The sequence below is a fragment of the Ictidomys tridecemlineatus genome, chromosome 1, assembly GCF_052094955.1.
Source record: "Ictidomys tridecemlineatus isolate mIctTri1 chromosome 1, mIctTri1.hap1, whole genome shotgun sequence".
Lineage (NCBI taxonomy): Eukaryota > Metazoa > Chordata > Mammalia > Rodentia > Sciuridae > Ictidomys > Ictidomys tridecemlineatus.
In genome coordinates, this window is record NC_135477.1 from 182,514,119 (window position 1) to 182,645,390 (window position 131,272).

The window sequence follows — 131,272 nt, forward strand, 5'->3', positions numbered from 1 at the left end:
GGAGAGGGGGCAGGGCCTGTGGTGCCTGTGGGCCAGGCGGGCCCGTGAAAGCGCCCTTTCTTCTCTGTCACAAGACCCGTCCTGGCCACGGGGGCTCCGGGCTTAATCCGATTGGGTTTCCTTGGTCAACAGGTTGGCTTTGTTCTCCTGTCCAGATTTCCATCGGCTTGGCTCTCCTGGTTGCTGGCTTGACCGCTGTCTGACCTGGATTCACTGAGGACACACCGGGCTTTGCCAGGGTCCACGGAGGTGTCTAGAGTCCCCGGCTGGGTGGGGATTAGGGGTCTGGAAGAGAGAGTGAGGCCAGGGGGGCCAGGCCAGGCCAGGGCAGCAGGGCTCTCTGATAGCAGATCATCCCACATCCCACTTTGCGTTCCCTTCCCGTCCTCTGAACCTTGAAGGGTGAGGACCTGGCTCCCTGGTTCCTGGGGAGGGGGCCGAGTCATGGTGGCATGGTCGGCAGGCCTGGAGGCCCCTCCTGTGCCTCTCTGAGCCCAGCATCCACCATCCTTATGCTGGTGTCAGAATCATCAGGGCTCAGCGGCACAGAAAGAGCGGTTGTGGGTTAGAGCTACCAGGTGGAACCTGCTTTTCCCTGAATGCTGGGAAGAGTGGTATTCAGATGGGAATTTCCCGCAGTCCAGTGGGAGCCCCGGAAAAGCCCAAGGCCCGGCTGCAGAAGGAAGCGCCACCCTGTGCCATCATGGATTTGGAGACGGCCTCTGTGGCTATTTCCATTCTGGGCACAGAGGGACCTAACTGTCTTTGAAACTTGGATGGGCTGCCTGCTCACGGTCACTCCCGCCCTCCCCTCTGACCCTGGGCATCTGTGCCTCCCTTTCCTAGGAACTAATACAGCCTCTGTGGCTCCGGGCTGGGCCTTAGGACCCTGCCTGCACCAGGCCCAGGACCCAGCCTCCCCAGCCACCCCCAGGCAATCCTAGCTCTGGTCAGCTTAGCTGCCGTGGAAACTCCAGAGACCGGGTGGCCTAGAGCGCAGGGACTTAGTCTCCCAGTTCGGAGGCCAGAGGCCCAGGATCAGGGCCACTACACACTGGTCCTGCAGAGGGCTGTGCCACCCTGCAGAGGCCTCCTCCCTGATATGACTGCTTGGAGCACAGACTCTGCTGTCCCTTTTCTTCTTAGAAGAGCACTGATGTCATCACAGGGGCCTCAGCCTTGTCACGTCATTTAAACCTAATCAGGTCTCAAAGGCCCACCCCTTAACGTCACAGTGGGTTTTAGGGGTAACACAACAGTCAGGCCATCAGAAATAGGAAGCCAGGATGAGCTGGTCGGATCTGGCCCTGGGCCTGGAAGGCTCCGGGGTTTGGGGTTTGCTTCTTAAACAGGAACCGGCAGATAGACCTGCTTCTTGGTGTGGTGAGAGCTGCAGGCCCCGCGGAGGAAGCCCTCAGGAGCTGCACGTAAGGAGGCATCGAGGGGGAAGGAAGGGTAGCATTTGCCCCCTGCCCCTGGTGGGCCCCGGTCAGTCCCTGCCCATGGGCTCTGCATTTAATTTTGCCTGCCTGTGAGTCCCCATGTCGTTTCCATTCAGTCGGGTTCTGCTTCTTTTTCTTGCTCGTGGGACAATGCTGACCCATTTAGGCTTGGCAAGGGTTCGGCTCTTCCTCTTGGAGGGGTGGGATCATGGTGGGTGGGGAGATGGGGCCAGGCCTCCTAGATCTGATGCTGGCACGTGTGACTCGGGTGGGACCCTGCACCTTCCAAGCCTCCATCTGCACACACAGTGTGGCTCCAGAGGAGAGAATGAGGTAAGTGCAAGGCTGTGAGCAGGGCCTCAACTGGCCCAGGCACTGACGGAAACACACCCCAGCCAGAGAGACGTGATCCTGTGACCCAAGTAGCATCACCTGGAACATTGCTGATCTGGCTCTCAGTGAGGGGTGTCGGGGTTTCTGCTGAGTCTGGGGGATGCAGAGAGGGCTGTACCCTTCCCTGAGCACCCAGTAGGGCAACACCAAGGCCCATTTCGGGGCAATTGGACCTTTCTTAGCCAGAGAAGTGGAAAGAACACCAGTCCCTGTCCACCAGCGATTCCATCCCCAAGTTTCCTAGCGGAAGTCCTGCACATGGGCCCCAGGAGGCCACCTGCAGAGGCTCAGAGTAGCCCCAGTGGAAATGGCCAGCAGCTGGATGCAACCCGAGGGCCAGCCACAGGAGAACAGAGACCAGGCGAAGAGTATTCACACCGTGCCCAGGAGAGGGTGAGCCACCATGGCCACCTGCACCAACCCCGGCGAGAACAACCCAGTGCTGAATTCAGAATCGCAGGTGGCAGGAGAATCAAAGATGCATTCCTCATAAACCTAGAAAACCAGCAAACCAGGCATTGTCTCATTTAGGGACACATTCCCGCTTGCCAAACCCGGAGCAAAACAAGGAGCAAGACAGAAACGAGATTCTGGGAGAGGCTGGAGCTTGCTGGCGGGAGTGGGGAGGGCTGAGGCAGATCCCCCTAAGTGCTCCTGCTTTGGCAAGTTCCTAAGCTGTTAGGCTTGTTATTATTCTTTGTAAATTAATATATAACTCGAATTTTCCTGAGTAGATGATGTTTCATAAGAAAAGTTTTAAGCATAGAATATTGGGCTTCTCTCCTTTTTTTTTAAATCAGATTTTATAAACCTTTTGATTTCTTTTCTTTTTTTTTAATGAGCAAGGATAATTTTTCTTCTGAAATTTATTAAAAAGATTTAACAGCCCATAGTGTCTCTGGCTCAGGGTTTGGGCCAGGGGAGGCTCTGCGCACAGCCTGGAGACCCAAGAGAATAAGCTGAGATGCGCACAGCTGGCCCCGCCCCCCCACCTCGTGCAGGGCCCCGCCCAGGCCCCGCCCAGGCCCCGCCCATCACTGCACTGTGAGGTGGCCCCGCCCAGACCCCGCCCAGCACTGTCATCCCTGGAGACAGCCCGCAGGAGCCTTCGCTCCTGTCCTCCTACCCCCTCCATTTCGGCCTCTACTTGGCCTCTAGGGATCTTAGTAATCAACCTGGCATTAGGTCACTTTACTAGCCAAGGCTTCCTGCCTCCTTATTTCATGGTAGTCTTAGGTGGGACATGAAGACTCACCCGCCAAACTCCACGCACAACTGCAGGAATGGAGTCCTCAATAAGGTAAGTTGAAGTCCATGTGGGTGTAGTATGTCCAGACTCACTTACTGTCTAAAAAGAACGATTACAAATAAAATAAAAATAAACTGACTTCCTGCCTTCTGAGGCCTGGGGCCATGGGGGACCTGTGTCTGCGCCTCGCTCTCTCTGAGTCCGAGGCACCTCCTCTTCATCTCCCTTGCTCAGGCTGTGCCTGGGGACAGGACACCTCCTGGCAGCCAGGTTTGGGCTCCACCCCCTGCTGTGACTTCTCTCTGGATGACTTTCCTGTCCCTGATGGACCCTTCAGGGCTCACTTCAGGTGACACACCCCCCAGGAAGCCCCCCCCCCCATGCCCATCCTGTGTACCCACAGCCCCTCTGCCGACCCCTGGCAAAGCACCCTGAACTCTATAGTGCTCTATAAAAATGTATATAGAAATGTCCTGTGTGTCTCCTGTGCTCAGCTACAAGGTCCAAGGCAGGAATTGGGCCTTGTATTTCTTCTTGTTGGGTAATGACTGCAGAGGCCCTAGCACGGTGACACCAAGTGGCAGCCGCACGGGAGCAGGATGTTGTCTGTTTTGATTACTATGTGTTCCAAAGGCCTACAACAGTGCCTGCCACGAAGTGGACCTGCCATCTATGGTTATGGGTAAATGAGCGAGCAGATGTTAAACCGAATAAAGGAGAATTCTGCTATTAGAAGCTGTGTGACCTTGGGGAAGACTGTGCCTCTCTGAGCCTCCCTTTCTTCTGCTCAATGGAGATTTTTAATAATGCTGTTCTTGAAGGGCAACTATGAAGACTGTGAAAAGGTACACAGAATAGTGACTAGCCAATGTCACACACAGTCCAAGCTGGTCACACACTAATGGAAAATTGACCTTTCCAAAGCCCCAGACAAATTCCCAGGGTTCTCTGAGATTGTCCTTCTGAGCTCAGAGGCCCTTCTCACCCTTCCTGGGTGGTCCATGGGGAAGGGGGTCACAGGCCTGTTCTCCTCCTCAGGCAGGGACCCTGACCCCTGGAGGTCACCAGATCTATTGTTCAGGAGCTGTTGATGACTGGGCAGCTCCATCAGGTCCCCAGAGCCCAGCTGCTCAGTACAGCCAAGGTCATGGTCTCTGTTCCCTGAATAGCTTCCTTTCAATAGAGGGGAACTCTTGGGCAGCCCCAGACAGCTCCTAACTCAGCCAGCTGTTGAGGACCTCAGGTCATCTGAGCCCTGGGTGCTGGAAAGGGTCGTAGACGTGGGCTCAGCGATGGTCCCTCTCCTTGTGATTGTGTGACGCTGGGCAAGGGATACCACATCTCTGAGCCTCAGTCTCTACGTGTGACACGGGCAGTAGGACCTGCCTGGGGAGGAGGTTCCAGGCTGTGGAGAGGTCGTGTAGCAGCACCCGATCCAGAGCCACGTGTTCCCCAGTGAGTCACAACATCATGACGGAACGTGGAGGTCATGCAACTGTGGAGTCCCCTGGTGCTTCAGGGGACCTGAACTAACCACGGAGTTCCTTACCGTGTGCTGCGTGTGTGAGTCTGGGTGTTATATACAGCAAGACATAGATGGCAAAAAAAATGCACATTCAGCATTACCTAAGAGAAGATGACGTTACAGGAGAAGGCATACGTATCCTGCGCGTCTCTGTGTGAGTGGGTGAACCAGGAACATTTGGGACGCCAGGCGGGGGCACGGTGCTGCCTGAACACAGGCCCCTGCCTGACCTGGCTGTGCGTGAGGAGCAGGCCCCAGGCAAGGCCTTGCCACACTCCCCAGTGCCCAAGGCCACGGCCGCGCTGGGCGCATCCTGCCCTCACAACAGCCCATCTCCCTCTTACGAGCTCTCACGAGTCACTGATTCCTCCCTCAACGCCCGGTCACCGCGGACACTTTCCATTTCTTTGCAGTTGTCAGCTTACGCATGTCCTCTGCCGGCTGGGCATTGAGTGGCACTGAGGCCAGGGTCTTGGGCAGTTTTCTCTTCATTCTCCCCAGTACCCACAGGGGTGAGGTACAGTGTGGACACTTGATCTTGAAAACTGTTTAAACAGAGGACAGGTGGGTGGAGGGATGGATGTGTGGGTGGGTGGAAAGATGGGTAGACAGATGGACAGCTAGACAGATGGACAGGTGGGTGGGTGGACAGATAGGTGGATAAGTGGATGAGTGGACAGGTGGGTTGGTGGATGTTACCCTTAAACAGCTTACTGTCCATCTGGAGTCACAAGGTCTATCTAGACACGGAAGTCATCCATGGTGGCTCAGGTCGCTTTGTGGACCAGGGCCCCAGATGCAGGATGGAGGGACCTGTTCCTATGAGAGGAATGGAAAGGAGGAAGGGCTGTGTGGCTGGGGAGGTGGAAGAGGCCTGCCGTCCTCTCCTTGAGCAGCGGTTCTCATTTCCATGAAGCGGGAGATACTTCGTCACAAGCCCAGGACCGCCTCTTGCAGCAGGGACCACCTCTGCATGTCCTGGCTACAAGGCAGCACTGCGTCATTCCAACTCCTCCATCTTTCACCAGGCCACTCTCAGGCCAGGCCTGGACCCAGATGTGGACCAGGAAATGAGCCTGAGAGTCGATGGTGGAGAACCCCAGAGCTGGGGGAGACGGATCTTCAGTGTGACCAGGCAGGCCACACAGGGGACCAGCAGAGGGGAAACAGGACGACTTATGCACCTCAATGTGGGTTGGAGATGGCGCATCAGGGAGGAGGTGTTTGTCACCTACGGAGGAGCGTGGGAACGGTCCCCTGCACCCTGACCTGGCAAGGGACATTTCCCTGGCAGAGAGACCAATGGAAACCAAGTGGAAACCCAGGCGAGGGGCTCGTGGCTTCCTGACCTCAGCCCACTGCCCAGGAGAAGCGAGAGGGCGAGTGGGAAGGTGGGTGGCCTGCCAGCTTCGCCCAAGGCTTAGGCTGCACTCTGAAGGCGACGGGAGCCGTCCCTGGGGCATGTGTGCTGGGGAGTGGGCTGGTGGAGCTTGAGGAGGTGGGACGGGGCCGGAGGGAGGTTTGGCCGCAGGAAGGCTGGTTGGAAGGCCATGGCAGTCTGTGAGCAGTCAGGTCTGAACGGAGGCAGGAGGAGAGGAGACCAGGGAGGAGTGTCCTCCATGCCCGGGTCCTCCCTGTTGAACTCTGAAAATGGAAAGGAGGCCAGTGGAGAGCGGCTGTCCCACTAACTAGCCAGTCATGGGCCGAGGAGCTGAGGGTTGTTTTCTCTGCCTCAAGAAGCTCATGAACTCTGACCCACCCCCTCCTCGGAGGGCACACTGGGCAGTGCTGTGCGTCCTCGACCACTTTGCCCACAAGATGCAGAAAGGAAGCACAGATGTGCAGAGCTGCAGGAAGGGGAGCACAGAGCCAGCCTTCCTCAGGGAGCTGCTGGCCGGGCCTGGAGCTGGGCACGCGAGGACTAGAGTGTAGGAGAGTGAGGTCCTTCGCCCTTGGCAAGATCCAGGAAGGGGGTAGGGGTGGAGAGAAAGGGCACCACTGCAATCGTGGGCAGGGTTTCTACTTCTAACTGCATGTGGGGAGGACGATTCAGAGGGAACAGGTTTGCCAAGAGAATTTTGAGAGCCATGACTCAGGGTTACACAACTACAGGTAATGTGCAGAGATGGGTTGCAACACGCATATATCTTGCTCTCCTAAAACATCTTTATTTTGAAAGGGAAACACTCTCAGGCCAGAATCACAAACACATCCAGCAGGACAGGGCAGATCACATAAATGAGGGAGGAGGACCACATGCTCCCTGCACAGTAGCTCCTGCATGATGGAGAACTGCTGCCTAGTAGGAAAGGAAACCTGATTTGTAAATTCTAGCAACTAACTCCGATTCCCCGCCCCCCCTATACCATTATGTAGTCCGTTCTGTGCAAGCAAACAAAACTGCACCCTCCACTCCCCACCAACCCTGCAATCAACTGCAAACTCAATGTGCAGGCAGGTCCGGCTGCCTTGGAGTTTCCCCAGCTCTCAGAGGCGCTCTGGAGAGGGAACTGGCGGGAGTCCTGGAGCTCTACTGCGGGGCCTTGGATGAGTCTGTCTGTTGCTCCAGGCCTCAGTTTACCCAACCTACAGCATAGCAGGAAGATGTCTAAGGACACTTTATGCAAAATTCTCTTCTCCTTTTCCGATGTCTGCAAATCACTACCACTGTCTGCTCTTGCAGGCCTACTACACACCAGGCACGTCTTGTGCTACTTGCTGTACGTCTGTCAGCAGGATCACACAGCTATGATGTGGCAGAGGTCATCAGCCTCCAGAGGCCACTGGTGTGGGCACTGTACTGTCCTCTGTGGTCTCCAATGACAGCGAGTCAGGGAACAATTCAGGTCATGCTCTGGGCAAGGAGACAGGCAGCCGGTCTTCATGCTGCTGCCCGAGGCCCGGGAGGTCTGAGCAGTTATTTTGGTCGCTTATGGGCCACTTTAGACTTTCAGGGGTTCTCTTTGACCTTGCAAAAGGCAAAGGACCAAAGGACTTCACGGAGACAGAGGAATTGACACTGGGTGTCACTTGGGCTGCAGACAAGCCCAGGCAGCCCCCGGCTGAAGCACAGGACGCTCCTGGGAAGGAGCTCCCCCAAGGGAAGAATGGGGTCGGCCAAGAGTGAGGTCTCTGCTGGAGGGCAGGTGGCTCCCACACCTTAGTGCCGGGTGTGGGGCCGAGCAGACTCCAGAAGAACTCACTTCCCGGCTCGGCTCTGCTAGTGTGAAAGCACTCAGGGCCCTTCCCCTCAGGGGCGTCTCCTCAGTCACTTCAGATGTCATCACTGTCTGATCAGCTGTTGAAGTCACTTACCTGCCATCATCCCTGACCTCTTCTTTGACCTCAGGTCTCAATTTCAATCCATTGCCAAGCCCTGTGACTGCGCCCCCGATGTCCAGGGACTGTGAGCACCCTGTGTCCCCATCCACCCCAGCCTCCCCTGGTCCCCGGGCCACCGTCACTCCTTCCTGGTCTGCTCTGGGCCCTGTCATTCTTCTGCTCTGAAACCCGTTGGCTGGTCCCCAGGGCCCCATTATTAAATTCCACGCTTTGCTCCACGACCTGCAAATCCCTCATTTTCTGGCCCTCACACCCTCTACTCCAGCCACCCCAGACTACTTTCAGTCCTTTAGATATGTCAAGCTCTTTCTGGCTCCTGGAATCCTGCAGACCTGATCTGGATCCCCGGAGCTCTTTTGAGTCCCACTCTGTTTACCTCTGAAATGGGCGTGAGTGTGCGGCTTATTCCAAGTGTAAACCGCATAACACGTGGCGCGCTCTTGCTTTAACCTGGAGTCCTATTAGAAAGGAGTAGCCGGGGGTTAGCCTCCTCGACTGCCCTCCACCCCAGCGTCCAGGACTTGCAAGAACGGCAGGACGGGTCCTCGGCTGGGCTTCTTTTGGAGTCGTTCTCCGAGTCTCTGCTCTTCTCACTTAACAACTGCAGAGTCTAGACCGCCTAACTTTGGATCAGGTGTCCGTCACGCCCATCTCTCTTTGAGCCTTAGGACCTATTTTTGGATTTCTAGACAAAGTCCAGGAAGGACAGGGACTCTGCCTCAGTGGAATCCAGCACGGGCGCTCCATGAGTCACTGGTTTTGCTCACAGTGGGATTAAGGGATTCCAGAGCCAGCGCCTGCAGACACCCCTTATCCATGTTCTGCATTGGGTTGTGTCCCCCTGGAAGACTGTGACCTGGTCTTCTCGTGTAGACCCCTGGGCCACTCCTGCTTTGGCTCTGGTGAGTGGGGCTGTTGTGTGCACCCCAGCACATGTTGCTCTGGCACCAAGAGTTTCCAAAGGACACACACCCAGGTGAGCAGTGGATCCAGGACCTGCACATCTGCTCCGTGAGGCCACGCCAGCTGTTTCCAAATGGATCTTCCGCAAGGATCGTCCCACCAGCTGTGGAGGCAAAGTCCTATTTCCACGTCCATCCGTATCTCCTTGTGAAGGGATTAGAGCCACGTGCAACCCCTTGGGTTCCCACGGGGCCCGGCCGAGCACCGGGGCTGACAAGTTCAAGGAACTCCAGTTTTTGAGGGCAAAACCCTTAAAGTTCAAAGCCCTCCTGTGCTGATGTAATGCTTTCTCGGTGCGGACCTCCTTGTGGCTACGCGGCTGCTTCTTGTGTGTTCCTGCCTTGAGCATCGGCCCCCAGCCCTCTGCAGGGACCCTCTCCCCAGAACCTTTTCCAACTCCTCCATTCCTTGGTTCATTAAGGCCTATGCCAGGACTTTCTCTGGCCATCCTGTCTGGAAGACGGGCCACAGCCTGTCACTCGGTCCCTGCCCTCACACCTCACAGCGCTTTATCCGTGAGAGTGTCCATCTGTCTGTCTCCTGCTCCTCCACAGGGTGAGCTCCTCAGGAGGAATGTGTCCTGCTTCCTGTGGGGCTGTGTGTGCCCATAGCTGGGCCTACACTCAGCAGAGGCTCAGGATGTGGTCACTGGACAAACCCATGAATGACTGAGACACGGCCACAGTGTACGACCCCAGTGGGAGAGAGGGTTCAGGACAGAGTTCTTTACTTTTCTCTTAAAGACGTCCCCTATTGAATTCTCATTTACAAAGTAGTGCGTGCTCACAGTGGTTTTTAAATCTGTGCACATGCACGTGCACACACACACACTCCTTGGCTCACCCTGGGGAGACAACCGAATCAGCCCATCACCAGTGGAGGACGTCACAAGTCTGACATGCATTTGGCCCACCAGGCCCCCTGGACATCACAGAGGAGAGCATGGCATGCCGTGGACCACCCACCTCCCCCTGGGGGCACCCACCTCCCCTGGGGTCCCATGGGTGAGGGGAATTGTGTTTTGTACCACAGATCTCCAACCCGGGAAAAAAATTAAAATTCAAAATATGATTTCTACTCAATGTGTATCATTTTCACAACATTGTAAAGTCGAAAAAACTGAAGTTGGACCTTTGGGAACCACCTGCATGGGCAGAGCCTCTCCCTGTCCATTTCTTTCCACTTTCTTTCCCAGTATCTAATATCAGGAGTCTTCATACATACACAAAAATAGGGCTTTTGAGTTGCTTTTACCCCAAACTGAGATCTTCTACTGACATTGTTCCATCTCTCGTTTTCCCCATTTCACGTAATATCCCAGAGACTAATTCAGATGGCTGGCTCTAGGATGAACTTCCCTTTAACAGCTGCATACAGTTAAAGCGGGTGGGGGAGTAGGCGGGTCCTTCAACAGCTCTTCCGCGTTTCCCAGCTGATGAGCAGGCTGAGGTCGTCCTCCTGAGCCTTGTCACAGTGGAGAGTGCTGCAGAAAACGTCTCGCATTGACAAGTCTTGCGACTTAGTGTTCGTCAGGTGGCTTCTTGACACAGAGTCCTATGTACGAGTGGCTTTCTCAAAGCTATGTGTGCTTGTATTTTAGTAGCCATGTCCAGGCTAATCCAGCGAGCCTTGTCCTGCCCCTCACTGACCCTTGAGGCTCCCCTGCCTGATTGTCCCAGCCCCTTTGGCCACCCAGCCTTCCCCGAGGGAGGTTCACCTGGGCCTCCCTGGAGGCTGTTTCCAGGGCTTTCCCCTGGCTGTCCTGCTCTTCCCTGGGAAGCCAGGGCAGCCCGCTCCCAGGTCCCACCTGCAGGTGCTGAGAGCATCTTTTCTCTAGCGGCTCGGCAAGGAGGGGCTTCAGCAGCCAAGGCAGGGGAGGGAGAGGCAAGGAAGAGGGAGGCAGGAAGGGACCTCGGGTTGGGGTGCATCTCATCCCATTCCGTTCCCAGCATCTCATGGCCAAGAGCAGCAGAGACCAAGCGGTCTCTGGGGCTCAGCTGGCCCTGTCTGATGGCCAGGCCTGGGTATCCAACACAAATCATGGGCCAAAGATTTGTGTGGGGAGGGCCTGGCCTGGATGTGATCTTGGTGGACAGCAAGGAGGCTCTCCCTGGCTCCTCCAGACTTTGAGCTTCTTGGGGACTGGGGCAGCGAGAGCTGACCAAGGGGCGGGGGTCTTCTTCCCTGTGCCCAGATGCCTGGCTGAGGTCAGCTCCCAGGCATGCTCTGTGAGTGGGAAGCTGGCATCACAGGAATGCTGGGTGAGGGGACCTGTTATGTCTGTGGTGACGCTCTCGAGCCAAGCCTGTGCTGTTCCTCTCTGCGGCCAGAGTGTGTTTTCGCACCTTCTGCAGGTGTATGTTTGTGTGTATGCCTGTAAGTTCACACGTGTGTGCTGGCCTGTCGTAGTGGACGTGTGTGTGTGTGAATGTGTGCTGTCTTTGTGTCTAGCTTTGGCCTTGTGCAAGTGACATCTTTCCCTCCCTACTTGCCTCTGTGTTTGACTGCACAAGCCAACATGTCTGCCTGTGTATTTACATCAGAACTAATGTTGCGTGTCCCCATGTGCATGTCTACAGAGGTGACTGGGAGCCGTGGCTGTGGCGTCCATGTGCTACACAGTGAGTCTGTGTCATGTATGTGTGCAGCTGTGGAGGTGTGTGGTGTGGTTTTGGGGGTGCGTTCTTCCCCCGCCTCTGTTGGGGAGAAGCTCCAGGATCTATCGAAACCACCAATGCGCCATCCCTTGTAGAAAATGGCACGGTGTTTGTGTATAACCCCCATACATCTTCCCACATCGAGGTGACTTTCGCAGAACACAATGCAGGTGCCTATGTCATTGCTACACTGTATCACTGGATTGCTCAGGGAGGAATGTCAAGAGGCCATGTCTCTGCGTGGCCATTGAGGGTGCAGGGTTCTCCCAAATGATTTTGCTCCTCTGCTGGTTGAATCCACGATGTGGAACCTGAAGCTGAAGAGCTCCAACTGACCTATTTTGGGGGTTGTGTGTCATGCCCTTGGATGACCTGTGTTGAACCAGTCAGCAGGTCTGCAGGTCAATGTACGCCTGTGGCTGCACAGGCTGCGTGACCATCTGTGTGGCGGTGGCTGGCTGCAGCGATTGCTGTGTGAGAGCGGGAGGGAGGGAGGGAGGGCGTCAGCGTCCCCACTGCCACAGAAGCAGCTGTGGACACTCTTCTCGCCTGTGCCTTGCTACTTGTAGGGCCTCAGCCTTCCCTCAGGTGGAGAGGCAGCATCAGGGTGAGGTACTTGTCCCGGGCCCTTCCTCCCTACTCCTTCTCCTGCCTACTGCACCCACACCCACACCACCAGCTGTCACAGACACAGGGTCCAGGCCACAGCCTGTGCCAGCTCGTCACTGGGGCTAGACATTTGCACAGGCCTGGAGCTCTGTGTGCTAGACTCTAACAGCCATGGTGTCCCAGCAGCCTCCTCTGTGCAGGCGGAGGGCAGGGGCTGGCTTAGCATGTCACCTGACCTGGAGACACCCTCCCAAGAGGGCTGGTTTGCCCAGATGCCTCACATTAGGGAAGGGTCCCCTGCAACTCTTTTGGGGTCTTATTGTTGGAAAGTAATGCGTCCTGAGCGCCAGTGCTCTGCCCCAGCTGACCTTTGGGACCACCTCCTGCAGCCGCCAGTCACCTAACATTCTGCTTTAGATCGAGCCACTTATTATAAATGTAAAGGCCTACTAGGGCTCTGTCAAAACAATGACATTTTAGATAATCATATTTCTTTTGGTGTGATTCTGTTCACTTTTTCTTTTTTTTAATCTTTATTTATTTTTATGTGATGCTGAGGATCAAACCCAACGCCTCATATGTGTTAGGCGAGGGCTCTACTGCTGAGCCCCAGCCCCAGCCCCCTGTTCACTTTTTAAACAGTTTAATTTACACATGAAAACATTACCTACCTGTGGGGGGGGGGTGGTCAGGAACCAGGAGATGAAATCTCCAACCACTTCCTTTCTCCAGGTTAACTTTCAAAACTTTTTGATTGGCATGTAATAATTATGGGATGCAGTATGATGTTTTTAAACAAGTATAAAATGTAACGACCCACTTTAGGTCATTAGAATATCTGTCATTATTTCTTTGTGCTAAGAACATTCAAAATCCCCCTTCTAGCTATTTTGAAATGCACAATAATATATTCCTGCTAGTTGTGTTCCAGAACTCATTCCAACCCTTGTCCAGCCTCCTCCAAAATGTATGCATATTAGAATACAATTTGCAAATAACACAAGATATATAAGATATAAGCTATTTTTATATCCTTAACACACATTAAAACACAAGGCACGGACCCCACACCCTGGACATCGTGTGGCTGGCCCTATGTTGGGATGGCATTGCTTCAGAGGCCCGCCTGGCCTTCTGTTTGCTCTTGAAGCTCTGGTCTGGCGCAGGACGACACCTCTCAAACAGACAGGCAGGTCTGGCGCACCTGCCCTAAGTCACAGAGGGTGAGGTTTCTGCGCCCCAGAGGGGAACTGAGCACTGCCTGTCGGGGGCAGGAGGCAGTGCTGGAGACTGCAGAGGACTTCTTCCAGGCAGCATCCTCCCCTGGGGACCCGGCAGCTCAGTGGTGTCACCGCCTTGCTAATCCTGTGCAAGGCTCAGGCACAGAGCTCCTCCCACTGCAGTGGAGAGGACGGGAGGGGAGGGGAGGGGAGGGGAGGGAAGGCAGATGCCCAGACAGATGGGCCTGGCCCCGGGGCTCTGCTGGCCTAATGAATTTCCTTCCCTGGCCCTCAGGCAGGTCGGTAAATTGGACCAGCCATAGCATCTGGGATGACGAGGGGACGAGCCTAATAAATCAGGCCTAGAATGAATCCTGCTTCCCTGGAGATGGAAGCGGCCACCAGGCAGCCGGGAAACTTCAGGGTCTGGAGGAACCAGCAGCAGCCGTCTTCCAATAGCACAGGGAAGAGCTCCCTCCCGACAAGTCAGAGGCTGCAGGGGCACCGTTTGTGCAGGGTTGTGTCCCAAGACCCCTCTTTACGTGGGATGAGATGTCCTGGTGGCCTGGCTTGCTGACCTCTGGGCCTTAGCATGTGGACGCCCTGCTACTGCCACAAAATTTACTTCTACTAATCTGCTGGTCTTAGTGCAGGCGGCAGTTCCTCCTTGGAGAAGCCTTCCTGAGTGTCTAGGGCCCTGCTGTGTGTCCTCAGGTCCCTGGACTTCTGCCCAGTCCAGGATCACATGCAAGCTGTGAATGCAAGCTCAATATGTTCCCTCAAACATTCGAATTTGTGCCTAAACATGGGAGGGTGCCTGCAGGCGTGAGCCCAGGATGGCTGTGCATCCTGGTGCCTGCCCAGCTCCTGGACAGTAGTGGACAGGCCTGGCAGAGGGCCTGCTCTGGGGATTTCCAGGGATAAGGGGAAGGCTCCCGGCTCACCAGGACTTCTGGGTTTTGTCCTTCCAGGCCCAGTTGCGTGGAACTTGGGCAAGAGAAGGCCACACCTTCCATGGGGCTCACAGGGCCAAGGTGAGGCTGGCCTCTGTGTGGGCAGCAGTTTAGTAGGGAAATGGCCAGAGAAGGAGGCTGCAGCACAGAATATGGCATCCACAGAGGAAGCCCAGCTTACTGTGGCATGGGCCCTCAGGGAGACTTGTGTTCTTGAATACTCTGAAGCAAGGAACACGTGTTTGTAATTACTAATAGCAGCCCTTTCCAGGTACCTTCCGTGTGTTACCCTCTTAATCTTTACAACTCTCAATAAGTGAGATACTAGGAGACTTGCCCTTTCCAGGTGAGAAAATGAGGCACAGCAGGGCTGTGGTTTGTCCAGGGTTGCCAACAGCAGGTGACAGGTCTGGGTTCAAAGCCTGTACCTTGGCCAGCACTTGGGGCTATTTCTGGGCACATGGGGTGTGCCACGTGGAAGCCACAGAGATGGCTTGATTTTTATCAGCCAATGAAATTGGAAAGTTCTGCCTCTTTGCGATGATGTCATAGTCACCAAGCAGATCAAATCTCTCTGAGAATGACCTCCCTCTGGATTCTTTATTGAACATCTTGTATAACTTACTACAGGGAGGGACTAATCTCCTTCAGTTTTCATTAAAAAGTCCCCAGGCAAGTGTCTTCATGCATTTTTTGTTCCTATAACTGGATTCCACAGGCTGGGTAATTTATGAAGAATAGAAGTTTATTTGACTCACAGCCCTGGAGGCTGAAGTCCAAGAGCATGGAGCCTGCATCTGCTCAGCACCAGGCCAAGCCTTGCCACGTCACAACAGGGCAGAGGGCATTGCGCAGGAGCTGGAGCCAGCATGCTAGCACCAGGTCTCTTCTCTTCTTCTTACAGAGCTCCAATGCCACCACAGAGGCCCGCCTCATGATCTCATCCAATCCTAATTACCTCCGGAAGGCCCCACCTCCAAATGCCATTAACAAATGACTGAGGAATACGTTTCCAGCATAAGAACTTTTGGGGGGACCACACCCAGAGGACAGAAGGAAGGCACAATCCATCTCTGCTCAGAAATCGAGGACACAGGCTTCCAATTCTCTGGACACTAACTGGTTCTCAGAGTTCAACTCAATCCTGCCACTTTCCACCTGGAGTCAGGGTGGGTCTCACAAGAGACTGAGAGGTGGGGCCGAATGCTCCAACCTCCCACCATGCCTTGGCCTTCCTGGTGACCAGTTTCATCTTGAAGGTGCTCAGAGACACCAGTGCAGTCATCTTACTACTCTCCAGGAAGCACTCATCACTCTGGAGATTCCAATGATCTTAGGAGAGCCTGTCAGAAACCAGAGACTAACAGCAAAGGAAAGATGTTTCTGTCATCACCTTGACGTGTTTCTTATGATGTCACAATAACACAGAGAGGTCTCTGATTGGTCTAGCTTGGACCAACTGCATGTTTCTTGTGATGGTACAATATCACAAAGAGGTCTCTGATTGGTCTACTTTGGACCAATGAAAGCTGAGCTTGAGGTAGAAGGCGCCATGATTGTCTCAGTTTGGACCAATCAAAAGTGAGTGGGGAGGAGTCATAGACTTTGGGCTCTTCAGCCTGGGATTGGAATGGAGCAGGGCGGCCCCCAGGAGAGGGGAGTGGGCTGGGAAGACTGGATGGCAGTATCAACTAGGCTTTCACTTGGGGCCCAGTTGCTGAAATTCTCCTCAGGGGTTTATCTGATAGAATTCCCAAGGCATTTCAGCCTCCAGAGACTCTTATTAATACTCAAAGAACGCTGAGAAGGTTCACACCCAAGCGGAAATTCATTGCCAAGAACCTGAGAGCAAGCTCCCGTGGGAAAGGCAAGGCGTAAAACCAGATGCCAAAGGGATGTCTTCGCAGTTTGGCTCCAGGACCTGCCAATGAATGCACAAAACGTCAAGAGACAGCTTGGGGAAAACATAGGTTTTGGAGTGAAGGGGAGCTGGAATCAAATCTCTACCCAGAAACTCTCCGTGTGGCCTTGGGCAAGTCACCTAACCTCTCTGGAAAACTACAAGAACTGAAAGCAGCAGAGCTGTCACCAGGCTTCCAGATGAGATCAGTCCCTCTTCCCCAGCTTAGAGGTGCTCCTTCAACAGGCACAATTGGGTGTTTTCTTTAAGTCAGCCCAGTTCTTATCCTCTGGTGACCAGATCATGAGTCTTGTGAGCAGTCACCAGCCAGAAAACGAGGCCACGCATTTCTCCGGGGAGGCCGGCATTCAGCTCTCCCAGCTCCCCTGCATCTCAGAGCAGCACGGAGAAGTGGGACAGAGACAAGCTTTGAAGTCACACAGGTCTGGGCTCCAATCCCACTTCTGCTACCAACTAGACGTGATCATGGGCACACCACTCCTCCTGTCTGATCTATAAAAGACAGGTCTTTCTTCCGGCAGAAACTGCTCATCAGGATACAAGGCACTAACACACAGAGCTGCCTCCCAGGCACACCTGCCCAGTCAGTGACCTGAGAAACACGCATTGTACACCATGCTGCCCACACATGGTTTGGCTGGTGTTTCAGGAGCACGTAGGTTCCAGGAGGAGGTCCACTAGATGCTCAAGCCAGGTCCAGACAGACTGGCCATCCCTCCTGCAGCTCACCCCCAGCATGTGGACCAATGCACATGATAAGCCAGCAGATAAGACCTTGATGTCAAGTTCTTTGAGGAAAATCAAGGGGGATGGGGATAGTAAGCTATGGTGTGGGTGTGGGGAGCGGAAGGGGCTGTGTGAGTTCTAATGCCACATGCCAGGTGCAGGAATTGCCAGGCATACAGGGGTGGAGAGACCCAGCCCTTCCTTCCAGGAGCCGTGTCCCAGTGGAGAGGCGCAAATTGGACACTTTGATCAGAACCAGAGGGGAGTGTGTCATCCCAATTGACGTGCCGTAGGGCTCACCACAGACCTGTGGTCTTGGTGTGTCCCAGCAGTGTCCCTAGCCCTCCTCTCTTGGGAAGGAGCTGGTACTTATCATAATCCAAGTAGGATTCAGGAATCTGCTGGTCAGCCTGCATCTCGAATGCCCTCCAAAGGCCCAGGTGATAAAGCCTTGGTCTCCGGCTTGAGCTGCTCTTGGCAGGCGGAGGAACTTTTAGGAGGCAGAGCCCAGTGGGATGGAGTCAGGTCATTTGGGGTGGCCCTTGGGGCTAATGGGACCCTGCCCTTCCTCTCTCTGCATTTGCTTCACAGCTGCCATGACATGATCATCTTTGCCATTCAGTGCTGCCTGGGAAGGTGACCTTGGGCAGGACCCTCACCTGGCCAAGCCTCAGCCTCCTCATACGTGAAGGGAAGAGAACGTCATGGAGGGATGGAGCACTTCTAAAACTCGTCTCCTGGGGACGATGAGTCTCCCCCTGCCTCCTCCTCCTCTTCCTCTGCTCTTGAACTTGGCCAGCAGGTCTGTGTTTCCTTCAGCATTTTCCCCTTTAGAACTGAGGACCGGTAGACGGTAGGAGAGGGAGGGTCAGAAGTCAGAGTCCCGACTTGGTTTTGTCATTCAGCCATGGGTGTGCCTTCTTCTCTCTGACCCTAACCTCCCCACCTGTCATTCATGTGCATGAATGTCTCCGATGCCCCGTAACAGTCAGCTGCTGCCCCATGGCTAGTCCTCCGTGCTTGTCTTAGGAGAAGTCACCAATATTCAGCACTCACTGTGCTGCCCACCCCCCCGGCCCTCGCCCCCCCCCCACTCTGTTTACTCTGAACCACAACCGGTGGTTGGTATTTTCATTATCTTTCCTGTATATGAGACATCTAAGCTCAGAGAGGTGAAGTCATTTGCTCAAAGTCCCCTAGGCCGGTCAGCTATGGGTTCAACAGTGAGGGCCCAGCCTCGCCTCCCAGCCTGAGACCTGCCCACGGGAGTACTCTCCGCTTACCTTGGCCACTGCGACTCTGTGCACAGAGGCTGGCCCCAGAGTCCCTGCTGTGAAGAGAAGCTGCACTGAGGTCCCAAGGAGCCCTGTCACAGAACCTTCTTGTCTTCCCAGTCACCCTCTCTGGGCCATCCAGGTCCCATTCCCAGGGCCCAGCCCAACTGTTTAGCTGACAGACTCACTGATGTCCCTTGTCCCCTACAATCTGCAACCAATCCCACTGCCTATATATATATATATAGTTGATCTAGAAGCCAGACCTTCTCCCCCAGGCTCAGTCACCAGATGGGGCCTGCCCTGGCCCACCCATGCCTCAACTTGGGTCATGTTTAAAGTCCCCTCTGGTCAATATTCTAGCATTTTCAATATCTGATTGAGGAAGATCCTCATCTAGTGCCATTTTAACTTTGCTGCTTTCTTTAAACCCTGAATTTCCCCCCTGACCCTTACAGAAAACATAAAACCAGAAGTTGCTAATAAAAATCTTCAGTATTAATCAGGTTCTCTAGAAAAACAGACCCATTGAGGGTGTATGTGTGTGTGTGTGTGTCCTAAGGAGCTGGCCTGCGCTGTTGTGGGGGCTCTAAAGCTCAAAGTCTGCAGTGTGGGTTGTGGAGGCTGGATTAGAAGAGCAGAGGAAGTCCACCGCAGCATCCTGGATAATGTCCTGTCACTCAGGGCTGCTCGGGCAGAATGTCCTCTCGCTCAGGGCTGCTTGGTCTGTCTTCTTCAGGTCTCCGGCCAATCAGATGAGGCCCACCCATGGTATGAAGGGCGATCTTAAATGCTGATCTCATCCCCAGATCACCCTCCAACTTGACACATAAAACCAGCCAGCACCCTCCTGACCGCCCAGTGCTCTGCCCCAGGGAGAATGCCACAAAATGTATAATAAACTAAAATTTCTCCACGTCCGGAAGCTTGATGTCGGGGGAGGAGCCCATTCCCACCCTGCCACCCCTCTTGTCCCGTCCAGCTCTTTGCCTCCTTCCTCTTGCTTCTGTGCCTGTTTTCTGGGGAGAATCAGCCTCGTGCTGTTTCCCAAGCATCCTGTGCACACTGCTGCCTTGAAGGGGATGACAGCGGTTTGGCCTTCCCAGTGCCTCGCCCCTGCTCCCCTTGTTCCTGCTGTGTGACCTGGGAATCCTGCCTGCCTTCCACCCACGAGTGACCCTGGCTGGGCCAATCGGAGCCCTGCCCTGGGAGTTTGGGGGCGAATGCTAATGACGATGAATACAAATGAGCCTTTGCTGTGGAGCGGCTGAGTCGCACAGGATGCTGTTGTCAGCAGCCCAGGTCCAGCCTCGTAAAGCAAAACGAGGTTGATGGGGCTGGAGAAGCAACAGTAAGCAAAGGAGGGATGGCATGCTAGTGGCTGATTCCACCTGCCCAACCTCAGCCCTGCCTTCCCACCCTTTGTTCCCAAAAGCCGATTCCATGCCTCCCTACCCCCTGCACCCCTCTCTCCTCCACTTACCCTAGCACAGTGGTACTCAAGTGGGGGTGAGTTGCCCTCCAGGGGACATCTTAGCAAAGGCTGGGGTCATGTTTGCTTTCACAATCCAGGGCATCTAGCGGTAGAGACCAAGGAGGGTGTGAGCATGCCATAGGACTGCTGCCCCTGACCAAGAGTGATTGGCTCAAAATGCCACTAGAGGTTGAGAGGCTTGCCGCATCCCACCTCCCTGGGGTGCTCCCTGTGCCATAGCCCTGGGCTGGATTCCCAGACTGGCATGGAGCAGTCATAGCTCAGACTGCCCACCTCCACCATCCAGAGCCCTGGTGTCCACGAGCCACTAGCCACACGTGGCTGCTGAGGACTTGCAAAGTTCCAGGCCACACCAAGACGTACTGGAGAGAAGACGGACGTATCACACTATAGGACTTAGGAAGAAAAAGAAATATAAAATGTTGCATTTATCATTTGTACCTCAATTCCATGTTGTAATGGCACTGTTTTGCAAATATTATATTAAATATGATATTACCAAAATTTATCACACCCATTCTTGCTTTTATAATGTGGCTACTGGAAATATTAAATTAATTATGTGGCTGATGGTAAACTGGCAAGGAAAGGCCAGGACTCTCATGAGCTGGGTGTGAGGATGGATCCAGAGCCATGGTCCTGTTGTCAGCGGCACAGTGAGTGCCACAGCACGCTACTGTGCCCCAATAGCTCTGCCCACGGTCAAGAACCTCAGGCCCAAGTATCAGCTCTGAAACAGCCTTTGGGAATCTGGATTTTTTTGGTGGTGCATTAAAACTGTACTTCAGTGGGATTCATGATGCTGTGTTTGTCTGTGCACATAATGTAACTTGATCACATTTTAAAAACCTACTAAAGACCTCCTTTCCATAAAGTCCTCTCCAGTCCTCTTCCAGGTACAGTTTCCCTCAGCATCTAGAGGGGTTCACTCCAGGGTCTTCCCAAATCCCTAACATTATCTGGTGTGGCATATGATGTAACCTATGTACCTTAAGTCTTCTCTAGAAAACGCATCAGCCCTCATACAATGTAAATGCTGGGGAAGTAGCTGTTACCCCATGTCATTTAGGGACTCATGATGAGAAAAAATGTCCATAGGTGTTCAGTACAGGTGCCGAGTTTTTATGAGTACTTTTGACCCATGGTTGGTTGACTGTGGAGACAGAGGCCCAGCTGCACTCGGAGGCACTGGCACCCAGGCCATCTGTGTCATCTCCTGAGTTTCCCATCTGGATCTAACTGGAGCCTGGCTGGAGGTGCTCCCTGCATGAGCATGCCGTGGGAGCTCAACCCAGGTGTGCCTTGTTGACCCCTGACTCTCTGGGGCCTGGGCTGGGTTTGGTCCTTGGCCCGTCATGCTGCATTCTGCTAACCAAGGAGGTGGGGGACATGTGGGGCCCTCCTTTTCCGCGCTCCGCAGCTTCCTGGCATAACCTCCTGCTCATGGCTCCCGTCTCCCAGCACATTGTCAGGGGCTCTGAATGCAGAGGTGATCTGGAAGCGGGTGCTTAGTTACCATGGCAATGTGGCTGCTTCTGCCTTCCCGGTGAGGCCAGAGCCAGCCATAGTGGGTGGAGAGTGTGTGCGATGCCCTCCCCTGACCCTCAGCACCACCACCTGATCTACTGCTGGTTCAGTGCAGGGGGTTCCTCTCTGAGCACGTGGAGCTTGCAGTTGTCCTTGTCAGCCAGCCCTGAGTGGTGAAGCCCTCCTGTGTATGTGGACCTTGGTGTGGCAGCTCCTCTGCCAGCCTTCCAGAGATCCCTGCCCATGGGCCTGTGTTTCCTTTGCTACTGTCACCAGAAATTGCCATTTTGGAGACTTTTTTCAAGCTAATGTGACAATGTCTGCTTAGGCTCTTTTCTGTTGCTCTGTGACCTCTCAGAGACCAGGTAATCACAGCACACAGAGGCTGATTGCCTTGCAGCTCTGGAGGCTGGACGTCCAGGAGTGGCGCTGGCGTCTGGCGGGCCTTCCTGCTGCACCCCAACAGGCGAGCAACGGCAGCCTGAGAGGGATAGCGCAAGTGGGTGGTTCAGGCTGCTTGCTGTCCTCACGAAGCCCCTATTGCCATCATGAGGGCCCAGCTAATGGCCTCGTCCAGTCCCACCATGTCAAAAAGGCTCCACCTGCAAACACCACCCATACAGAACTTCTGGGATTAAGTTTCCAACACATGAAATCTGGGGACACATTGAAATCTCCCAACATCTTCACATTCAGGGACAAGTGTCATGTGGATTGTCTCCTTAATAAAGAGCCCCAGGCTGACAACAAGAACGTCTTCAAGGCCTTTGCGTCTCCAGTGAAGAGCTGTGAAAGGCTGACTAAGTGCCTTAGGTGGCAACAGATCATCCCATTTGACCCTCACCACAAGCTTGTGACTGAGATAGTGCCACCATCTCCATTTTGTAGATGAAAAAACTGAGATTTAGTGAGGCCAAACAAGGCCACCAGGGTCACACTCCTGGAAGGTGTCAGAGCCGGGGTTGGAATAAGGAGGTTGTGTTAGTCAGTTTCCGTCACTGTAACAAGATGCCCGAGATAATCAATGTAAAAAAGCTGGCAGTTTGGGAGGCCTTGGTCCATGGCTGGTTGGTCTGTCCCATTGGCCTGTGGTGAGACAGCCATCTGGTGGGAGCTTGTTCCAGAAGCCAAGGGGGGGATGAGGAGGGGCCAAGATCCAATAGCTCCTCAAGGACACCCCCCCCCCCAGCCACCTAGCTCCTTCAGGCAGGCCACACCTCTCCTTGGCTCCCGGCAGTGCCATGGGCTGGGACAGAACCTTGAACATGTGGCCTTTGGGGGACATTTCTGGGCACACAGAAGTCTTGCTCTGAAGCCTGGGGCTTGCAGAGCTTTGTACGCTGTCTGAACAAGGGTGAGGCTGCCGGCTACTCCTCAGGTCACAGAAGGCCAGGGCTTCAAACTTGGTCTGTCATGATCCACACCTCACTCCCTATTTCGGACAGTTGGGCTCTGTCTGTGGCGAGTGGGCCGATTGTGCTTCTAGGCATGACCACAGCATGACGAGAGGGGTCCTCGGGCTAGGAGACCACACTCGAGTCTTGCTGTTGCACAAGATAGGCCCACCCCAGGCCTTGTTGGCAGGTCCCAAGGTGCAGCTGAGTGGGGAGACTGCCCAGAGGGGCTGAGTTCGCTTGCGTAGTAGCAGCTGCTCCAGGAGGTGGTCACCGCTCCTGCGCCCACACGGCTGCACCCGAGCCGCTGCCGGTGGACATTGCTGCTAAACAGGACCCAGAGCCCAGGTGGGAAGCATGACTATTCTCCAGGGACACCATGCTCCAAGGGAACGGTACATGACCTGAGTCACAGGCAGGGACAGGCCAGGGGAGGCTCGCTTTCCCAGGGCCTGCAGCAGAGGGAAGCAAGAGAAGACAAGGGCAGACAGACGGGGTCGAGAGCCCACATGGGTTCCCTGGTGTCCCCGGGTCACTGGCCTTCTCATGTCAGCCTGTGCTGAACATCCATATGATGCTCGGGCTCCTGCCCCACAGATATGGGGTCCCCCATGGGCCTGCAGCCCAGCCTGCACCTCTCACTCCTCACAGTGTGAGACCTGCTTCCTCCTCCACTTCCCCTGGGGGGCTGGAGGGACATAGGGAGACACAGATGGCAGGCTCAGCCAGGACAGGGACAGGTCCCCTCCACTCTCCTGGGGGTGTGGATCTCTTTTGGAACCCTCTCTTTTCTATGCCAAACCCAGCAAATCATGCCTGCCTCTCTGGGCCAGTGGGGATCCCAGGAGGAAGTGGGGGAGCAGTCCCAGCTTAGCCCTGGGCTGGTGACCAGAGCGCTGAGGATCCTCTGCCTCCTCTCCCATCCTGCTCTCCAGCCCTGTGTGTGGTCTGGAGGCAGCTAGACGCTGAGCTGGTGCCGCCCAAGCCTCCCGCAAGCCCCACCCATGCTGGCTGCCCCTCTACCCAGCGCCATGCCCTGAGGCCCAGCCCCTGTGCGCCTCTCCTCTGGGCACTGTGGCCTGTAATTAGGCTCCGCCTGGTTTGGAGAATGTGTCAGCAGCCCTCCCCTGCCAACGTGGGGCCCTTTCGCTGGTTGAGGAGACCTGTCTCTACACACAGGATCATCCTTGGAGACAAGGCCATGTCTGCTCTTCCCGCAGCCTCTCCAACCTGGTGACAGGAGACCAGGCCTGGGGGACTCCAGCGGGCAGCAAGAGGGATCACAGGGGAGGCTGCTGTCACGCCCAGGCCCGATATGTCCACCTTGGCAGGGAGGGTAAGAGAAGATTCCAGAAGAGAACTGCCAGCCACTGGTTCCTTGGCATGGCTGTCCTCAAACTGCCGCCTGACCCAAGCAGGGGGCAGAGGGCACAGTGTCAGGCAGAGCTGGTCTGAGCCCGACTCCGCCTCACCAGCTAGGTGATCTTTGGCCAATGGCTTCCTGGTTCTGAGCCTCAAATTCCCATCTGTAAAATGGGAAATGACCCCTGGCTTCAGGAGCTTTCTGTGGAAATTAAACGGGTGCACACTGCCAGCCACGCCAGCCACCCAGCCACCCAGCCACCCAGCCACGCCAGCTGCTCCCAAACCACTGTGGTTTTCTGCAGGTTGGCTCCGCCCCTTCCTTCCTCCACAGGTGGTGCCTTTGCACACGCAGGTCCCTCCAGGCAGAATACCGACTGCTACCCATCTTCACAGCCAGCTCCTCTTGACTCTGCAGGGCCCGGCTCAGGCATCCCCTCCTCTGTGAAGCCTCCCCTGATGCCCCAGGCGACTCACTCTGCCCTCTGTCCTGCAGCAGTGAGCTGCTCCTGTTTGCACCACCCCCCCCACGAGGCCCCTAAATGCCCCTCTCCAGGCCTGCGGACCCCCCCACTGCCCTGGCCCTGGTCTCCTCCACAGGTGCTCCGGCCTCTCCTGGAGAGTCGAGGGCCTCTCAGGGAGCTCAGGGCCCTTCCTGGTAATCCCCAGCCTGGACACTCTGTCTGTAGGTGAATGGACGAAGGGCTGCCAGGAACAACACAGGAATGGGGGTGACTTCAGGGGAGACTAAACATCTAAGACAGAGACCTCAGGGGCCCCGGGCCTTGCTGTCCCCACCACACGGGGCTCTCCTCAAATCTGGGCACCGTTCAAAGCCGAAGAACAGAGAGTGCAGGTTCAGCCCTGGGAGACGGCCCAGGAAGCTGGAGTCCAACCTGCCCTGGGACCTGAGGGACCCCAGACCCACCTGCCCCGGGACCTGAGGGACCCCAGACCCACCTGCCCCGGGACCTGAGGGGACCCCAGACCCACCTGCCCCGGGACCTGAGGGGACCCCAGACCCCCTGCCCTGGGACCTGAGGGGACCCCAGACCCACCTGCCCCGGGACCTGAGGGGACTGGGGTTAATTCCTGTTTCAGTCACCTTTTCATCACTGTGAGCAAAAGGCCTGATGGACCAATTAGAGGGAGAAGCCATTTGACTCATGGTTCCAGAGGCTCGCTCTGTGGCTGCTGCGGTGGCCTCGGCTCTGAGCCTGAGGGGAGGCCGACATGGGGGCGGGAGGGTGTGCAGAGGAAGGCAGCCAGGACTCGCCACACGGACCAGAGAGAGCTCTGCTGACGTCCCAGGGATGTCACAGCCTAGCTGCCCACAGTCACTGCGCAGTCAGTCCACAGTCACCACGCAGTCAGTCCCTAGCAGAGGGCCAGTGCCCAGATCAGGTGACCCTCTCACCTCACCTCTGAACTTTCTCTCATGTCTCCCTCATGAACTTTTAAGGGGCGTCTCGTGTCGGATCCTCAACAGCACCCTAAGCTGGGTGCGCTGCGCAGAGGCTGCAGGAAGCCCTGCCGAGGGCTGGGGGACAGACTCACAGCTACAGACACAGGGCAGGGTGGCCGGCCTCTCAGGAAGGCTGGGTCATGGCTGACCCCTCCTTACCCGTGAGAGCGGGCACTGCTGACGTGTGCATGCCCACCCAGCGAGGCTCAGCTGTAGTCACAGCTGTCTCAGGGCTGGGCTGGATGACTCCAAGACAGTCCCCACTACAGAGATGGCACAGCCTCTGGTTTGGGCGTGCAGGGCTGGACTTGGTCTTGCTCTTTGTCAAGAGGGGCCCCTGGTCACCTCCTGCAGTACTCCTGTTATTCCGGGCTCTGTGGGTTTGCGCTGGCTTGCTGCTGTCTGTCTTTCTGGCCACCTTGTAGATGTGGCCTCCTCTCCGAGGCCCATCCCTGGGCTCCCTCAGTCACCAGTTCCTCACCTCTGCCGCCATCTTCACAGCGCTCCTGCCCAAGCAGCTCATCTGCTTCGAGTTCAAGATCTGACTCTCCTCCAACCTCAGCCTGCGAGGCAGTGACGGGGGGGTCTCCTGTCCCAGGTGGGTCCCCAGGCACAGAGCAGAGGACCCAGTGGCTCACATGGGTGGTGAGTGTTGGGTGGATGGCGAGGGAAAGGACACCTGTGCAGGTGGAGGAGTGGCAGACGCTCCAGGCCCAAGCAGGACAGGACTCCATGTTTGGTACCTGGCCCCCTGGCTGTGAGTATCCTCAAACCTATCTGGATACCCAGGTCCTGTGTGGAGACCGCAAGACTCCTTAGTGAGCTCTGGAGTGTCCAATTCCTGGCTGTACATCCAGCTCAGAGCAGATGCAGAGGAAATCTGCCTGGCCATGTCCAGGGGATGGACAGGGTCAGATTCTCGTGGTGGGGCCCCTCCACTTAGTTCGGAGTCAGTCCTGATAAACAGCTGCAAGCTGAGGAGACCACATTTGGAAGGGTGTGGGAGCCTCCTCATCCACGACACCTGCTCAGCCCAGAGCATGGCACAGACAATCTCTTATGTTTTAAAAGAAGATCTTTTCTTTGGCTGTGCTGGGATCAAACCTAGGTGGGCCTGATGCACATGAAGCCCCTGAGCTGTGTCCCCAGCCCGGGAGTGTTCTTAGGGTGTGAAACTGTGCTCTACCCAGATGGTGTTGGTGTTTTCACAAATCTACGCACGCACTAAAATTCACAGAACTGTGCACCAGAAGAAAAAAAATTTACCATATGATAACTTATAAGTTAATGAATTGTTAAAAGAAAAAAAAATCCCACGGAGGCCTGTGCCATCAGTCTGATAAAGCCCCGCCAGGCGCGAGGGCTGTGGGTTTTAAAGATCCCTGCGCCATTCTGCTGTGCAGCCAGGGTGGGGACCCACTGGTGGGCGTGGAGCGTAACCCCTGGATCTAGCTCTGGTCACTTGGGAAGCAAATGGAGCAGGAGAAGCCAAGATGTCCAGAGACTAAGTACCGGGTCCTCCGGCCTGCAGAGGCTGGGCCATGAGGAGGAACCCGGAGCCTAAAGAGAGAGAGATCTGACCACTGCTACAGGGGCCAAAGGCCCTTGACCCTAGATCCACGGGAGCTGCAGGGGTGAGATCAGCCTCCCCAGAGCTGCATCCTGCAGAGACAGAGGCGGAGGGCTAAGTCAGCACCCGGGGGAGGCCAGGCCCTGCTACCCTGACTCGGCCCAGTGAGACCCATCAGGGACCACCGAACTGTAGTTCAGAACTTGAGATGGGGTAAATCTGGGCTGTTCAGCCACGAGGCTCTAGAGATTTCCAGCAGCAATAGGAAACAAACACTGCAGTCCTGACCTGCCCAGGTCGGGTGCTGGCCTGCCCAGGCGGGGTGCTGGCCTGCCGGGGCCTCTCTGCTCTGGGAAGACCCAGCCTTAAGACCCAGTTCTCTTGCCCATTGGGTGGTCTTGGGCACCCAAGACAGGTCCTTGCTGTGCTCCTCTCATCTGCAAAATGCTGCTCACAATCCAACTGGCGTCACAGGGTGGCCTTGAGATGATGCTGGTGAAGTCTCTTAGCAACCATGCCTGGCACGAAATTGGCGCTTGATGCTATTTTTGATGGCTGAGCATGATTCTGAAGCTCTCATTTGTGCTCCCACAACCTGCTCCTGCCCTCGCCCTGGCTAGGGTCCCAATTGTCCCTGGGGGAGAGACCCCTCCACTTTCTCTTTCCTGCCATCCCCAGGCCACCAGGGCCTTGCGTGCTGTCCTCACAGCCAACAGAAGCCTGACCCCTGGCCCTGGGTCTAAGGTGTTGGCCTGAGGGTTAGTGGTGCTCCTCATGGTGGGTACACAGCAGGTGTTCAATAAACAGCATAAACCACTGTTTTCTCAAGATGAAGCGGTATTTCCTGTTTCGGCTAGGACCTGGCCCAGGTTGGGTGGCCCCCACATTTGCAGCCCATCTCTAAGAGGGAACAGTCACACTTACAATCTTACTCCAGGACTTCCCGTGGGGCCTCCAGAGAGGCGTCCTGAAGCCTCTTCTGCTCTCCTCTTAGCCCTTCTTCCTCGTGGTGTCTGTCAAGTGGATTCCAGAAAATCCCTCCCACGCAGCCTGAGTAAACCCAGGAGCCTGAGGTTTTCTGGGACTCTCGCCTCGGCCTCCCAGTAGTACTCCAGCTCCTGTCTAGGCCAGCAGGATGGTCGATGGCACGAAAGAAAAACCTCCCTTGGATGAGGTCAGCTCCTTGGAGCAGAGTGGACACATAATCCCCTTCTTGCTTAGACACTAGTGTTGCCAGATTTAGCAAATGAAAATACTGAACGCCCAATTTAATTCAAATTTCAGATAAAAAATGAGTAATAAGTGTGTCCCGATATAGTATGGGACATTGAACCGGGAGGCCTTCTTTCCTCCGGCTGGCCTGGCTGTGTAGGGCTTTGCGAGGTCAGGTTCAATGCCAGGGGAAATGAAATCCCTGTTAGTGGTGGAACTGCTGGCCCTTCTTTCCTAGGGAAGAATGTGGCTATCTGGATTCAGGCCATGTTTCTTCAGAAGTGTCCCTGCTTTGAGACACGGCTAGGGACCCTGGACCTTCAGCAGATGAGTACCAGTGGCAGAAGGAGGGAGGTGGCGTGGCTGGCTGGTGACTCCATCATCAGCTGCACCTGGAGCAGATGGCTGGGATCTGAGCTCTCGCTGTGCTGTGAGGTCTTGCTTCTCTCCGAGTCTCTCTTTTCCCCATGGACATTGCCTAGAACCTTTGGGTGGTGTCACCACTAAATAGGAAAATACACACCAACAAATGTATGAACAGGGGTCAGTGGGAACTGTCCTTGTTCTCTGTTGCTATTGCAAAAATACTTGAATACATTTTATTTGGTTCTTAGTACTGAAGGCCAGGAGGCCCGGGACTTGGTGTCAACACCTGCTAGGCATCTGGGGAGGCTTCTGTGCTACATCCTAATGTGGTGGAGGCAGCCCAAGGGCAACAGAGCTGGGAGGTCTCTTCCTCTTCTTATAAAGCCACCAACCCCATCAGGGGCCCACCCTCATGACCTGATCTAATCCCAGTCACCTCCCCCAAGGCCCCAATTCCAAATACCATTGAAGTATGAACTTGAGGATCAAGTTTCCAACACACGAGCTTTGGGGACACATTCAAGCCACGTCGCCCTCTTAGGTTTCTGTTGTCACACACCTTTTCCCGGTTGGCAGTGCACAGACCTGATTGGCAGCTGGGCACACCCCCCCGTGGGGCCTTCTGTTCAGTGTTGACTATGCTGTTTCCTCGTCCCTCAGCAGGTGCTGGCACGTGGCTGGCCAGCCTGTTTCCTCCAAGGAGCCACTTGGAGCCCCACCTTCCTAGTGCTGCAGTTTCTGTGGTCCCTGGGTATGAGTGCCCAACACCTGCGTTTTGGCATCTGCTTGCCCTCTGCTTGGGCAGTGACTACCCGCCCTGCCCTCCCACATGTCAGGCGACCTGGGGCCGTGTCTGCCAACCCCTGCAGGTGCTGCGGGGCAGAGCACCCAGCAGCATGGTACGTTATGCCCTGAGTGAGCTCTGCAGCCATTTCTGCACATGCAGCAAAACTCAGGCAGAGGAAGAACATCTTATGAGCACCTACTGTGTGCTGGAATTTGACACGCATTATCCCATAGTTTAGAGCAGCCAGGTTCGTCATTGTTGCTGCTGCTATTAATCTAATATATCTAAAAAGTAGGTAAACATGCTATTAAAAAGATCTTCCTGTCCACGTTCAAGAGCCCTCTCACCTATCCCACACCTCTGGAGGTTCTCAGCCTGGGTGCTATTGGCATTTGGAGCCACATAATTCAGGGGCTTTCCTGTGTACCGTGGGATGTTTAGAAGCATGTCTGGCTCCTAGCCACACACTCTCCAACCCTTAGTGACAAATATAAACATCTCCTGAAATTGCCAAATGTCCCCCGGGCTGGGTCGTATAATTGCCTGTGGTGAGAAACACTGCTTTAGAATAATCATTGTGAATAGTTTCTTGAGAACCTTTTGAAGGGTATTTCTAGTCATATGTGTGTGCCTTAATAAAAGACAAAACAGGTTGGTCTTCTACCACTTGCTTTTTAACTTACCCATGTATCTTGGACCTCTTTCTGTGCGTGCACACAAGTCTCAGTTCTCCTTGGAACAACTACATGATACTTCTTTGTGGGCATCTCGGCAATTAATACAGGAGTTCCCTGTTTCCAGGGTCTTGCTGTTAGAAATGGTGCCTGCCCTCTGCACCCCCACACATTCACCTTGATATATTCAGTTAGCATTCGCACCGTGTAGGACCTGGGGGACTCTCTGACAGGTGCAGTTGCCAGGCCAGAGGCGCGCACGTTCTAATCCTGACGTGTCCCACTGTTCTCCAGAGTGGTCCATGCTGATGGACTGCACTGCAGCTAGTGTCCCCAAAAGCTCCAGATAATTCCTGTGCGTTCCCAGCAAGCTCGTGGGCTGTGTTTGGTGACTGATGGGAGCGCCTCAGGTAATTCTCACCATAGTCCTATTCTCAGGAACTCGCATGACTTCCATTTTATAAGAAAGAACTTGGACTCAGAGAGATTGAGTTTTTCCTAAGTTTTTCCAAGGCAGTCCCCCTCCCCAAGCCCAGAGCTGTCTCAGACTGAACCTCGCCCTCTTAGCGGATGCTTGGGTCCTCCTAACAGGTGGCCCCATTATTCCCATTTTCTGAGGGGCTTACTGAGGCCACCTGCAATTAAAGTGACTTGCCAGCACCATGGAACCCAACCACAAATCCAAACCTGACTCTGGGGTTGGTGGTCCTCCCTGGGCACCCCCAGGAAGCTCTTTGGTCACTCCTGCAGTCCTTATTATCTGACCCCTGCTAACAGCTCCCTGGAACCCTGAGGTTTAATCCAGAGAGGGTGGAGGTGTGCGCAGCGGGGACGTTGTGGGCACTGGAACCAGGGAGCCCTAGATGAGGAAGGCCCTTGTGTCCTGTGCCCTCTGAAGTGAAGCAGGGAGGCAGGGCTCCCTTCCCTCTGGGGCCCTAGAGAGTCGTCATCATGAATCTTGCTCTTCTAGCCGTCTCTCCTTCTCCCAGTTCCCTTTCAAGGTTTCTGTTACCATGTTGAAAAACGCTGAATGGAAAATTCCAGAAATGAACAATTGGTAAGTGTAAAATGGCTTGTCCCTCTGAGTAGCGTGAGGACATCTCCCGTCTGCCCCATTTCACCCTGGATGACACCACTTCTTTGTCCAGTTGTCCACTCCCAGCCCATTGGTCACTTGCTAGCTGTCTCAGTTATTGACTGACTGCCCCGGGACCAACAGGATTGTCTTTGCATAACCCTTAGTTTGCTTAATAACCATCACAATAGTGGTGAGGCAAAGGAAGCATGGGACATAAAAGCTGGAAGGACACAGGACAGATGATCTCTTGCTAAAATTGTCACGTCTGCAGGGTGTGTAGGAAGAAACACGGTGCATAGCACACAGGGTCCAAAGCCACCCGGAACATGTCCCCAGGCAGATGGGGAGTGGCTTCTGCACACTTGTTAACAGCAGTTATGACGACAGTGAATGCCACTCAGGGAGGGACTTCTCTGGACCACGTTTGCAGCAGGCATCGTCAGTGTGGGTGGCCAGAGGAGGAGACACTGGGATTTAGATAAGTTGTTTATTTGGGAGGTGACCTCAGGAAGCTTGGTGAGGGAGTGGGGAAGGGGCACAAGGAAGGAAGGAGATCCCTGAATTGTACAGTGGACAGGGCACTGTTACGGGTAGCTGGGCCCCGTCCTCCGAAAAACCATGTGCCTCACACCTTGGAAGAAGGTGTTTAGTGAGCTTTTCTGTGGCTGCAACCAAAAGACCTGAGGAGAACGATTTTAAGGGAGGAAGTTGGTGGTCTGTGGCTTCAGGGGTCTCAGAGCAGAAATGGCTGGCTCCTTTCCGCAGGGCCCCAGGAGAGGCAGAACGACACGGCAGAAGTGTGTGGCCGAGGAAAGCAGCTGGGGACATGCCATCAGGAAGCAGAAAGAGAGAGTTCCTCCCCAGGGACAAAATATACCCCCAAGCCCACCCCCAATGACGGCCTCCTCCAGCCACAGCGCACCTGCCTACAGGGGCCACCCAGTTAATCCCTATGAGGGGTCAATGCACTGGCTGGTTAAGGCCTTCACATCCCAGTCACCTCACCTCTGACCCTTCTCACATCGTCCCACACAGGAGCCCTTGGGGACACCTCGAATAGAAGCCATGACAGAAGGGGACGGCATTCATCGCTCCTCTTCCTCCAGGCTTCAGACTGGACCCTGGTGCCTTGACCTGGAGGGATTCCCGCAGCCGGCTGTCCAGGAAGCATCTCAGGTGACACCGGCGCAGCTCCCTGCAGGCGGCTGGCGCCTAGGACCTTCAATCACCACCTCGGGGTGTGGGTTCTCTCCTGCTGGTTCTGGAGCCTTCGAGGGTCTGAGCTTTGCACTTCATCAGCACTGGGGCCAAGGAGCGAACGTCCACAAACAGGCCGACCTGTTGGCTCTGTTGTCAGCAAAAACTTCCTGGGTGCCTACTGGGTGCCTACTGGGTGCCAGGTAATTTAAAAATAAATGAGGAGAGTTCACTTAGCTTTTTGGATTAGTTTAAGGTTTGCAGAAAGTTAGCAGAAGTGCAGAGTGGGTGCCCTCCCCACAGACTCCCGCCAAGCTTTGCGTCTCAGCTCCTGGGTCGACGTGGTACCTTTGTTCCCATGGAGGAGCAGCCGTGAAGCCTTGTCATTAACTGCAGTCTGCAGCTTCTCTGAGGGCTCACTGTGGGCTCTGTGCATTCCTCTGGCTGAGCCCAGGCATAACGACGTATGCCCACCCTTACAGGGTCACACGGAACACTCCACCGCCCTAGAAGTCCCCTTCGCTCCCCCTGTCCCTCCCTCCTTCCTCTCCTCCTCTCCCCGCAACCCGTGTCCCCAGTTTTATTTTCAGTGCTTGGGTACAGCTGAGGCAAAATTAAAGTCCTGTTTTTATGGAGTTGGCATTTTAGCCAGGGAAAGGGACAATCAGCCAACAGATGACACACATCAAATCCAGGAGGGTCATGGGCTGGGAAAGTGGGTTCTCTAGACAGGAGAGGGCTCTTGGAGAGGGTGACCTGTGAGCAGAGCTCTGCAGCTGGAGACCCAGAGGAGACAGTGGACGGGACTCTCAAAGGCACCTGGGAGCCCAGAGGTCTCTCCACCACAGGAGGCTTGAAAGACCCAGGGCACCCCGGCCCCTCAGGACCAGGAGGGGTGTTCGGGGCTGATTGCGATCCCCACATTCCCCACGGTTTCAGCCCTACCCCTGGACGGGAGAGTGACGCTGCATTTGGAGACAGGGTGGTAAAGGTTAAAAATCAACTGAGATCACGGTGGAGCCACATTCAACGTGACGGGCGTCTCTCTAGGAGGAGACGAGGACCCCAACTCACAGGGAGGGAGAGCGCGAAGGAACCTGAGACAGGAGAGATGCTTGGACTCCGTGGCCTTGCACCTCGGGCCTCCAGGACTGCGGGGGCCTCCAGGATTGTGGGAAAATGTCGGTTAAGCCAGGCCCGCGCCCACTCCGTCTGCGGCAGCCCGAGCTGACCAGAGCCCTGCTGGCCGTTCTCTGGGCCCTGCTGTCCCAAGCACAGGGGTTGGGGTGCTCCTGCTGCAGCCCAGACACCCTGGGCACAGGAGTCAGCCCCGAGTGGCCTTCCTCCCTTCTGTCTGAGCTGCCACAGCTGCTGTCTGAGGCCACCTGCAAAGGCCCAGGCACCCCCAGAAGAGCAGCGTGGCCCAGGGCACAGAAGCCCACACGGGCACACAGACGGGCTGGAGGACCACCTGTCCTTCCCCTCAGCAGCTGTGTGACGTTGATTTCACCTCTGCCAGCCTCAGTTTCCTCATCCGTCACGTGAAGGAAATGAGGGCTCTCCTCCTGGACCAGCTGAGCCCAGGGACGGACCCTCGCATGTGCCTGCCACACACACACAGCCAAGGGAGCAGCTCCCCTGTGTCACAGAGCCCAGGAGGGGGCCCTCGTTCTCACCTGGGGATGAGAAACCGACCTCAGGACGCCTGCCAACCCTCTGGTTGACCCACAGCCTGGAGGGCAGAGCAAGCCAGCCCCCTGGGGGTCTGTCACCAGTCCTCTGGAGGAACAGGGTGTGGCTGGCTGCCACACTGACGTCCCCGGCTTGAGGTTGAGGGCCCTGGCCTTGCAAGTAAGACTGAGACTCCTGACTGTGCTGTGCACCCCTTCCCAGGCCTCGAGTCACAGACTCCCAGCCTCATCTCCATGTCCACCTCACCTCCCTGGCCTCGGCTTCCTCGCCTGGTGGGGGGGTGGCATTTCCCCAGTCCCTCCTCACAGCAGGGCCATCCTGGGTGCTGTGGGTTGGATCTTAAATGTCCCCTAAGGTCCATGTGACACAAATATGGTTTCTGGCTTGGTGCTACTGGGAGGTGGGGCCTGGGGGAGTCTTAGGTCACGGGTGCTATGGGTGTGGTGGGTGCAATGGGTCCTGTGGGTGCTATGGGTACTATGGGTGCGGTAGATGCTACGGGTTGTGAGATGCTGTGGGTGCAGTGGATGCTGTGGGTGCGGTGGGTGCTGTATGTACTGTGGGTGCTGTGGGTGCGGTGGGTGCTGTATGTACTGTGGGTGCTGTGGGTGCGGTAGGTGCTGTGGGTTCTGGGGGTGTGGTGGGTGCTGGTCCACTCCCCTCTTTTGCTTTCTGGCCACTGAGAGTTGTCCTCTGTCACCTCTGCCACATGCTGCTGCCACAACATGCTGTCTCATCACAGGCCCCAAGCAAAGGGGTCAATGACCGTGGACTGAAACCTCCCAAGATGTGAGCCAAAATGAACCTTTTCTCTTTTTAAGTTCTCTCAGGTATTTTGTTAGAGTGATGGAAAGCTGACCAACAAAGGGATTCTGCCTTAAGTGCCCCCAGAGGACGTCATTCCACAGTGACAAATGGTGGCTTTTACTGATTGCATATCTCTGTGTCAGGCCCAGTCCTTGGCACACATCATCTCCTCTTACATCTGACAAAGAATCTGACGGTACAGTTGACGGTATGGTGCCTATTTCACAGATGAGAGGACTGAGTCCAGAGACGAGTACTGATGTGTCCAAGATCCCAGGGCCAGTGTATGGCACAATCTAAAGCCTCATTTACCCCTTTCCTGGCTGGCCACGTGACTCACAGCTTACAGTCTGGAGATTTTGTTTGTTTTTAGACAAAACAGGTTTTGTCTGGATTATAATTCAGTCCAGGTTATAAAAAAAGTCAGCAACACAGGTGACTTCATGACCTCCAAGTTTGAGCATCAAGCTTGGCTCTGAGGGCCTGGGTTTTACAAGCCCAGCTCTTCCTTTCTTCTTCCCTGAGAGAAGGGAGCCCCTAGAGCAGTAGAATGTGCCCTGACTTTCACACACACACACACACACACACACACACACACACACACACACACACAGTGTTTCTCTAGCTTTCCTTTGAAATGAAGGAAGAAAGTGCAGGAATCTGTTTGAGGCTTTGGGCTGAGCTTTAAGAGCAAACTGAAATCCTGGAGAGCTTGTCCATGCTGTTGGCTCTGGATGTTAAAAATCCTGCAAGAAGGTTGCTAACAGTCAGCCTCCCAGAGCTCAGAGGAGTTTCCCAGAATGCACTGCAGGAGATGAGAACAAAGGCAGATGGGTGAGGATCAGAGACCGGACTCCGTCCTGCAGGTGGGTTGCGGCAGCCTGGTGAGATGGGACAAGTGATGTGTGTCAACACTGCACTGGATAGCGCAAAGTGGGGTGACTCAGCAGCCTGGACTCTGGCTCAGCTTGTCACCAACTGAGTGACCTGAAGGAAGTGGTGCTCTGAGCCCCACGTCTCCGTCTCAGAACTGGCTGCACCCTGCTGTCATTACTCTGTTCAGGTCTGACGGGACGACCTTGGCCAATCTGCACAGGGTGGTTTCCAGGGAACACGCCCTGCCTGTCCTGATGGTGACGAGGACGGGAGCACTTGGCCAGGTCCCCTCCCAGCTAACTCTTCTGAGAGTCTGATCTCACTTATGTCTGCACCAGGCTGGGGACTTTCATGTTCCCCATGCTGAAGATGAGGCTGAACGATTGGCTCGAGTTCTGGAGCTAAAACAAAAGAATACACCAAGCGAAGGGGCGGATGGACTTGGAAGCATCTGTTTATCTCCAGGTTCTCCTGAGCAAAGACCCAGGGAGCAGCAGTGGACGGGAAGCGGCAGAGGACAGCGGCAGGATCAATGGCCAGGCGCTCACCTGGGTCACCAAAAGCCTCCTCTGGCCTCCTTCACCGGCAGCCAAGGCTTCGGTGGTGCTGGAGAGCGACAGCGTAACCAGATCTGCTGGGACAGCGCCCAGCCTGCGCCATTCACCCCACCAGAAACCTGAGATGGTCCGGGGCCTGGGGAGAGCTGGCTATCTCAGCTTTTACCCTCTCAGCCTAAATGGCTTTTGGCCTTTGTTAATGGCGCCATCTCAGATCGGTGCAAGGGGAACGCTAGTCATTCTGGGGCACTTTGAGGGGCTGGAGAGGGGAGGGCGGTGGCAGGTGAGGTGCACTGCCTCTCCTACTCCTTGCCTCTGGGTCCCTTGGTGGAACCCCACCTGCTCCAGGTTCACAAATTTTCGGGTGGGGGTATGCCCAGGTTCCGGGGGGGGGGACCTTTTTCTCTGGCATATTTATTACTTTATAAGCCCAAACCACAGCCTACCCGAGGCACTGGCCCTACTCCCAGAAGCCAAACTGGTCAAATGTCCATGGAGACTGCCAGGTGTCATCCTCAAGAATGCAGGGTCTGCACTTCCTGCTTCGGCACTATTTGTGGAAGTGATTTCCCTCCTCGTTCCCCTCCCCCCAACTCTTAGAACAATTTGCAAATCTGTGGTTATCCGAGCTGAGCTCTGGCCTCAACTTTGAGAAGGAAAGTAACTGAAAATCAACCCACATATCAGACAAGAGTCACAGTGAGCGTGTGAATGTGAGCATGTGGAGGTGAGCATGTGGAGGTGAGCGATGTGGTGAAGGGAGCTTTTACTCAAATTGACTGGGCTTTGGACAAAGCTGCCCTTTTTCCATGTCATACTCCTGGCTCGAATTTAGTCAGGGTGTGTCTATCAGGTGCCAAAGTGCTCACACAAAACGTCTCTGCGTTAGACGGTGCTGTTATCACCTCCGTTTTTCAGAGGAGGAAACTGAGGCACAGAATGTTCAGTAACTTGCCATGGTCTCACGGACAGGAAAATGCCGCTCGCTATGCCCAGTCACCACTTGTCCAGAAAATGAGGGATGGTAATCTGCCATTGGCCAGGTGCTTGGGAAGACTAGATCCTGCCAGGGAGAGTACGTGGGATGGCCTTCCTCTCTCTCCTCCCTCTTTCCTCCCTCTCTCCTTCCTCCTTCCCCAAGTTCGTCAGAGTCTGCCAGTGGCCTGCTCTGGTGCCAGGTCCTGGAGAGAGACGGCCTGAGCCAGACGAAGCCATTGTCATTCCTCTCTTCCATGCGCCTGCTACCCTGCAGGGGGACGGGCCCACGAACAGCAGTCTCCCAGTGTCCCCCTTTCTCTGGCACCGAGAGTCAGTATTTCCCCTCATGTGGCTTCTGCATCCTCCCGGTCCTGGGGGAGGGGTGATTCTTACCCGCTGCAGGCTGCATCTGAGAACCTCTGTCAGCTGTTGTCCCTTTCTCAGCATTTTATGTCATCCAAGTGCTGACCCAGAAGGAGGCCCAGAGGACAGGAAGAGCCTGCCCCAGGCCAGAGAGACAGCCGTCAGCTAGGCCAAGACGGCCGGAGCGGGTGGGCAGAGCGAGTCCCAGCCTGAGGCCAGCAGCGCGTCTGCCCCGAGCTGCCTGCAGGTGCAGACCCCTGGGTTTTCAGAAATCCAGGCCCTGGATGTGTCAGCCCGACTCTGGGAAATATGGGGCACTGTGGTCCCACCCTTCCTAAGAGCCCATTCCGCCCCCTGCTGTGTTAGAAAGGATTGGGGGTTCCTGTCCCCTTTCTGTGGCTCTTTCTGGACACATTTGCCTGTGTCAAAGCCCCCTGTGAGCCAGATGCCTGTACTAAGACAGGTGGCTTCAGAGGGGGCTAGAGGAGACGCCCAGCCTTCCCACCCAGGAGAAGAGTGTCTCGGAGGTGGGTCTGGAGGGCTCCCCACGAGAAGGGGACTGACTGGGCCCGGCAATGTGAGGCCTGTGTGAGGAAGAGAATTCCAGCAAGTGCCAATCAAAGGCACAGACAGGGGCTTGTTAGGGAAGCAGACACTCAGGGGAGACAAGGGATGATTTCGAGGGTGAGAAGCCTTCGGGGTAAAGCAAGGGAGGACACGGGCATCTCCAGAGGGAGACACAGCCCCAGCGGGGTGGGGGTTCAGACCTCCGGGCCGTTGCTAGGGCTGAGCCAGTGTCCCCTGCACTGGTGCATGGCCTCGGTGTTACAAGGGCATGGGCCAAGGGCATGCTGCTCAGGAGTTGCAATGGCTCTGGGAGCTTTCTGCCTCTCAGTGCGTGGTGGGCACTCGTATCTCTCCCTTTGCTCCCCAATTCCTCTCTCATCCCGTCTGCCATTGTGAGCACTCGCTCTTGCGTCGTCAGCTTTTCTGCTGGACACACCCAAGGCATGAGCTTCGCTAAGGCAAGGGTGTGGGGACTTCTTCTAGCCGCTGAGGCTTAGAAGACAGAACTAAGCAAAAACCCCTGCCCTTGTCCTACATGCTCAGGCTGGAACCCAGTGGGCAGGCCTCGGGCCCACTGTGCAAACCACATGATTGGATTCTTGTTGGTGCCATTTATAGCATTTTGGGGTTGAGCGTGGGGCCCCAGCCTCTCCTCCCTCCCTCCCTCCCTCCCTCCCTCCCTCCCTCCCTCCCTTCCTTCCTTCTTTCCTTCTTTCTCTCCTTCTTTCCTTTCTTGTTTTCCAACTGCCACCAGGTAAGCCGCCTCCTCCTGCCACCATGATGTGGCAAAGCAACTGAGCCCTGTGACCATGGACTGAAAAACTTTGAAACCTTGAGCCAGAATAAACCTTTCCTTATTTGAAGTTGAGATCTCAGCTATTTTGTCATAGCAACGGAAAGCTGGCTTAGAGACTGAGAGAGAGAACTGTCTCCCGGTGCCTCCAGGGTGAGGGGCATGCGGAACAGACCCGGCTTGGCCTCAGCCTGGAGCCAAGCCCAGCCCACCCAGCAGGGGTCGGGTTCGTTTCTCCTCAGCTGGGTGCAGAGGAAGTAGAAGTGCTTAGTAGTGTAAGCTGCTGAGTTTTTTGGTTGTTGCCCAGAATTAGATGCAAAGATAGCTGATCCCTGTGGGAAGCGTCCCAGCCCTGTCCTCAGAGCCACTCCCTGCCCTCCCCACCCAGCAGGGAGACCACGGCCCAAGTGTGGTCAGCAAGCATGTCCATGCCGGTGACTCCGTCACCATGCACCCCACCTGCTCCTGCCCATCCTGGCTGGCTCCAAGCCCAGGGCCCCCAGCAGTGACCCCACCCCAGCTCCATCCCTTGCCCCTCGAGCCAACAGGAGGTAAGAGAACCTCCCTGTGGCCAGTCCCAGTGCACAAGTGACAACATTGGCCAGCCCTGCTCAGAGTCTCGCGGGGACAGGCAGGGAGCGTGGGCCCCTCTGGCTGCAGCAGACCTCCAGCCTCAGGAGCAGCACAGGAACACACTGAGCAGCCTTTGGGGACAGGAAGGCACGACGGCAGGTGGCTTTCCTCTGACCTTTGATGATTTTTCCTCTTGAAATAGCAGAAGAAGGCACCTGGTGCCATGGCGACGGTCTCTATAGAAATCACGTCACGGGGACGGCGCTCAGGCCTGGACCCATGGCGAGAGGCTGCTCCGCCCTGTCCTGGCTACAGAGCAGGTCCTCTGAAATGAACCTTCCTGTCCCCGGGCAGAGTGGCCCATGCCCCCCTAATGTGGGTTGATTTCCATCGGCTCCTAGAAGGAGAGCATCCCCAGGCCCTCCCGGGACGGGGCAGCCGGGGTTTCAGACCAGATGCAGCCAGCCTCGGCGGCCAGCCTGCCAGGGGCTCCTGCAGCCCTCTGCCAAGGCCAGGGACTGCTGGCTTGGAGCAGGTCCTTCTCCAGATGCGCTCAGCCGAGCTTAGAAGTAGATGGTGCAGCCACCGCGAGTCCCGGGTGCCGGGCTCTCTCTCCCTGGGGCTGGTCCTGCAGGAGGCTGAGGGTGCTTTGGCTGGAAAATGGAGGTGCGTCTGGTGGCAGGCAGGGTCTCTGTCCCTTTAAGAGGGTCCATGGGGAGGGGCAGTCAGCAATGACAGAGAAGAGGGCCAGATGGCCAGTGAACAGGATGGCAGTGGGCTAGAGAGAGGGCAGCCAGCCGGCCATCTGCTGTGTCACCTGCCATGGGAGGGCCTGGCTGGTGGCAGCAGGTGACTGTCTGTGGGGAGGGCTGGGCAAGCTGGCCCCGGGGGGGCCTCACTGACCCCAACGTCCCAACTTCTGCCTGAACTGGAACTCAGAGCCCCCAGCCCAGGAGGCTGGAGGGCTGGGCCGCGGTGTGGGCCAGGGCTCAGTCCACTTTCCTAGGGTGTCTCCCTGGGCAGTGGCCTCGTCGCAGCTGCCCCCTTCCCTGCCAATGCGGGTCACTGGGAGGCGAGTGGGATGGGAGCCCAGCACAGGGGTGGCTGGGGGTGAGCTGCTCAGAGGGTGGACTCAGCCTGGAATTTTTTTTGACTGAGAAGGCTATAGGGGAAGTCATTTCTCTGAGAGTTGGGGGTCTTGGTAATCCAAGACTGAAGTCCTCAATCCTGCTGAAATGCCTACTAAGAAAGCAAGACTATCACCCAGGACTAGTGTCAGTTTCCTGTAACAGAAAACCCGGGTGACAGCGGCATAAACGAGATAAGGATTTACTTTTCTTTCATATAACAGAAGTCTGAACAGTCCAGGGTGGAATGGTGGTCCCCGGTCGTGTCCTCTGAGGAGCCACAGCTCCTCCTGCCTTGGTGATCTGTCTTCTTCAGATCCAGGCTTCCATCACCAAGGCTACCACGTGGTCATAGAAAAACGCTGCTGCAGCTCCAGCCACTGTGTCCACATTCCAGGCCCCAGTCAAGGGAAGGGAGTGCAGAGGGTCAACTCCTCAGATGTGTCAGCACTTTAGGAAACATTGGCCAGAAGTTTCTCTCAATGATTTCCGCCTGCATCTTATTTGGCCTCTTCTACAGGAAGGGAAACTGGGAAATGTACTAGACAGCCCCAATAACATAGAGGTTCCATTAGTGAGGAAGATGGAAGACGGTCCCTTGTGTCACAGCCAGTGTCACAGCTACTTGCACTTCTCTGGGAAGGTCTAGCTGGGTTGACATGGGAACTGCTTCCCCAGGACAGGACAGCACGTTGATTTCCCATATTCTCTGCTGCAGACTGCTCCCAGTGCTCCGGCTCCTTCTAGAAGGGTGAGAGCCACGTGGCTGCCTGCCCTCACAGCGGACCTCAGGGGGGAGCCTGGTCAGGCCTGGGCCGTGCCTCCCACCAACTGGGGTCCCTGTGCTCCTTGGGGTCCTGGGCCCCGGAAGACACTCAACATTCAGCAGAGGCACGGGCCAAGCCCAGTCCCTGTCCTCCGGCCCCTTCCTGCCGCCCACCTGGGACCCAGCCTGAGCTCCCCACCCCACCCCTGCCTGCACAGGTAGCTACTCCCGAGACGAGATGCTGACCGCCCCGAAACCTGGTGACTTAAGAGCGGGGCTTGGCCTCCCGCTTCCTGTGGGCCAGGAAGCCGGGTGTGGCCCAGTGGCCTCTGGCTGGGCCTGGCTGGGCCACCGTGGAGGTGCCGGGGGCTACAGTGCGGTCAGGTTCAAGTGAGGTAGACCTGCTCCCAGCTCACCCTGGGGCCGGGCCGGGTCGCCTCTCCCTGAAGGAGCTGCTGAGAAGCCACGAGAGGGAGGGCCAGCCCAGGGGCCACCTCCTCAGCCAGCCTCCGAGGGGGCGGCCACCAGCATTTCAGCCTATTCGTTTGAAATGAGTTACTGGGAGCTGCTGAACTCAGGGGAAGGGTTTCTAGGGGACACGGATGCAGGAGATGGGGTCTTTGTTGTGGGGTGGGGCATTTTAGAAGCACAGATTGATGTCCACGTCACCCCCTGCTTTACACCCGGGCTCCGGGGATAGGGCCTGTTTCTCTTTATGAGGAAGCCCAGCTCCTTTCTACCCCAGGGCCTTGGCACGGGCAGGCCTGCCTTCCCTCCTGCCTCTCTAGCTGAGCTTATTTTCAGATTCCGTCTCCGGCCTCATGTTTTTGGGAGACGCTTTCCCCAGCCAGCCCTCTCCTGAGTCATAGGAAGGAGCCCAGCTGAGACCCGACTGACCATCGGGCAGCCCAAGATGGCGCCCTCAAGCAGAAGCTTGGGCCCTAGTCTCTTGCTGGGTTCATTGCATGTCTGACTCCTGAGAGCGTCAGCAGCAGTTGTGATCCTCAGAGAGAAAGGGATCTAGCTCGGGGCCCCTGAGGTGCCTCGGGGAGCAGAACCAGGAGTCAGGGTGGGAGAGGAGAGGGCCACTCTTCCAGGCAGGAGCCCAGCTTGGGTTGTGTGTGTTTCTGGCCAATTTGCTTCTCTTGCCTGTCGTCCACTGACCCTCTGGTGGGGACAGCTTTTCAGGCCGTGGACTCTGCTGTGGGGGGATCCAGGTGTAAAGCAGGGGGTGAAGTGGACATCCAGACCTCTTATGGGTTGACCCCCCCCCCCAGTCCTGCTGTGCCTGCACCCCACCCGGCCGGGAAGCATGTGGTCTCAGTGGACCACCCTCCATTCTCCCAGAGTCCACAGCTGTGCTCAGTGTGCAAAGTTGACAGGGATGGCCACCTGGCCTTTTATGTCACCTGTTGATGGCATTTGTCATTCTGAGCCATGGGTCATCATGGGTCCCCAGGGAGCTGTCTCTGCCACCCATGTCAGGTCAGGTCACCCTGCTGCCTTGGCTACAGGGCCCATTTCACTTTATGAAGAAGAGCCTTGGCAGGTCACATTTTGTCACCTCTCCTGCCTCAAGGGACCCCTGAGTGTCAGAGTCCAGAGTCACTTGTGCAGCTGCTTGATGTTTCAGGTGTCCCTGGGCCCTTCTCTCCTGCTCTGAGACCCCGCAGTTGGTGCCTCTGGGACTATGCCTTTGTCCCCACACCTAGCCCTGGGGACAGAGATGGAGGCCTCTTCTTGGGGACATGGCCCTCGGGCACCCTGCAGTTCCCTCTCCGCATCCCCTGGGCACCTTTCTCTGGCCCACAGGGAGCCTGTTGCTGGGTGTCCCCCTCCCAGCTTCGTCTTGTCTCCTTCCTGTCCCATCTCGGGGTTCAGGGACCAAGGGAGGCCCCTGTCACAGGAAGCAGCCTCACCAGGCCACATGGGAGAAGGCCAGGGCAGCGGAGGGGCCCCAGAGGAGGCGACAGCCCGTGTGCCGCCCGCCCTTCCCCACACTCTCCAGGTCGTCCTGGCCAGTGTGTGCCCTGAGTGCTGGGGGACAGGATCCCAAGAATGGCGCCAGTCCTCAAGGTCCACAGCTCTTGGAGCCAGGGGAGGACTGGCTCAGATGCTGGTCCAGCTGGCACAGAGTGAGCAGGGACCCCAGGGGGCGTGGGAGTCCAGAGAGACGCCCCCAGGTGACCATCGGGAGGCCGAGCTGAGCCTGGAGGTGGGCTGGCATTGGTCAGCAATTGGCGGGCAGCTCAGGAGAGGGCAGAGGCTGCCGGGGATGCGGGAGGCTCTGAGTGGCCTCTGGGTGACCTCTGGCCTGTCTGGCCGACGGGAACACAGGCCGTGTCCCCCGGAGCGCCTGCCCAGCAGGTTGGAGCGGGCAGGGATCTTGCCTGCTGGGCTGAGGCGTTTGGATTTTATGTTCAGGAAATGTGGCCTCACGAGAGCATTTTGAAGCATGCGGTGACGTGGTGGCTTTGTGTGTAGACGTTCTCCCTGGGCCGGCTGCAGGGGGCTGGGGACCAGAACCAGCAAGGAAGGAGCTGGTGCAGCCATCTGGGCAGGCAGAGATGTGGCCTTGGAGGTGTGGCCTGCAGGAAAGGGATTCCCTGGCTTCGCAGAACCCTCTGGAGCAGAAAGCCCACTTCAGAAGCACTTAAAGCGACAGCCGGGAAACTGCTCTGCAGGAGTCGTCACAGGCTGTGGTCAATTGGGACGTTTTTAACAGTAGGTGACAAAAAGACAGTCCAAAGGACGGTGGCCAAGAAAACACCCAGGCATGCGGACTCACTGTCACAGGCGCCGTGGTCTCAGTGGGGACCAGGACCTCCCTCCTCCCTCCTCCTTCCTGCCATCCTGGCTGGGCCCCTGGTCCTCTGCCCCCCACATCTCACGCTCCATGCAATAGACTCAGGAGCCCAGGGAACACCACTCCCCTCCGCCCTGGTCCCACCCTGTGCCAGCTCTGGCACCTGAGATGCCCTTTGTGGGTGACCTCCATGTGGACGATGTACGTGTGTCCAGCAGACACTCAGCAGGACCACCAAGCACTTGAAGGGCCACAGGAGACATGGGGAGAGACTTTGGGCCACGTGGACCTGCATTTGAATCCAGGTCTTTCTGGAAGCTGACTGCCTGCCTCGGAAGGCCCTTTCGGCCCCTGGAAAATGGAGAGAGTGGACTCCTACCTGAGATGAATCCGCTGCCCTCCCGTCCCCCCTTCTCCACGTGAGAGTACTCGCTGTGGCACCCGGGGAGACCGAGTCGGCCAGGAAATGAGTGGCCAGTGGTGGGACTTCAGGCTGATGCTGGCCGTGGTGGGGGGCTGGGGAGGCAAGAGCAAGTCCGGGGCTGCTGCACTGGGAGGACTTTGCTCGGTGCTGGCAGGGCTATCCCAGTTGGGAAGTTGGGAAGCACGAGAGGGACACAGGAGCCATCTCTTAAAAGCCACCTATGTCATCTCGGGCTCAGAGTATCGAAGCAGAGGCCAGGGAAAGGCAGGCAGATGTGACCGACCGCGGGAGGGCTGTCTGTGGTGCGCTTTTACCGATGATGACCGTGTGGCGCGACCCTTCACTGCCACGTGGTGGTTCGTAGACGCGGGAAGCGACAGATACTGTTTATCAAGCGTCTTTACGTCTGTTAGCCGCGAGGAAGAGGGGAGACGCTGACAAGGCGCTCTGGGGTCGCCATCTGTCCAGAACACAACCCTGGGAGCCTCCTGGGAGGTGGAGAACCACCCAGGCTCGAGACCACGCACGTCATGACTCATGCTCCCGAGTGTCTCCCCACACCCGGGCGGACACAGTGTCACGGGCTCCCCTGAGCTGCGTCCCTGGGGGATGTTGACCATCCTGTGGCTCACAGAGCCTGGGGTTCTGTTCAGAGTGGGTTTAGCAAGCAGAGGTCTAGGTGTGAACGGCTGCCCCCGGGGAGCTGGTGACCCGGGTGGCTTCGTCCCTGCCTTTGGATCTCACTTTTCCCATGTTCAGACACATTCCTGCTCCACGGCGTGGAGAGGACGAAGGGAGGACCCAGGAGGACCGGCATGGAACCAGTTTGGTCCACGGCTCTGATCACACCTTTCTCAGTGAGTTTAACTGAGCACATACATCCCACCAGACCCCGTGGGAGCCACCGAGGACACTGACTTGTAGATTCACTCATTTCACGGACATTTGCTGAGCTCCGACTGTATGCCCGACAGACCCTGTGCTGGGCTCCCACCTGGCAAGGGAGATAGACATTGAAACACCTAAAAATAAGTAACCGAGCAAAACTCCTCTGGAGCACCGGCACCCCAGGGCTCAGCCCACAGGCCCACCCGGGGACCACCAGCCCCTTCTACAGATCAGAGCCTGAGGCTCTGAGAGGTGAAGGCTGCTGCCAGGCCCCAGAGCTGGTGGGCCACAGGGACACAGGCCCCGACTCCTCAGCCCATGTCCTTCCCGACTGCACCTCTGCCTGCGCGATTTCCACCACGACGTTGAGGACATCGGGCCGGCCTGGTCAGGAAGATGCAGGACGCCCAGAGGGGCCCACTGTCCAGAGTCTCCAGGTGGTGAAGGATGTACCTTCAGAGACACCAAGGAGGGGTTCAGGAAGAGTGTGCACCTGCCGGCAGGGAGGGGTGGCCGGTGTGTCCAAGCGTAGGTGTCTCTGCGTATTTGTGGAAACATGCGTGTGTGCGAGTTCATCTGTGTTTGTGCGTTGGCAGGGGTCCCACGGAAGGGAGTGGCTGGGGGTGTCTGTGTGTCCTTATAGATCTGTGTGTGTTTCCATATGTCTGTGCATCTCTGTGCCTATACAGATGTGTGCCTCTGTGTGTGCCTCTGTGTGTGTCTGTGTGTGTCTGTGTGTGTGTGTCTGTGAGCCCAAGATCTGCACACGTAGTGACATTTATGTGTGTGTGTGTGTGGGTCTGTGGGTCTGTCCGTGTGTCACTGGGGGTGTGGGGACACAGGTCTTTCTCTGCACATTTACCTGCCGGTGTGTCTCAGCGAGCGCTCACCAGCATGTGCCGCTGTGGGTGTGCGTGGTGTGACCCGGCCCCCCTCCTTGCCCCGAGTTGTTCCCCGGAGCTGATCTAAATGTCCTCCAGAATCAGGAGACCGACAACGTCAGTGGCTTCAGCCTTATCTGTCCCAGCCTGCCACTCTGTCAGAGGAAATCAAGCTTGCCTGGCATAACCTGCTCCTTATGATGTCACTGGGCTGTGATCGGCACGTTCTGCCCTCCGAGGTATTTGTCTTTTGATGGCTTGATGAGTACCTGCCAATGCAGAGGTTAAGAGAACACCGGTTTGGTTTTTTTTTTTTTTCCTCCCCAGAAGCATTAAGTTGGCCCTCTTTTTCTCTTGTAAACTTGGGAACAGAGGTAGAGGAGATTTGTGGACCATAAGAACCTGGTTCAAGTCTCCATTTGCCCCTTCAAAAGCTGTGTGACCTTGGGGAGGATGCTGCAGCTCTCTGAGCCAAGGCTTATAAGAGGAGCATATACAATAATAGATGGGAATGTTCCCAGAAGTCCTGTTTAATTAGCTCGTTCATCACTGTGACCAAAAGACCTGAGAAGAACAACGTAGAGGAGGAAAAGTTTACTTCGGCCCAAGGTTTTGGAGGTTCAGTTCATGCTTGTCAATCGTAGCTCTGGGCCCTGGTGTATCCCAGCAGAACGTCAGGGGCAGCCCAGGAAAGGGAGGCCGGGAAACAGAGAGCCCCACTCAGGAGGAAAAACATAAACCCCAAAGGCAACCCCAGTGTCTACTAACTCCCACCACACCCACCGGCCTCCAACCACCCCCAGTTAATCCACATCAGTGGATTAATCCACTGATGGGGTTACACTTCCTACAACCTGATCCTTTCACCTCTGAAGACCCTGTGCTGTCTCACACATGAGCTCTTGGGGTCACCTCACTCTAGCCCATAACAAGCCATCAGTCCTTACCTGGAGGGAGGTGGAGGCAGGGAGGCCCGGGGAGGACCCTGGCTCAGACGCCACACCTGCTTAGGTCCTCACTCCCTTCCCCTAAACCATGGCCCTAAGCAAGTGATGCGACCTCTGCCAGCCCTAGTGGCTCCTCTGTGACACATAGTAGGACCGGGTGGGAGTGCTAAGGTCTATAATAGGATGACAGGGGTTGGCAATGTCTGCCTCGGCCCCTCTCAGACTTTCAGCGGGTGTGACCCGCGGGGCCTCTGGCAGTGCCAGCGAGATGGGGACAGCGTGACGGGGTGATTCACTATCGTCCTTTTACTATTTTGAGATGCAGCCTCAGCATAGTGTTCTTGGCACCACCATCTTCCTGGCAAACGCCTGCGTCTCATCCAGACCCAGAGGCTGTTCTCTCTCTGGGAAGAGCACAGGGCCGCGTGGCCTCCAGCCCAGAGTGTCCCTGGCGGAGTCGAGGTGGCAGAGTCCCCAGCACCCGTCCCACCGCGCCTCTCCTCCCAGTCCCTCTACATCATCTCCGCACCTCCAGCGTGACCTTGAATCACCTTGTCCTTGAAGATGCTGGTTCTGCCGCCTGGAATACCCTGGCTGCCACTCAGCCCCTTAGATAATCTGGGTGTGGCTCCAGGTCCCTGTGTCAGGCCCAGACAGATGTCCCTACTCTGTGTCCCAGTGCAGCCTGGAGCCACCCCGTAGGCGTGATGCTCAGGGTATCTAAGTCCTCTGTCTCTCTGCCAGCTCGTTATGGTTCCAACCAGGCGGCAGGGACGGAGCCCTGGAGTCCCCAGCCATGCCTACAGAGGGGACAATGGAGATCATTCGTCCCCTAGTGTCCTCTTCCCAGCCCTCAGGTGGCAATACCTGCACACAGACGTAGGTTCCTCCGTCCCAGCCTCTCCCCACAACCATCTGCTTCTGACGGATGTCACGGGGCACCCTCCTTTGTGCCTGTGCCTGGTCTTAAAGCTGACGGGCTGTCTCCCCTGCACCTGCTGGGTTTCCAAATGACAAAAGCCTCCCAGGGGTTTGAGTAGTTGGCTGGGCTTGGGGCTAGTATTTGAGTTTGCTCTGGTGACCGTGGGGCCAGGATCTGAGACAGAACGGCCTGAGTTTCCAAGCCTTGGTCCTGTTTCCTACCAGCCACGTGCTGTGGGTAGTGGGTCAAGTCTCTTTGTGCCCCGTCTCCTTGTCTGAGGGTAGGGAATAGAGTGTGCATGCCTCACTGGATTTTTGTTGGGGGGAAGGAGATCAGAGCTGCGGTCACTCTTGTAATCAATGGTAGCCTCCGCCAAGGGCCTCCACTCCGACTGTACCAGGGCCTGAACATCTGAGATATTGTATTTGTTCATTGCTGTAATGAAATGTCTGAGGGTAGGTACTTATAAAGAAAAGAGGTGTATTTAGCTCACAGTTTGGGAGGTTCAAGGGCACAGCAGTGGCATCAGCACAGCTGTGATGAGTCCTCATCGTGGACGGCACCACAGGGGCAGGAGGGTGAGTGGCAATGAGGGAGGGCACCACAGGACAGGAAGCCAGCAAGGCAGGGGCTCTTTTGTAACAACTTGCTCTTGCAAGACCTCACACGGGGCCTCAGGAGAACTGCATCATTCCATCGAAGGGCATGCCCCCACCTGGCCCCTCGCCACCTGCCGAAGCTACCACACCAAGGACCAAGCTCCCGGCACATGACCCCTCGGGGACAAACTCAAACCATGTCAAACTGTAGCACATTTCCCGTCTCCATTCTGCCAAGCAGGGCTCTGGGACTGGACATCGGAATCGCTCTGTGATTTCAGACGAGTCTCTATGAGCCGGTGCTGCCTTCCAGGAGAGATGGAGGCCCCTTGCACCGGACACGAGGGAGCCCCGCCTTTCCCTCCCCGGAGCATCTCATCGGCAGTCTGCTTGGCCTGTTGCCCACCTCAGGGGTCAGCAGATGACCATCCTTGGGCTGCATCCAGCCCCGCCCCCTGTGTCTCAAAGTGTTTCTGGACCGTGGTTTCATCTGCATGTCGTCTGGGCCGCTCTAGCAGGACAGCCGCCGTAGTTGCACAGAGACCATGGGGCTCGGCAGGCCGGCCAGTTCTCTGTGATCTTAGAGGGAAATTTGAGATGAAAGGGTTAAAGGTGCATGTGACCAGGTAGCCCAGGGGCCCGAGCACCAAGCCCGCCTCGTGCCCCCGATCCTGACATTGGTTGCTGGGGCCAGATTGCATTCCATCCCCCACCCCACCCCCGGCACTGCCACACCACTAGGGCTCCTAGGCCACGCCCCCCTGCTTAGTCATGTCACCCCCCAGCACTGCCACACCACTAGAGCTCCTAGGCCACGCCCCCATACTCAGCCATGTCACCCCCCCAGCACTGCCACACCACTAGGGCTCCTAGGCCACGCCCCCCTGCTCAGCCATGTCATCCCCCAGCACTGCCACACCACTAGGGCTCCTAGGCCACGCCCCCTGCTCAGCCATGTCACCCCCCCAGAACTGCCACACCACTAGGGCTCCTAGACAAGCCTCTAGCTTGTGGCTCCTTTGGAGTTGACACACAATCATCCTTCATGGGCCACTCTGCTCCCTTGGTCCCTCTGGCAAACCCCCAGGTATCTTCAGGTCCTCTAGGTGACATCTCCTTATGTGACACCCCAGCTGTCCAGGTGGCCTTTTTGGCCCTCCAATGTGCTTCTGTTTAGTCGTCACCAACCCTGGCTCCCAGCCCATAAACACCCACTGGCTGAATGAGTGAGGAGGACCCCTTTGGGAAGGTGACCGGATGAGGAAGCGCAGGGCCGTCCTCCTCCTCGGGTGTGGCTCCAGCACAGGGGACGACCCCCTCAGAGCCAGACTGCGGGGTGAGGTTGGCTCTCCTGTTAATTGACAATGACCTGGAGCCAGTGACTTGATCTCTCTGTGCCCCCCCCCCCCCCGTTTCCTCTTCTGTAAAACAAGGGAGATAATAGCGTCATCTTCACAGCTTGTCATGAACATCAAATGAGCCCATGCGAACCTCCAAAATCTGAAATGCTCCAAGATCCGAAACTTCTTGAGCAGTCGTTAGCCCCTAAGTGGAGAATCCCACACCATGAAGCCTTATTTCATGCTCAAGACGGCTGAGCGTATAAAATTACCCACAGACTATGTGTGTGTACACTGTAAACGAAGTATAAACTAATTTCACGTTTCGATTTGGGTTCCATCGCCAAATTATCTCATATATATATATATACACACACAAGTATTCCAAAATCTGAAAAATAAAATCCAAATCTGAAGCACTCCGGTCTTAAGCCTTTTGGGTAAGGAACACTCAATCTATACATCTATCATATTAATATATAATTTATGTCACACCTATGTGTGTGCATGTGTGTGTGGTTGGTATCTTGGAAGAGAACCTGTGCACACACGATAAGCATATTAGCTAGTGTGTGTGCACATACGTGTATGTGTGTGTGATACTGTGGTTCATGATAAGCACTCTACAAAAGCCTCTAGTCTGGCTGGAATTTATTCTGGCTTCTATTAAACTTTTTTTTTTTTCAATTTATGATGATTTTTCTCTCTTAAGTCTTGTTTTTCTCTGACCTTCACCAGAGGAGGACCTGGTCCACTTCTGCCTTCTTGGCACCTGGAAGCATGCTTTGTAAGTATTTGGGAACAAATGAGGAAGCAAATCTTACACCCCAAAGCCAGACTACCCCCATGGTCTCCTCCCTGATCCTCCCTGCTGGCCCCCTCCCCGCCTCTCCAAGTTTATAGGAGACTTGGGGGGACTTTTCGGGATATCGGGTCTCCACATCGAGAACACATGATCTCATTGTTACCATCAGCAAGAGGCAGACGGGCACCGGGGACCCTCAAGCGAGAAATGGAGTCTCCAGACTGACTCTGAGGAAAACGGACTCTCCAGCTGGCCCAGGAGATGTCTATAATGAGAGAAAACCAATTTAAATGCAAATGGCCCACTGTGTTGGAGAGAGGCCCCTTGCTGCAGAGAGGCCACAAAACATCCATCGTCCCCAGGCCACTCTGCCGTTGGACAGGAGGGCTGCTTCATGCATTGAGGATAAAGTTCTAAACTAGTGACAAAGGGTCACACGTACTGTTGGCAGCCTTCCTCGGTGCCACTTCGATGTCCCCACAGGCAACAGTCTTCAGCCACTACCATTTATGGCACCCTGGCTGGTGCCAGATGTTCTGCAGGACAATGAAAGAGGCACCAGGCACAGGAGCTGCCCTTGCTTGGCCCATGCCCAGGGGTGGCACTGAGGTCCATTCTGGCCACAGTGGGAACTGACACCTCGTTGAGCACTATTTTGGACCCAGCGAGGCACTAAACCTAGACGTGGAAACAGCCCACCAAGTTCCCTTGGCAGCCCTGTGATGTGACCTGTTTCCTAATTTCACAAGGAAACCAAGGTCCCAGCAGGGTACGACCCTTGCCCTGGTTACTGGGATTCAACCAGACAGAGCCCTGCAGGCGGTGACCCTGGCCTCCCAGGGACCTGAGAGGGAGCCGCTGCAGAGTAGCCCCCAGGGGCTCTGCCCACGCTGAGCTCTCCCTGGATCCAGGCACCTGTCCAGGGTGTCTTCTTCTGGCCAGAGGGGCCAGGATGTCGAGAGACAGTCTGCCGCTGGTCTTGACCTGGGGCAGCAACAAAATACTATTCGAGGAATCCAGCCCCAGCTGTGCAGCCTTGGGGTCCCTCTCCCTCTCCGAGCCTCATCTCTCTGTAAGAGACAAAGAGCCCCACACCATTCCTGGCTCCTTAAGTGCGATGTTCTAGTCTCCAGCTCCCCTCAAGAGCGGCCACTGCTCCTCCTTCCTGCCCACTGCCCACCAGGGCCCTCTATCTGCTGGCCCACCTCTGTTGGGTTGAGGACTTTAATCTCCTCCTCTAGTTTCTTGACTCAAGGAAGGTGCCATCTGCCTCATTGAACCCAGGCCCTCTGCTGGCCCCCTCTCCAAATGAGGCCTGGATACAGGTTTCATCCAGTTGGTTCCATGATGGAGCTGGTGAAACCAAACAGGGCGCTTTGCCCTCGCAGGCTCTGCCGATCACCGACCTGGGGGCCCAGAGCCCACTCCTCACCGCCCACCCAGCCTAGTCACAATGATGACGAAGGTCTACTGGGCCTTTTCTGCTTCCGGCGTTTTTCAAGCAGTTTTCAGATTCATTTACTCGCGGTGCATCTCTGGGATGAAGGGGCTGGCAACGCTGGCAGAAACTGAGACCCTAAGGCTTTAAAAAATCGCCAATAGCCGACCAACCAGGGAACCACAGAGGCTGGATATGAAGTAAGAAATCAGAAAAGACACAGGCACGGCCAGCCTGCGAGAAGCTGCTTCCGGCTGAGTGCTCTGAGGGCTCTTTTGGGCTGAGGCCACACTCCCTGATTAAACACGCACACAGCTCCTCTGGCCTGAGCTGCTCCCTGTGCACAATGTGAGCTGTCTGTGCAGAGGAGCCAGCCGTGGCACGGCCCTGGGGAACCCGCTTTCCTAGTCCAAGCAGCAGGTACCAAGCCAGCCACAGAACAGACGTCATCCTTTTAGGTAATGACGGAGGGAGTGCGGTGAAAGCCGGGGAGGTTGGTCAGGAAGGCTCCTGGCGGAGCCCTGGAGCTGAGCTGCAGGGTCTCACTGTGGGCACTGTGGACATCTGGGGTCTGACAGTCCTCAGCGTGGGGCTGTCCTGTGCATTGCAGGCTGTTTAGCAGCATCCCACGAGATGCCATAGGACCCCCAAACCCAGACAACAAAAAATGTCTCCAAGTAGCACCACGTTCCCCCGGAGACAACCACCCTCTGCTGAGAACCACTGAGTCCTGAGACCCACAAGGCAGCAGGTGGAGGGGAGGAATAGCCAGGCAGCCTGCGAGCTCGGAGCTGAGAAGCAGCAAGGGGACCCATTGGGCCAGCGAGGGATGGCGCGTCTGTCATGGCCACACACTCTTAGACCTCTCTGCAGCACTCAGCAGCCCCAAGGGAGCCTCTGCTCCATGCCTGGCATGTGAAGGACAGTGCACACCCCAAGGGGTGGACGTTGGGCTGGCTGGATGAGACACCCGTGTGGCCATTGGCACAGGGCCCCCCAAGGTAGCAGAATATTGGGACAGAGGCAGGCAGAGAGTCACAAGGCCCTGGTGGAGCAAGGACTGGGCTGCTCTGGGAAGGGGCCAGGGGTGGCCGAAGCTTCCCTCCTGCACCTTGCCCTCCGTCTCCACGCCCTGCAGCTCGACTTTGGTGGAATGCCTAACAACAGTGCCCCTGGCCTAGCCAAGGCACTGGCACGAAACCCAAGCTCAGCCCTCAGACTCTGGCTTCCTGGAATCAGAGCACTGGGCGGAGAAGCCCAAGGGCACCAAGTGGCTGGAATCCCTTTGTCTAATGGATATGGAGCAAAGGCCGTCCGCACTCCTAGGGCCGCCGCTCTTCTCTCTCTGGAGGCCCAGCTTTTCCTTCTCACACCCTTTCAGTGGGCATCTGCCAAAGTTGCCAGAGCAGGTCTTTCTGCTGCATGCAATGCCAGCTGAAATAGAACCCGCGCCGTGAAGAGGGCTGAGCGCAGGAAGGCTTCCCACTCACCACCCTCGCCCCTCTGTCCCAGGGGGCTGTATCCCTCTCCCCAGCTACGGTCAAGCACCACTCCAAGACCTGGCCTGTGCCCTTTCCTCTCCATACCTACACTGCCCAGCTCCGGTTGGCTTATCCTTCTTTGAGCTCATCACAGTTTGTAATTCTAGTCCTTCCTGGGGATTGATTCCAGGCCCTTGGTAGACCCTCAAATCCATGTGTTTATGTCCCTTACAAAAATGGCACTGTCTTTGCACTGAACCTCCTCCTCCTGTTGACTTTATATCGCCTTTATATCGCCTCTGAATGACTTACGATCCTGTGGAGTAAGTGACAATGCTGTGGAGTTGGCTTGCTGTATTGTCTTAGGGACGAGAGACAGAAAGGAGTCTACATGTGGTCGATGCCAATGCCACAGTTTAAAACTGTGTTCACCCCAAGGTTAGTTAGATCCACAGTCATGGACCCTCGGACACAGAGGCTGACTCCGCAGTTTCCTTGCAGGTTCATTTGTTGAACATCGTCCTCTATCACTAGTGGAAGCCAGGGTCCTTTTATTTCTGGTACCAGGGATTAAACCCAGGGTCACTTAACCACTGAGCCACGACCCCAGATAGAAGGTCCGCTCTCACCCAGTGGTTGGCCAGCCGTGCCAATGTGCCTTGGACTGGGGAGTCTGGGACCATCAGCTTCCAACGTTAAAAGTGGGAAAGTCGCAGGTAACCGGGGAGCCCTGCCGGAGTCTGGCAAATACAAAGCCATCGGGTACACACCCACGCAGACGCTCAGGTGTTGATGGCAGTGACGTGAACCGTGGGGTAGCCCTGAGTGTTCCTGCATTCCTCACGGATCGCCATTCCTGCCAGTGCCAGGTGACCCCCGGGCAGAAGCAGAGGATTCAAAGAGGGAGATCCTGGCAGCCAGGGCTACACAAGGATGTGGGTTGGAAGGACCCAGTTTGCGCAGGGCCTTGGGGGGCAGGCCAGGAAGGGTGGGTGCCATGCCCAGGCAAAGCAGACCCTCACCAGGTCAGGAGCAGGGAGGGGTCCTGGGAGCAGGAACCACCTGAGGTTGATGCACGGGGCTTCCCCAGACTCTCAGGGGAAGGCGACCTCGGCAGGAGGTGTCTGCAGAGGCTACTGAAAGACGGTGGGACCTGGAGTCAGCAGCTCTGTTCTGTGGTGGACGGAGAGGGGGGCTTCGCATCTCCAGCGCACCATCTGCTCTGATCGACAAGCCGAGAGCCACCCCCCGGGAAGCGTGCCCATACGGTGGGCATGTGAGGAGTCCTGTCTTTGCTGACCCTGGAGATCCAGCCACCCAGACTGTCCCCCAGGGCTGTGCTGTTGAGAGCCCCCCACTGCTCCATCAGCGGGTGAGAAACCTCTGTGTACCCCGAGTCCTGACCTCTAAGGCCACAGCCATAGGAGGCTGGGCCTTTGGGAGCTGATAGGTCTCCAGGGAGGAACCCTCAAGAATGGGATTGGCCCCCTCATAAAGAGGCCCCAGAGCCCCCCTCGTTCCTTCCTCCAAGTGAGAGGCAGAAGGAGCTGCCTGTGGACCCAAAGGTGAGCCCTGGCTGGACACCCAGCCGTGACCTTGGGCTCCCCGTCCCTGGAACTGTGGGTGATACATGTCTGTGGCCATAGGCTGCCCCGCGGGTGGCCTTCTGGGCCCTGGATGTAGCTCCAGGTGCAGCACCTGCCGGGCAGGCTGGAGGCCTTGGGCTCAATCCCAGCACCGCAGAGTGCGGCAGTTAGTGGAATCCTCTGACAGCAGCCAAACGGGCAAGGACGGAAGCCAAACTAACTCCTGCACGGACTCTCACAGCTTCCAGGGCTGGGGATCCTCACAGAGCGTTTCTCTAACACAGCTCCCTCGTCTCAAAGTGGAGAAAGAGTCATCCTAAAAAGATGGAAAAAGTGAGGGGCAGGGGGTTAGCTCTTCTCCCCTCACCTCTTCTCACCAAAGAACCGAGTCATTAAGAGATGGCCCCTTGTCCCCCGTGGGCACAAGAAGATTCTAGAAAGTGAAAAGACAGAAATTAAAAACTCTGAATCTTGTAGTAAGGCAGATTTTTTTTCCCCGTTTAAATTCTCTTTAAATCTTTCTTATTACCCCCAAGAAGAAATTCTCACTTTGGTACTAATAAGGTTTCAAACATCTCTGTGAAATGTTGGCACCTCTCCAAATCTCCCTTTTAAATAAACGTCAAACTGTCTTTGATGGAAAACTGTAACTCTCTAGAATTTAATAAAATCATTTTCTTTTAAATCTTTTTTTAAATCAGGGATTGAACCCAAGGTCACTTAAGCACTGAGCCACATCCCCAGCCCTTTTTTTTTTTTTTTTTTAAATTTAGAAGCAGGGTCTCATTAAGTTGCTTAGGGTCTCATTAAGTTGCTTAGGGTCTCATTAAGTTGTTTAGGGCCTCACTAAGTTGCTGAGGCTGGCTTTGAACTTTGATCCTCCTGCCTCAGCCTCCAGAGCCGCTGGGGATTACAGGCCTGCGCCAGCGCGCCTGGCTTTGTTTTATTCTCATGGTGTTCCTTTTTCTGGGTAGCTTCTATTTGTGGTAGGTGGTACTGCTTTTCCATTTAGGGTAGGGATTAAGTTTCCCTTCTGAAGAAATGTATTTTCAGTTCTGAGACAAGTTAAAGGAAAAGAAGAGCAAGACCAGACCACAGGGTCTGCAGCTAGAGCAAAACCCTTGGTGGTCCTCCAACAACTGAAGTTGGAAAACAGGGGCAGAGGTCAGAGAGACGGTGACCCCGGGCTGCTCACCAGGATGGGCTCCATTCATGCCGGTAAACAAATATCAGGCCTGAACTCAAAAAGCTGGTCTCTTAACTGCATCAGAAACAGACACTGGGAAATGCTAGGAACTTCTTCACGTGACCTTGAACCTCCAGAAAGCCTCTGAGATGAGAGACAGCCGATCTATTGCTGAACTTGGTAAAAACACTCTGCTTCTGGGAAGGGCGTCTCCTCTAGACAAAGAGATGTCCAGTGCACCTCTCTGAATTTCCCATGAATGACCCCCAGGCCGGCAGCCGTCCACCAACGACTGTGACAGAGCGCCTGAGAGAATCAACTTGTGGGGAGGAGAGGTTTATTTGTGGTCCAAGACTGGAAGGCCCTGTTTCCTGGGGCTTGGAGTGAGGCAGTGCGTTATGGTTGGAGCACATGGCAGAAGAAGCTGTGTATCTCATGGGCACCAGGAAACAGAGCGCCAGGAGGCGCCAGGGCCCCAACATCCTCTTCAAGGGTGCACCCCAGGGACCTAACTTCCTCAAACTCCCCCACCCCCTAACGGCCCCTCCACCTCCCAGTAGCGCCTGGGCAGTGATGGGGGGAGAGCAGCAGTGATGGGGGGAGAGCCTCCTTTCCAGCTCCCTGCTGAGCTCTTCCTGTGCTTCTGAGGGCCTCTCTCTTCCTGAACCCCTTCAGTGACCCTAGACCAGGTGCATGCATTCCCCTTACCTGAAATGCCTGGGGACAAGCGTGCACAGACCTCAGCTCTGTCCTACAGAGGACACACAGCCACAGAATTCTCAAGTAAGCAGAGCCACACTGACATTTTCCCAATTGCATCAAAGTGACAAGTATTTACTGAGCACCTCCCAGGTGTGGGGACTCTGCTTCTCGTCCCAGCCATCGGCAACAGGAGCTGGAGGCCCGTCCCTGGCCTCCCAAACAGGAGGGCCTTCGGGGTCTGGGTGAGCGGCTCAGACCAGCTATGAGCCCGGCCAGGTGGGTCAGGCGGTGCACCTTCCCTCGGGTCCCAGCTCAGCTATTTTCTGCCCAAGCCTCTCAGCATCTACCTACCCCACCTTCCCACCTGAGGAGGAGGAGTGGAGAGGGAGGACAGAGGAGCCAAGGTGCCGTGTGACCACAGGAGCGAGATCCAGTGTCCTGCTACACGGTGGGGGCTGGCTGCAGCTACTCACCATGCACCTAACAGCCAGGATCTGAGGTTCCAGCACTTGAACAGGTACGTCTTCCAGGAGATGAGCACGCTCTCTGGTGTATTTTATTTTTTAAGCAGTCCCTTCTGGACGGGGAAACACGGTCACCACCTCATCTGCAATCCCAGGGAACCCTGGGACCACCAGGCACAGAACCAAGTCCTTGGAAACGCCCCTCCTTGGCCGCCTGTCGCTGCCATCAGGGACTCGGCTGGCCAGGCTGGCCGGGCTGGCCACTCACACTCACTCGCCGTTTATTTTTCCATCTTCTCTCTTCAGCCCCCAGAACCCCAATCGTCGCTCCCCAGTCCTGGTCTGTTTTTGAAATGCTCTTCTCTGACCTCCAAGGCTGGGTTTTTAGCGTGCAGGTCACAGTCAAATGTCACGTCCTTGGTCATCTGGTCCATCGTGTGTGGTCTCCTTCATGGTGTCGAACCAGCCTCGAAGGTCCCTGTTGAGGCCTGAGTTTATGTGTCCACTGCCTGACGTCCCCCAAAGAACACCCTGAACTTCCTCCCCAGCCCCAGGGCCCACGATAGCACCCCCATACCAGCTCCTTCCTTAAACATGTCATAAGCCGGTGGCCTGGGTCCGTGTATTCATAAGCGAGGGATCCTTCTGTGTTTAATGTTTGCCGCTTGGTTTCTTAACTTCCTGGGCTGTGACCACGTCATCCTCCAGAGGACGAAACCGGTTCTTGGCTGGGTGGGCTCTTGGGATTTCCGTGTCTGTAGGTCAATGTGACACTCTACAGCCACCACCTTGTCCCCACACAGCTTCGCTCCTCTCATGACCCTCTCCTGAGGGTCAGTGCTCAGCTGCGGAAGGTGGGTGCCAGAGCTGCGTAGATCTAACTCTCTTGACCTGCGCGGAGGTCACACTGTGCTGGCCTTTGCTTTTGGCCCTGGCTGCTGGCCGTCTTGGGGAATCTTCTGAGGGCCCTGGGTGTCTTCGTCTCCTCGTCCCAGGGGGAAGCAGCCGGCCATCTCACTCTGCCTGCACCTCTCTCCCCTGCAATGGAAGGGCTTCAGCACCTTGGCAGGGACCGTGCGTGGCAGGAAGGTGACGAAGAGGCCAGCAGTCACTTCTGCAGGCAGCAGGGCTTGCCACTCGGGAACCCAGCAGCAGCCTGCCTGGGCCAGACCCACCCCTCCGGCTCCCTCCGTTTCCTGTAAAGCCCTCCTGGGCTCTGCCAGCTGGCCCCTTTGGAATGCACCCTACCTGCCCAAGTCCTCTGGGCCTTCACTGTGTCCTGCTCCCTGTCACTTCGCGCTCCAGAGAGCCCCTTTGCTCTCTGGTCCAGCCCTCGGGATCTGTCAAGCCCACACCTGCTGGCCAGGCTTTCTCTGGACCCAGCCCTCTCTCCGCCTGTATTGCTGTGCCCGCTGCAATCTCCATGGGTGTTCTCCTCCGGAACTCACCCGTGTGTCGCAGTCAGGAACTCTGGGAAAACCAGGGACCCAGCAGAGCCTCCATCTGCCACCTGCTATCTCTGCATTTGGGAGTCTCAGTTCCCTCTATAAAATGGGGACTTTCTGTGGCTGATCTGAGAGTGCTGCCCTGAGACTCCAGGGCACCCGGAACTCGGCCTTGGCCTTGCACCTGGCGCAGAACACTCATTAACAATGACGTGGGAATACTTACCTTGACTTTGTTTTTCTGCACTTCAAGGAAACATTTGTGGACTGGAAGGGGCAGGTGCTGCGTAAGCACCACTGTGTGCACATTCACCCTTGCTAACCAGAACCTGGGGGGCCCGATCCACACCCCCCCCCCAGGTCCAGGGCAGGACAGAGGAAGAGCTGCCCCTCCCGACTGCAGCATTACTGAGAGTGGGGCTCAGAGTCTCCTGAAAGGTGAGAACATCCCTTCCACCCTGCACCAACCTGACAGAGGGGTGATTATGTCCCAGGCTAATCAAACCACCATTTGTCAATCATCTCCAGGCTCCAGATCCACTCAAGGGGCTTTTGAGAAAGGTGAACTCATTTAAACCTTCACATTATCTCCATAAGACAAGGTTTCTTATCACTGAAGAGAAAACGGGGTCAGGAATTATAAGGAATCTGCCCCAGGGCGTGGGGGCAGGAAGGGAAGCCAGGGGCTGAGCCAGGATAGAGGCTCCGAAACAAGCAAAACACACACGCACACACACACACACACACACACACACTCACACACACACACACACACACACACACACACAATTTCTTTTAAACAGGCCGTTTCCTCAGCACCTCATTTACAGACATGCTCCAGAGTATTCAGTTGGTGCTTAAAAGGAATTCTCCTCCCATGGTGATTTGTTAGAGATCTGGACCGGCTAACGGAGGCGTCACAGGGACAATTTCTATTTCCGCTACCCTCTGCCATCTCCAGGGAGATTTCTCCCCGCCCCCTGCTCTGGCGACAAGAGGTTGTTTTTCTGGGCCTGTGACTCAGCAGGGCTCCAGATGGCTTCTGCATTTCCAGCCTGGTGGCTGGCTCACCAAGTCCCTGGTGAACTGAGAGTCAGACCCCGCCCGGCCTCCCCCCCCCAAGACTTCGCAGCTCCCGTCAAGGTGGGCGCCTATGCTCTCTTTCCAGCCCTGAGACCCTCCCAGGGGCCCAGCGCCCTGGATGCTCGACAGGAGATCCAGGTGTGAGCACTCCCTGAGGGCCAGCGAGAAGGCCAGATCTTCTTGATCTTGGGACCTCGACAGCTTATTCTCTGAGCCTCAGCCACCCAATGAGGGTGCCAATACCACCCGCCTCTGAGGGCTGCAGTCGGTGCTGCCAGATAAAATACAGGACACCCTGGTAAATTTAAGTTTCAGATCAATGTCAATTTTTTTTTTCTAGCATAAGTATGTCCCAAATATTGCTTTCAGACTTAACTGAGTGCCCTGGAATTGTATTTGCTAAATCAATGCTGCGCAGAGCGTACTGGAGACCCAGCACTCACATGAAACGCTTTGCTGCCCGTCAGGAGCTGTGCGCTTAGTAGGATCTTTGCCCTGAGATATGCACCTCCACCATGGCGACCAGTGTCATCAGGGCACTGCCCTGACCAGCAACGCAGGCAGGTGAAGGAGAAGGCGACCTCAGCCTGCAGAGTGGGGTTCGCTGACCCTGCTGGGGGCACCTCACGTCTCAGCCTTTGATGCTTCCACATTTAAGCCCCCTAAATACTTGATAAGAGAATCAGACTTCACCCTTTGTTTGTTAAAAAATCACATAGTTCATGTCCTGCACTCAGTGTCTTCCACTCTGGTGCCCATGTCCAGATCTGTTCCTCTCAAACATTAACCTGCTAGACCCCTCAAGGTTACCTAACGCCAGTCAGATTTAACTTCACGACCAGAAGCCGTCCGCAGTGAACCGTCTGAGCAGTGCTCCCTTTTCATTTCCCCTTGCCACCTTCTTAAGTGTGTATTTCTCACTATTCTCCAATGGGTTTAATAATTGAATTAACAATTCAAACTGACGAAACTATATAAATTTTAAAAAAAAAGAAAGAAAAATCAGGAAAACAGTCACCCAATCTTGGCCTTTGCTGATCTTGGGGCTTATGCCAGGCCCAAATCTCCTTGTGACTCTGTGGCTAAGAAGCCAGGAAGAGGGTGGTGTCCTCGTGGGCCATGTCGGGAACCATGGTGAGTGGTGGGTGCGCACAGCATGCAACTCCAAGATGCCCCAAGCCCTGCTTACCAGGGAGAAACAAGGGAAGAGCTAGCACACTGTATACAGCTCTCTCGTTTGTTTTGGATCTCAAGTGTCTCCTCCTACTAGACTGAATCCTGCAAGGAACTCGGGGATTCTGCCTGTTCTGCTCTCCTGTGCTCAGAACAGTGCGTGGCCCCAGAGGGCGGAATAGTGGATGAACTGAAATCAGTTTTAATGAGCTACCTTAAACAAAAGGAAATGCATTCAAAATCGATTGGAAAGGACCCTTCCTGGAAGTGATCAACTTTGCCTTCTTCTGAGCAATTTATACCACCTCCCAACAGGATCTCCAGTGTCTAGGGACTAGGGCTCAAGGCCTGGGTGGCTCGGTCTGCCTTCCCTAAAATGCCTCAAAGATCCAATGCCAAGTTTTTGATCTTTAGTAGATTTGTCCTTGGTTCCTGTATTAGTCTGCTTTCTGTCATTGTAATAAAATCCCGGAAACTGGCACACTTATAAAGAAAAGAAGTTTATTTAGCTCACGGTGTTGGAGGCTGAAAGTCCAAATGGCATATTGCTGCCTCTGGCAAGGCCCCCTTCACTACCTCACCTTATGGTGGATGGTATTACAATGATGGCGACATATAGGGGAAGGATCCATCGTTTGTCAGGATAGGAAGCCAGTGAGAGGGCAGGGGCTCTTTTCTAAGAGCTCATTCTCACAAGAACTGTCTGACGCCTTCTGAGAGCAGAGCCTCTCCGAACTCCCTCAGGGCTCCACCCCTTAAAGGGTCCACCACCTGCACGCGTGAATCACGCCTCGGAGACATGAGCTTCCAGGGGGACAAACTACATCAAACCACAGTGGCTCCCAAGGCACTAGTGACCACCCAGGACTGAGAGAGTGCCTGGACTCCTTGATGGGCAGTATCGCCACAAGAGCATCTGGTTATGCATCACGTCCACTGCGCAGTCCAGGCCTCCGGTGAGGGCCTCCCACGCAGGAGGTGAGTGGGTGAGTGAGCGGGTACCAAAGACAGGAGAAGGCCAGGGCAGGTGTGGTCCTCCATGCCCACCCTGGAGGGACCAGGCACGTCCTGCCAGGGCAGCCTGCGTCCCCTGGGGGTGGAGCAGATTGGAAGTCGAAGTCCTAACTCACCAACTCCGCTGGACGCCTCTAACCCGTGGTGACCCCTTTCCCTGTTTTCCACCCCAGAAAGTCAGTACTCACAAAGCGTCATTTTTATGAGCACTAGACTTGGCTGAATTTTTCTGGATGGAGAAACTTACGTCAGCAAGTCACCCCCTTCAAAACTCCAAAAAAACTTGGCCCATCATCCATCGCCCATTTATATGGGTAGAGAGTGACTGTTGGTGGCTGTGCGAAAAGCAAAATGACCCAATGTGAATCACGAGCTCGGCCGTCACCGCAAACAGCCGTCCTGTCTCTGAGACTAGAACGTCAAAACCTCTCTCCCGGCTATTCTGAGATGATGTGTTCCTGCTAATGAGCCTCTTCCCCGAAAAGAAGCGAGTGTCGGGGACACTGCAGAGGTGACAGCAAGAGGGCCCAGGTCTCCTGGCACCCCCCGGGCCGCCCACTATGGCCCCGGGCTGCTCACAGCTACCTCTTGGGCTTTCCTGTTGCAAGATATACATGACCCGTCTTCCTCAGGCCACCAGAGTCAGTCCCCCCTGTCCTCGGTGGTCCACTCGCCCCACTCTGAGCCCCCTGCTCCTTCTGAGACCCGCCCCGTGCTCCCCAGGGGCTGAGCAGATGCTGCCTCCTAAGTTCTCAAGAGTCCCCCTTGGATGACCATGAGATGTGGACTGAGCAGCCGACCCTGCCCCGCTGCATCCCCAGGGCCTCACACGACCCTCAGCACATAGCAGGTGCTGGATAATATTCGTCAGATGAAGGAACCGATGACATTTTGGTTGCTCATCCACTTCAGGAGGAACTCAAGACCACAGGGATGGCCGTCGAAGCCCCCTGCCCAGCTGCCCTGTCCAGCTCACCCCGGCCACGCTGCTCCTCTGAGGCTTTATGCAGCTGGTTCCACATGTGCATCGCTGAGTGCCTACTGGCTGCTCTTACAGGGGTCATGGTCCCCTTTAATCCCTGAGGGACACGTTCCCAAACCCCCTGGAACGTGGACAGCAGCAAACCCTGTGTTTTTTGTTCTTGTTCTAAACATGTTGGCTTAGGATAAAGTGTGACTCATGAATTATGTACAGTAGGAGACCAACAATAATGACTAACCAAATAGATCGATTAGGATGAACTATAGGAAAGTTATTTTAAACGTACACATTGCGTGCTTCTAGAATTTCCCCATGTGATATTTTCAGAACACAGTTGGCCCGTGGTGAATAAAACGGAAGGAAGAGGAACTGTGGGGAAGGGGATCACTGTCTCAGGAGGAACCAGGAACAGAGCCCCATCCCCTTGGAGCTGATGGGCCTCAGTCCCAGGGGATGCAAGGAGTCGGAGATGCCTCAGTCTCTTGGGAGCAAACTCCTACTCGTCCATCAAGGCCCAGATCCCACGTCACCCCTTCAGGAACCCGTCTCCAGGGTCCTGGGCTGGGTGAGTGCTTGTGTTCCCAGGACCCTGGGCCTTGGGTGGCAACAGAACACAGCTCACTCTGTGGCCCTGTGTGTCCCTCCCGCCACCCTCTGAGCCTGAAGGGCCGGGAGTCCCGTGTCCTCCTCTCTGTACCTGCTCGGTCCACTGCGAAGCGACACTTGGAAGTGTTTTGCCCTCTGTGGCCAGCTCCCCTCGCCCCAGCCCCTCTCCCTCGCTCTGGTTTCAGGCTGCCCTGGTCCCTCCCCTCACACCAACTCCCTGGGCATGTCCTCATCACCTTCTGAATTGACCCTTCCTCTCCCAAGGGGCCCCGGAGTGGAGCAGCACCCACTTCCTCTGGGGCTACTAGCAAAGCCGAGAGCAAAGCCCAGGAGGAGCGACCCGCCTGTTTGGGGTTGCTTCTCTGCCTATACTTCCCTTTATTCCTCAAGCTAAGCCCCTGGTCCCTTCTCCCCTCCCCTGTCTTGCTTTGTCACCAAGCCAGACTCTTCCCCACTCTGCCAGGTTTCCCATTCCTCTGCACCTCTGTGCATGCTGTTCCCCCTGCCGGAGATGCTGTTCCGTCACCAGCTCGTCCTAATAGAAAACTGACACTCGGTCGGTGCCCAAGCTACATCCCCCGGTGGCTTCTCCGTGATCCCTCCCTTACTCCCAGGCTCACGGTGCCCCATGCTTCCACAGCCACCCGCCTGGTCCCAGGGTATCCTGTAGCTCCAGAGCAGCGGGTCACTAATGAGGCTGTGCTTATGGCCCCTGTCCTTCCAGCCCTCCAAATCAGTGAGTGTCCTCAAAAGGAATGTGCCTTAAAGTCAGGTGACCTGAGCCTGAATCTCAGCTCTGCTGCTCAGTACAAGTTTTGTCTCCTTGACCCTCTGTCTCTTCATCTGTAAGACATGAACACTGACTAGCAAGGTCACCATAAAAACACAAAGCACACAGAGTAGCAGCTGGTCGACTGCCACTCCTCTTCTGTGTCATTGTGACTTGTGAACCTGGTACGGTAATCCAGGCTACGAGATGACAAGGTGGTGGAGGGGATTTATCTGGGGCACCGAGAGGGAAAACAGAGCAGGCTTTCTCCAGGTAGTGTTGGGTGGAAATTGCCTGTTTACAAACGACAGAGCTTTGAATGTGCTTAAGCAAAGAAGCAAATGTCAGCCAAGCTGCTGAAAAGTCCCGAGATGCACGGCCACAAGGCCGGGTCTCTGTCTTGTCCCCCTCTTTTTTAAAAAATTTTTTTCATTTGTAATAATTAAGCTACACAGGACAATAGAATGCACTTTGACACATCCTACATAAATGGAGTACAACTTCTCATTCTTCTGGTTGTGCATGATGTAGAATCACACCTGTCATGTAGTCATATATGCACACAGTCACACTCCCCTCTGTTTAATCCCAAATAACTCTATTCTTCCCTAGCCACTCCCCTATTGTGAATCAGCATCTGTATATCAGAGAGAACATTTGGCCTTTTGTTTTGGGGGGTTGGCTTATTTCACTTAGCCTAAGATTCTCCAGCTCCATTCATTTACCAGCAATTGCCATCATTTCATTCTTCTTTAAGGCTGAGTAATATTCCATTCTGTATCTGAACCACATCTTCTTTGGTTCCGTGATTCAGCTCTTGGGAGTTGAGCTGCTATATAGAACTAGAAAGAGCAATCTCATCTCCGTCTTGATGCTGCCTTCTGGTGGGGTGGCCTCACTCTCAGGCTGCCCCTGGCCCATGGAGGCCCAGGCTGTCTTATTCAGGTAGTGCTGCCTGTAGAGAGTGCGATGGCCTCTTTCCCACCTTTCCCACATTTTACCACGTTCCCATCCTGGAGCCACCCGAGCCGTGAGAGAATGACCTGATTGGCTAAGCCGGGCGTGCTGAGGGAGGAGGCCAGACAGCTCAGGGCCGGCACACGGCTGATGGGAAGGGGGGCCTCCAAGGAAACTGGGTGCTGTTGCTCAAAACAGGGGTGTGCTGGGCAAAGGACAGCAGGTGTGCCCTGAGGAAGGGGCAGCAGGCTGCCCAAGGAAGGCCAGGAGACCCACAGAGCCAGTGCAGTGGGTGGTGTGCCTCGAAGCCGGACCTTGGTCCCCAGCAGGCCTCCCGACCTGACGCAGCGTGGCTCAGCTGGGCACGTGACCTTTCCCCTTGACCAGCGTGGGCGCCCCTGGGACTGACCTCTGCTCCTGCTCACAAGCCCGGCCAGCCTGGGCCTCACCCTGAGTAGGCGGGGATGCATGGTCCCCTCCCCACAGGTCTCCCCTGCTTCACCCCTGGGCAGGGTCAAAGGTCAAGGCCAGCTGGCACTTGGGGGTGGCACTTTCCCCAGCCCCACCCAAGCAGGGGAAGGACAAGGACAGCCTGACAGATGCCCTGGTCCCCAGAGACGAGTGGTCCAGGAGGCTGGCCTGGGTGTTGGCTGGACCCCAGGGGTGCCTGGGTCATAGCAGCTACCCATGCCACCATCCCTGGGTGACGATCTGGGAGCACCTCTGAGGAGGAGCTGCCCTGGTGCCTCCTGCTCCCCAGTTCTGGATCCACAGGGGAACAGGAAGGTGAAGAGCCCCCATCCCTGCAGGCACCAGGGGGAGCTGGCTCAGGGGACAGGGGCAGCGACTAGCCCCTCGGAGCCAAGACCTTCCCTGGGAGGAAGCTGGGGACCTTGGAGTAGAGAGGAAGCACAGAGGACGCCGCAGCCTGGGGACAAGTGGAAGGGTGAGGGAGGGGGACACGGTCAAGGGGACACGCTGCTCCCAGCCAGGGCAGCCTGCAGGTGCTGGAGATGAGGAAGAGAACAGCCTATTCCCTTGTCCCATTCTTCCAACTTAGTGTTTCAGAGAGAACCTTAGTGGTGGATTCCTGTCCCGGTGGCCATAGCCAGCGTCTGGTCAGCCTGGCTTTCCTCAGCTGAGAGGCCCCTCAATCCAGGGTGAAAAGCACCTGTGCCAGGAGGTACTCACTCCATTCTCCAGGTGCCCTGCCACTAGGGCTCCTCCCCTGGGGCCATGAAGAGGCCCTCTGTTGCAGCGGGTACCTGTGGACAGCAGTAGAAACCCTGTGTCCAGGTATTCCAACGTTTTACTTCAAGCCAGCTCAGTTGGTTCCCTGCTGCCTCTCCAGCTTGCCCGCGGGCTTCCTGAGGCCTGGGCGGCTCCCACACCTGTGCACAGCAGTCCCACACCTGCGCACGGCAGGTGCCTTTTTCACTCTCCAGGCTTCCTGCTCTGTGAGGCCCCAGGCAGGTATCCAGATACTCCCCAACCCGAGCTCTGCCACCTCCCCCAGAGGAGCTGCCTGTTGGCCTGGGGAGCCCCCATGGGCCACGCCGTCCACTCTGGGTTTTGAAATAGCCCAGGCATTTAGACAGGGAATTCTGGAGGGGACTTGTGTGGGGTCACCTGGGCATATTCCTTTGTTCCCAGAGTCTTCCCTCGTGGGCTCAGGGATTGCAGAGGGTTCAGGCAGCGCCTCTGAAATGCAGGGCCCAGGGATGGAGCCTCTTGCCCTGGTCACAGTGCAGGGTGGACAGTGGGGAGGAAGTCAGGTCCTGGGTCTTTGCACTTCCAAGTGGGAGCTGAGGAAGAGCCTCAGGCCTCTCTGGACCCTGCTCTTCTCCAGACCCTAATGATTTCTTTCTGAGCTTCCTCTGGCTCTGGCCCAGGGTCCTAAATCGGCCTCAGCTTCTCTGGGCCTCCCGATCTGGTGCTAGCACCTCCAGGGACACAGTAATGCTCAGAATTTAACGCTTGGACTCTCTGAACACAAGACCTAGAACCCAGAAACAAAGAAGCTCACAAACACCTTTTCTGTGACCTGGGATCATAAAAGCCAGGTGTCTTGACCAGGCTCAGCTGGACAGTTCCAGGTGCCCCGGGCAGGCCCGCCCTCCCTCCTTCCCTCAAGTTGGGTCAATGGTCAGAATCTTTAAAGAAAAACAATGAATTGAGCAAAACAGAAGGTTCCTGATCTTGTGTAGAGAAGGGCTGGCCTGAGCCTCTGAGCTCCGCAGGGCTTGGTCGGGGTGGGGGGGAACTGTGGGGACAGGATCAGAGCCGCAGGAAGGAGGTCGTGATAACCATCGGTGGGTTTTACCAGGTGCCATGGCGTGAGCCTAGTTTTCACCTACATTTTCTCAGTAATTGAAGGATTTCGTAGACTAGTGAAATCTCCTTTCCAAAGCCCTCAATTTTGGAACCTGGCGTAGAAGGGCTCAATTTATTTTCCAAGAAAGGACTTTTGAAAAATAGATATCCACTCAATTGTTCATCGGGTTGACAAATATTTATTGAGGGCCTACTCTGTGCCAAGCATTCTTTCTGACCCTGGACACAGCTGCAAACAGGACAGACACAACCCAGCCCTCCTGCGGAGGGTCAGACAATGGGCCAGGCAGGAAATAGCCACAGGTCAAACAGGGTAAGGCTCGGAGAAGTGGCAGGTCAAGGGAAGGGGACAGGGCACTCAGGCCTGGCTGGAGGGTCATAATGTTCCAGAAGGTGGTCAGGGGGAGGTGTCCCTGAGGGGCCATCTGAATGAAGTTTGGCAGGGGCTGGAAGTGGGTGGGCGGAGCCCTGCAGAGGGCAGAGTAGGCAGAAGCCCTGGGCCCTCCCACCCACGAAAAATAAAAACAGGGGAAACAAAATCAGAAAAATATTCACAGAATAAAGGCCAATCCTTCCCGAGGGAGGGAGTTGGTGGTCTCTCATGGTGAGGTAGATAGAGGGACACAGTTGTCCTCTGTACCCATCGGGCTCCAGGACCCTCCCATTCACACCCAGATCTGTGGCTGTCCAGTCCTGAGGCACAATAGCAGGACAACTGCCTGTAACCTGTGCTCCCCACCCCCTGTGCGCTTCAGATCACGTCTCACACCCACACAGTGTGAATGGCGTGTCCGAGCCGCGAGGGCTGCCAGGGGATAGACAGGAGAGCCCTTGCTGGCTTGTCCCAGAGACAATGTTTGCCTTCTTCCATGGTGTTTTGAATGTACAGATGCAGAAATCAGCAAGTATAAAAGTCCTAAAGGGCCACCTCTGTGTGCGTGTGCGTGTGTGAGTGTGTGTGTGCATGCACACGTGCACACTGTCATTATTTTAAACGTGGGTAAGAACCTGTCCCGAACCTGTTTTTGTCTGTACATGACACGTGGCAATTTATTGTTATGGCCGTCTATAGACAGGGGGTCTGAGCCTCACTGGGGGCAGAGGGGACACCTTGCCTGTGGTCACAGGCTCAAAGCCAGGGTTTGGTCAGGTCCAGCAGGGCCTTGGCCCTCCCCAGCTGGCTGCACTGGCTGCCCACACCCTGCCCCAAGCCCAGGTCCCCCCAGTACCGATGGGGAGGACGGCGGTGCCTCTGCTCAACCTGTCCCCCTTCTTCTTTCCTTCCCTGTTCTGCAGGCTCAGGAGGCCGGGGCGTGGGCAGCAACTGGATGGGCAGGAAGCGGGAAGCTCCGGGGGCCAGGCTGTGAGGGCCCTGGTGTTGGCATTTGGCCTGCTCAGGAAGCCCAGGCATGCTGCCCGGGTGCGGCCTGGAAGACAGCATCGCTTCATGCCAGCTCACGCCACTGAGCACTTCAGAGCCTCCTGCCCTGGGCCCAGCTCTGTGCCACCTTGGCAAGGCTGTCCCCACAGAGGGACACATTGAAGGCAGGCAAGACCAGGCCCTTCACTCCCTCCTCATTCACACCTCCCTCCACAGAACCTTGCTGAGCCTCCTTCACTGCGGGGAGCTGGATCTGAAGGTCTCTTACATGCCCAGTGCTGTGTGTGACCTCTGCATTCTTATTTCAAAGGGCATTAAGTCAGAGGATGATGGAAGACGGGTGTTTGGGGTGGATTTGTTCAGATTGGAGGAGCCCACAGAGGTTTGGGGAGAAGGTGAGATCCAGGCAGGGCCCTGCAGTTTGGGGTGGGAAAGGGCACCCAAGCAGATCCCCTGAGCAGAGGCTGAACAGTCAGAGAGGGTGTGCTGGGAGCCGAGAGAGGACCCTCTGGAATGGAAGGACAATGGGAAATCTGTTCCCCTTCTGGTCTCTGAGTGGCCACTCTGTCCCTCAATTGTCATCCTGCAAACTAAGTTGAATGATCCTCTTCTTTCTTGTCTTGTCGGGGAGTTTTGAAGGTCAAAGGGACAATGGAGACTTTGCAGAGAGAGGTCACCTGTCTCCTTTAGTTGAGGCTCTCCCTGACATTCCCATGGTCCCAGGTTCAGCCTCTGTCCTGGAGGGTGGGCTAGACTCTGGTTTTGATGGTCTCCTCAGGGCTGGCCTTTGGCCACACCTCACCTGACCCCTGCATATTTGTGGAGGTCAAGGTGTGTCCTGCTTGTTTGCATTCCTGGGTCCCCATGGACCTGGCTGGTGCAGGAGGAGATGATTAGAGCTCTGGTTGTGAAGTCTTTCTGCACCCCCCCCCACCGTGCTCGGGCACCTGTTGCCTGCGACCCCCAGCAAGTCAGCTCCACCTCTGAGCCGGTTTCCCTTGGTGAATGGAGAGCGACACAGGCTGTTGGTGAGGAGCTGCTTCCAGCTTCCATGAAGGGTTGTCACTGATCCAGCCACCAGGTCACCACCTCTCCAGGAACCCCGGGAGGGGGAGGGCAAGAAGGAGCCTGCGTTCTCAAGACTGAAGGGCTGGGGGAAAACTGGTGGGCAGCTACCCCCAATTACACTCTTCAACAGGATTTACTGACACCTTCCAGGTGCCCAGCATAGCACTGAGTGCTTTGTTGCAAAATATTTAGGCTTCTAACCTCAGGAGTGGACTTCTGAGCAGATTTTAATAAGCAGTCAGTTGTAAGATTATGTGGCCACAGGAGAGTCAAGCCACAGCAGGCTGAGTTCAGAGGGAGAAAAAGAGAGAGAAGCCGGGAGGTAGGGACGGCGGGGGCCAGGAGCGGGGTGAACACCAGGAGAGACCTCCCAGAGGACCTCTTGGGGGCGGGGGGGGGGGGGGGGGGGGAGTCCAAGGGCCAGGAACTGCCTGAGGAAGGCTGGCAGGGAGGACCCACAGCCCAGACCTGCTTAGCTGGAAGGGGAGGGTGGGGCTGGGTGGGAGAAGGCAGAGAGCTTCCTGCACTGCCGGGATTCCAGGGTGGAGACAGGGTGGGGCTGTCCCCGGGGCTCAAGTCCAGGCTCTGCAAAGAGCCGGGAAGGTGGGGAGCCGGGAGGGTCATTATGACAGGCGGCCCTCGCTGCAGGCCTCTTGGCCTTTTGGGTAGGACACACCATGGGAAGGAAACAGCCCCTGTGCCCCAGTTGGCTGTGTGGCCTCAAGTAGGTCACTGTGTTTCTGGAAACACTGTAAAACTATGGTAAGGACCATGTGCTGTCGACTGCCACTCCAGCCCTGGGATCTAGACACTCTTGTTATTGATGATGGACACTTTGGCTACTGCCACCCTACCAAGTCCACTCCCTACCAGTGGCAAGGTTGGCCCATCTGGCCATGCTTGTGTCACAGGACTCTCTTCCCTGGTGCACCTGGTTCTGGGGATCCCTGATCCTGGAGGTGTGTACTCCACAGCCAATCAGAGGGATCCTTCCAAGTTCACTTTCACCCGGCCTCGCAGAGTAGGATCTGTGAGTGACCCCGGTTTTGCAGATGAAAAAAACTGAGTTTCAGTGAAGGCATGTATTTGTCAGATCATGGTGTAATACAAACCAAGTCTTCAAGGAAAAAAAAAAAAAAAACTGGAACCAAAATAAAAAATTTAAATATATTTCACATGTTACGTATTTACACTTATGTACACTAATAATTAGAAGATATCTGTAGAAGAAACTGTATTATGCTATTCATGAACATTCTACAGGCCATGGACTGAAATTCTGGCAGGAAATTTCAAGTTCTGTTAATCTTGAAGGGAAGTATTTCCTGGAATTGGCACAACAAATAAATGATTTAAGAAGTGAAGATAACATGAGTTTTGGATACTAAAATGGGCTCCACCACTGAGATCTTCTGAGCTTAATCGGGGCTGTGTCTGTGGTTTGAAGTTCTGGTGGGCAGCCTCTTATCAACAATACAGACACACTGTGTACATTCAGCAGGGACAGAGGACGCCCATAGAGGAACAGTCTACCTGCTGCAGTGTGGGGTTACAATGCTACTGTGCGGCACACGAAGTAACAGAGTTTCATAGATTGGGGGTGCCTGGGGTCTTTGTGGCATTTCTCTATGGGGAGGTGGTGGGTTGCATCTGACCTGAGCCCTGCACACTGGACTCCCTGGGGGTTGCAGTTCTGAGGAGCTAGACCAGGACTGGGGCTCGGGGCCTGAGGGAGGCCGGGCAGAGGTGGGGCGTGGAGAGATGGTGACCCCTGACACCTGGCACACTTGTGGCAGCCGGATGGCCTTTTCCTCTCCGGTGAACGTTTCTGGGTTCAAGACCACTCCAGCAACCATGTGACACCCAGCAAAGACCCCAGAGCTGTGAGGCTGTCCTATGGAAGCCTGTCCTGGGCTGTGACGCCTGCTCTGTGCACTCTACGGTGCCGGAAAGGCCACATCATTTTATTTCCTTGAAGGCTAATTAAATTTCCCCTGAGTCCACATTCGCGTTGACCTGGCTGGAAATTCTGCCTCAGTTGCTCCACGAGATGAAATGAAATGAGACCAGGTGACACCTTCTTTAGGGCAAAGTCCTACCCACCAGTTTCCCACCTGAGATGGTCTTCAGTCCAATCCTGCACCATGACCACTGCTGACCTCTTCCGTTCCCTCCTGCCTGGTTTCCTGTGGGTAGAGGTGTCTTCTGCTGCCTGCCAGGATCTGGCCTCCCTGAGTTCAATGTGCCCTTTGGCCACTCTGCTTGGACCCTGCCAGCCACCACCCTCAGCATCCTCAGTCTCGAGGAGTCTCCCCTGTCTCACCACACTCAAAGGCACTTGGCTTTCCCTCTTCCCTGTAACACAAGAGCCCCAAGTTCAGGCTTTTAACTCCCCGGGCTGGGGAGCAGCCTGCCTCTGAGAGCCCCCCGGGCGGCTTGAGGTAGGACTATACTGTTTACAGTGCAGGAAGCAGGGTGCTACTTGCTATATTTTCACCTTGGGGTGAGTTTATTAGGATGCAACCCTTTTGTAAGATCAGGAGCATTATTTTTAAAATCTGTTTTAATGCACAATGAGCAGAGACCCAATTTTAGGGACTTACCCAATGTCTTCTAGCTTCTGAATGGCAGAGTCCAGAGGAACTGAATCCCCGTCTGAGTCCAGAGACTCTGGTGTTGAACACATGTGTGCATGTGCACACACACCACTGCCATTGCACATGCAAACATACACACACACAGACACACGCAGCCTCACATACTTACACATTCATTTTCTCGTTTGTGCACGCGCGCGCGCGCACACACACACACACACACACACACACACACACGGGTGTGGGCCTGGGGTGGGGTCAGGATATATAGGAAATTAGAATGTGGCTAGTCTGGAAAGAGGGGGAAGGCATGAATGGCCAAGAGGTCACATAGCATCCCTCTGGCCCCAAGCGTGAAAGGCAGGGCTGATTGTACCTAGGTGCCGCAATCTCTTTGGCTGGCTGTCTGTTTTCTCCTGCACACTGTGATGCTGTTTCCTTGGGGCTCGAGGCCTGCTTCCTCTCCTGGAAGTACTCTCTCCCCTCACCACAGTCCTAGATGATTGGGTGGCAAAGAACCAACCAAGCATGGTAGTTCTCCCTGGAGGGTACACTGCTGCCCCCAAACCTTGCCCCTGTCTGACCAGTGGCAGACAGGCTGTGACAGGCGAGTAGATCCCTTTCCTGTTCCTCCTGCGTCCAACCTCATCCTCCAAGTCCTGTTGCTCTGTCAATTGTGCAGGCACCGTTCATTTCCATGGACTGTGCTGCTGAAGTTAATTTTGTAAATTTTGTATTCAATTTCACAGAGAAATAACATTTTAAAGCTGTAATTTCTGCAAGCATTTTAGTGTTTCAGACCTGTCTTTGTTTTAGAAGTCGTGAAGACCAGTCTTGTGCCCCCAAAGCTGGCCCACTGTAGTACTATTCATTCATTCATTTGAAAACTATCTGTTGAGGGAGCACCTCCTATAAGGGGGTCACTGTGATAACCATCATGTACCCAACAGGCAGGCATCCTGTATCCAAGGAGACCACAGAGAAGAGGTGGAAAGCAAGTTCATAAGGAAGGATTAAGAAAGATGGGTTCAGGTGGTGACGTGGCAGAGACTGTGCAAGAGAACCTAAAGCAGGGACCCCAACAAATACTGGGACACCAATGTTCACAGCAGTACTGTTCACGGGAGCCCAAAGGTAAAAATCACCCAGATGCCCATCAAAAGATGAGCAAACAAAATGTGGCACACACCTACAGTAAAATCATTTTTGGCTTTAAAAAAGGAGATGTGGCCCAGGGTACAACACGTAGGACGACCCTGGAGGACACCATTTAGTGAAATTTGCCAGTCACAGGAGAACAGATGCCATGTGATTCCCCCTGCACAGGGCACCCAGGGGTCAAATCCGGGGCAGAAGTAGGGCAGAAGTCACCAGAAGCGGGGACCCCGTGGGTGGGAGGGAGTCTCTCCGATGCAAGGGACGTCTGCAGATGAGAGGGGTGTCAACCACATGGCACTGTGCCTGTACTTCATGCCACTGAAGTGGACACTTGAAAGAGGGTAAACTGGGGAATTTAATGTATGTATATTTAACCAAAAAAAATATATCAATTATTGGGTTTTTAAAATATTTTTTTTATTTTTAGTTTTTGGCGGACACAACATCTTTGTTTGTATGGGGTGCTGAGGATCGAACCCGGGCCGCACGCATGCCAGGCAAGCTCGCTACCGCTTGAGCCACATCCTCAGCCCAATTATTGGTTTTTAAAGGCTACATGGTAAGAGGTAGCTGGCAGGGGTCCGGTGTGTGGTGACCTGGCTGTGGAAACCTCCAAAGAAGGGACCCTGGAGCTAGAGAGGCCGAGACCGCAGAGGCCAGCCGGCTTGGCAGGACCACAGTGTGTGGTGCTGACCGCATAGAGACGGGGTGGGACCTGTGGGCAGGGGACCCAGCTTTTTATTCCAGGGCCAGTGGCATACTACAGAGATGGTGACCCTGGGCATAACATAGCACCCTCTCAGCTCTAGAAGCTGACTCAGGCCAGCTGTAGCGTGCAGCTGGCCAGGGCGAGACCGGGCGCTGAGGAATGTGAAGTGGCGACTGTGGCAGTCCAGGTGAGAGGTGAGCCCTGTCCACATCTGCATCTCAGCCTGCTTGCCCACAGCCCCCGCCTGTCTCCCCCCTCATCAGGCCAGCGGTCACATGTTGGGAAAGGAGCATGGGGAAATCAGAGTGTTGAAATCCACTGGTGCCTGGTCACAGGCGCTGCGCTGGGGACGCGGGTGTGGCCCCCCTTACCCCCTGGACGGCAGCCTGATTGGCTCAGCTCTGCTCACCAGAGGAGGCAAAGGCTCAGGTCCTGGGGTGGAGCCGTGGAGAGTCAGGAGTATGCGACCTGAGAGTCAGGCAGGGCCAGCTGGACCCAGCAGCCTCTGCGAGCGGCTGTCTCGGGCAGAGGGGCACCTCCTCCATCTCGGTTTCCTGATCTGTCAAGGAGGCTAACAGCAGTACTTCCCTCACAAGGTTGTTGTGGGGATTTGGAAGCCAATGTGTTTCTGTGTCCAGTTCAGGGTAAACATATGGCAAAGGACAGATACACTGACGTCATCATCACCAATGTTTTGCTCCTGTAGATCCAAAACATTTATTCCATCTGCTCTGGGTACAATAGGACCATGAGTTTAGGTCCTTTTCATTATAAGGTGGGCAACAGCTTTCTGTTGCTGGAACAAAATGCCTGAGAAAATCAACCCTAAGAAGGAAAGATGTGTTTTGACTTGAGTTTCAAAGGTTTCAGTCCCTGGTCACTTGGTTCCACTACCTTGGGCCTGAGGTGGTGAGAGGACACTGTGGTGGGAGCCCAGGGCAGAGGAGGTCTGTTGATCTCATGGTGTCCAGGAAGCAGAGAAAGACAGGAAGGGGCTGGGTCCCAATATCGCCTCCAAGCACGCAGCCCCAGTGACCTGACGGGCTCCCACCAGGCCCCACCTCTTAAAGGTCCACCACCTCCAAATAGTGCCACTGGAAGGGCACCAGATTCGAACACACCAGCCTTTGGGGGACAGTCCAAATCTGAACCACAGCGGCTGCTGTTCAGCCCTTCCCGTGGCCCAGGGGCAAGCCAGGCCTCCACTTTCCCTCCTGCAGCTCCCGCAGTAGCCTCCCACCTGTGCCTCCTCGACACCCAGGTCATATGGCACTCAGATGCTGGAGTTGCCCGTCCAATGCCCATGGTCCCTGCTAAGCGGGGATCGCCCCTGTTTCATTCATCTCCATGTTGACGGGGGACAGGATACGGATCCCAACTTCCAATATTTTTTCCAGAATAATTCAAAGCAGGGCCTTAAAGAGATAAGTGCACATCCAAGTTCCCAGCAGCCTCGTTCACACTGGCCAAGAGGTGGACAGCGCCCAGGGGTGGATGGGGACAAAGTGTGGCTACACACGCAGGGGAGCATTATCAGCCTTAAAGAGGAAGGACACACTGACCATGCCCAACCTTGAAGACACGGAGCCAGGTGAGCTCAGACAGCCACAAAAAGACAGAAACAACATCAACAAAACCCAGTACAACAGGATTCCACTTGTATGCAGTATCTCACATCAGATCCGTAGACAGAATGTGGATGGTGTTCCCACCGGCTGGGGAGGGTGTGGAGCTTAAGTCCTGCAAGACAAGGTGCTGTGCAGGCAGGTGGCACTGCAACGTGGACGTGCTCGGCCTCACGGGGCTAAGAGGGTGAATCTCCTGTTACAAGGGGGTTATTTTTTTCCATCATGAGTCACTCTGAGGAGTGCGGGTGGGTTGTAACCTGGGTCCCGTGTAATTGAGAACGACAGGGTTGCAGGCTCAGGGTGACAAGCAGCCACCGACAAGGCACTGTGGGAAACCGGGGCCTGGGCACGGTGTGCTGGGGAAACAGGGCTCTGTGCTTGTCCTCACGCAGGCACACTAAGGAAGCGCTGAGGGAAGCCCCCTGGGCTTGTCTGGCCTGTCCTCGGCTGTCCTTGCCCCAGCCTGGGACAAGCTCCCCTGGCTGGATCCAAGGGTCCCATCTCCCCCCGCCCCCCGCCACCAGGGCATTTGTCACAGGTGGTCATCTCCCTTTCTGGAACCTTCCTTTACCTGGCTTTAGGGACTCCGCCTCCCGGTCCTCCCTTACTCCCTACCAACACCGTCTCAGTCTCCTTCCCTGTTTTCCCCACCGCCCTGCGCTCCCCTTGCCAATGTGCCCAGGGCTCTATCTCCTTCCACCCACACGGACTCCCCAGGATGTTAACCCCTCCATGGCGCCTGACCTCATGTCTCCATCCTGGGCCTCTCCCCTCAAGGCCTGACTCGGGGTTCTCCTCTTCCTCGATGCTTCCACAGAGATGTCTATTTGACATCTTAATGACCAAATAGGAGAGCAACTTTCTTTCTTTTTTTTTTTTTTGGTACCGGGGATTGAACTCAGGGGCCCTTGACCACAGAGCCACATCCCCAGCCCTATTTTGTATTTTATTTAGAGACAAGGTCTCACCGAGTTCCTTAGCACCTTGCTGTCCTCCTGCCTCAGCCTCCCAAGCCCTTGGGGTTACAGATGTGGGCCACGGCGCCTGCCGGAGACCCAATTTCATATACCCCAGTAGCTTCCCTTCTCAGGACATAGCAACTCCACTTCCACTTGCTCAGACCATAGACCTGGAATCAGCCTGAACCTCTCTCTCCCATATCCCACATTCAATTTACCAGTAAGCCCCGTCTGCCCAGCCTTTGACGTCTGTCCGTAATCTCCGTCTTTGTTTCACTACTATCCACTTGCTCCAGGCCCAGTAGCCGCTCGTCCCCTGCAGTAGGATTGTTGCCGCTGCCTGAGGAGTGGTTTGTCTGCTTCTGTCTTAAACTCATCTCTCAACAACTTATTCCCAGAATAACAACCAGAGTGATCCTTTGAAAACACAAGATCCCGTCCTTCTCTGATCAAATCCCCAGTGGCCTCTCCATTCCAAACAGGATGAAAGCAAAGTTCTTACAGCACCTACAGTGCCCACCTAATTGGGTGCTGGTGCCTCTGTGACCTATCTTGTCCCACTAGCCCCTCTGCTCCTGTATTCCCAGCCTATCTGTAATTCTTTGAACATGCTTAGTGGCTTCTGCCCCAGGGCCTTTGTGCTTGCTCTGCCCAGAATCCTCTGCCTGCTGAGAAATCTGCATGGTGCTCTCTCTGTCCTCGCCTCTCTCTACTTGCAGGTGTTCTTATTAGAGAGAACCCTCTGTCTCTGTATAAGGAGCCATATCCCTCACTGGCCCTCTGCCCCTTCCTGCTCTACCCCTTACTTGCTGTATTTTTGTCCACAATACCTAGCACCCTCTGACCCTGGGTCAGGGCTATGAGGACAGGGACCTTGCCTGACTCGTGAGCTGCTGTATCCCAAGAGCGCAGTACAATGCACACAGTGGGTCCTCATCAGCAGGTGTCCAGGGAGTCAGTATTGAGGGAGCCTGCTCAGCGTGCCCATCTGCGAGGCGGCCGCGGCCTGTCAGTGTCTCTGAGCTGTGAACTCGCGGAGCTGCGTCTTTCCCACAGGAGAGGACGTCGCTGTCGCAACAGCCTCAGAACCAGCGGCTCTAGGTGGACTTACTGGGTGATACCATGACCTGTTCCCAAACTGGAGAGCTACGTCTTGTCCCCATTTCTGCTATGGTCCCCTCAAGAGCCCACCCCACTGCTGAACCTCCAGCCGGTATCTCTATTGCCAGGGATGCCATTTGCCCTGGGCCCAGGTGGGGGCTTCTGCAGTGCTGGGGAAGAGTGCCGCCGCTCGTCCTGGGAGGCTGGGCTTGCTGGCCACGGGCCACAGAACCAAGAGCAACTTCGCTACGAGATTAACCTGCCCCCAGCCTGCCTCTCCAAGCTAGAATCTTTCCTTCCTCCACTCTCACCAGCTGGCCTGGCAGTGACATCTGGCAGCGCTGCACTGATTCCCAGGCTTTTTCTGTGCGTTGCCATGGAAATGGGCCCCTGGTACCCCAGAAAAATATATTCCAGTGTTGTTCATTCCCACACCTGATTGCCTTCCCAGAGCCCAGAACACACACGCCCACGTGCACACACACAGTGACCTCAGTGCGAAGGGCTCTAACTGCCCGGTGACACCGCATGGGAATGAGCGAGTCACACGGCAGGCACTTGAGACTCACATGGGCTGCTGTGTGGCTCACGTGCGGGGGGTGGGGTTGGGGGTGGGGGGTAACCTTGACTCACAAGTGCATGGCTCCTGGCAGGAGTCGCTCTAGCTCCTCCTGCATCCCGCCAGGAAGCCCATCCAGGAGGGAGGCTTTTGCTTTCCTGTGAAATCAAATCTTTGTTCTAGGTCCACTCAGGCGAAGGGGAAAGTCACGGCCTTGCTTTAGGTAAGGACCATAGCAACCACGATTCCCTCTTAGCATGCCTGCCGCTTCACACAGCAGGCACCTCCCGTTCCTGGGCTGAGGAGGACCCGGCTGGCCTCAGGGACCTGCTGTGTTCCCTGACCTTCCTGGGGGGCCTGCCCTGCGAGGCTGAGGAGGGGCCTTGTATACTGCAGGAGCCTCAGGGGAAATTCCTTGGGTTGACAGATGAGCTCTGTCCATGTGTGCAACGCACAAGTACATGCTTCCCATACACACACGTGTGTGTGTGTGTGTGTGTGTGTGTGTGTGTGCACAGGCTCATCTCGTCTAGGCCTGCAGAGATCCTCTGGTTATCCCCCACCCAGACATCCCAGCCCACTTATCTCCCAGGCAATATGGGCTCCACCGACACCTTTCTTTTAGTACACACACCTGCCAGCACAGACTCACGTGGGCAGAGGATTTATAGAGTGCTCAACCCTTTTCCGTGTCCTTTTGCAAAGATCCTGAAAAACCAAAAATAAACACTGATGACCATTGCAGAGTGAGGCGCTACTCCACCCACCCAGGGGCTTACAAAGGCGGGGACCAAATCGAGCTCTCCAGCCCTCGGCGCAACCGTGACTCGAGGTCCCGAGGCCCACAGTGTTGGAAGCAGGTCTGAGAGAGAGGTCTGCGCTCCAGATCACAGCAGCTTCTTTCACAACAGCCAAGAGGTGGAAGCCACCGAGGATCCGTCCACGGATGGATGAGTAAAGAAAAAAATATGTGGTTCATATACCATGGAATGTTACTCATTCTTAAAAGAGAGGTCACTCCGACCCACGCTACAACACGGAGGGCGCTTGCTGACGTGACACAGGTGGGCAGGACTGAGGGGTGTAGGAGGAAGGTGCTCTGCTCCCGGGAGGCGCAGGGTGCTGTGGCACTTCCTGTTGGTGTGTGGCTGGCAGCCCTGGGAGGGCCTCCCGGAGCACTCAGCCTGGGCACCTGGAATCCGGGGGAAACATACGGGGCTGGTGGTTGTCCCCATCCAAGAGGCCCAAGGACAAAAAGAGGCTAGGCTGGCCAGCTACTTGGACTGTCACCAGAGGAGGGACACTGAGGTGGCCATGGCCAATACTCTGGCATGACTGGGCAGAGAACAGGGGAGAATCTTCCCTGAATATGTGGATCATGTGCAAAGGGAGTCCTGGTGGGAAGTTTTGCCCCAAAAAGGCCACCCGGATGCAAAGAATCCCAGAAGTCCTCAGGGGTGGGCAGCTGGCCAGCCCGACAGCAGAGATGACCCCTGCCTTGTAGGAATCGCAGCCGCAAGGTCCCCAAGGGAACCTTGAACCCAGAGTGTCCACAATAGTCAGGCTTGAACCTCTGCTGAGCCAGGGGGGTTGGGGGGACCAACCCCAGCCCAGGAACTGGGGGTCAGCTCTCTAAACCTCTTCCACATCGCCTGGACACACCTCAGAAGGCCTACGGAGTGGGAAAGGGAAGGAGCACCTCTTTCCCAGGTGGGATCTTCTGTCCAGCCCCAGGGGCAAGTGGTCAAGGCGAGGGACACCTGATAGTTTCTCCATCATAGATGGGGTTTTAATCATGGAGATGAGGCGGTTCTTGAGATGCCAGGATGTGGGACAGTGTCTGAGTTCCTACCTCTCCAAGATCTCCTCGGCCAGGCAGGGAGACAGCGGTCCCACCAGCATTTTGCAAGGACAGTCATTTCAAAACATGGATGTCCTAGAGGCCTGGAACCTAAAGAATTCTGCTCTTCTCTGAAGTGCTCCTCCTAGGGACAGAGTGAGCCGGACACGAGGACCCACAGGGACCTGGGTCCCAGCTCACACTCACATCATCCCTCAGACTCTGTTTTTGCTGTGACTGGCTGTTACAGTAAGTTGATTTCTTCCCCTGCAGCACCACACACACACACACACCATTGTCATTTGGTTTTGTTGCAAACTGACCACAGCCAAATTAGGAAAGAGGGTTCCAGCAACCACAACAAAAAGACATATTTGTTTCTTTTAGATTTAAGGAAATTAGAAACACAGCACATTTAAGGCCCCACATGATGACTTTATCTTTGAAGTTTTCATAATTTTGGACACAAGAACTGCAGTGCGAGCTTGGGCCACATGTCAGATGGAGCCCCCTGGACACTATCCAGTGTCCACCGCCTCTGACCTATGGGACTCTTTCTTGTGGCACTACCTAAGAAGGTGCCTTTGTAAGATTCTATGTATACAAGGGGGTAATGGCTCATGTACAGCAGGATTTCCGTGGAGATCAAATGTACAACAAAAACCAGGCCCTAACTGTCTAGTCAGGTCCACCAGTTTCCAGCTATCTTGTCCACGTACTGATGGGCAGGAGGTCCTCCGCTGCCAGCTGTGTTGCTCAGTTTTCCAACATCCCTCCCTTGATGGGAGGGAAAGGACTTCAGACTCACTTGTCTTATTCTATTTCTTGACAAGAGCTCTTGCTTATTCTCTGATCTTTTGTTTTGTACCCTTTTGTTCTCAGAAAGCAATATTCGCTCTCTCCTTCTGAACACAGGATTGTTCTTCTTGTTCTTGGCAGATTCCTTCTGTCCCCACCACCATCTCCATCACCTTTGGGATCCTTTTTATCTATTTTTTTTGTTGTTGTTCCTGAGGCTCATGTGGTTGCCTAGAGACTTTGCCTGGTTCCTGTTTAAACTGGGAAGCTGGTGGAAGCCTTTGAGAGGGGGCTTGCTGACCTGAGAGCGGCTCTGCCCGCGGAGCCCGGGGGATGGGTCTGCCCTCGGCTCCTCAGCTTCCTTGGAAGGAGCACGCCAGCCTCCTGCCTCTGGGAGGAGACAACGTGGCTCTCACTGTCCAACGTGAACTTTTCATTTAATATTCCTGCAAAATAAAGTCTCCTGCCCCATCCTGATGATTGCCTAATCCGTCTTTCCAAAGAAAAGAATCCAGTGTGATAGGAGAGATGTTCGCCTGGATTCCCTGGCTGGGTGATGATGGTGGGGTGGGTGGTGGAGGTGATGGTGGTGATGGTGGCAGTGTGTTGGAGACAGTGGTGGAGGTGATGGTGGTGATGATCTTGGTGGTGGTGATGGTGGCAGTGTGCCAGGGACGGCCGTGGAGGTGACGGTGGCACTGATGGCAGTGGAGGTGACGCTGCAGGTGCTGGTGCTGACATCGATACTGTCTTCAGCTCCGCTCCTCCCCCCAGCACCGAGATAACTGGTGTCCAGCTCCTGAGATGCTCCCAGTCCCCCGGCTTCCCTCTCATGGGCGTCCCCATTTGTCAAGGAAGTAACTCTTGACCCCGTCGCTGCCCTTCTAAGAGTGGATGGGCAAGTGGCAGCTCCTGACCTCTCTGCTTTTGTGAACTTGGACCTCTTTAAATTCCATTGTCCCTTTTAGTGGGGTTTGAGGAAAGAGCAGATACAAAAAAAGAAATTAATTTTTCCTTTAAGTGGAAGTTCCCCACTGCACTTTTGATACTTAAGTTTGGCTCCTTTTCATCCTATTTCCTGCCTTTACCCTACTTTTTTTTTTTTTTTTTTTTTTTTTTGATATAAGGAGCAGGCTCCATCTCAGCACACTGAAAGCCCAGTGTGAATAAGACTCTGGGCTCGCCTTGGTCCCAGCCGAGCTCCACATCACAGCTCTGTGTCTCTCAGAAAATGGAAAAGGACTGGGCCACCTTGATTCTTGAGTTTATATATATATATAATATATCTAATTATATATATATATATATATATATATATATATATATATATATATATATATTTTAAATGAAGATATACTGAGACAAAAATGAGGAAAATTAAAAGATATTTTAAACATTTGCATTTGCCAAATTCATTCTTTCAACACTGAAAAAAAATTACAAAGCAATATAATTATGTTCTATTCACGAGATAATTACAGGATTTGTTAAAAGTGATAGTTGGTAACATATAGGCAAAGCGGCCCGGCAATGATCTGTGGGGTAAAACAGTGTGACGAGTGTCTTCTTTGAATTTCATTTCAGCATCCAGAGACAATCTCAGCCTTCTGAGTCCTGTGGTTTCCACAGACAGGCTTCCACCCCCTGTCTGTGCCCTCTCCACAGGTACACCCCTCCTGCCACCAGATGGGACCTGGAACGTGGGCCGGGCAGGCACAGAGGGCAGAGCGGGAGTGAGCGAGTGACCCAGCTGCTTTGCTCCACAGGCCCCGAGTTACCTGTGACCATGTCCCTGGGACTGAATGTCCCCAGGTCCTGCCTGACAGGGAGACAGAAAAGAGGTTAACTAACCCACATGGTTCACCCCTCTTTCTGATGCTTGGACTTCCAGACCTTCACTCCGAGGACTTGGAACATGGGGTGGAGTCCTCCCGTTCCCTGTACCTTAATAGACACTTACATACAAAACAGTCACCATCTTCCTCCTGACTCACCCGATGAAGGGTGGGTTTCTGTTCTCCACACTTTCTTCTACCAGTGAGGCACCACAGGCAGATGCACATGTGCACACAGGCAACCCTCTAAATGAACAGAACGCTGACTCTGAGATCAGACAGGCACGGGTTCAAATCCTGACTCCCCGCCTGCCCTTAACAAGTAGATGACTTTGGCTTTGTCACCACCTCTCTGCTCCAGCTTCATCTGGACAAGTGATTTCATAATATTTTCAACTGCATAAGATGATTTCAGAATAAGATCATGTGAAATGACACATTACAACAACACTGGCTGGAAGTGCCGATCACCATGCCGTCGACATAGTAGGTGCTTGAGAAACCAAAGCCAGATGATTGTCATTGATTCTTTCATTCAACTAACATTTAAGAAGCACCAGGTAATAGGGGGCAAGACAGCGTACCTGTCTCCCAAAAAACGCGTCCTCCAGGGTCAAAGGGGGAGGTGCACACAGGCAATGGGCAGGCTGCATGTCACATGCCCAGGATTTGCCTCTGGGATGCACCAAGGATGAGGGCAGTCAGGACTGCCCAGGAGGATGGACAGGAAGAGCCCAACCGGACGAGCGGTGGTTCAGTGGGCCCTGAAGTTGGGAGAACTTGCAGAAGACAGTTTGATATTCTGCCTTGTTAACTGAGCCTCAAATTACAAGTACTTTTAGTGCTGCTACATAATCTTCCTGTCGTTTTTAATGACTGCATCCTATTACACTGCTTCAAAATACTGTACTTCAAAATACTGTCACCTTTCCCCCGTCATTGGATTTTTAGGTCACCAATTTGGAGCTATCATCGATATCCCTATGATGAACACGCATGTGACAGATTTCCCTCTCGGGAATTATTTCTGTAGGATAAGTTCTGGGTCAAAGGCTAGGAGCCTTTTTCAACAGCTCCTGTGACTCGCTGCCAAGTTGTCATCAAAAGTCTCACATGAGGGAAGTGTCAATTTTACGTATTTTGTCAGCACAGGGAAAACGGGTGCTTCCATGTTGTCTTAGTCTCCATTTCCTTGATAAGGAGAACCTCAAGGCTGCTAGGGGCAGGAGAGGGCTGCGCGCTGACTCAGACCCGGGTTTGGAAGGTCTGTGAGAAGCAGGGTTTGTCTTACTGAAGGGCAGGGGGACCAGGGGCCAGCCAGTGACACGAATGGCTTTCCACCTCTCTTCTATGGCTGGCTAAATGGATAATTGACCTCACAAAAATCACCATCGAATGTATTTAATGGGGGAAATGTTGTCATTTCCAACCCCGACCGCTTTTTTAGGAAGGTGGCAACTGTTAAAGGGGGACTCTTTACTCTTCCACAAGCTCTTTGAAAGGTGTAGAAAAGCACTTGAAACCAGAACACCACCTGTGCATGTTCCATGATTGATTGACAAGTTGCTGTTTGCCTGTGTCCTAGAGCCAACAGGGTTCACCTCCCTTTCTGATGCTTAGACTTCCAGACCTCTACTCCATTTTCTGTTGCTCGAATGAAGTACCCGAGACCAGGTAATTTATAAAGAATAGAAATGTATTTAATAATAAAAATGTTTTGTAGGCAGGGAGTCCCGGGCGTGGTGCCGGCCTCTGTCAGCCTCTGGTGAGGGCCTCCTTGCCACAGCACAACTTGGCGGAGGGCAGCAAGTGAAGGGTCTCTTTCTCCTCTTAGAGTCCCTAATGCCATCGTGGGGCTTCACGCTCATAACCTCGTCCAATACTAGTCTCATCCCTAAGGCCCCACCTCGAAATACCGCTCACGGGAGTTCAGAGACTCCGTTTCCACCTCCTGAACTTGGGGTGCATCTTCCAACCATAGCACCTGTCCACTGTGCCTTAGGGGAGGGGACGGTGAAGGTCACTCAGGATGGAGGGGAAGATTCGAGGAAGTCCGTTCTAGAGGAGGTGAGGAGGGAAGCGCCCCTCTGCTCCCTGAGGTGGCTCCTCAGAGGGGAAGCTGGGGGGAGATGGACAGACCAGCTGCCCAGGACGCTGGCTTCCCCGGCTCAGGGAGGAGCCCTGGGGACGGCCTGGCAGGAGGCTCCTGAGAAAGTGGGACAGGCAGGGTGGAGGGGCGTGTGGCCTGTTTCCCCCGGGTATGGCAGGGAGCCTGGGCAACTGAAGCAGAATCCTGCACACCACTGTGTCCAGCTGGGGCAGGGACAGGAAGAAAGCCCATGCAGGAGGAAGCGGCTGGAGGAGTGAGCCCGGGGAGCGGGGGGGCGGGTGGTGTGAAATATCTGCACCCTCCCTGGGACCCCACCAAGGACCCTGAGTCACTAAGAGAGGCTAGTGTGAGTGGACTCAGGACCAGAGGCAAATGGCTAATCATGGTCCTCAGCAGTGGGAGGCCACACCCTGTCCCGAAGTCCAGTTGAGACTGATCATCCTCAGCAGACCCCCCCCAGGCTGAACCAGACGGTCCACAGCAGGGTGGGTTGCAGGAACCACGCAGCTCCCGTCTACCCGCACCAACTGCCACCTCACGCCACCCACACGCGGGAGGAGGTGCCTCCACCTCTCCATTCACCATTGCTATAAAGAAACGTCCGATGCTAGGTACTTTATAGAGAAGAAAGGTTTATTTAACTCACAGTTTGGAAGGACCAAAGTCCAAATGGCACGATGCCGGCTCTGGTGATGTCCCCCGTGGCTGTGACACAGCATGGAGACTTGCATCGTGACAGAAGCACATTAAAGAGGGGGATCTGACATTCAGACAAGGATGACAGAGAGCTGGAAGGGGCTCTTTCAAAACTCACTCTCAGGGGGTTCCAGGGTTCCAGAAGAGCTACTTGAGGTCCTTCAGAGGGCACGCCCTGCCATGACCTGAAATCCTCCCGGTAGAACCCGCGTCTTAAAGCTCCCGCCATCTCTAACATCATCACTCCGGGGGACCAAGTTGGGCACACTCTATCTCCATCCAAACCATGGGGGGCCAACTACTTGCATCACAGAGGCCAAAGAACTTGGAATTCCCAGGGAATTCTGGGAAGGAGGGAGGAAGCCACGGAGGTGGGAAGGCAGGAGACGACTTGACAGCCCGATGACAAAAGGCTGTGCCCCTGACAAGGTCTCCCTCACTCACCCCAGGACCCAGAGGAGCTCCATCTGGCTGATGCTGGATGCTGGGTGGTGTGTGAAATAGAAAAGGAGCCTCCATTCCCAGCCTCCTCCCTCTGAACCTGAGGATTTTTTGAGATCTCTTCCTTTTCTCCAAGGCGGCCCCACAAGAGAACAATCTTTCCGGGGATCATTTTGAGAATGAGACAAGGAAATGCTTGTAAAACTGACGCCGGTGGCAGGGGGCTGGGAGCAGCAGGTGTCAGCAATGACGGTGCCGATGCTGATGTGTTTCCTACCCCTTGTCCATCTCTCCTCCTCCTGCCCCCAGAGCCCCGCCCAGCCTCAGTGGCGAGTCCCTGGGAGTCTGAGCCAAATGTAATGGTGTAAAACACACCCGATCGCTGAGACTTCAAACAAAATTAAAACCACGTCCACCAGGATTTAGATGGATGCATGTTGAAATGTCAACATTGTAAATATACCGGATATGCTACTGAAGTTAATTTACTCTCTTAATGTGGCTTCTAGAAAATTCTGAATTCCATATGTGGCTTGCATTCTATCTATGGATAGTGCTGCTGCCCTAGACAGCTGACAGCTTTTTGGAAACCGCAAGTGGTCTTTCTACAAGGGTGTGTGTGTGTGTGTGTGTGTGTGTGTGTAGCTGAGCTCTTGCGGGAGGCGGAATGAATCCCGTGGCTGGCCAAATCCTGCCTGAGCTTGATTCTGAGCTTGATGGGAGAGTGCTTCAGAGGCTCTGTGAAGGAGCCTGACCTGATTACATTGTTTAAAAGACACCGGCAGCAGAGTGGAACCGGGGCTGGAGGTGCTCATAAACCCAGCTCCCAGAGAAGCGTTGAAGTGAAGGAGAACCAGAGGACAGTGGCCAGCCCCGTGGGCTCTGGGGCCAGGCTCGTTGGCTGCAGTTCTAGCACTTGTACTAACTAGCTGTGTGACCTCCAGCGAGTTACCTAACTGGGCTGTGTCTTCTTAGCTCGTTCCTCTATAGCGGGGTCTGTTTGATCCTTGGGTTGCTACAAGGTACCCGAGTCAGCGTTGGCTCCCCTAACAATAGGCCAAGTGGTTTATAACAGATGTCGGTTGCAGATCAGGAAGCCTGAGGTCAGGGTGCCAGCCCGCTCAGGCCCTAGCAAGGGCCCTCTTCCAGGATGCACACTGCTGATGGTGTCCCTGTGAAAGGGCACTAATCCTGCCCAACAGCAGGTGCTGGATAAATGCCAAGCCCTCCACAGGGCCAATGGCTGAAGGCACTGGCTGCGGAGACCTGACTGGGGCTGGAACTAGAAAGTGACCCAGCTGTGGGAGGCGCTGTCCCCTGGGCGGACTCACACCTGGGACTCTCCAATCAGCTCCACCGCAGGGTCGGCTGCTTCTGTCCTTGGGCTGGGCTCTGGTGGGCAGGCCGGGCCTGGAGTCTGTTCAACAAACGTCCCAGCCGTTTTCCAGGAGGTTCCTTCGCTCACCCAGTGGCTTCGGTCCAACCTGTTCTCCTTTTGTAGCCGGGATTTTGTTAAGAGTCCAAATTCCAGGCCACCGGTCAGCAGCATGGCCTTGCTGACCACGGGGAGCCCGCCTGGAATGCAACCCCACGGGCTGCCCAGGCCTCCTGCCCTGGGCGGTTCCCAGGGAGGCTGGTAAAGCAGGAAGGAGCTCCAGGCTCTGCACAATGGCTGCCCGGGTTCTTTGTTTTTTTTTTCCTCTGCCCTTTTTTAAAGAATGAGACACACCTGCTACCAGCTGGGACTTCTCTTCCTCAATCTGCTTTACAAATAAATCCAATCCTTGGGCCCGAGCCTTCTATTTATCAAATACTTCATGGTTTACAGAAGATTCCCAATCCTACCACAGGCTTCAGTTTTACAATGGGGTGGGGGATTAGAATTCAGAAAGGGCCAGTGACTGGCTCCAGGACACACAGCCAGGAAATGGCAGGTACAGGGGTTGAGATTTTTCTACAAAGCAAATCAGGCAAAAATAGTGTTTGAGTTCAGTCCTCAGGACTCGGAGCTAGCCCTTCCCTCTGGGAGTGGAAGGAAGGACAGGGTCCCTTGTTCCACGCAGGTGTCATCATGGGGAGGGATTTGTCCTTGGAGGTAGCTCAGGAGTGACCTCACACTATCCTCTCATCACAGTTCAAACCTAGCCCCAGTTTCTCCAGTTCATCATCCACTACACACACACACACACACACACACAAACACACACAAACACACACACACAAACACACACAAACACACACACAAATACACACACAAACACACACACACGCACAAACACACACAAACACACACACAAACACACACACACGCACAAACACACACAAACACACACACAAACACACACAATGCACAAACACACACACAAACACACACATACAAACACACACACACACACACACACACACACACACACACACACATACACAGAGCCCTGGGGATGGAAACCAGCAACCCTACAGTTGAGATGCACCCCCAGATTGCCCCCCCTTTGTATTGGGGTAAAAAAGTGCACGAGGTCCACCTTTTAACAAATTTTCAGGCCTACGGTTCAGGACTGTTAGCTCTGGGCACCCTGTCCTGCAGCAGGTCCCTGGAACTCTTCCACTTGGTGCGACTAAAACTCTCCAGCCGCTGAGCAGCGACCCCAGCAGCCCCCAGCCCGGCTGCCACCTCCGGGCTCTGCTGCTCTGCACTGAACCATCTTGGATCCTCCCAGACGTGGAATCCTGCCGAGCTGCCCTCCTGGGACTGCCTGCTCCATTTTTCAAAGGTCTGTCAAAGTAGCCAGGTCGGAAGCAAGAGCTCTGAGTTCCGTCCCCCGCTCGGCCCCCAGCCTGAGTTTCGATGACCTTAGGCAGATCACTAACCATCCGTCGCCAGGCCTCAGTCTTCTTCTCTGAAGAAAGGGGTGTCGAGCCTTAAAGAGCTGGTGCTCCCCTCTATGCTTCTGAACCTTCCAGAAGACGTTCCAGAAGACATCAGCTTGGCTCTGCCACTGACCACCTGGGCCCAGGGCAATACATGTCCCGACCCTTTACCCTCGGTGCCCTGCTCCACCGGCCTCATCCACAGGTCCCCTGAGGCCTCCCACAGGTGGCCCAGGATCCTCTCCAGGGCCTCAGAGCAGCCTCCCAAGCCTCCCATGCAGTGACAGTGGACACACAGGACACCACAGTGAGGCGCAGTCTCCCTCTGCACCCCCACAGCAGCCCGGGGAGGCCTGGGCACCATCCCAGAGTGGACAGGGCCCGTGGGGGGCAGGTGCCATGTGCTCGTTTCCCTAATTGTCCTGGCTGGTCATTGTTTCTGCTGATTAATTCCCAATGAACACTGGGAGCCCAGCATGGGCCTGATTCTGCAGCTTCCTGGAGCCAGTTCCCAGATCTTTCTGGCATGGCTCCACCCCGGGCCTTCCTGCTTCCACAGCTGCCCCTGAGAGAGGGCCCCGGAGCTCACAGAGAGCCACCCTCCCACGGGACTGTGACACCAGGCCCATTGTCACCATGCTCCATCGGTGGAGACTGAGGCTCAGGGAGGCTGAGTGGCTCCCACTGTCCCACAGCCGGTAAGACCTTGGTGGCGATGAATCTGCCCCACGGGTCTCCAGATGGCCTGTGCATCCGCAAAATGCTGATCTCCGCTTCCTCCTCCAATCGTCAGAACCCACGGCCCTGCCCTCGCAGGACTTGAATTCTTTAGAAGCAACGAGCCCATAGACCAACGGCAGGCCTTGTCTTCCCGAAGGCACATCTGTGACATTCGAGGGGTTTCCAAGCTAGCCGGGGGATCTCCCGGCTGTGTTAGGAATACACAAAGCCATTTGGCTTTTAATAACATGGTGAGAAAACAGTGTGACTTTCAAGTCTTTATTAGGCCCGGAATGCATTTTCCAAAGCAGGAATGAGCTGACACAGGCAGAGTGTCAGCTGGAAAAACAAGGTCTGGGTTAGGTGGCCCAGAAAAGCCCGCTTTGGTGCCCAGAGCTTCCCATTGACTTCAATTGCTGGTTAGCACAGGCCAGCAGAAGCATTGTCCTATCTGTGAATGCGCCGTTGGAAATGACCCCACACAGTTAATGGGGGCTTAATAGCGGCTTGCTTGGTCCTTGGGTTGGGCTCCTGTTGTCATTTTTAGTAAGAAAATTACCCCGTCTGTCATTCCCTTTAAACCCCCCAACAGTAATGATTAGCCAGGCCCAACGAGAACCTGGCCTACCCTTGACCTTGGCTGGATGGAAGCTCGGTGACCCTTTAAAGACTGTGGAATCATTTCATTCTGGCCAGCTAGGGAGGTGAGGTTGGAGCAGACACTTGGTAGAAAATGGCTCATAATTCACATTTGTCTCTTGTTTCCCATTTTTTTTTTCAGAGCCCAGGGTGACCCTGAGGCCACAGCGAGGTGTCTCGAGTAGGGATCAGCAAACCCAGCCCAGCCCACGCCTTGGTACAGGAGTCCTGCAGGCCTGTTACTCACGCTCTCTGTGCAGCTTTTGCCCCACCCCCACCCCACCCCCACCCAACAGTAGAGGTAGGCAGGCCTGGCAGAGGCCACTCAGCCTGCAGAACGTTAAATATTCACTCTGATCCTTTACAGAGAAAGTCCAAGGGTCTCTGCCCTCATTCATGAAGGCCAAGTGTGAACCCTGCATCAACCCCTGACCAGCTATGTGAACTTGGGCCAGGGCTTTGACCCCTCTCCTTGGAATCGTTTCCTTTACCTGTTCCTTAAAGCCTAGGCCAGCACCCGTGTGCGGGGTGCTGCTGAGCTCTCCACCCTCCTCAGCCACAACACTCCTTTGGCCATGGGTGGGCCTGGCTACGCGACTTTCCTGGAGCCCTGAAATGTGAGGGGGCAGTCATGTGCAGGTGTGGCTTCCCCGTGCCCTGTCTTCCTCGGCCATGTTGAACAACACCACATGCTTGAATCTGGAATGTCCCCAAAGGCTCATATGCTAAAGGCTTGGGCCCAGCTGGGCACTATTAGGAGATGCTGGAAACTTTAAGAGGCAGAGCCTAGTCGGAAATCTTCAGATCATGAGTGGGGATGCCAGGGGACTGTTGGACCCCAGACTCTTCCTCTATCTCTTCCTAGCCATGAGGTGGCCAGTTTTGCTCTGCAAGGTGCCCGCACCATAATGTGCTTCCTCTCCACAGGCCCAGAGCATGGAGGCCAGCTGATCATGGGACTGAAACCTCTAAAACTGTGAGCCCCAAGGAAGCTCTCCTCTTTACAAGTGGGTTATCTCGGGTGTTCTTTACAGCAGTGAAAAGCCGACAACACAGGCTGCAGAACTGAGACTCGCTCCAAGCTCCTTCCCCACTTGGACCCCCACTGTGATCTCCATGGAGGCGTGTGGGTGAGGGAGGAAGCTGGGTAGCTGTGGTGTCTCGGGGCTGAACTGAACTTGGGGAAAGACCCAGAGCCCAGAGGAAGGTGGCAGGAAGGACGGCAGTGACCTTTCTCTGGCAGAGAAGCCAGTGCCGACCACAAGCCCTCTCCAGTCAGTTTGTGGTTCGCACCTCTGACCCACGCTGCTCCCACAGGCCACTGGGAGACCCGAGCTCCTCAGGGCCACCCCAGGGTCTTAACCAACCCGGCTCTCAGAAGGCCGGCTCCCCAAGTGACCCAGCATGGGCACTTAGTCACTGTCTGGCCCGTGTGGACTGAAACAGGAGGTAAGATGGAATGGAGTGAGCCTGTCCCCGGGGTGGGCACCCACAGGAAGGCAGGTCGCGTTCATACCGATTTTTCCTCCACTGAATTAAATACTTCTGAGCACCAGTTACCAGAACCAAGTTGTCCGGCCCTGCCACTTGCCAACTAGGTGACCTTGGGCAAGTGCTTTAAAGCCTCTGTGTCTCCCTTTCTCACCTGTAGAACAGCACGGAGTCTGTGTCCTCGTCAGAGTGTATCGAGGTACACAGAGAAAGTGCAGACAGCCACTGCTGTGGATTGGATGTGGTTTGTGTCCCCCACCCCAGGGGTCAGAGTACGGGATGCGTGGCCCCAGAGTGTGGTGGTGCTGGGAGGGGGCAAGGTCTGTAAGAGACGGAGCCTAGTGGAATCCATTGGGTCATCAGAGATGATTGCCCTTGAAAGGAATTAATGTAGTTTCCATGGGACCCTGGTTAGATCTCTTGCATGTGTTCCACCATAACACCATCCGCCATGACGTGATGCCGCCAAGGGACCCTGACCAGAGACCAAACCTGATGTTGAACTTCTGCAAAATTGGAAGCTGAATAGACCCTTTTTAAAAACAATGCGCCCAGCCTTGACTATTTCATTATAGCCATGAAAAATGGACTCTGTCCTATGCCAAGCATTGGATGAATGCTGTTAGTGTCGTAGGATGCAGAATTCTTCCCCTCATTCCAACACCCTCCAGCTTGTCGGGCTCACAGCCCTCACATGCCCGAGGGTGCTCACCAGCCTACGTTTGACTGCTCACATTATCCTGCCATCATCCAAGCCCAGCTCAGAAACCATTCTCTTGTCCCCAGGAAATTGGAGCAGCATTCCTTATAGATCCTGACCCCAGGTAGGACAAAGCCTGATCCACACAGTGTTGGTCAACCTCTGGGCACCGCGCCACCCCCCTCCCCTCTGTGAGGGTGGGGGCAGGGGAGGGGGCACCTGGCAAGCCTGGCCGCACCCGGCGTGTTTGTGTATTTCCACTTTCATGCTTCAGTTGTGGTCACCCCTGACTCATCAGTTACTTAACAAGCTCCAGGACAGTTCCTCTTCCTTGTGACACCTCGTCAACAGCCCATCTAGCTGGGAGACCACGGGCTCCACGGGACATTCTGTGGGCTCAGTCCTCCCCTTTCCCTGCTCCAAGGGCCATTCAAGGGCAAAGACACTGCTTTTTCTTTCTCTTGCTGTGTGTGTGTGTGTGTGTGTGTGTATGTGTGTGTAGAAATTTGCTTGGCATGGGGGGAAATGTAGACTCTCTGGCTGGCTGATCAGGAAGGTTATTATTATTATTATTATTATTATTAATTATCTTTTAGTTGTAGTTGGACACAATACTTTTATTTTATTTATTTTTATGTGGTGCTGAGGATCGAACCCAGCGCCTCGCACATGCTAGGCGAGCGCTCTGCCGCTGAGCCCCAGTCCAGCCCCAGGAAGGTTATTATTTTTAATGAAGTACTAGTAGCTTCTAATCACTGAGCATTTGCTCTAAGCCAGGCACCTGCTAAGCACTTGAATTAACCGGTAGAGCGCTCATGATAAGATTGGGAGGCGGGTGCTTTTTACACACTACTTTACTGACGAAGAGACTGCAGCTCAGAGAATAACTTGCCTACCACATGCAGCTGAAGGGTCCCGGGAAGGATCTGACCCCAGCCTGTCTGACTCCCAAACTGTGCCCTCCACCAGTGCTTCTCAAATGTTTTGGCTCACGAAGTTCAACTTGTTAAAGTTGCACACGCTGATTTGGCTGGTTTGGGCTGGGGCCGAAGACTTAGCCTTTCCAAGACGCTCTCCCGCAGGTCTGTGCCGCTGGTCTGAGCGCACATTTTTAAGTCACAGAGATCTAAATGACACTCGAGTTCCTCCTGACCTGCAAGGTTGATGGGCAGGATAGTCAGCAAAATTCTTTCCTAGAAGAATTTCCTGAAATGGAATGATGAGAAAGACTGTGGCCAGGAGTCTCAGGTCTGAATTCTAGCAGTTATTTCATGACCATGACCTTGAACAACTTCCACACTCAGAAACTCAGTGTCCCCTTTGGGAGGAAGAGGACAACCGTTTCATGTGAAGGAGGACCACAGAGGATAGAGGTGAAAATGCCCCTGGAAAAGGAGTCTGTAGGCTGCGGCAAAAGCTTCTAAAGTGACTCATTATTAAAGTAATAAAAACCAAAATATTCTCATTACTAATAACAATTTCCAATTGAGAGAGCCCTATGTTGCATTCACTTCATTTTTCATTTATCCCCTAAACATTTTATTATTATTTTTTAACCATCTGTCAAACGATCAAGGGTAAAAGACTCATCGAGGTGTTTTATTGCGTTAATTAGGGACCTCGGCCACCGGCGCCCTGGAGCCCCGTAGAAGGTTCTGTAAAGAGTTGTTTTATACTCACAAAACGATTCTCCCAAGCTCCTTCCATCTTTGACAAAATAAATGGAACAGGGGGAAAGTATGGATCAAAAAAAAAAAAAAAAGAGAGAGAGAGAGAGAGATCCCAAGGCAGGCAGGAGAGCTGGGCAAAGCTGAGGCCCACTGCGGCTTCTCCACCTTGGGGTCCAGCCCAGAGCTCAACAGATGGCTGCAGGAGACATTGTTAATCTGACCATTGGCAGGCTGGTGGAAGGGGGCATTTCTCATGAGCACCACAGTTTTCCCTCTGCATCACACACAAGGCCATGGGCTGCAAACTCTTCCTCCCACCATCAAGCGCTGATCCTGAACTCCCCTCCTCGATTCTACGCTGGCCTGAAGATGCGGTTATACCAACAGGACAGGGCCAACATGAGATCAAGTCAGCTTGGCGCTGACTGCTGTGCAGAGTGAAGCCATTCCTGGACAGGGACTGCGAGGGTAGGCCATCCTGGGGCTGTGGCTCCAGGCGAGCTTCTGTTGGGTCAGGCTCCTGAGCAACCTCAGCTCCGCCCATGGAGTGAGAGGACCCCTGAGCTGAGCCCAGCCAGCCCACAGGATTGTGAGAATGATACATTACAGTTCTTTGAGGCCCTTATGTGTTGGGATGGCTAGTTACATAGCAGTTGATAAATAAACCGGCAGATGTTTCTTTTGAATCTGTTTTTTTTCCTAATTTCCCCTTCCATTTCTACATCCAATAAACATTGCTGTATCTTAGGCAATGGCTCACAGCCTGGTGCCCACAGCAGCAGGTACATCACTTGGAAATTTAATAGAAATGCAGATTCTGAGCCCTACTACCCAGGCCTACTAGATCAGAAACTGGTCCAGCAATAAACCTGAGTGAATCTCATAAAAAACTCAAGTTTAAAGACCACTGGGCTCAGACGATGGTTCTCCCTCCCAGCTGTGCATATTCACCACCTGTGGACCTTAGACATGCACACTTGCTTTGGGCTTCCTGACTGGTAAGGCCTAGTGCGTGTGGTATTGAGCATTCCATGCTGATTTAGCTGCATGGCCACGTCGCCTGGAGGAAATAAAGATGGTCCTCATGGTCTTTGGATCCCCTAGGTCAGTACTTCAAAGCACAAAAGATTCACCTGGGATGTGGTCGAAATGCAGATTCTGATTCAATGGTGAGTCAGAATTTCAGGATTTCTACTGTAGACATCTCTCAGCCAAACCCCTAAAGGATTGGCTCCAGAACCCCCATGGACACCCATGTCTGCAGACATCCAAGTCCCTGATATGAAATGCTGTGGTATTTGCATACGGCCTATGTTCATCCTCCTCTGTGCTTTAGCTTATCACCGGATGGCTTATAATACCCAATGCAATGCAGATGTTCTGTAGTAGTTGACATACTGTATTGTTCAGGGAGTGATGTTGAGAAAACAAAGTCTGTACACATTTTACATTTTTTCCTGAAGAGTTTTGATCTGCAGTCAGAACCAGTAAATCAGAGAGCTGTCTGTACCCTCACTCCCAGGTGAGACTGATGTTGCACACCTCACCTGGAGGAGCCTCACTCTGGGGAGTCACCGTCATCTGGGAGGTCTTAAAAGGCCATTTTTTAGGACCCGTACACACACTATAAATGCCTTGTCCTGGGTAGCTATATAAAATGCTATCAAAGTGGCCACCATGGCCCTTCCATGAAGATTTCAGGGTATACCCCCATTTCAGCTTTGCTTCCAAAGATTAAAAAAGATATTGTCCAACAGACACGGAGAACGATGCTCTAAGGCAAACAGAAGGGCTCTTGTTAAGAAAGCCACTGGGCATGGTCACGGTCTAACTGGGGTGGGACAAGGAAATGTTTTGTGGCCAGATAATAAACAGCCTCGAACTTCAGACTCCAAGTTCTGAATTTTATCTACGGTTCATGGGGAGACATGGAAGTTTCTTCGTAGGGGAGTAATGTCTCTGTGCAATCAGAACCTGGTTCCCACAAATGGGAGATGGGCTTCCCTGATTGCCCATCTTTTTCATGACCACAAGATTTATATCACAGGACAGAGAGACGCCAGGGAGGCTGGGGGGCCTGGAATTAAATGCAGCAGACCCATATTTTGAAACTGGCGACTCGTCTTCCCTGAAAGTGGACCGTTCCCTTGTCTTTTGGAGAAATTTGTCCCAGGCAGAAGGAACAACAAGGTCTTTACTTGCTGAAAGCACAGCTTGGCTCACATGTTCCAAAAGTAAGGCTCTCCATACCACGATGAACAGAAAAATGTGCGTGATGGAATGAAAATCCTGCTGCCTGGCTACCCGTGGGCAGCCTTGGTTACTATGGAAAATTCCTGATTAAAGTCAGCAGAAGAATTTCCTAGCTAGTGACTATTATTAATAGGAGGCTCAGCCTTTCGCTGACATTCAAAATTGGGTTCTTTAATATGTCACTGCACAAGCAGGTGATTAAACCCCTATGTTTTTTAAAAGCAAAAGAGAATGCACCCACCTTCGCCGGGCTGAGCACCCTTTTTAATAACCCACGCGGTCCTGCTCAGTTAGCATGAGAACAAAACTGCAACCATGAAATTATTTTAACAAGACCATAAAAAAAACAATTTGCTTGAGTGATGTTCAGGGAGAAGGGGGGACCCACCCTCTCTCTAAACTAATTAAACTGTACTATATGTCCTTGGTCGGTTCCTGACATTTTTCTGGTTCACTCAGTTTGAAAGCCTGCACGAGGATCGGCGCCAGGCTCCAAAATGCCTAACTCCAAACAAAAGCAGGGTCCCCGGAGAATTCCTGGGCATCCAGCAAATTGAGGGGAGTTATTTGGGGTTAATCAATGTCCTTCAGTGACAATCACATCTTGCCTTGTGGAAAGGATGGGAAACAAGGAATCCCTGTGTGAAGCTCAACTTGGGATGAACTGAGAACCGACATTGACCTGATTATAGCTTGGTTTTTATGTTTTCATAAAATCATAACCTGCTCTGGGTCGAGGCGTTGGCAGGGTCTCTCGTTTCCTATCCGTCGTCCCCTCTACTCCAGCTCACACGGGGACTTGCCCTTTTCCCACTCCCTCTGGCTATTACCAGAAGCCACTGATAATTTCCTGCACATCTTTACAGACAAGCTCCCTATTCCCAGCTTGGAAGGGACCAGACACTGATTAATGGCTGGGAACTTTGGTTTCTGACAAGAGAAACAGCCGGGTTGAGGCTGAAGAGGCCTCTGGGTGTTGGTCAAAGTCAAACTGGGAGGCAATATGAGGGTCTTGGACGCAGCCCAGCTATGCGTGGGTGAGATGGCAACCCCCTGCTCAGAGTCACGCCCTGGGCGTGGAGCAGGGATAGCACAGCCCTCTCCAAACTCATGTTTCCCAGCCCTTTTGGAATTTCAAGAAAGCATTCCCGGGGCTGGGGATGTGGCTCAAGCGGTAGCGCGCTCGCCTAGCATGCGTGCGGCCCAGGTTCGATCCTCAGCACCACATACCAACAAAGATGTTGTGTCCGCCGAGAACTAAGAAAAAATAAATAAATGTTAAAGCTCTCTCTCTCTCTCTCTCTCTCTGTCCCCCCCACCTCTGGGTAGAATCACAGCCTCTGGGATAAGAGTCCCTTGTGTTTCTCCTCTGCTGGCAAAGCAATAAACCTTTAAAAAAAAAAAAAAAAAAAAAAAAAAAAGAAAGCATTCCCTTTCGAAAAACTCTGCCATTGATGAGGCAATTCTTTAGATTCTGAAGAACTGTAAAGCCCAGATAAAATGTACCATTCACTTCCATTGAAAGCCCGAGACAGAGACAGGGTGCCGTACTTGGGGGAAACAAGATGAACCAAATAGAGGTGCTCTCTGACTTCAAGGAAATGAGGCTGTCCTAGTTTCCAAGAGAGGAATCGGTGAAAGACAGCAGCGTGAGGAGCGGCAGCACTCCCGTGGTGATAAGGCCGACCGTTTTCATTACATGGGTGTGGGTACATGGACATGTGGGCACACAGCTGTCAGACCCTGCTTAGCTCCTGTTGATGGATGCTCATGGTCTCGGACTGCTTTCCAACTCATCCCTCCACCTCAGCCCGCAGGAAAGTCCCAGCTGGAGTTATTATGGAGGAGAAAATAGTCAGGTATAATGGACTAAGAAAGTACCGAGTTTAGGAGTCTGAACTGTGAGTCCCGGCTGTGGAACTTAGAACCTGTCAAAAGGAGGACAAAACGTCCATCTCTCAGGATTCCAAGATAAAAGACCTCAACCCAATGCCTGGGACATAGCCAACCCTCCATGTCAGCCCTGTCCCCTCTTGTTCCATGTGTGCCTTGTACACGGGTGGTAAGCCATGCCACAGCTCTGCCATGCTGTCCCCTCCCCATGCCTCCTCTCCAGTGCCATTGCACATTCTGTCTCCCACCCTAGAGCGCCATAAAAGGGGTTATCTAGCTCTTTGAAGAACAGCTGCTCACATCCACATAGAGGAAGTGTCACCAGGAAGAGAAGCTGCCGGGAAGAGCAGCAACCCCTGCTGGGCTCCTTCCTGTTTTGAAACCCAGGGACTCACTTGCAATAGAGGATGGGCAGTAGAGGTTAGGGAAGAGGGTTCCCAGTGCCCTAGGCGAGAAGCCACCTGCGGCCGGTACTGGCATGACTGACCGGGAGCTCTCAGCCTGCTTCTGGCTTGTCGACAGGCCTTCTCTCTCTGTGGGGTCACATTCTGTTAGAAAAGCAAGGTGCTGGCCGGGCAATGTTGGGTGGCCCCTGGTGTAGGAAAGGTGGCCCAAGGGAAGGTTACTCAACCTTTGATCCTCCTTTCCTGTCCCCATGGAGACGTGGAGCTTCGGTAACCATTCCCAACTGTCTGTCTGCAGCTCATCAGAAGCACAAGACCTGGCCCTCAACCTGACACCAAGCCACCACCCGCTTTAAAGCCCCACGGCACCTCGCCTGGACGCCTGCAATTGTCTCTGACCACTGCTCTCCGCACCTCCACCCAGGTCTCCCTTACTCCCCACCACAGTGGGCCGTCTTCTCAGACTAAGTGCGTGCATTACAGGCCTGGCCAACCAGAGGATATCACCCCAGCCAGGGTGACTGTTCCTGTGATGGGCTGTAATCTAAGCCAGTGAGTCATTGTAAGTCTCATCTGCTACACACTCACTGTGTGCCAGACACGGGCCAAACCCTGAACAGCCTCACCTCACCCGCCCACTGGTCCTCTGGGGTCAGCACTCTTACTCCTAGCTGGGGTGAGAGGGTGGGGGTGAAAAGCTTGCCAAAAGAACCAAATGAGGTCACGATCAGAACTTGAACTCTATTCTCTCTGACTCTGGAACCCAAATCTTATAATTAAACGTGAGTGTGGACCTAAAGCACCCTGGGTTATGTTTTCTCCCAACAAGAAGGTGTTTCGCTTTGAGGGTTTGTCTTCTAGCAAAGCCGACAGGATGGTCCCATACAGACAAACCAAGGAAATAGGGACCCACCTGGGGGCCTGGCTGCCTGCAGCTCCGTGAGGTCATCCCCTCCTGCCAGCAGGGCAAGGCCAGCACTGCTTGCTGCCTTTCAATGCTAAGTCTCTCTCTCTCTCCCTCTCTTTCTCTCTCTTCTTTTTCCTGGATAAAATCTACCATATTATAATAACCTGCTACATCTTGGCGGATGGATCAGCTCGTTCCTCTGAAATTGATGTGGATGTTTTCATGCATTCATCCTAGAATGAAATCTGCAAGCATCCTCCTCTTTGGTTTAGTAGGAGGTAAAATGGGCTTTGTGACAAGTCCCTGTCTCCTCAGTGCAATTTAACCGGCCAACCCGAGACAGGAAGAGTCACGCTGTGGCTGTGCCCAGGGACCTGGTCGGAAGGGCCCAGTGTTTAGAGCCATGTGACCACCAACCAGGTGCAGGGACTGGTAAACCCAGGAGCGGGGGGCACCACTGGGGCTCAGAAAGGCATACCCCAAAATGTAGGCCTGAGAAGCAAGCTTCCCTCTGTCCTCCTCCTGCCCTCCTCTTCCTCCTGTCCTCCTGTCTCACCCTCTCATCCTCTCCTGAGGGAAGCCATGGAGACTGGAATTCTCCCCTAAGGTGGGGCATAGAATTCAGGACCTTCTTTCCCCAAAGCCAACCATGAAGCCAAAACACGCCACAAGTTTCCCCACTTTACCGTATAATAACTGGCCCTAAAAAACTTAAGACCCTCATTCCAGAGGGGTTCTGCCCCATACCAGACAGGGAGAAATACTACAAAGGGAGGACTGAGAAGATTCCAGGCAGATTCTGGAAGATTCTGGCTGGGTTTCCACCCTCGGACCCCAGCATTAGTTCTGACCCATTTATCCAAACATCTCCAAGGCCAGGCTGTCTCTGCTTCAAGAGACCTGGGCACAAACATGGGTGGTTCACCTGGGGTTCTGGCCCTCCTTCTGAGGGCTCTGGGCATGTAGAACTCGTACTAGACAAACGTGCTCAATTCTTCTCTTGCTGGGCTCTCTTGTTACAGGGGCCGGCTGTGACACTTCAGGCAATGATTACCCCTTTCTCCCCATGGCTCTGGCTGAGAGGGCTAATCTCGGGTCTCAGGTCTGGTGCAGGGCAGAGCTCATTCAAGTCACATGCTCAGCATCAGGCTGCCACATACCAAAGACTCCAAGATTGCAGCTCTTTTTATTCCTTTTTTTTTTTCCTACTAAGAGGAAGAGTTGGTTTTAAGACTCATGAGTATTGGATTAATTAATCTATCCCCCAATCCAAGCACATGCATCTCCTCTCTCCTTTCTCCTATCTGTCCCTTTAAAATCAAATAATACCATTCCTCCCATCAAATGATCACAAATACAGCTATTTCTTTTAAACTGGAAAGTGCACAAGACATCACTTGGTTCTCCCTGTAATAAAACCCATGATGAGGTTCTTAGAATGACCCAAATCGTAGAGTCAGAAAGTAGAATGGGGGTTGCCAGGGCAACGGGAGAAGGGACTAGGGATTGCTGTTCCAAGGGTCTAGAGTTTCAGTTTCATCACATGATGATGATGGAGGTGATATCTGCACAGCATCATGAGTACATTTAGAATCATTGGGCTCCATATTTAAAATGATTAAGATGATCCATTTTATGTTTTGTGTATTTCACCATGATGAAAAATTTTGAAAAACAATTGGATTTTTTTTTCTGATTATAAATTCAATATCCATGTATTCTAGAAAATCTAGAAAGTTCAGAAGAATATTAAGAAGTAATGTCATTAACATTCACATCCTGCTGCCTAGAGAATTATCATCAGTGATCTGGTGTATTTCCTACAAAATTGTTATCTATGAATGTTCATTTTTGAAGATGAATAATATTATTCCACGTTAAAAAAAAAAAGTTAAGGCACTTCTTTCCAATTTAGATGACAAAGTTTTTCCCACGAGAGAGTAGTATACATTGTCCTTAGATGATACCAATAATTCAGCATCATATTTTCCTCCAATATTTCAAGGATCATATTTTCCTCCAATAGTTTAGCCACTCTTGAGAGCCAAATATGTAGCTCAACTTTGAGGAAAACTTAGGATCCCTTGTGGGCTTGTTGATGCGCCAGCTCCCTCCCTGGTCTTGATCTAGCAGATCCACACATCCTTCATCCCTTGGTCCTCTGTTTGTGGTCTTTATTGTAGTACTGCTGTGTGTTTTCTTATTACACATGTGTAACTTCAGACGTAGAACTGTAATCTGCAGATGGAAAGAAGTTAACTCTATCTAGTCATTGTGAAGTGATTTATCAAAACGTTCATTTTTCAAAGCTGTCATAAACACATAATCTAGAAGTCGAGTGATAAAGAAGTGCGTGGGGGGGGGGGGGCCGTGTTCCATGTGCACGTGACAGGCACAGACGGCGCAGAGACCGAGCCCTCCAGCCCTGCTCCACCCTCCACGCGTCGGGCTCCTTGGCCTGTACAGGCTTCTGGGAACAGGGTGTCACTGGAGCGTGTCTGTGAGCTCAATCTGCTATCTTCTGATAAGCGGATGACTCGTCCCCTGTGGCGCGCAGTGGTCACGACCCCTGGCCACTCACCGGCCTCCAGAACGGCACCTGCCCTCCACTGCGGCTCCCACCGTGGTTCTCTTTTTGTTTTCAGTGCAAATCTGAGCACGGACTCTCCTTAAACCTGTCAATGTCCCCTACAAGGGACACTTCGGAGCTCCCTAGGCTGTGCCACCCTTCATTTTGAAACTGAGAAAGAGACCCACAGCAAGAAAGCAAGTGAAGGCCCTCGGGACAGAGCTACCTGGAACATCTGGGTCTGGGCATGCGCATAAGAGCGTCAGAAAGGCCCTGTGCGCTGCAGGACTGTCAGGAGAGGACGCTGGGAGGGCACCAGGTTCCCTGCTTTGTCATCACCCACTCTGGGTCCGGAAGCTCATCCCAGACTCAGCTGTGATTTCAGACCCAAGGCCTTTGATTGCAAAGTCGAGGAGCAATCCAGGGGGCCGGCTTCGCCTCCACAAGGCGCACCCCGTCTTGCAGGACCGGATTTACACCTGGCCTTACTGTTGGCCTCCCCTCTGCAGCTCCCTGAAGGCACCCGACTGCGAGAGGTGGTGGATTAATCTTCGTGGTGTAGACCGGATTGCGGGTGAGAGGCGACCGCAGTGGGGAAGAGGGTGGGCTCTGGAGTGGAGGAGAACTGGGTCCCAAACCCCACTACTGGGCCTGAGACCAGATGGGCCTCCCAGCAAGAAGACTTCACCTCCCCACCTCAGCGCCCAGCTGCAGAGGAAGCCAGGCAGCGCTTATCCCCGTACTTGTCAGGTCTCTGTAAATATCCCCCCCGACTCTTTTCCCTAAGAACCCTGTAAGGACACTGCTGTATCAAACCCATTTCACAGGTGGGGAAACTAAGACCCAGGGAGTGCGAGCAAGCACTGAATTCAAACCCATGCCTGCACCAGAGTCCCCTACCCCCCCCCCATCTGCTATCAGCCTGAGTGGTACCATGACAGGAGCCTTAGAGAAACCAGGGTTGGCAAAAGCTCAGCTCCAAGCCTCCATCCAGCTCCCCTTTCCTCTAAGGAAGCCGGTGGGGAGAGTCATACTAGCTGTGAGGAGAGGGGGTGAGGCTGGCCCCTGTGCTGTTCACCACCCCCAAGACAGCAGCTAGATGCCAGCACTCTCTCCTGCCTCTGCCAGGGCAGAATGGGTTGACTTCTTCCCACTGTGGTAGTGGCCGCTTGGCCAGGACCCCTTCCTCTAGATTCATCGATATTGGAAGACCACACTGTGACAGGCAGGGTGGGACCCTCCTCTGGGCTCTGACTGCGGACTCTGCCTGTATCATGGCCCTTATCAACCTGGCTGGTAATTACCCTGACTCGCCCAGGGCAAGAGTACAACACTCACATATCATCTGTCCAAATCTTCAAAGTTATAAATCAAGCTAAAAAGCTGCTAAATAAAAGATGTTTTATCCACAGACCTTGACAAATACATTTGCCTAAAAGTCCAGAAGGCCAAGATGGAATTTTTAAATGTCTGTGCTTCAGTGTGGTGACATAGATGACGACAGGTCCCCAACTCCAGCCTGACCTGTGCTCTCACTTCTCTTCCTGCCTCAGGCTCTGCCCTGTGCTGAGATGGGCCTTGCCCAGGCAGGAACACCTGAGGGTACCCCAGCCTCATGGACAGGCCCCACCATCCACGCCCCTCCCACCACAGGCTTAGAGGACTGTTCATAGCTTGTTAAGACTTGGGAGGAAAGGCCCCGGGAAGGAGCCCACACATTTCCCAGAAACACGCTATTTGGGAAAAAAAAAAAAAAAAAAAAAAAAACCATGGTCCCTGGGTGTTTGCACAGTGCATGATCTAAAGCAATGATGTCTCAGAGAAATATAATGTGAGCCACAAGTGCGAGCCACATGTGGAATTTCAATATACTAGTAGCCCACGTCTTTTTTAACAAGTAAAAAGAAACAGGTGAATTCAATTTTAGCTGGGTGTTTTACATTGCCCAATATGTCCACACTGTGATCATTCCCACGTGTGGTCAGCAGTCATTTTCTATTAGTGAGCAAGGCTCAGGGGCAGAGGCAGAGGGTGCCTATTCACAGTCAACTGACCGTGTCCATCACCATCGCTGTCCCCATTTTACAGATATGCAAAGTAAAGCTCGATGCATGGAGTGGGGCCAAGAGCTTGGTTTCATTCTGGCATTTGCCTCCCACCCCCTCATCCTGCCACCATGCTGATGGTGGGATCTAATAGCATTTATTCCTCTAACTCCTCAAATCTGCAGCCACAAATCCTTGAGGAAAGGCAGGGATAGTGGGAGCTTTCAGAGAGTGTATCAATCAGCCTTCTGTCACTATAATGAACTACCTGACAAAATTCACTTATCAAGAGAAACGGGGTTTTTGGCTCATAGTTTTGGAGATTCCAGTCCAAGATTGGAAAACTGGTTGCTTTGAGCTTCTGGTGGGCATGTGAGATGGTGATGTGGGAAGCATGAGGCAGACCAGACTCTTTACTGCATGGCCAGAAAGCAAAAGAGGAAGAGGCCAGGGCCCCATAGTTCCCTTTAAGGAAATGCCCCCAAATGACCTAAAGACCACGAGACCCCCACCTCCTGAAGTTTCCACCTCCTCCCAGTAACACCACCGCAGGAACAAGCATTAAACACACAGACTTTGGGGGACATAGCAGAAGGAGTGTGAGTTTTCCCACAGGAACTCCACAGGACTGTTCTGCAGTTACTACTGAGATAGGCCCCAGGAGGGAGGCCTGTGGCATACAGCTCTGGGTACCACTAGGGGACCCTTACCCAGCAAGCAACTTGGACAAGGGTTCTGGAGTCAAGGAGGGAGTTCTGGAGGTCAAGCTAGCTGCTGCGGAGGCACCCCAACTTTCCAGGGCAATCTCCCACTCGTCAGAGTCCTCTTGCGTCCTCTGAGCCTTGTTTTAGTTACAGAACATTCCCTGGGGACTAATTGTCTTCTCACTTCATCCACTACTCAGGGACGTTGTGTATGAACTCTGGGCCTATTTCTTTATCTTGTTTTTCGGTTCTGAAGCAGAACCCTCCCATGCCTGCCTACCTCTAGGCACGAATTCACGCGGAGGGCATGGCCCCGGGATTACCTGTTGGAAAAGAAGAAGCAATAATAAAAAGGGAGCTGCTATTTCTATGGCTGAGAATGAGGTCATGCATGGGAAAGCCTTTGCCCAGCTCTGGGCCAGCTCTGAAGACACAAACGCCCTGGGAATTCGCAGTCCAACGGGAGAGCGAGGCACAGAAGCAGGACAGCGAGACGGCACCTGCTCCGGGTGGCGCAGGAGGTAAACACGAGACCGTCCTGGATCTTGGATCTTGGCACCTCCCCTGAGATGGGAGAGCTTCTGCAGGAGGTGAGGATGATCTGGAACTCAGAGTCAGCTCAAAGAGGATGAGGCAGGGCCAGCCAGAGGAGCTTGCGGGAGCAAAGGGCTGGGCGCTAGAGCAGATGAGCAGCAGGACTGACAGATCCTTGAGCTCAAGACGAGGCTGTGTGGGACTGCAGGAGGGAGGAGTGGGTGCTGAGGACTGAGGACCGAATCCTGGAAGAGGCCCTGTGAGGAATCTTGAGTGGGGCTGTGACGAGACCAATCAGTGGAGTGTGGATGTGAGCACAGTGACCGCTCCAGGCTCTGCCTGTAAGGAAAGGAGACCAATATTTGCCCTCCTTTCCCAGGTTCTCTGTCAATGTCACTGATGTCCACCCAGTTGATGGAGTCACAGACTTGGACGTCCTCTGGGATGCCGACTTCATCTCGTGTTTACCTTCTGCGCCACCCCAGCAGGTGCCAGTGGCCTCCAGAGGTTCCCCTGCCTCCGGTTCCTTCCCCTGGGGTGATTGTCTGCAGCACGGCCAAGGTGGTCTTCCTAAAATGCAGGCTTGGTCTTGACCCTCGTGGGCAGAGAGGCCTCAGGAACTCCCCGTCTGTCAAGTTCCTAGAGCAGTCAGAACTCAGCTGATTTAAATAGAAAATAGGGGCCTGAAGAGGCTACAGGGGGAGGCACAGGAAACCACCAGATGGTGTTGGTAGCTGTCACAAGGCAGAGGGTGGGACTCGGGGCTCCACCTTCTATTGCTGCATAATGAATCCCCCCAGCACAGCGAATCCCCCCCACCAGCATAGCGTTAGAACCGGTGCCACAGGTTCTGCTCTCCTGTGGCTCTGCAGGCTGACTAGGCTTTGCTGGTCAGTTCTCTTCCACGTGGTGTTGGCAGGGTCGTGGGCACCTGAGGCTCTACTGGCCTGAGATGGTTCTTTGGTCCTGCCAGTGGATGTCCTGGCTGCCAGCTAGAGCTTAGCTAGAAATGTCAACCAGAGCTTTTCTGATCTCCTTCAGGGATCAGTGGGGGCCCAAAAGGTAGGAATCCATGGGTGTGAAAGGAGAAGCCCAGATCTCCTGAGGCCCAACCTCGGGAGTTACCTGGCATCACATTAGCTTGTGTTCTATTGGCCAGAGCAAGTCATGGGTCAGCCCAGGTGCAAAACAGTCTCTGCCCCTTCCCGGGGCCTGGAGAGGTGAATTCTGCAGCTGTCTCTGTAGGAGGCATCCCTTACTTGCTTATCCCCATTACCTTGAAATGAAGGGTGACTTAATTAATATCTATTGGGGATTGGCTGATCAACTGATCCATTCATTTACTAATTTGTTGACTTGGGAATCACTATCACAGAATAGATCAGTAGTCTTCAAATAAGGTGCTGAGAGCAACCAGGTGGATCATCAATAAAATGGAGACACCTGTAACTTCAGATGAGAATCACACACACCTTGCAAAGTATTTCTAGGTTTCATTGGCCACATGTCTGGACCCTGCCAGCTAACTCTGGGTTAGACGACCCAGTAGAAGAAAATCTTAGTCTCTAGAGAAAGAAATTTTTATTTTTGGTGGGCCAAAACCCCCAAACAGATCCCTTCTCCCCTTGCCCCGGGTTCTCCTCTCATCTACCCTGTATCTCCGGCTCTTGCATGTTGCACAGGCTCATGAAGTCGATGAATATTCTGAAGGACTAGAAAAGGGAATTATTATTTTTTGTTTTATTTTAAAGCTTATTGTGTTGGTCAGTTTAAAGTCACTGTGATAAAATACCTGAGACAAATAACTTAAAGGAGTAAAGGTTGATCCTGGCTCACAGTGCAGAGGATTCAGAGGCTTGATCCCTTTGTTTTGGACTTCTAATGAGGCAGAGCAACATGGCAGGAGCAGGAGGTGGAATAGCGATGTTCAGCTCCAGGCGAGCAGATGCAGAGAGCAAGAGCTGGGGTGGGACAGGAAAGGGCGGGGACAAAACAAACCCCTCCAGGGACCTACTTCTTCCAACCGGGCCCCACCTCCTGAAGTTAGCACTACCTCCCAATTGCCCATTAAGCCACAAATTCACGAATGGATTAAATCACTGAAGAGGTCAGAGTTCTCCAACAAGCCCCACCTCTGAATATTGCTGCACTTGGGGACCAAGCCTTTAACACATGAGCTTTTGGGGGACACTTCAGATCCAAGCCAGAAGGCTCACCCTCATCGCCCAAACACCAACACACACACTCACTGAATGCATCCACAGATCCTGTGGGTTCTGGGGAAATGATCTACTATCTAGTCATCCATTTCTTAAGTCTCCACCACCACCATCCCTGTTACTTATCTATAAAAATCTTGCTTTGATCTGAAAGCATTGTTGCCTGTGGTTGTTTAAAAAAAAAAAGAGGGCACCACCCTTAAATGTTTATGATAACTCCTGCTCTTTTTCTGTCCTTAAATCATGTTAAAGGGAAGTCAGATTCCCATCGAGCCAATCCCTGGTCTTCAATGATAGGTGGATAGGTCTGTGTGGGTTAAACTGTGTTACCCAAAAAGATTCTTTGAAGCCCTGACTCCTGTGCCTTCCAGTGTGACCTGATTTGGACACAGAGATGTTGAAGATGTAATTAGCTGAGATGAGGTCATCCAGGAGCAGGAAGGGGCCCTTAATCCAATATGACCAGTGTATCAGAAGAGAGGAGAAATGCAGACCCTTGGACACTCCAGGGAGAGTGCCCTGGAACAGCAGAGGCAGAGACTGGACTGTTCTATTTGCTGGCCAAGGGATGCCGGAAGATGGCCAGCCACTGTGAGAAGCCAGCAAGAGGCTAAGAGAGCATTTTACCCAAGTTCTGGACAGCCCTGCTGGCCACTGACTGGGCCCTCTGACCTCTGATGCTGTGAGGGACCTGGATGATCCCGTTCTCAGCCACCCAGTTTGTGTTCTCTCTCAGGCGCACGGATGGACATGGCTTTGCCTTTGAATCTGCCGCTGGCTGAGTCTTTCCAAAGGAAGCAAGTGATTGGTTTCAGCTGGGTGAGGGTGACGAGGACTTTAGAAGCACACACATGCTCTCAGTGGATTCTAAATGAAGAGTCATTTTGAAGTTAGAACACAGCTCCTCTTTTCTATCCCCAAATAAGTAAATAATAAGTTCTCGGGATAATAGGGGTGGGAAAGATGTCGCCTGTGAGTATCCTGGGCCCCCTCCACTTAGTCCCTGAGTGGCCTTGACCTGGGTGTCAGGCTCCTGGAGGAAGCACTGCTCATGCGACTGTCCAGAGGAAGGCCCTGCAGGGAGGGACCACGGCTGGAGGTGCCGGGAGGGTTAGGGGACAAACCAGGATGGTGGAGCTGGCCGGGAGGGCTCAGTGGGGAGAAGGTACCACTCTAGGGCTGAGGAACAAAGGAAATGGTACTACTGGAGTCCCTGAGGAATCAAGGCATTGAGGGACACAGAGCTGGGCAGCCAGGTGGCATCCAGCCAGGCAGGGTGGGGAGGAGAGAGAAGTCTCTCCTCCCACGGGTGCTTCCCATTGGCTGGTCCCAGCAGGAAGCCCAGAGGGAAAGGGAGCCCAGGAGCAAAGACAAAGCACAGAGGGCAGAGAGAGAAAGACTCTGGGGATTTAAATGGAGAATAACCAGTCCAGCCAGTTAGTCTCCATTCTGATCTTAGTATTTCCCTCTGCTGAATGGGCTTGAGAATACTGACCTGAAAGACCCGCGTGTCATTAACCGGGGAATGAGTTATTAGGCACTTAGCGCAGTAATTGGCCCCGAAGTCCATTCCCGATAAACATCTGGTGATTAAACAATCGACTGAATTCTTTGATAAGGCATGCACATTAATTTTGTTTTTCTAAAAAAATAAAAATAAAAACCTCCCATGATAGACTTGGATAAATTATGCCTCAATTCTGTGCCATAGAACCCCAAGTTGAATCCGGGATTCCAGAATTCAGGAAGGAGGCTTCGAGTCAATCTTATCCTAAAGAAGCACCAAGGTGTAGGCACAAGGGGAGACTGGAAGCCAGTTGATCCAAGACATTTGGTTCCTTGTAGGATGGGGGCGGTCACAAGGAGGCACAGGTGTCGGTGACTGAAACAGCAAGCACCGTCAGTGGTATATTGGCCAGAGCACACGGGGGCCCACGTCGAGTGGCCCAAAATGGTGCCCATTTCCACGGACTGTTGACTTAAAGGTTACATGGAGGATGGGGCTTCGTTGGGGCAGGTGGGCTTTGAAGGGGAGGTGAGACAGGAGTCATTTTTATCCTTAGGAGCTGTTTGAATCCTCCCCCAGCTGCAGGAAGAAAGGGAAGGAATGGATTGAGTACCTCTGTGTGGGGGCTGATGGTCTACAAGGTTCCTGGATGTTGCTTCAGTGAATCCTCATAGCAACCTGCGGGGACAGCCAGGAAAACATGCCCAGGGCCGCACCTTCCCACATGCTCTCTGAACTGGGTGGTCCAAGAGGAACTCTTCCCCTCCCACCATATGAGGCAAACCCATTGGCCACGCTCCCAAGGTATATGGTCTTAACAAATGCTACAGAGACCTTATCACCATACTGGGAGAAAAAAGAAATCAACATGGGAACAGGAAAGGAGGCCTAGATTTGAACTCCAGCCTGCCTCTGCCCCGGGAGTTGGTGCCACCACATACCAGTGACTGATCCATGGTCCCAACAATGGCTTCCCCTCCACACACACACATTTTAACGTCTCAAGAATCAGAATAGGTTTACAATCGATGGCATGTTAAAATTTAGTGGATAGTAGTTCTTCTTCCTGAGGGATACATAAAATAAGGGGAGCCCCATCATTGTTGGTCCCTTATGTTTATCGAATACAGTGGATTCTATATCCAAGCACATCTGTGGCTCCAACCAACTGCACATAGAATATACTTGGGGAAAAAAAGAATCACATCTTTCCTGAACATGTACAGAGGTTTCTGTCATTACTTCCTAAACAATACAGTGTAACAACTATTTATATATTATTAGATATTATAAATACGTTATTTAAAGTGTAAAGGAAGATGCATTCATTCATTTGTAGGTTATACGCAAAAACTATGCCATTTTATAAAAGAAACTTGAGGACCCACGGATTTGGGGATCTACGGGGGTCCTGGAACTAAGACCTGCAGACACCAAGGAGTGACTGTATATCATTACTGTTTTTGTTTCTCACAGATGAGTAATTTTGCCTGTTTACAAGCAAGTCCGGGGGCCCCTGACCTTGCCTGTCCTGGGACATCTTGTTCTGTCTTCATTTGCCATCTCGTCCCTCCTCTAGCATCCAGCTTGGTCCATTTGTACTGGCTACTGTTGGCTGCTTGGATTCCCTCTCCCTCGCCCTCGTGGCCCACAGAGCCCTGATTGGATAGAAGTTTCCACCTGCCAGGAGAGGCTCTCCACCCCTATCCCAGTCAGATACCGCCACAGGCGTCTCGGGATGGCATTCCCACCCCTTGGGGTCAGTTGGGGGCTGGACTTGTGAGCCAGTTCCACTGTGAAGGAAAGGGTGCTGGGGACACCAAGAGAAAGCCAGTGTCCCCAGTTTTTAAAGAGGACATGAGAGATTTTCTTCTGTTCCCTTGACACAGTCAGGTCTTGATGTGCCTGGCACTGCAGGGACCTCGAAGGGTACTGGGTTTGGCAGGGGAGTAACACGGAAGGAGCCCGGCTCTGGTGATATGGCTGAGCAGAGCTGCCTCCCCGCTTCCCACCCTTCTGCGGGAGCACTCCCTGCTCCGTGAGATTAAAAGGTGACCTTATCATAGAAGCCACCTTGGGTTTGGCTTCTCCCTCTACACTGGCTGGCTCCACTTCGTCCCTCAGGTCCAGCTCAGAGTCACTCCCTGTCACCTCCCTGTTGATGTGCCTCCGTCAGGCCCGTCACTCCTTCATCCCATCCTGCTGCTTCCTGCAGAGCCCCCGGGACTCATTAAATGTCCCTTATTTAGAGAGCAGCCTCCTCCCCACGCTGGAACATAGGCCCCAAGGGAGCAGGGACGAGTCGGTCTTATGCTTTCCCTGTCTCCAGGACTTAGCATGGTGTCTGGCTCTCACTGGGTCATTTCTGCAGGAATGAGAAGTGGACAGCTGGCCCATGCTGGCCTTCTGAGCCAGGGCTTCTGTCTTGTTGGACACTTTTAGGATTCTTCATCTGTCTCCTCTTGGATTCAGGCTTCTGGTTTCCCTCACAGCGCCAGCTTCCGAGCTCAGGACACCGCTTCCAGTGGATGACCAGTGGCCTCCCCTGACCACCAGCAGTCTCCTTTTGCAGATGAACTTTTAGACAACAGATAAGCATTGCGTAGGCATCTTCCGGTCTGCAGTTCCCTTCTCTGCTCAGGAATGGATGATGCCATTCTCTAGACACAACCCTGGCACAGAGTTTGGACTTAGTATCCCTCTGGTCACCCCCTGCCTTCTCTGCCAGTAGCCCCCACCTCATCTGCTGTTGCAGGAAATGTTATGGTGGCGATCACGTCAGGGACCCCCAAATTCCTCAGAAGATGAACTGAGGCTCGGACAGGGAAGGAATCTGGCACTAGGCAGTGGGCACAAGTCATGCGAAGGGATCTCAGTTCCTCTCTCTCCACATTCCATGTTCTTTCCAATAACCGGCTACTTCTCTTAGATGGACACAGAGAAAACTGGGATCGAATCCTAAAGGGTTATTAACTCCAGGGTGACCTAGAGCCCATCATTTCAATTCCATGAGCCTCAATCAGCCCACCTGCAGATCGGGGTGTTTAGTGAGTTTCCTTCTGGTGTGTGTGTGTATGTGTGTGTGTGTGTGCGCGTGCATGCATGTGTGCGTGCAGGTGTGTGTGTGTGTGTGTGTGTGTGTGTGCGCGCGAGTGTGGTCCTTAGAAGATTGTTTCGGTTGATATAAGGATAATAAAACACTAAACAGCTTTTACTCTAAGTCCGTTTTGAAGGCCTACCTACACTGGGATTTTAAGGTTGGACCCTTAGGAATGTGCATTTGCTGCCTTGCCCCCAGCAAGAGGCTTGGTGTGAAGTGGGCACCCTCTGCTTGCCTCCTGCCTGGCCCATTGACCTTCCCCAGCCCCTGGACATCTGGTGCCTGCACTGATCCATTAGCTGCCTTGTCTGCCCCTAGAGAAGAGCAATTCAGGCCACCATGAAATATTTAAGCAGCCCTGACAGCCGATCACTTACTGCAACTGGGTTCTGTTAGGATCCTGGGTTGGGTTACAGATGAGAGGCCTGAGGAGCAAAGGCAGAGAAGTCAAAGGCCCTGTGCAGGGCTGCCCGCAGAACAGGACGGGGACACTGGAAGACAATGGTAGCTGAGGATGCCACTTTGTAAAGAAATGCAAACTTGTCAGGCTCACTGCCTTGCAGGTTTCTAAAGAAAAGCCAAGGCCTGGGATTCTGTTCCAGATGGCAGACAATTTTGGCCTTTAGAGTTTGAAAGATCTGGGTTCCGATCCAGCCTGGCCATTCTCCATCTATATGATCTGGCAAGTCACTAAATTGTGCTGAGACTCAGCTTCTCTGTGCAAGGCGGAGAACACCTACCCTGTCGCCCAGATCACAATGAGATTTAAGTGCAATCAGGTGTTTGGAGGTGCCTGGGATATGTCCCCTTTCCACCCTACTGGGGACGTCGTATCTGATTTGGCTTTAGGAGTGAGTCAGGTGTCTCTTGGTACCTGTAGGATGACTGTGCTGAGGGTCACCTGCATGGGAGCCAAGTTCCCTCCATCCAGCCAGGTAAAACATACTCTAGACTCTTAGAATTTCTGTTCTGCTTCTTTCACTCCCCACCCCCACAAAAGGATCTGAGGCTACAGAGCACATTTAACTTTTATTACTGTTATATAAAAAGAGCAGGAGCAATGTTTACTGTTTACTCTATAAACATCATGAGCTCATGTTTATAGAGAGCTCACTACACGCCAGGCCTAGGGTGAGTGCTTTGCCCACGTTATCTTCTTCCAAAGATAAGCACAGTGCCCGTCCCAGCAAGCAGCAGAAGCAGAGCTGCTAAGCATCGATGGCCCTGTCTGGCTCTAAAGCCAGAGAAACCCTGACTTCTAGGTCATGGTTCTAAAATAAATGGTTTCAATGGGATCGGAAGAAAGATGCGGGAGGATTGTCCTGGAGAGCTTTAGAGTTACAATAGCAACAATGATTTTTCCTGCAGAAATGTCAAACACTAAAGGTGCTTTTATAGCTGGGGGTTCATGGCCATAAAACCGAAAACCTAAATGCCATCAGCTTCTGCTGGTGTTGGATCACATGGCACCTGCCTTATCACCGACAGCTCTGACACAGGTGCAAAGCATCTACCTATTTCCTTATCCTTTATGATCTTTTTCAACCTGAATCATGATAAAGTCTCTACAATCTAGCAAATGTTACAACTTCAAGTCTTTTGGCCTATTGCCCTTGTGGTTGGGGGGTGGGTAACTAACTGTAAGGTCAACTGTGTGCCATAAACAATCCATGGAGTTATGTCCAGTTTGCATGATGGACACCCAAAAGCCGATGGCCAAGTGCCCATGGCCTCCGAGCTCCCTGGCAGCCCTTGCCCAAAGAAAACCAAGTGGAGTCCGAGCCAGACCTCCCTCACTCCAAGGAGACGGCAGATACTCCAACCAGTTACCTTGGCTTGGTTGCTTGAAGGTGGGGTGCCGTCCCCCCAGGCTTGTGGTGGGACGATTGCCTCTGGCTGTGGTTTCTATAAATGAAACAGGGACTCTGTCTGCCCTATTAGGTGCAAGTCAATGGGATTTGGAGGATCTGGGCTCCCTTCCCCTCACCCCCAGAATATTCCAAACTCCACCCTCATGTCCTCACAGAATCTTGACAGTTCTCTTTTAAGGTGGGCTGTCCACTCCTCATTTGACAGATAAGGAGAAGGAGGCTCAGAGAGGTAATATGAGCTGTCCAAAGTCACACAGCCAGGAAATGGCAGGGTCTGAACCAGAGCCCAGATCTCCTTCTGAGAGGTACAACAATGTGCCCAACCACACACAGAGAGCAGGAATCCACAGGGGACCAAGCCCAGCACCTACTCCAGTCTATCCCACAGCCTCCTGCTACCATCAAGCTAGTTAAAAAGTATCTGCTACACACCTGCCAGGAGCCAGGGACTACCGGGGGGGGGGGGGGGGGCTCTTACACTATGACTGTGAGCAAGATGGGATTTGTGTCCCCAAGGGGCTCACCTTGTAGTGGGAGAGAAGATGACAAATGAGAGAGCTGGTAGGTTGACAGAACCATTCTTCTTGGGACTGGTGTCCATGGCAGAAATATTCAGGACTCTGGCAGGGAAGAAGGGCAGAGGTGTGAAGGCATGTCCAGCAGGGAGATCCAGGGAGGGCTCCCTGGAGGAGGGAACTTTACCTGAGAGCTACGTGACAGACAGGAGCCGCCATGGCAGCGAGAACAGGAGGGGCAGGGCCCGAGGTTAGAAGAGTTCCTCTGGGACAGAGGTGGAGACCAGAGTGTGGCCCAGAGGTCATGAATGGAGACCAGAAGGCTCTGGATGCAGCTGGACAGAGGTGGCCCCAGGGTTTGAGCAGGCAGGGGAGGGGTGGGCACCCCCAAGAGCAACGCCGGACATGAAGAGCTCATGCAAGAGGTAAGACCACCAGAGGTGCATTTTAGAAAGATAAGTGTATGTGTGTGTGTGTGTGTGTGTGTGTGTGTGTGTGTGTGTGTGAGTTGGAAAGGGGGTGTGGAGGTATATGAGAAGTTAGAGAGATGCTGCTATAGATGCCCAGGCTTGGCCAGATGAGGTTGGTGGTAATGAGATTTGGGACATGTTTGAAAACAGCATCATCTGTATTTGATGCTTTGGGGATGAGCAGCAAGCCCAGGGCTGGGGGCTGTTCAGAATGACTGCCAGGCTCCTGGCTCCGGCACAGCAGGTGAGAAGCAGAGCTCTTCTGAGGGCATTGCAGCAGGATCTAGGGGCAGAGCTGAAGAGCCCCTGGTGTGAGGCCACCAAAACCCTCCACCCACAGCACAATGATAACAATCCCCCCCTCTGCCCAGAGCCTTCCGGGAACCCTGGCCAGACAGGCCCGGCTGCAGCCAGATTGGGTTCTGTGCTCTCTAGATTGGGTTCCTGGAAGAGCTGTTCCATTATTGATAAGGAGCCCTCCTGACATCATTGCAAGATGATGAGGCGCTCCCCTGGCTGCCCTGCAGATCTGGGTCCTTCAGCTCAGCAGCCAGAATATGAGGGGGGAGGGGACAACGCTGAAATGCAGCCAGAAGAAAGCATTCAGCACAGAGAAAAAAAGATGCTGTTGTAAGAACTCACACCTCCCAGCCTTTGCTGTGTCAGGCATGCTCTTCCAAGGGACCATACTCTTCTTAAGAACTCTTAACATGGAGGCCCTATAATTATTCCCACTTCACAGAAGAGAAAACTAGGCAAAGGGAGGTTAAGTAAGTTGTCCCAGGTCACCCATCTTGCAAGGGGCAAAGCCAGTTTTAAACCCCAAATCTGGCTCCAGACTATGGACTATGGACTCCCCATTATTCTGAGTGCAGGTGCTCTTGTGGGGAACTGGAGCTGGAAGCCGAGGAAGCCACTCTGCTTTCCCTTACTTAAAATGAGTGAGTTGGGGCTGGGAGTGTGGCCCAGTAGTAGAGAACTTGCCTATTATGCATGAGACCCTGTGTACACCGAAGCATTGCAAACAAACAACAGATGAATTAGCTGGGAGGCCACAGGAAAACAGTTAACTAAGCCCCTGTCTGGTGTTTATATAAATCTCTTAGCTTGATTTGCTAACCTCCTTCAAAGGGGGAATCTTGTCATCCCATCCTACAAGATGAGAATACTCAGGCTGGGCAGCTAGGAAATGATAGACCTGGTAACCCAAGGGGCCATGGCTGCTCCCACCTCACTGCATATGTATGTGAATAACATGTTCACACACCATGCAAGCTCATTGCCAAGAACATGACTGTTTCCAGAGCACACCTGCTGCCTAGTGTGCAACTACCATCTCAGGGTCTCCATCCCCACCAAAGCCCAGTGGAAGGCCCCTTCATTCTGTGGCTCGGCTCCCACTGCTGCTGTGTTTCTTTCCTCTGTGGCAGACGCCTGCCTCAATTTTGTGATCTGAAGAGAGGAAGCGAGATCCCAGACCCATTTCTCTAATCTTCCACCGATTTACTGCTTGGAAATATGTAATCGCTTCTTTTCATTTTGCTGTCTTAGGAAATGTTTCCCTCTCCCTCTTCCTTCTCCTTCTATCTTTCCTTTTCTGTTCACCCAACCAAATGTTCCTGAGCAGGGTGCTATTGCAGAGAGCCCAGTGGACCAAGCAAACAGCCTGTCCCAGCTCTGCCCCTCACCACCCTGTGGGCCATGAGCAAGTTCTTCCGTGCCTCACAGTCTCAGCATTACCGTCCACAAAACAGGCTACCCCTGCCACCCGCGACACGTGGGTTGCCACAGAGAGGAAACAGCAGCAGCCGAGAAATTCTCCCATGGGACACTTCATACCCAGTGGTGCTCAGTAAATATGTGCGGGGCACCACGACTTCAGTGTGGAAGGAGACAACAGGAACACTTTCCCATCCCGCCCCACCTGCTCTTGTCAGGAAGATGTTTTTCTAGGCCACATCCAAAGCTGCCCTGAATCCTTAGGAAAACAGGGCAGACAGTGGAGAGACGGAACTAAGGTGATTCCGCCCATGATTGAGGCTGCAGGCTTAGAATCAGCAGAAAGCACCCTATGGCTGGTCCAATCCTTGAAAGAGGCAACATGCAGGTCTGCCCCAGGTCCTGGCTCTGCCAAACCCCAGCTCTGTGACTTAGGGACAAAAGTCCTATCACCCCAGAACCTCGTGATCATTTTCCATAAAGTATCCTCAGATCTGTTATGAAGATAATGCGAGAACTGTGTGCAAGATCAGGGCATATGGAATATGGACAGAAGGATCTTAACTTTTGTTCTCTTTTTGCTAAGTGGGCATGGTGGAGGTGGGGCGCTTGTCTAAGACAGATTTTATTGGCCAGTTAGAATTTTGGCATCTCCATTGAGACAACCTAAAGGGTGGGCACTTGACAATTTCATAGTCTCACTATTCAACAGAAAAAACTATCAGAAATACGTGTGTTCTGTCAATGGGAGCAAAGGTAAGTATGGCCGAGCCACGTTTCTTGCATCCAGTTTGGAGCTAGCTTCAGGGACAGCAGCCACCTGACTGTGTCTCCTGCTCCCATGGCAGAGTGGGCTCCAGGTAGGCCTTTTGGGGAGACTATGATTACTCCAGTTGTCAGCAACCATCGAAGTGAGACGAGTGGGTGATGCATGGTTAGGTAGAAGGAGTAAATACTAGGGTTCTACAGCACAGGGAGGTGACTTGTACCTCACAATAGCCTAGTGTATGTTTTAATAGTAAGTAGAAGAGAGCAGCTCAAAGGCTCCAAACAGGAAATAATGGGGAGGAAATGGAGATATTAATTCCCTGAATCCATCAGTACACACTCTATCCATGCATTGAAATATCACACTGTATACCCCATAAGTATGTACAATTGTTAATATGTTAAGGAGAACATTTTTAAATGTTAAACAAACAAACAAAAAAAAAAAAAGTGGGACAAGCACTGTGAGCAGACCCGCACCCTCCATGATAGGTTCTGAGCTTCACAAAGCACACACAGAGCTTACTGGGCCCATTCATGCAGTCAGCTCATGCATATGCATGAAGGCGCTGTTCAGTGACCAATCCAGGGGCAGCTTCTCAGCAAAAAAAGGAAAGGGCATTAGACCAGGGAAGCGGAACTCTATTCAAATCTATGTTTTTGCTTCTTTCTTCTCTCTGAGCCTCAGTTTCCTAATTTGTACAAATGAGGACAATCTAATCAGGGCAGTGGGGAATATTGCAAGAGAAAATTGATATGAGAATTACCAAATGCAGTGATTGGAAATAGTAGGGGCTTAATAAATGCCAGTTAAATAAAAATCTGCTGGGGACTACAGAGTTGTTACGGCTTCATGTATATTTCTTGGTATCCCAGGATATGTCAGCTTGGTGTCAGGCTCTGGGCATATGGAGATGAATAAAACATGCCATTGTGGGGGCTTTGTATTCACGAGGTCCCTACATCTACAGAGTCAACCCAATATCAAAATATCTTTTTTAAAAATTTTCCCTTAAACTGAATGTGCACAGACCCCACCCGCCCTGGCCATCATTATTCCCCAAATAATACAGAAACTATTTACATAGAACTACATTCTATTAGGTATCACAAGTCATCCCGAAATGATTTAAAGTGGGCAGGAAGATGTGCATATGTTATATGCAAGTACTAGGCCATTTTAAATACAGGACTCGAGCATGGGTAAGTCTCCTGGGAGCTTGGCATGTATAATTCAAATTAATCCTGAGAACCACTATATATGCTAGATGGCTAGGTCCCAGAGGTTCATGTGAATTCTGTCCACACAGGTCTCCAGGGTTCCTGATCTCAGATTAGACCTACAAACCACCTTTCCTGAGAACTCTTTTCCTAAGATGGGGGGTGGAGAAGGGGCAGTTTCTGGAACCACCCCCTGCAGATAGCAAAAGATGGCTGTACTTTATTCCTTGTGTGTGTGAAACACACACACACACACACACACACACACACACACACACACAATATATCAGGGAAGTCTCCACAGAGGTGAATTTTAAACCAGATTTGGAAAGCATGCAGTTCCCTGCAATCAAAGTCACTCCTGAGCTTATCAAGTTCTCCAGGTCATTTCTTGCATTCATGAAAATGGCCACAGAGAAAACTTAGGTTCCACACACAATTCAATTTCAATGGGTTGAGCGACCCCACCCCAGTACAGCAGGACAGAAGGCAATGTTCCACTTCCAGCTGGGCTTGCTCCAGTCCAGCCGTGCCTCAGCCACTGTGTGCCACAGTTCCATAGACAGTCACTATCGCAGAGTCCCAAATATGACTGTGCCTGCAAATCATCAGCTGCAGGGAAACGATGGCCTCTTTGTCACTTGGGTAGTTCCAAAATCTCCCTTTCGCCTGTGTAGCTCCCCACTTCACTCTCTGCCACCCTGCTTTGTACTCCTAAGGGCTGATCTGGGCTCACAGAATCAATGGTGCCCTTTACCCACGGTACCTGGTTGGGCTCCAACAATGGGGATCCCAGGCCAGAGACTGGGGAATGAGGCAGGAAAGTGAAACAGGGCTTTTCAAATATCTGTTTCTGCCTTGCTGTGTCACCGTGGGTTGGCTGAACCCCTCAATCAAAGACCATAGCTCCTGCTGGGTACCCTCCACATGGTGCTCTCTGTGTCCTACCTCCTCAAACCCAGGAGCGATGAGAACACTGGCTATTACCAATCCCGGGAAAATGTGGAACTGTATCTCGTAGGTCTCCTTCACCTTCGTAAACAGCTCCTTCATTAAACTCTCCTCCAGTCGCCTCATTTGAGCATGCCATCTGTTTCCTCGCAGCCCCCGACTGACACCTCCAGGTTCCTAGACTGCAGCCTGTTTTGCTCCGTGCATGTATTTTTCTGGACCAGTGGAAACTAAGGCTGGAAACTTGGCTGTGATGAGGTTGTCCTTTCAGATCCTCACACACCCTGTGTGTTATTCAGCTGGGGCCCTAAGAGTCACTTTGCCTCCCAGTTAGGAAAAGAGGTTTTCAGGTCTCATATGAAATCAGGAACCTCAAAGATCTGTGTGGAAAGAATCCACATGGACCATTTATCTACCACACATGGTGGTTCTCAGGATTGATTTAAATTATACATGCCCACCCCCCAGGAGAACATCTGATCTGTCAACCCTGTTTCATCAGACCCGTGGCTTGTCTTTATTCCCTAGTGATTCCCACAGACATTGCTCCAAACATGCACTCTGTGATTTTGTTCATTATGTGTAGAAAGGTAAGACATATTGTTTTCAAACCCTAGTTTTTACCAGGAACTGCAGACCATACAATAAATGGTAGCCATTGGTGCAGGAAATAGATGACTTATTCCACCTGCTTCCTGCTTTATCCACTTATTGGCTTGTAGCTCCAAACAGTTACTTAACACCCTGCTAACATCTCAGATTCCCCCCATATAAAATGCATATAATAATATCACTTCCCTTTTAGAATTTCTGAGAGGACTAAAGAAGTAACATCTATAAAGCTCTTATATAGGTGGCTTCTGATTACACCCATTATCCATCTAATCCACATAACATAGGTGTATGTGATTGTCTTAACTTTCCAGGTCTGTTTGACTTCTAAGCCTGCACACTGTCACTGTGGCCACAGAGAGTATGGCTGGCTGACAGAATTTGAAAGGGGTGTAACAAATATATTAACAATGGCTACTATGTATCAGGTCATTAAAGCACTAGGAACCAGGATAAATGTTTTACACACATTATCCTGATTTCAACTTACAGTGATGCAGTGAGGAACCACCATCAACCTCATTTTCCACGAGAAACTGGGGCACCATCTTAACCAGGGTTAAGTTACGTGCACATGGCCATGCACACCAAGTGGCACCTGTGGGACTGAACCCTGTTCCTTCCACGCTCCTAACCACCAGGAAAAGACAGAGTGTCACACCTCTCAGCCAACAGAACTCGGGCACCTCCAAGAAACCTGTCTGCAGTGTAACTCATCCTAATATAGACCAGGATGGCATCGTGTGCTGCAGAAGCCAGCGGAGCTTCACGAGGGGGCTGGCTAACGCAGCATCTGATGTCATCTATTCCATTACCCAGTGCGCAGAAGCTCATGTTAAAAAAAAAAAAAAAAAAAAAAAAAAAAAGTGCTGAAGAAACAGAAGGCAGGAAGGCCCAGAGCCCAGACAACTGAAAAGCAGCAGCTGGCATTACCAACGCTGATCACAGTGGCCACCAAACAGTAAGTTCCAGAGGACCCTAAATACCCAAGTGATCCCTGGTCCCACTTATACAGCAAGGAAGAATGAGGGTGCTCTGACCAGACGGTCCAGCCAGGCTGTCAGAGTCAGGGCAGCCGCACTGAGCAGGATCACTACCCCAGCAGAACCCATATGGGGGACATCAGCCCTAGTACAGTCCACCCTCTGTGCGCTCTGTCATCCCCTGGCGAGACCTCAGCTTGTTGCCCAGTCGCGGTAGAACACTTCCCCATTTCCCCCTCAAACAGGTTCACAAAGGGAAGGACAAAGAGCAATGGGGAAAACAAGATGTGGCGTCATCCAACACAAGGACAAAGGGTGGGACAAAGGACAATCATGTGTCCAACCCAGAAAGAAAGACACTGGGGACAAAGCTAATGAGTAGGAGCCTCCTGAGAGAGAACGTGACTCGACCCTGCAGGCCCAGGCTGCCGCCGTGGTGGGGGTCACCCCTCCAGCTCTGGGGAGCTTGGGGACCACTGTGCGTAGCCCCAGCACCGCCTCCAGGGGAAGGGTCAGCTGACCCAGATAGGCCAATCAGAATACCACTGGAAGGGCCTCCCACAAGGGCGGGGCTTTTCCTCTCCCCTTTTGTGCTCCTAGTGTCTAAGGTAAAGGTTCTCTGCATTTGGCCGCCTCTTTCTCTAAACGGCCAAGTCTGACTCAGCCAGTTGGTCTCCTGGGAGCAGGAACAACCAAGGTCCCTTCCAGGTGGAGCTGGGACAGTCCTGTTCTGCAGACTGGATTGAGGAATGCTTAAGAGGGCGGAGACGGAGGATGAGTAAGGGAAGGACAGAGGGAGACCGAGCAGAACAGGCTTCCAGAACAAACACACCCTGGCTGGCTTTCGGTGTTGAAAACCAAGTCATTCTAATCCGAAAGGCAGTCTCCCTGAAATACTACCCTTAAGGTGGAGGTCCCCGTGAACTCTTGAGGTGTTTTTAGCTGAGTGCACTTGAAAGCACAAGGGACAGACTACTTTAGTCCTTCCCCAGACACCTCTTATGATCTTCCTTCTGAGACAGGAAAGAGGAAGGGGCTGCTCCAGGCCTGGAGCTGACAGCCTGGTTTCCAGTGCTGGCTTCAGGTGGCCCTACAGCCCGGGTCAGGTGACCTCACCTTGCTGAACTTCAGATTCCTCCTTTGCAAAGTGGTTATTAGGATTGCACCCACCTTCAGGGGTCATTAAAAAAAAAATGAAGCACAAGATACTTTGCACATGGTTAGAGGTGGATAAATAGTAACAATGTGTCTGATACATTGAACAAGCAGGACTCTTAGAAGCAACTTTATTTTTTGTCTACCATTTCCCTTCAAGAATATTGTGTCATCTGACCCTTGCTCCTGAATGAGAGGATGGACGGATCCATAGGTTTTCTAATCTCTGTTGGCTCACAAAAGGTCCTGTGGTCACTTTAAGATAGAGACAACGACGGAATTCATCCCTTGTGTCTCCTCCTCCTGCTCGGGCCTGCTGCCAGCAGGAGCCGGTGGGTCTGGCTTTTCTGCTCTTTCTCTAGCTTGCTAACCTAGTTTCTGGTCCATCCAAGAATCATGTCAGGATAAGAAAGGCAGGTAAGGAGGATAGGAAGGCTCTTCATTGGTTGGGCCTCTCCAAGGCTGGCTTGCCCTTGCCCCCTCTGGCAGGTGCTTCCAGTTCACAGTGCCCCTCCTGGTGCCCTGTAGATTTTCTGGAGACAGCTTTGCTGTGCCACCTGTGATTCCAGGTACCTGTGTAAACAGAATTTTCATTTGAATCATCCTTCCCCATCACCCCTTTGGCCTCCCCTTCCAGGGCCTTCCTTCCGGACAGACTCCCTTTCACGATGACCCAAGGCTGACATTCTTACTATTGTTGTAAAGGTGGCCCCTGCCCTCCTTCGCTCTTACCTCTGACCTGACATTGAAGGTCATGTGCCCACTTTGTCTCAGTTCTCACTGGCTGTTACAGTATTTGTGAGCATGAGCTAAACCCAGGCCCACCACATTGCCCAGTTGCAGGGCACATGAAGCTCCTTCTGAGTGTCTTAGTGGACCAGGACTGAGAGGGACAGCACCAGCACCTTTCCAGAAGAAGTCTCCAGGAACTCTTCCCTGCGTGTGAGTGACCTGGTCCTTTCCTACCTCCAGAGGTGAAGGGCTTTGAGGAGCACGCCACGTATGCACTTCATCTTTCGGTTCACAGAAAGTGACCATGTGCATTGTCTCACTTATTCCTCACAGCTACTGTTTAGATAGTAGTTCTGCTGTCTCCATCGTTCAGATGAGGAAACTGAGACACAAGCTAGTCCAAGATCCCACCCTGGGAACTAAAGAGTCAGATTTGCACACACATCTGACTCCTTTCCACTACCACAGACAGCTAAGCTCCCCAAGGAGAGGACATGTCGGAGCTCTGCGACCTTGATCTCTGTGGTCTGGCACTTGACCCTGGATCCAGGGCACTCTGGATCCAGGGGATGTCCCCAAGACCTGCGTGGAGAGGCAGCAGATGCCTCAATACAGTGCCAACACACAGCAGGGAGGCTTCCTTGATGTGGGTAGAGGCGGCCAGTCCTGTGACTGGCAGCTGGGTACAGAGAACTGGCCAAAAAAAAGCCTCGCTTCCTTTGCACATAAAGCCTCCATTCTCAGCCGCACACACTGGCACAGGCACTCAGATCAGAGCTGCAGAGGTCAGACAATGACACAGATGCAGGCGAGAGCCAGTTTGCTTTCTCAATGCAAAACCCAGACAACGCTTGAGACACACACACACACACACACACACACACACACACACACACACGTGCGCGTTTCATACGAACTGGCATTTTTTATAGGGAAAGCTGAGATTTCTTGTGCCATAATTTGGGGGTCAGATGCCAAGGAGAAGTCTCTGTGAAGACAGCTCTATAACCTGTGTCCCAACTGAAAATACAGCCCACTCCCCGCCACAATTTGCATCTGTCCAGCAAATTGTTCCTTGTCTACCTCTCCATTGTTGACATCTTCTAGTGGCCATCCTGGGTCAGCTACTGATGAGAGATAGAACCCCTCTCCAAGGACTCAGAGTCAGGTAGAGAAGCAAGGAGAGAAAGCCAACAAGAAAATAAGGGACCACAGAGGTAAAGTGGAAATGCAGTCCTGGGCCATCTGATGATACTTCAGTCAACCATAGGTTATGCATATGACAGTGGTCTCAGAAGATGATACTAACACGGAAAAACTCCCAGCTCCTAGAGATGCCAATGTTGTAATGTCTCAGCGCAGCGCATCCCCGGTCATTTAAAGGCATAGCATGTGTGATCATAAGCAGTGCCTGGCTCTTGACAGTAGTGATAAATGACTGTGGTTCTAATTTATGTACTCACTATACTATGCTTTTTATCACTATTTGAGAGTATACATCTTCTGCTTACAAAAAGAAAGTTTACTACAAAGCAGCATGTTGTGCTCACTTGCCACAGCTTAGATTCACTGCCTCTCTTGGTTGCGGGGAGAGGCTGCATGGAGGACTGACGAGACCGTCTAGGTTTACGTGAGTGCATCTGATGTTCCAATAACAAAACCTCCTGGAGATGACCTTCTCAAAACCGTGAGGCCACGCATAAAGCCACAAAGCGGGATGAGATGGGTGGAACTTGTGGTAACTTTCCAGATATTAATGACACTGGAAGGGGAAAGCAAATTGCTGGAACATGGGCCACACCTCTCATCATAATCCTCATGGGCCATGGAGTCCACGTGGGACCGAATCTGATTCCATGGTGGTGCCCTCAGTGCTCTCTGTTCCCGTTGGCCTTTTGTGGCCAAAGTGTCCAGGTATAAGTGTGATTTCCATCAGGCAAGATTCCTATGCAAATCTAATACTTCATTTGTGGCTTAGTCAAAGCAATAGTGATCTAACTAGTCCAACAACGGAAACTGAGCAATCTTACTACACGCACGGTGATAGGCAAGGTAAGACTATTGCCAAGGAAATTTTGACAATGCAGTCTAAGTCATCTTCAGAATGTAATGACCCCAGATAGGTGCCATTGGGCTGAGCACAGTTTCCCATGTTAGGAAAGATCTTTGGTGTGCAGATTAGAGGCCTTGGCTAAGTAGCCATCTTTGGGCCCTTTGTCCTTGGAGTACCTGGGGTCTCCTGATTCTCAGTGACCAAAGCACCCCGATTCTATTGGGTTTCCCAGCTATGAAAACAGTAACAATGGAGTAGGTCCCCACTCTGTTTGTGGATGTACCTGCAGGTTCTCCCCCATGCTGTTTCTTTAATTAACCTTCCTACCCCAGAAATAAATACTCCATATCAGAGCTGGGAAGTTCTCTCCAAGACAGGGAACATCTGAGCTGAGACCTTTCCCTTGACAATCTGAACATCAAAACTCAATCAAGCGTTCCTAGTCATTGCTTAGATCCCTATTTCCAAAGTGATCTAGCCCAACAAGCCACTAAAGTAACATCCAAATATTATCTTGCAAAGCAAGCAAGAAAGAAATATAAAAATCAGGCTACTTCATCATTTGTCTCTCATGAACACATTTTATGAATATTTTCTTTAAAAGATTAATCTGCTGAGGACTTGGAAAAAAAAACGTATTTGTGTGCATTCATTAAGCCTTCAACTTTGAAGCACATTCTGGGATTAATTATTTTTTAACAAACTAATCAGCATGTTTCATTCATAAATTGGGATTTATCAGTATAGCACATGAAAGGAGAGAACATATTATTATTTTAATTTGGTTAATATACAAAAATGTGCTGTGTTCCTAATGACCTGCTTTCGCTAAATAGAGGCAGGCTGCAAATAGTAGCGGCTTTTGTTAATGAGGGTGCTGGCTCCCAGCCCCAGCTGCTGCACTAGACACTGGGTTTGCACCCTGACCTATTAGAACATGTGCTCCTCCCTCAAAAACTAAAGGCCTCCTGTTTGTTTTGCTAATAGAGCCAGTGACGCCTGCTTTGTCAGTGTGAGGAGGAGGCCTCCAAGCTGGGCTGGGGGCGCTGTGATCAGGGCTATTCACTTTTGCTGGTTATAATCCACTCACACACTCCCTAAAGCTGCGAGAGTAAGGTCTAGGCTGGGCGTGTAGCTCAGTGGTACAGAGTGTGCTTGGCAGGCAGAAGACCCTGGGTCTCATCCCCAACACCAAAAGGAAAAAAAAAAAAAAAAAAGAGTAAGGCCCAGCTTCACAACTGTGAGATGCCACTCTAACCTAGTGACCCGGTCTTCTCCCGCCCTGGAGTGCCTGCTGTCCAGTGTGCAGCTTGTCTGCCTTGCTCAGAAGTTTCCGGCTCTGAAGTCCTCTGACAAAGGGATTTCTTTATCAGCCCAACCCAATTATCCCACTTGCTCCTGCATCTCCTCCTTGCTTCTGGGTTGTTCCTATACACTTGGATTTAGAGCCACTGAACCAGGAACCCAGGGTCACACAGTCTATCAAGGAGCCTGGATTATGTCCTCAGCCCCTCCAAACATGGAGGCCAGTTTGGAACTGGAATCTTCCGGCCCCCTCTGGCCTACAGAACTGCTCTGGCCTCACCTAAAGTGCAGCTGAGGAGGGGTGGGGGCAGGAATCACCGCTGGCCTTTCTATGACACACTGGAGCAGGGTCCAGTCGCATTCTTTCTGTCCAACCCTGGAGCCAGCCTGCCGAGGTCTCCACCCGGGACATCCTGATGTGGCACATTCTACAGCCAGGCGGTGCTTTGTGTGTGTGTGTGTGTGTGTGTGTGTGTGTGTGTGTGCTTTTGTGTGTTTTAAAAGAGAACATTTCCTCTTCTGGTTTCTTTTTCTTTTTTTTTTTTAAATTTTCTCTGGAGAAGCTATTTTTAAATTATGAAAGAAATACACATGCTCAATGGAGAAAATTTAGAAAGAGCAGAAAACTGTCCATTAGAAGTTGATCTGCAAGAGACAGCCAGCAGGCAGGACATTTGGAGTGCTGCCCGCCAGCCCCTGCGACTGTGGCGGAACAGGTGGGCTCAGGCAGGGGGAGCAGCCGGGGCTTCCCCCTAAAGCTCTGGGTGGATCTGAACCAATTCTAAAGCAAGAGGAAAAAATGGTGCTATATTTTAAATGTGTAATACAACAATCAGTCACATGATAAATGGCAAGAGTGCATCTATGATTGTGCATAACTGAATTTAAAATCTCTCTCTGCTCTTTGCATAACTGCATTTAGAGATCATGTCAAAAATGTAAATCAATGGACACAATGACGGGTCAAATGGCTTTCCCGAATCCCTGCTCTCCCCAGGGTCTTTCGTATACACATCACGTTTCTATCATATATCTGGGATTATATCACCTTTGCATTTTTATACTCCTCCTTAATATTATTTTCCTAGCCTTTTCCAAATCTGTAAAAATTCTTCTACAAGATTCAATGGGACCCCAGCATTTCACTTGGTAGACTTACCATGTCGTCTTCACCCATTAGTAAACTGTTTATATTGTTCTTGCTTTTTTTTTTCCTTGCCATTATGAATAATACCACATCCAACATATTTCTATGAAAATCATGGTGACTAACTGGGGTTGTTTCCTCTGGATGGATTCCTAAAAGGAAAATTACTAGGTCAAGGGTAGGAACATTTTCATGTTGCTCAATTTGTTCCCAAACAGGTGGCACTGATTTACCCTGAAAGTTAGACACTTTCTTTATTTTAATTAATCTTTAATTGCACAAGAGATTCATAGAGTACATTCTTCTTGAGAAGGAAGGAAGGCCCATGTCTCTTTTCTGTCATTTCTTCCAGTCTCTGAATCCCTTGGAGGTAGCTACGGTTTTCAGTCTGATGGAAGACGCTGGCAAGGCTTTACCTAGTTACCTGAGTTCTTACTTGAAATTATGCAGCTATGAACTAATAAAAACCTACATCTCTCTTAATGATAGAAAACCTGGATTTTTCACACAGGTGGTATCATTGCATATGTACTCTATAACTTTGTTCTTTTAATACGTTTGTCTTAGAGATTGTGCCCTAAATTTCCATACATTTCCACAGGATAGACACAGACCACTCTACCTAGCCATTTCTTCGTGCATACAGACTGGGGTTCATGCCAAATCTTTTCATTTTTACAAAGAGTGCTGCCAAGTCTACCCTTTTACATGAACAAATTATTTAGACAAGTTAAAAAAACAAATAAACAAACAAACAAACACTTGTCTCCTTTTCTACTTAAGCTTGTTTTGTTCCACTTCTTCTTCCTTACTTAAAACTAAATAGTTGACTTTCTGGGTCTTGGGCTGTGCACACTAATCTTCATCAATGTTGCCAAATTGTGCAGAATGCTTTCCGTTACTTTTGTAGGGATTAGAATGCTTTGGATTTAGGCTTAATTATCAAGGATGTAATCTTGAAGGGTTTTGTCATGTCGGATGTCCCCCAAAGGTCTCTGCATACTTTCATCCATTGCTCCACCCATCTCCAACACTGTGGGCCCCCGTGTGGCCTCTGACCTGTGGCACACAGCCAGCTGGGTGGATGTGACACTCTCCCCTTCACCAGCCCCATCCTCTTGAGCCCCGATCAGACACCTGATTCCCTTCGGCACCTGCCAAGCCCCTGCTCGTCTTTCCAGATAGCACTCGAGTGTCCCTCCTTGGAAGCCCTCCCTGGAGACCAGGCAGAGCAAGGCAGCCTCATGCCAGTGTCCCCATGGCACCTGTGTTTATTGGCTTTGATACTTGTTGCAGTAGCAATGTAGCCATCCCTCTCTTGTTCGAATGGGTGATCTGGGCCTCTCCATGGGGCACGGCATTTGGCCATGTTGTGGACCTTGGCAATGACAAGCACATTCTTATGGCTGTCTGTCAGCCTTCGAGGGAAAGGGACCAGCTTATGCAGGTCTCTCCGTAGACGGCTTAACACAGAAAGGCCGTAAGCAAGCAAAAAACAAGAAACATTAGGTGACTAATTATTGGATCTCCATGGTGAGGAGCTTGATAAAAACTAATGAATAATTGGTAACAGACTCCTGTGCAAAAAAATAAGAACCCTTTCCACGTCTCTGGGAAGTATCTATAACATTCCTCACTTCAATATTTCTTCATGAAGTCTACAGGCTTTTTATGCAACTTATCTTTTTTAATGCATCACAGGAAACGATAAACTGAAAAACCTCCTCAAACAGTTGGAATGTGGTATCTTTATTGTCATAAATCTCTGAGTAGGATCTCAACTATGAAAAGAAATGTATGAAAAAAGACTGGAAATAAGTCTATCAAAACTAGAGAAGTCGGGCTAGGAGTGAATTTCTCTTCTTCTTTTTACATTTTTAACATTTTCAGACTCTTTTGCCGTGTATAGGAATTTATTTTTAGTCATAGAAACAGAAACAATGTTTTTCAGTCATTTAATCAGGTTTCTAAGGAGAAAATTGTAAGTGCTCTGTGATGTGCATGCATATGTGACAAGAGAAAATAATTCCAAGAGAACTAACCAAAATTTTCAACCTTCATATTAGATAGTCACTCATTCAGTACCAACCAGGTTCCTAGGATGAGCTGGGGATTATACTGGGGCAGAGTGTATGGTGGTAAATAGTCAGATACAATCCTTGACTGCACAAAGCTTCCAGTCTAGAAAGAGCCAAGAGGGACTGGGGTTGTGGTTCAGCCATAGAGCGCTTGCCTTGCACGTGCGAGACCCTGGGTTCCATCCTCAGCACCACATAAAAAAAAATAAATGAATAAAATAAGATATTGTGTCCAACTACAACTAAAAAGTAAATAT

At 53.3% G+C, this 131,272-nt stretch overlaps 4 long non-coding RNA genes across 17 annotated transcripts in view; 2 read left to right on the plus strand and 2 right to left on the minus strand.

Moving 5' to 3' along the window:
• Positions 1-3,819, plus strand: part of LOC120885592 (uncharacterized) — a 24,385-nt gene extending 20,566 nt beyond the window's left edge. For 7 of the 12 annotated variants that reach the window (XR_013440183.1, XR_013440189.1, XR_013440175.1 and 4 more), the window contains 2 exons: positions 133-3,135; positions 3,319-3,819. This is a non-coding gene — a long non-coding RNA (uncharacterized LOC120885592). The remainder of the gene's footprint in view (positions 1-132; positions 3,136-3,318) is intronic. The other 5 variants (XR_013440178.1, XR_013440180.1, XR_013440185.1 and 2 more) reach the window with 5 other exon arrangements.
• A 43,194-nt stretch (positions 3,820-47,013) lies between these two features.
• Positions 47,014-60,349, minus strand: LOC144378486 (uncharacterized). 3 transcript variants are annotated; one of them, XR_013440200.1, is made up of 3 exons: positions 57,979-60,311; positions 49,374-49,546; positions 47,014-49,273 (listed from the first exon to the last, which is right to left on the minus strand). It is a non-coding gene; the product is annotated as an uncharacterized LOC144378486 (long non-coding RNA). The 3 variants fall into 3 exon arrangements; XR_013440204.1 differs by lacking the exons at positions 47,014-49,273; positions 49,374-49,546 and adding exons at positions 49,794-51,377; positions 51,555-56,050 and having other exon boundaries at positions 57,979-60,333; XR_013440199.1 differs by having other exon boundaries at positions 47,014-49,546; positions 57,979-60,349.
• A 19,212-nt stretch (positions 60,350-79,561) lies between these two features.
• Positions 79,562-82,608, plus strand: LOC144378491 (uncharacterized). Its single transcript, XR_013440210.1, has 3 exons — positions 79,562-79,715; positions 80,198-80,556; positions 82,272-82,608. It is a non-coding gene; the product is annotated as an uncharacterized LOC144378491 (long non-coding RNA).
• On the minus strand, positions 81,747-91,384 carry LOC120885809 (uncharacterized). The gene is made up of 2 exons (XR_013440207.1): positions 88,546-91,384; positions 81,747-83,091 (listed from the first exon to the last, which is right to left on the minus strand). It is a non-coding gene; the product is annotated as an uncharacterized LOC120885809 (long non-coding RNA).
• Between the last annotated feature and the right edge of the window lie 39,888 nt (positions 91,385-131,272).